This window comes from Adiantum capillus-veneris, chromosome 9, assembly GCF_014529385.1.
Source record: "Adiantum capillus-veneris isolate H3 chromosome 9, ASM1452938v2, whole genome shotgun sequence".
Classification (NCBI taxonomy): Eukaryota; Viridiplantae; Streptophyta; class Polypodiopsida; order Polypodiales; family Pteridaceae; genus Adiantum; species Adiantum capillus-veneris.
In genome coordinates, this window is record NC_140939.1 from 161,126,375 (window position 1) to 161,270,553 (window position 144,179).

Consider the following 144,179-nt stretch of genomic DNA (forward strand, 5'->3'; position numbering starts at 1 on the left):
GTTCCTAAGTGGAGTAATTATCTGGTTATTTACTTATCGAACCGAACATTTCCTGAGGATATGAGTAAACACCGTCAAAGAGCAATTGAAACTGAAGCAAGAGACTATGCTCTTATTGGGAAGCAATTGTATCGGAGAGGTAAAGATCAACATTTGAGTCTTTGTACAAATGAAAACGAGTATGTTCCGATTATAGAACAAGCACATGCTGGATTAGCTGGAGGTCACTTTTCTAGTGAGACCACCGCAAGAGCGATCTTGATGGTGGTAGGCATATAGTAACCAACACTTTTTGCAGATGCCAAAGAATATGTTCGAAGGTGTGATACTTGTCAATGAGCAAAAATCCCAACACGAGTAGATAGCATGCCCTTAAGACCAATGATGGGGGCTAGAGCTTTCACATAATGGGGTATAGATTTTGTTGGACCGATACAGCCACCTGCTTATAGAACCCAAGCTCAATATATCATTGTAGCTACGGATTATTTGACCAAGTGGGCTGAGGCTAAAGCGACTCAAAAGAATGGTGCCAAAACCACTTCTGCATTCTTATATGAGTATGTATTTACGAGATATGGACTTCCAATAGATATTGTCAGTGATCGGGGAACTCATTTCCTCAATGAGGTAATAGAGTATTTGCTTAATGAGTTTATGGTCATCCATAACAAATCAGGTCCCTATCACCCACAAGCAAACAGACAAGCTAAGCATACGAATAAAATTCTTAGCTCGGTGCTGACTAAAGTGGTTAGTTCAAGAAGGACAGACTGGGAAATGAGTCTCCATGCTGCTCTATGGGCTTATCGAGTTTCATTCAAAACAACTCTAAATGCTACACCCTTTAACGTGTGATTTTTTGCAAAATTACCTAATAATACCCTTATAATTCATCATCAAGGGAAATTTCACTGATAATATCTTCCCCATGAGTGTAAATAGTATATATACTATCAGAAAATCATCAAAAATAGTCCTATTTTGGGTATTTTTCATCATTTTTGCTGATAAGGAGGCTTAAAAATAAAGAAATCCAACAAAAAACAATAAAGCTGTGTTTTTCAAGGGATTTTCTTAATTATTGGATTTTTACTTTAATTTTTTAGAGCATTTTGCTATTTTCTTTGATTTTTTTAAATAAACATGTCAAAATTAATAATAAATAGCAGGGAAGCTCATATGGAAAAATGGAAGACATGATGGTGATTAGAAAGACAAGGCGGACAAGCACAATAATTTTCAATGAAATCAAAAGATGGAAGTGGGAAGCCTAAATTAGGCGGTCGGGCCTACTTTTGAAAAATTCTTGTAGAATGAGCTACAGGAATCCGATCAGGGAAATTTTTGAGTCTAACATAGATTTCACGGCTTAGTAGGACTAAGGAGGAATCTAGAGAAATTTGGTTCGGGAAGTTCAGGTATAGATATCCATGGTAGGCTAAAACCACCTCATTTCTAGAGAGAGATTTCGGCCTCTTTCGCGCAACATTTTCGGAGCCCACAGTTGAGCATTTTCAGCGCCGTCTCATATGAGACATGAGGGGTAAGTTCTTTACTCAATAATGACCCATTTTGTATGGCTGGTAGCTAGTCTAAAACCTTAGAAAAAACTCTAGAAATTGAGCAGTGCACGAAGACCTACGACCTAAAACTGATCATAGCGGCCTGCCAGGTTGACCAAATCAGATGGGATTTGAACCATAGCATGCCCTAATATAATAGAACTTTTCTATACCATCAAATGACCATTCAGCTAGGGTCAAGGGGGTCCCTAGTAGAAAAGTTAGGTTTTAGACAAATGCCAGAATTCCGACCTGACTCCACATATACAATGTATATGATTGGTTTGGTATGTTAGGAAATAAGACGTAGCTATATAGATAATTGAGTATTGCTAATGAGGTCCATATACAATGTATATGATTGGTTTGGTCTGTTAGGAAATAAGACGTAGCTATATAGATAATTGAGTAGATTACTTAATGGAGAGAGACAAATTTACATACACTAGATTATAGAGTAGAGAGAGAGAGAGAGAGAGTACACACGATATACGTGGTTCACCCAATGTGGGCTACGTCCACGGGAAAGCAACCATTCAATGGCTTTAGTACTTCAAAACAAGAATTAGTTTACAAAGGGATTATACCCTTAATGGAGCTCCCGCCTTGCTTCACTCTCACCACCTCACACTCACCTTGTTGCATCAACTTCACACTATATGAAATGTGTGTAGAAATGGCCTCCTTTTATAGGCCAAAAGGGCTGCCCTCTCTCATGAGAGGCAGCCATGTGTAGCCGCCCTTGTGTGAATAAGTCCAAATCGGACCCTCCAATCCGCCCATGTGTGGCCGCCTTTGAGAAGACAAGTCCGCTTTTGAATTCGGCCATTGACTACCGGCCACTGGCCAACCGACGGTTGTTTTCCGACCACTTTTCGACCGCCGTCCTGCCATAATATTCCGACGAGGGGGGAAAAAGTCTCGGGGGCAGAAGCCCCCGAGGCCCCTAAAGTTGCCCCTGATTCTTGGCCGTGAAAATTTTGGTTTCCGGCGAGTGATTTTCCTTCACGCACGATGGCTTCTCCTCATAATGGGGGCCTTACAAATGTGTGCTTTTACCACAGAAAATTACAAGGGTAAATCAGGCTACATACTTAACATGGTCGAATCCATCAAGCAAAGCCCTCGAAAAGCAAAAAATGGCTCGAAGGTTACAAAGCGTCAAATTTGACATACGAGGCCAAACTGACTCCAAATGAGCCAGAATTGGATAGATTGCTTCACGACTATGTTATGGACAAGTCCAAAGTCTCAAAGTTGACCGACCAACCCAACAGACAAAGTAGTCACAAAAAAACGATGATTTCAGAGTCGACAGAGCACAAAGTGATGCCGGCCTGACCAAACTTGACCAAATTCAATTTAGGACTTGTATTAGGTGTATGAAACATGTCTAGGTCAAAATCTGTGGGTTGTTACCATATACATGTGGTAGTGATGTGTGTGAACACACTAGGACCGCCGGGGCATTTTTTCCCTCTTTAGGAGGTTTTTTCCCCCGTGCATTGTATATACGCCCATCACACTAGGGCTATCTATCTTTCCATTGCACACTAAGTAACATACTCTCTATTGTGTGCCTTGAGCTTCCTTCGTCTTCTCCAAGCTGTGTGTGTTTCTCTGCAACCCTAATTCCAACAATTGGTATCAGAGCAGGTCACGTCCTCCCGGGCTTAGTCGCCAGCTGCTCCAGCACACGCCTGCTCACTTTCTCCGATTTCAGTGAGCTTTGGCAAGCGTTCGCAGGTCGACAAATATTTTGGGGAAGCTCGAAGAGCTCGGTCTGCTCAGAATTTTGATTTGGGCTCATTTCGGCCTCCGTTTCCACTACGGGCAGTACTGCACAGGCTATTTCGTCATTTTGTGCAGATTTTCTGTCAGTGCCGTTTTCTGCATAACAGGTGCCTTATAGTCTTCTACGGTTTGTGCTATATAGCACAAGTTGTTCCCGCTCCATTTCTCCTATTTTCGGGCAGTTTTCACATCAGGTGCAGCATTTACCATGGCTGACAACAACAACACAGATGTGTTCAAGATGTTTGCTACTGAGGACAGAGGTTGGATGGGGACAACTACCCTATGTGGGCTTATATGATGCAACATGTTCTTGTGTCAAAAGGTGTCTGGAACATTGTGCAGGGCATTGATGTACGTCCTGGTTCTGAAGATGTAGGCGATGTTGAGGATGTTGCAGGTCTTGCTGCAAGGATTGCAGCTGTTAGAGTTGTTTTGCCTACAGCAGAACAAGCTCGTTGGGATGTTAAGGATGCGCAGGCTCATGCATTGATTGCGTTGTCTGTGAAGCGCACCATTATTTCCTCAGCAAAATGGTGTTGCTGAGAGGAAAAACATGTCACTAACGGAAATGGCACGATGTATGGTCAAAAGTCAAGCTTTGCCGCATTCTTTTTGGCTTGAGGCCATCATGTGTGCCACTTATGTACTTAACAGGTGCCCTACGAAAGCTTTGCAGTCTATTACTCCATATGAAGCATGGCATGATAGAAAACCTTCTATTGAGCACATGCGTGTTTTTGGCTGTTTGGCATATGCTTTGGTGCCACAAGTGCAGCGCAGAAAATTGGATGATAAGGCTGTCAAATGTATTTTTGTTGGTTATAGTGCTGAAAGCAAAGGTTACAGGTTGTATCACCCGCAAACAAAACGTATTTTGGTTTCACGGGATGTAGTGTTTGTGGAAGATTCTGTTCAACCCTTGCTGTCATGTACTAGAGACAGTAATGTAAGCTCACAGGACATTTATGACACTTTGTTGCCTCTTTTCAGTGGTGGAAATACGAATGTAAGTTCCAATGAGGCAAATGTACAGCCTATGGGGGTTTCTGAAAATGTTTTAGAACAGCCTATTACTGATGCAGATGTACATGATGTACTTGATGAGGAAAGGGCTGAAAATGAGCAGGCTAGAGGTATGCCAAAATGGCTGGTGCACACTTTGCGTGACAGTAAATTGGATGCACCTTTATCTAGTCGTACTCGTTCAGGCTCTCGCCATGCATCTTATGCATCAGATTGTTATGCTTTGGCTGTGTCTAGTTTACATGATGTTGAGGAGCCTCTCTCTTTTGATGAAGCACAGAATTCAGAAAATTGGATTGCTGCCATGAAATCAGAATATGATGCACTTATAGAGAATGACACATGGACTTTATGTGATTTGCCTCCTGGCAAAAAGGCCATTGGTACGAAGTGGGTTTACAAGTTGAAACGCAAGCCGGATGGTGAGATCGATCGCCATAAGGCTCGACTTGTTGCAAAGGGTTATGCACAACAAAAAGGCATAGATTATGAAGAGACTTTTGCTCCCACTTGTCGTATGACTACTGTGCGTTTTCTATGTGCATTGGCAGCTCATTTTGGTTGGGATGTACATCAATCAGACATTGTTACTGCTTTCTTGAATGGTGACATATTTGAGGAAGTTTATGTAACGCAGCCTCGCGGTTTTGTCATAAAAGGACAAGAGGACAAAGTGTGCAAATGTAAGAAGGCTTTGTATGGGTTGAAGCAATCTCCTCGTGCTTGGTATGAGAAAGCTGACACTCATTTGGTTAAACGAGGCTTTCGTAACAGTCCAACAGAAAGCACATTGTATGTAAAGCGTGAGGATGATGTATTTCTCATTGTGGTTCTTTATGTTGATGATTTGCTGATCACTGGACCAAATGAGAGACATATTGCTGAATTTAAGGCTGATTTGAATGCTACTTTCAAGATGAAAGATTTGGGGCTGTTGCATCATTACTTGGGTATACAGTTTAAGCAGTGTGATGGTGGTATTGCCTTGTGTCAGAAAAGTTACATAGAGACATTGCTATGTAAGTTTGGACTTGAGGATTGCAAACCTATTGCCACTCCCATGGAAACAGGTTTGAAGTTGAGTCTACATGATGCTGGCGATCCTGCTGATGTCACTCTTTACCAAACTGCTGTTGGCTGCCTCATTTATGTATGCAACACGAGGCCAGATATTCAGTTTGCAGTCTCGCAGGTCAGCAGATTTATGCATAGCCCAGGGTCTAAGCATTGGCAGGCTGTCAAGAGGATTTTCCGCTACCTTAGTGGCACTTTACATCTTGGCTTGTTTTATCCCAAGGGGGGATCATTGCCGCCAGACTTACATGCTTTTTCGGACTCAGATTGGGCTGGTTGTTTTGACACGCGAGTGTCCACAAGTGGTTTTTGTTTCATGCTTGGCAGTTCATGTATATCATGGTTGAGCAAGAAGCAACCTACTGTGGCCACTTCGAGTTGTGAGGCTGAGTACAGGGCAGTCTTCACAGCTACGGTTGAGTGTGTATGGCTCAGACGCCTTATGGCTGACTTGGGTGTTGGGCAGGACACTGCCAACACTATCTACACTGACAGTCAGAGCGCATTGGCAGTTGCGAGGAACCCAGTTTTTCATGCTCGCACAAAGCACATTGAGGTGCATTACCACTATGTCAGGGAGAGGCTCTCAGCAGGAGAGATCAGCTTGGCTTATGTGCCAACACAGGACAACCTTGCAGATCTTTTCACAAAGGCATTGTCTCGTGAGAAGCTTGAAGCTTTCCGCAAAGCTTTGGGCTTACTCCCCTTTGTGGACTGATCCTGTCCTCAGGGCATGGCACTTCCCTTTACTCATGTGCCAGCTCTCGTTCACCGCATCACTCCAGGGGGGATTTGTTACCATATACATGTGGTAGTGATGTGTGTGAACACACTAGGACCGCCGGGGCATTTTTTCCCTCTTTAGGAGGTTTTTTCCCCCGTGCATTGTATATACGCCCATCACTCTAGGGCTATCTATCTTTCCATTGCACACTAAGTAACATACTCTCTATTGTGTGCCTTGAGCTTCCTTCGTCTTCTCCAAGCTGTGTGTGTTTCTCTGCAACCCTAATTCCAACATGGGTTTTGCAAAGTTTTTGTCACTGAAGTTAATAATCGCGATTATTTACTTTTGCATCAGTTTTGCTTGGAAATTGTCAAATCATCTCACCTATCATGTGTACACACCTATTACATGCCAAAAATCAACTATGAGCCAAAATGACCACCCATTACTTGTAAAATAGCCAAAAAATGCAAAGAAGTCTTTGCAAGCCAAAATTTGGGTTATGAACAACTTTTCTTGATCCAAATCACCTCATATCTCATACCCAAGGTCTATACCATGCCTAGAACCAATCTGTACCAAAAAATATCAATTTTGGAAGAAAAGTCAATAATTGTGATTATTTACTTTTTGGTCAAAATTGGGGAATTTTGATATTTTTCCCTCATACATCCAAAGCACATGTTGTGATAAGCCCACTAGCCAACTTTGAATCAATTTGGAGTTCAAAATCTCAATTTTCCTTTATATCTACTGTTTCAGGGACCTAAAGCCAAAATTTGGTGCCATTTTCACCCTGTGCATCCAAATGAGCCCATATTTCACGCAGAGCATGTATGTGGTATATACTTCAAGCCTATAAAGCCAAGTTTGTAAAAAGTTGAAAATTTTCTGCAGCTGTAAATAATCACGATTATTTACTTTGGTTAAAAAAATTTGTTTTGACCATACAGTTTTGTTTCTTGCATGATTTTATGCATTTTTGCTTGTTCAAAAATTGATTTGAAGCAATTTGGACCAAATTGTCAGCATTTCAGTCTAAAAGGACATTCCAGAGAAAAATCCGACAAATTTGCTAACCTTGCACTCTATTCACTGAACAGGAGCAATGCAAGCAGTGGAGAGGGCCAAGAAGAAGCTAAACTAGAAAGAGAAACTACAAGAACTGCCTGCGGATCAACTGGACCCCGAGTCAGTCAAAGCGGCAAAGGCATCCTACCTTTCTAGAGAACAGTTGGAAGAGCACCACACAACGGTCTTCACTGGCAGGTTCAAGAGTGAAGAGGGGCATCAGGTGGAGTTTCAACTCCTGCCTAAAGAGGTCTATGATGTAGTTTCCAAGCCAGATACAAAAGAGGCTAACCGGAGGTTAGGGCTCACGCATTTCTACGAACAAGAGCCTTGCAGAGTGGACTTTCAGAAAGCTTACGAGCTTCTATCCACCATCAAAGAGAACGGAACCACACAAATATCCGACACCCAAGGGAACAAGGTCGAGGTAGTAATCACAAAAGAGATAGTGACAGAGGCACTCAGATTGCCCACTGAAGGAATGACCATGCGGGCAAGAGACAGGAAAACCGCAGGCACATTTACCAAGGAGACAACCGTGGCTACATTCGCGGATCTTATCCACAAACAGGTGGAAGAGCCAACCCGTTTGTACCATCAACACTTCCATTTTCTGGCAAAAAGGCCACCAAGGTACACTACACCAAATCACGCCGTGGCCACCACCTTCACTCAGGTTCTTAAGTCGACAACAAGACAGCCTATGGACCACGCGCAGTATGTCTTGACAACCTTGAAGGGAACCAAGAAGGAAGGCAAAATCACATACTTGGGCGCGCCAGAGGTGTTGACTAGAATAGTGTATCATGCCATCGGCATGGCTGACAACCTACCGCCTGCCCCTGATCAGAATACATGGATTTTGGTAGCACAACCCTCTCCACGAGATACAAGGTCAGATAAAAGGTCATAGAAATCAGATGATGAGTCAGCTGACAGCTCACCAGAACGGCACAGAAGCGAGATCTCTCACAACGAAGAAAAGAGATCTCGAAGAGAAGAGATGAAGAGGAAAGCTGTGGCTGCACACCAAGAGGAGCCAGCTCAAAAACAAGCGTGTTTTGAAAGAGAAAAATGGGCTTACCAATGTAGTAGGCAAGCACAAGGGAAGGACCTAGAAAAGTGTGTACCCACAGGACTGAAAGGACCTCGAACAAAGCATCATACCAGAAAAGAGGTAGATGATCCAACAGAATAGTAAGAATGTATCAAGAGGCCGAAGCCCTAAAGCTGAAAGAGGTAGAAGAAGCTGCAAAGAAAGCTGAGGAAACGGCTACACAAGATCAAAGATATGGATCTCCTAGACCCACCTCACCGCCTCCGGAACAACAAGACCATCCCATGCCTAGCTCACCATCATCACCAGCAGGCAAAGATACCAATGAAGAAGCAGAGACTGAAAAAGAGAAAGATTTTGAGTCCACCCAACGAACAAAATCCACACAAGAAGTTGACCACCCCGATGGACAAAAGGAAAAAGAAGCCGAGCCAGAACCGGAGCAGGCAGTAGAAGAGACTCAAAAGCTGGTAGAAGAAAAGACAAGTCGATCGGAACAAGAAAATGATAAGGAAACATATACAAAAAAAGAGCCTACCACTACACATGAAACAGAGCCCGAGCCAGAGAAGGAAGAAAGGCCGACACCTGAAGAGATAGCAAGGGTTGAGACAACACCATCCACTTCTACTCAACCAGAAACTGACAAGGCATCAAAGCCTCAGGATGGCCAAGAAGAAGACCGACCATCTACCTCCACACTAGAACCACCAAAAATTACGATGCAACAAAAAGCAACACACGAGGCTACAGGCACATTGCACGACAGGAGGAGTGCCACACAAACGATGAAGTTATAATACAGGTCAATGAATATGCACGCCAGATGCAGGAAATGACAGAGAGACTCCATTCAGTAGCCTTGAACCGCATCACAAAGGCCAAGGAACTGGAAATGGTGATCGACGCTCTTCAAGGAGAGCTAGAAGACAGGATGATTATCATCACTAATCTCCAAAGGCAAGTGCGATAGCTGAAGGCAGAAGCGGATCAGCATCAGATGGCCAGAGATAAACAACAAAAAGAAATAGAGGAGTTAGGTGATCTCCTCGCCAAATTATATGATGCCTGCAAAGTAAAAGATGAGAAGCTGACAGAAGTTACAAATGAACTTCTTACAACCTCTCTGTCGGCTCAGAAAATTCAAGTGCAGTTAGATGTTGCCAATGCTTCTCTGCAATATTCTGAATAGAGAATCAATAATCAAGCCATTTTCTTACGGCAAATCAGAGAAAACCCAGTCGTGGCCTCAATCAAGGGAACCGATGAAGTGTACAAAGCACTTGAAAATAAAAACACGGACTTAGAATTGGAATTAAAGCTTGAACAATCACAGTGCAGAGACCTGGCACTGATGGAGGAGCTCCTAAAGGAGATAACAGAACTCAAGCGGATAAATCAACTCCTCAGAGATGGAAAGCCAAACACGTCGGAAGAGGCAGGCACTTTAGAGCCACCACAAATAGACATACCCTCGGTCTTGTTTGTTGAGTTTGAGACGCAGTCCACAGCAGAGCCGAGTGATGATGAATATTTTCACATTCACATCACAGATGCAGATACAGTGCCAATGGTCCAGCTGTCAAAAGCTGAAGAAGACACATTGAAGGAGAAGATCACCTTAGAGGTGGATGAGCAGTGGAAGGCGGCTATGGATTGGGAGTTGAGAGTTTTACACTCTGTCAACGTCACTCAACTCACTCCCAATCAGATCAATGCTCAATGGCACCAACAATCCGTGTCGTACCCTCTCATCAAAGTAGAACTTTTACAGGTAAAAGAAAGGCTATACAAGGATATGCAAGAAGATGGCGCAGATAAAGACCCAAAGTGAAGGTTAAGCTGGCTGAACAAGAATTTGAGAAACCTGATTCTGTTCACAAGAGCACCTGTAGCCCTACAAAGAGATCCAACATTTTATCCTGTACCCAGAGTAAGGACATGGCAAGCGTATGAAGCACTGCAGAAGAAGAGGCCAACTTGGCTCAACTTCCCCAGGCTGCCAACTCTAGAGAGAGGCCACACGACAGAGGAATACATGGTGAAAACCCTAACGGGCGCCATGTCATTCTTCAAGAGTCTGCCAGATCTCTCCTGTGCAATGTTATATAAGATCTGTAAGATGCTACTCACATGCTTATAAGTTTTCAATGAGCATGAGCAAACAGGAGCCCCATGGCTCTCATTCTTATAAGGAAACAAAGGCTTATGCTACGATCTGAGTGGACAACCTTCAGAAGAAATCCTTTACGGATTCTATGCCAAATGCATGTTCCTGCCCTCAAATAATATGCTGGCCTTTGAAGAAGCATTCTACATGGGATTCTTCAACTGTCGAACGAAGATATTTGCACCGGTGATAAGCAACCTAGCATCCAGGTTTCTAGACTACTCAGCAATGGAACTGAAGAATCAAGTCACCATGCAATTTTTGCAAGTGCCTGACAAAGAACGAAGAATCAGATATCAGAAGGCACTGGAAGCACTTAAAGACCGCCTCGCCCGTCGTCAACCCGAAGACTACTTCAACCCATAAAGCTTTGTCAAGGGACGACACAAGCGAGGAGGGGGGGAATGTTAGCAGCAAGCTAACACGGACACCATTTTTCGGAGTTCTCCTTGTAAAACATTTATTATTTTGATAAATCGAGAATATTGTAACTCCTATTTTCTCGGATAAACCTTGTAATTAATGAGCCGGGGCTACAAGCTTTCAGATTGTATCAGCCAGTCATTTCCTAGCTTTGGTAGAACTCCAAATTATTAGTTTTGACCACCCAAAAACCTTGGCTAAGATATAAAAGCCAATTTTTGTAAGTTTTTTACAAGTTTTTGGATAAGAAATACACAACACGAGCTAATGGCGCTCACTTCTCTCCTTCTCGTGCTTCCTACTCCCTTTTCGGTTGTCACATTGCGAATGCGTTTGTTGCATGGCAACCGCGGGTAAGAGCTCTACGCATTGACGTAAGCCATTCACAGTATTTCGTAGCTTTTGGCGTCACCGACCCGCGGCCTAATTTCATCATAACTAGGAATTTACACTTTTAAATCAAAACTAAGCATAGGTGGGGTATTGGGGCATCGTTGCTAAGCATTTAGATGCATTCTGAGTCGAAAACGACTAGGTCAAAAATCCACTGCTGTTAATAATCACGATTTTAGAACTTGACCTAAAGTGGGGTTTGAGGCCATAGGCATGTGTGCTTAGGTCTCATAAACTTTTCCTAGAAGTTTCATTACGTTTGGATGTCATTTGATGTTGTAACGGGTGTGATTTGTTTGCCGATGAGCGATTGGCTTTTGGTGATTTCAGTCACTTGAGTGTAGCTTGAGTTAGCTGCGAGTTGTTAGTTGTTTTTTGAGAGATTGACATCCTCTTGTATCCTCTATGCACTAGTCGAGTCAGTTTCGTCCCATGGTTTGACAAATTAATCGTGGTTCTCGTTAATACTGCAATAAGATAGGATGGTGAGGTTAGACATGCGTCCGACACTTGGCTTTCTTGAACATGTTGGATCAGATGGCATGGATTTTTCTTTAATTGGGCAAAAAGGTACATGGATCGTAATCCATGGTGGGAGGAATTTTGACACAGTTTCCCTGCAGATATGTTCCTATAGGTTTTCCTAGTACACTGGTAAAATATTTTCAAATTTGGACATGTTTTTCCTTAGTTTGCCCCATTTTCTAGTTTATGGCCAAGTTTTTTCCGTTTTGACCATATCTGTTTCTTGCAACCATTTTTGGGTACATGTTTTGCCTGATATCTATCATTGTCTTGATTCTCAATGATTTAGGTCTGTAGTTCACAGCTTTGCCTAGCTCCCTGTCAGATTTCATCAGAAATTGAATCCATTTGAGGGGACAAATTGATTCCTGCAATTTTCACCATTTTGCAAGTAATCCTTTGCTTGGTTTTGATCCTACAACCATCCTTAAGTACATTTCCTTGTTGATAGGCTCCGAGGAGAGTGTGAAGTCTCCCAATTGGCTTAAGCAGCAATTTGAAACGTGTCAAGATCTCAGCTTTTAGCCCTTCTTCATATGTTTTGCTGGCATCCCACCATTTGACCTCTCCCTGAGTTTTTTTATGGGATCCTACCTTTTTTCCCTTTGAAAATGACCAAACGACCATTTGCAGACTGAAGGTAGCAAACCAAGAGGATTTGATGATGTTAAGAGCAATTTTTGTGATTATTTTTGCAGCATCGGTACTATTTTTGCATTCCCCAGCTAGTGAGCCACTCCTGCCCTAATTTTGGCAGAAAGGAACATGGATCACGATCCATGTTGGGATGCATTTTGAAAATCCAGTTATAGGAGTTTCTTCCTGGCTACCTGTTGGCGCTCTTGTACCAATTTCTATGATTTTAGGGTTTGAGGAACATGGATCGCAATCCATGTTCCACCACCTTTTGCTGTTGTTTTTGTCCTGCCTGATTCTGTTAGCTATTTGGGGTCTACTGGTGAAAGATTTATGGTTTTTGATGAGCTTTGGGATTCCCCATTCGCCCTGTTAGTTTGCTGATTTTTTGACTTTGTACTGCTCTAATCTATTGTGTTGGCAATGTTGATGCAGTATGGGGCATACACACATGCTCTTGCAAGGTTAATGATCATACCTATCAAATCTGGTGTAGTAAGATCCACCAAGGTGGTCGCAGCGGGCAGAAACAAATCCAAAAACTCTATGCTTTAGTGGCTCTATCTCTCTCTCTCTCTCTCTCTCTCTCTCTCTCTCTCTCTCTCTCTCTCTCTCTCTCTCTCTCTCTCTCTCTCTCTCTCTCTCTCTCTCTCTCTCTCTCTCTCTCTCTGAATGCAAATGAGCTTATGTTGCCTCATTTGACTATATGTTCCTAGTTTACCCAAAATGCCCCATTTTTACTTACCTTCATTGATCATATCTTGTTGTTCATATCACATGCACTTCGAACCGTTCATCATTCTGCAGTTTTGATCCTTTAGAAGTTGGCTCAAAATCCATCTTGTGTGGAATCTTTCCATATTTTCCATGTTCGAAGTCCTTGCTTTGAAGTTTTGAGGTTTGCTTTCAAAAGTCAATTCCAACTTTCCTGGCTCGACTTATCAATTTTTGTTGATTATCTGTCATTTTTTGCTTTTTTGTAAAAGAAAATTATTTACAATTATTATTAGTTGGCCAAAAATTAGCCAAAATTAGTGTAACCTTCCTTACATACATATTCTTTTCTTGGTATTAGATGGTGGCGGTATGGCTTATGATTATGCTGGCTAAGAGTTTATAAGGCTCTGAAAAACTTGTTTTAAAGAAAAAGAAAGGAAAGAAAAAGAAAAGAAATAAATTGATAGTAATAATATATACAAATGATAATCCTACCACATTTCCCCCCCTTCCTAGAGTGAGTCGTCCCAGACAAACATGTGGTAGAGTGCATGGGAACAAAGCACATGTCTATGCATAGTCGTATAGTGTGGCTCTATGACGCGGATGGAGGATATGCATGGGGAAACAAAATGTTGTGCAAGAGAGGTGATGAACAATATGTTCAGTGGCAGTTGGTGAACGAGGTCACATTAAAGCTAGTGGTCCAAACAGTAGTAATTGTAGAAGACGCGCCCTATGTTTGACGGTGACCTGCAGAAGTAGTGAAATTGCTAGTTGTTTTGCTTGAGGGTTTTGTTTTAGTTGCCACTGAAATTGCTTGCTTGTGGATTTCCAAGAAGAGGCCTCGTGGGAGAAAGTTTGATTTGGTTTCCATACCCACTTGACGTTGTTGAGGTTTCGAGGGTGGTGTTCCGTTGGCCTAGTTTGTCTGACAAAAGCCGTAAGCAATTTGGCGAGGTCTGATTTTTGTGTAGGCAATGTAGGTGGACTTGTATTGTTTTGTCGTTTTGGTATCCACAATTGCTTAGGATTGGTTTGCATGATGGATTTTTTTAACCCATATTTTCTTGACCACGGTTGTGGAATATCGCTGAGCTGGTGCATGTGGTGATGGTGAGGTTCCCATACATGGTCTATTTGTACAAAGGGCGTGGCAAAAGATTGGTCCTCTTGTTTGAGTAGTAAGGTATTGTCCTGCCAATTTGGCATGGCTTGATAAGTGCGCATCCCCGACACTCCCATAATAACTACTTCGTTAAGATGTTGATCATCGACCACATGAAATTGATGCGGATAAGTTGTTCCATCAATGGTGATTGGTAAATTTATGTGGCCCAGACTGTCCATAGTGCCTTTGTTTGCTACTTTTAACCCCATAGTGTTTAGCATTAGAGGCTCCCATGTGATTTTTTTGAAGTGGAGTAGTTAACTACATTAGCTTTGGTCTCAGTGTCCACTAATGCTTGCTCTGTGGTGCCATCTGCAAGTTGTAAATTAATGCGTAGATCCATTCCTCCTAACCATGTAGCTATCGTTTGTATAGATGCTATCAGAGAAGTATCGATAGCATCGTTCTGTTGTGATTTTCTCTTAAAGTTTGCTTGCTCCTTGTGCTTTAATATTCTGATTTTGGCTTCCTATGGTGTTTGTTCCCGAATGTCATGTGCTTGACTTCTGCGCTGAGCTGCTGCATGTATTGTTGCGAGTTCTTCTGGTGTCAATAAAAGAAGATATTTCTTTAATCTGTAGCCACTCGTTCAATTAGGCATCTCTCGCTTGCTAATGTTGCAAGCTTGATGGCACCACTTTGTGATATGTCATGTATTACAAAAGGCCCCATCCCTCGCTTTCTGAGTTTTTTGGAGTGTTGTTTGAGGATATACAGTAAAATGTAATCCCCTTTTTGGAACTCCTTGTTGATCACATGTTGATCATGGAAAGCCTTCATTTGTTTTTTCTGAGTTTGTATCCCAGCTATCGCTCTAAGTCTGGTTTCATCTAATTGTTCTAGGGTGTCTAGTCTCTCCAATAGCTCATGGCCCGTCCATCCTAATTGTGTTGCCACTCTTAGGGTTTTTATTAGAATTCCAATGGTCGAATCGCATTAATCCCAAATACCAGGTTGAAGAGAGTCGTGCTCATGGAAGTTTTAAAAGCTACTCTATAAGCCCATAAGGCTGTGTGTAGCTTTTGATCCCAATCATTTCTTGAGTCACTAACTTTTTTGGTGAGTACGGTGCATAAGATTTTGTTGGTACTCTCTGCTTGCCCGTTAGCTTGCGGATGATAGGGTGCCGATTGGCGATGGACCACCATGAATTCGTCAAGACGGCTTTCAATGACGTCATTTAAAAAGTGTGTTCCCCTATCGCCCACTATTTCGATACATAGTCCATATCTCGTAAAGATGTGTTTGAAAAGGAATTGAGATGTAGTTCTTGCATCGTTTTTTTGGGTCGCCTTTGCTTTCGCCCATTTTGTCATGTAGTCTGTTGCTACCATGATGTATTGTGCATGCGTCCTATATCCTGGAGGTAATCATGGGACCAATAAAGTCAATGTCCCATTTGGAGAAAGCACGTACCCCCATCATTGGCCTCAGTGGCATTTCATCTCTCCGAAGGGGTGGTTTTGTGCGTTGACATTCATCACATCATTTGACATAGGTTTCTGTATCCATAAACAGGGTTGGCCACCATATGCCTGAGTGTAGCACGAGCTTTGCCGTTTTATCAGCAGAGACATGTCCCCTGGTTGTCCTAAGTGTGGTTGATCTAAGATAACATAATATTCACTTTTTGTAGCACACAGTCGTGGTTGTTTGTCCTTTCCTCGCCTATACAGTTGGTTGGCAATGAGCAGATAGTGTTTGCCTCTTCTTCTACAGTTTTCATTCTTGCTTTGCCACGAGTACTCCATTTGGGTGCTTGTACTACTCGAAACAGGGTGGCGTGTTCCACTGGAGGTTGTTTTGTACAGCTATCGCAGGATTTTACATTTGTATGGACACTGTGTTCCATGTTTGGCCAGTAGACTCCCAATCTCTTTAGCCTTTGGCTTGTCTACATTTCTCCATTGTGAAATCTCGTTTTTGTATATGAGCCTGTTTGAGATAGTAGGTGGATTCTTTGGGTTGTACACATAGTCTCAATATCGCATCCTTACTGTGTTTGTACAATCATCGTGCTAAAAGCTGGAAATTTTGTGTTTTATAATTGATGGTTGTCTTTCTATCTGTAATGACCCGATTGTGAGTCGAGGAATGACCTCTTCACTCCATCTCGGTACCATTTTGATGTTAAACAGATACGAATCAAGAAGATCATCATCGATACCTTGAGGTGCTTCTTCATGAAACAGTCGTGAAAGATGATCTGCTCGTGTGTGTGTGTGTGTGTGTGTGTGTGTGTGTGTGTGTGTGTGTGTGTGTGTGTGTGTGTGTGTGTGTGTGTGTGTGTGTGTGTGTGTGTGTGTGTGTGTGTGTGTGTGTGTGTGTGTGTGTGTGTGTGTGTGTGTGTTTGTGGTTTCCTTTTTTACGATTATCATGAAGTCAAACTCAAGTAATAGTATAAACCAGCAATTCTTCAAACAATTCTTCCAGTGTTGTAAGGTTTGTTTACTAGATATAGCAAATCCTGGTGATCCACGAAGAAGACAAACTTGTTTGCTAGAAGGTAGTATCTAAATTTTTTTAGAGCATATATCATCCCCATACCTTCTCTTTCCGTAGTGGTATAACTTTTCTCTGCGTTGTTTAGCTGCTGACTAGAGTAGAAAATGAAAAAATCCATTTTCTTCTCTCCTGGCTGGGCTAATATGCACTCGATGGCATATACTGATGCATCAACATGAACATGAAAGATTTTGCTCCAATAAGGGGCTTCCAAAATTGGAGCAAAAATTAATCGCTGCTTCATTTTTTGGAAAGCTTGCTTGCATTCTTCCGTCCATTCAAACTTAGCAATGAGGGCGTACAGCGGCTTAGCTATTACAGCATACATGTATATGAAATGCCTGTAGTACCTACAATTCCCCATAAATGCCTGCACTTCTTTCATCTTCATTGTTCACGGTAGTGTAGAAATTATTTGTACCTTCTCTTGATCAGTTGAATTTCCGTTTTTGGACACAATGTGGCCCAAAATTTTACCTTGTCTTACCATGAAGACACATTTTTCCGGGTTTAAGCAAATATGATACGTTCTGCACTTTTCAAAGACTTTTCCTAGATGAGTGATGTGGTCACTTCTTCGATGAGAATGAACACAAAGATCATCCATGTAAATCTCCAAAAATTGTCTGAGATATTCTTTGAATGCGTGGCTCATTAGTCTTTGAAATGTAGCAAGGGCATTGGTCATGCCAAAAGGCATTACCCTGTAGGAAAATACACCCCACTCTGTCGCAAAAGCTGTCTTATGTTGATCTTCCGCTTTAATCGTCAACTGGTTGTATCCGGAGAGCCCATCCAAAAAACTATAGGCCTCTTTCCTTGATACCCTCTCAATAACATGATCCGTTATTGAGAGGGTAGCTCTCTTTGAAGCAGCCCGTTGCGTTTTGTCGGTTAACAGAGGTACTGAGTCCTCGTTGTTCTTGTTTTGATTGTTTCTGCATTTATCTTGATATCTGCGTTGTCTTCGAGGATTTTGGTTTGGAAAATCATAGTAGATCACACGTCGATCTTTCCGTTTGATGTTCTGACTTGAACTACTAGACAGCTCGTCATCTGCGTTGTCCTCTAACAGCTTATCAATCAAGTCTTGGGAATCTTCTTTGTCCGTTTGGTCAAGGTCTCTTACTAAGATTTCATCCACTATGTGTCAGCACTCGGCAACCCCCTCCTTGTCAGGGACTTCCCACTCTAACTTCGGATTTCAGTTGACACGCAACATCTGGAATGAAATGATATCATATCCTTCCTCATCGTAGAATTTGGTGAGGGTCACCTCGTTTACACAAACATCAAGAGTGGTTAGTATCTGCTGCCATTCAAAACATTCAAACATCTCTTCTGGAAAAGGCTTCGGTATATATGTCTCATCTTGTGCAGTCCTATCAAGAATGCAATTTTTTCTTTTTAAACTTCCACCTTCGAAAGCTTCTCCTATCCACTAGTGAGATTTGTTCTGTAGCTAAGCCGGTATTCCCCCCTCTTGGTCAATTGTGGAGTTCAAGTCTTCTCCTGGGGTTCATTCTACATCTCTATAGCTATGATCTGTGACGCTTATTTTTGTAGTGACATCCTTGTTCCTTAGATAGATATAGTCGTAACCCCAATCTTGCACCACTTTGAGCTGACGCATGAATGGTCTGCCCAATATGATATCAAAATTGCTGCTCTCATCAAAATTCATAATAGCAAAAGTGTGTTCATATGCAATTCCACAAGAGGTTACCACAATCTGCTCCAAGATGCCAATGGGTCTTTCCAGATACCCATCTGCCAATTGAAGTTTCATTCTAGTCTTTCGAAGAGCAGGTTTTCCCCATTTTTCCCACATTGCTTTGGTAGCTATGTCTATTCCAGTCCCACTATCCAATATTGCTATTGACTTAATTTCCTTGTACTCCACCGACAGGGTAGTATTTCCTTCTTCACCTTCACAATAATCCCCTACCTTGTTCACTAGTATTGGCTCATGTTTAGTTTGTTTCGAGGGTTGTGTCTTTAGTGTGTTTGGAGAAGCATTTGGGTGGCGGAATTATTAACCCTATTTTTTCCAAATTTCTCTCGACCTCCTCCCAAAGTTACGGTCTGATTTACAGTAACTCTGACAGAGTTGTTGGGTTCAAGCCCTCGGTCAGTTATCTTGAGTGTCTAGCCTATGGGAAATTCCCTTTATGGAGCATGCAGGTGACTTCACTTGGACTCCAAGTTATGCATGGAAAGGCTACCCTTTATATGTAAGGCTATAGATCAATTAAGAATAGCGTTTTTTTTTTTGTGTTTTGAGATCTCTCTTCTCATCTCGTTCTTCTTCTTCCTTTGCACGCTGCACCTCTAGCCATGGATCCTCACCGCTTGCATCCTCCATAGCCGCTGCAACCCAACAACTGGTATCAGAGCGTGTGGTTCTCTCTTGAGGCGGGCAGATCTTGGCACAGGAAAATCGGGGCTCTTCTCTGGTCATGGCATCTTGAAACGCTGCCCTAATTGGTGGCGCTAGCAAGGCTTGCAGTGGCAACCAACTCGACACACACAGCATCTCAAAACGCCTCTGCAGGTTGCTTCTCAAAACGCTGTCATCTCTAGCAGGCAGTTTTTCGAGCATATCAAGATGCTATCTGTCCAGCTGTAGTAGATGCGGTCTCTCTTTTACTTGCATATCAAAATGCTGCTGCAAATCATTGAGCCACCGAGAATGCATTTCAAAATGCTACTATAATTTGGCAGTTTGTATTGCAATCCAACATAGTTTTGGTCAAACTTTTTGGCAGTTTTGTGAGCATATCAAAAGGCTGCTAGCCACAGGGTCCCTTGTTAGTGACACACACGAAGGTAAAAATAAATGGTAGAGTCAAGAGCTTGAGATCGGTAAAGAAACCAGATGAAGCGAGAAGATACATGGGTTGCCAATTGTTGGGAGATGCACAATCCTTGTGCAAACCATTTGCTTCGAGCACTCAGTACATCAACAAAAAGTACAAAAATTTCTCAGATACATAGATTTGTTATGTTTTGTCCTTTGTTAACACAATTATGTTTTTCCAGTCAAAGCCTCTTTTACATTATCTGTTGTCAGCCATGCCATGATACACATTTGTACGGGTTTTAGACACTGCCACAAAGATAAGTGGTAAGACCTCCCAATTTTTATCAGTTCTCAGCCCTTTTTTGTTGCACTCTCATGAGGTTACTGGGTACACCATAAACCCAAGGTTTGGCAGTGAACCAAAAACTCCATTTTTTGGTAGCTACATATTTGGCCTACACCCTATTTGTTCAAGGGGGGGTTACTGATCTAGCACCAGGTTATGGATACACCAGAAATCCTTGGTTGTGAGAGAACCTAAAACTCACGGTTGACGAGTACACCAAAAACTTGAGGTATCATGACTTGCTTGTCCAGTTCGGGCTTGAGGGGGGGATTGTTGGGTTCAAGCCCTCAGTCAGTTATCTTGAGTGTCTAGCCTATGGGAAATTCCCTTTATGGAGCATGCAGGTGACTTCACTTGGACTCCAAGTTATGCATGGCAAGGCTACCCTTTATATGTAAGGCTATAGATCAATTAAAAATAGCGTTTTTTTTTGTGTGTCGAGATCTCTCTTCTCATCTCGTTCTTCTTCTTCCTCTGCACGTTGCACCTCTAGCCATGGCTCCTCACCGCTTGCATCCTCCATAGCCGCTGCAACCCAACAAGAGTTAGTGCACAAGAGATAGGGGATGACATCAGCTCGTGAAGAGTATCATCTTAGGATTGGCTTTCCATTGAGATGGTACTTTCTTCACCTCCAATCACGTTTCATGGTTACCAATAAATGAAGGTAAAGTCTTCAACGACCGCGGTTTACTATCTTCCGATATCGTTGTACCTGCATCGCCATATAGTGATCTAATGTCATTTGGGTAGAGCTCATGCTCCAAGTGGATCTCTGGGATGGGAGCTAATAGAAGTGTAGCACTTCCATATTTTCTATTTCTGATATGTTTCCATAGCTCATGAGGCCATTGTTCTTCTACTTTTGGAATTGGCAGTGGTGCTTTGAGAATACATCCATCTGTCATATTGGCTACCACCCTCGTATCCAATGGTGTTTTGTCTACAGAATCTGGTCGGTTTTTATTTTCAATTCCCCACCCTCTAACCCTTGAATCTTTTCTCGGATTAATACCTCAATTTTTGGAGCAGTAGGAACTGATGGTTCCATAAGCGCTTGAGCGGCTTGGATGAGCTCCTTGCACATCTTTAGCCTCTCTTTCTCATAGCCCAGATGAGGGTACGTTAACCACCTATCCTCTTGGGTTTGGTTAGGCTTTAGCCTTGCCTCGTAAGCTTTTCAAAATGGCATCCAAAGGTTCGAACACCTTGCCTACCAAGACAGATCCTCTTGATGGTATAACCGATGGTTTTTTTATCTCGTTGTTTCCCTTAAGGTCTCTTTCCCTTTGCAGTTGTTCCTCTATTTTCAGTAATTTGGTTTCCAATCCCACTTTTTCTTTTTCCATTTTGGCTTTCATTTTGCCTTCCAGGATTTCCTAGGGGTTCGGATAGACAATTTTTCTATCTCTGTTTGGCTGGCTGGGACGTTTCTTCCTCATGTGCTTGAGCTCTAGTTACCGCATTTTATTGGAATGTTTGGTTCTATTTCTGATCCACTTGAGCTTGGCACAATACCCATCTTGTTCATGGTTGCTTTCCCTTTGTTATCAGGGTTTTTTGGACAGTGTGGAATGAGATGGTCAGTGGTACATCCATCACAGAATCCAAAAAGTTTTACCCGTTCTCCTTTGTTTGGACAAACTCTTGCCCAATGATCACCGCCACATTCATAGCATGGTCCTACACGTGGTGGAGAAGCTTGTGGAGCCCCCATCGGTAGACCTGCTCTAGGAGGATACCCCCTAGATTTATAGCCCTGATTTTCCATGAACATAAGCATATTTTCATCGACCAAGTAATGGTTTTTAGTTGGCTGTGCTATGTATGAGGGCTCGGGCATCTCTTCATGAATTATCCATGGATTGTGTCCCTCTGGAGCATCTGCATTCCCATCAAATCCCCTCTCGTAAGTATTGTTTGAATCTTCTTGATATGAGACTAGTTGGACCATACTCTGATCAGAAGGTGGTTCTATGGATTGAGAAATCCTTACCATAGCCCTATTTGCCTTGGGTAAGAGAGGTTGATGTCCCAACACAGGTTGAGGTTTTTCATGCCCTAGGATTGCGTTATTTGGCCCTACTTGCTACCTTGGAGGGGGTGGAAATTTTTGCTCTCCAGGTGGTCCATATTGTCTCTCTCTAACATAGTTCCAATTATAGAAACATTCGTGAGTTTCATGGTTTGTCCATTTTTGTTCGGTAGCACACAACTTCAGTACTCGATGTGCATTTACTCATGGCCTTTGTTGAAGGTTGCACCACTGGGTTGGATGATCTCCTCCACATGTGTTGCATTTTCGAGTGGGCGGTTGTCGTGTGTTTGGGTTCATCCTGTTTCCTTGGTTTGTCCTTCTGATCACTTCCATGATCATTTGATCAACGTCCGGCATAGTTGGGTTTTGTCCGCCCAATTTTATCGTCGACTCACTAGTGTAGTGGTTGAAGAGGTGCTACTCGTTCCCTGATCTGTGTCTTCAGTCACCTCCCCATATGCCTTTCAATTATCTTCCAGATACAACGCCTCTTTCGTGACTTGCTCAAAAGTTACACATGCCTTCAAGTGCAAGTCCTTTTTTAGTGTGTCATTTTGCAATCCTTCTATGAAAAGGATTGACAGTCTTTCATCCTGACGTAGTTCTCAAGCAGGGAATCTTTCTATATACTGCTTGAAACAAAGCAATGCTTCCTTCACTTTCTCTTTCTCCTTTTGCCTAAATGCATAGATCTGGGAGACACTGTTATTCTTGATCCCCCTCTTTGAGAATTCCTCAGCTAACTCTCGGAGAAGTTGCTCAATACTTGTGAATTCCAAGCTATTTAATGGTTGGAACCAAGTCAAAGTTGTCCCTTCTAATGTCAACTCAAAACCTTCATATTGAGTATGGAAATCAGTTACCTGTTCCGCTCTCAACACTTGTTTAAAGATCAAAACATAGGCATATGGATCTACTGAGCCATTATACTTTTTGGGCACGCATTTTGCCACCTGAGATGGTCGTATACTCTAGACTCTGCAACCATTCTAACAACACCTGATCCACCTGGTGTGGCTTCTCTAGGTTCATAATCACCTCTTGGTACTACCAGTGGTATCCTATCTGCTATACATTCATTAAGTCAATCTCGTGTAATAGTTGGAGGGATTCCAGTGGTGTAAGTGACATCAGGAATAGTACTGCCCCTATGTGTGTTCAAGCCCTAGACCCCGTTGGTCCTAAAGGCCCTGTGTTTGGGACTCATTCATGTCCAAAAGACTCCTCCACCCTTATTCTCACTGGGCTCACATATACAGTCTCAGGTCTTGTGTGAGTAGTCGTGGTTTTTACCTCTTCCAGATTTTACATAGTATTGGTGGAGTGGTCCCCCAAAATATGTATATCTCTCTAATTCCTTACGATCCATTGGAGAGTACTTTCGGCCATACTTGTCTATTATGACCACCTGAATACTTCTCCCCTCCGTGTACGTGTAAACATACAGGTTTTTTCGGTCAGTCAATTCCTTGGTGCGAGGCTCGTCACATCTATAATAGAGTGTTTGTTCCATTATTGAACTTATATAGCCCCACATACGTGTTTTCTGTATTAAGGCGCTCTGTCTCATTGGTGCGTCTGAGTACCACGTTTTGTTTCTCCATTTTGGGTGGTTCATCAGCCAGCTCATTATCTACCTTGTCCTTGGTGCCAGTCATTCCCCATTTATCCACAATAAAAGGGTTATGAACCACTAGGTACATTATTCCCTCTCGGTCGAAATATATATCGCCGTCATAATCAACATCTACAAGGTCTCTGAACTCGCTCGGCTTATTTTTCAACTTAACACAGTAGCGATCCATTCATCCTTATAGATTTTGGCCTTAAGCACATTTTCAAATTGAAACTTCAAATACAAAAATTTTATATCAGATGTAGGCTGAGAAGGCCCTGCACCCATCGAAGTTGTTCCCTTAGGGTTCGACTTGTTAGAATCTTCAGCCATGAGGTTGTATGATCTCTCTGACGAAGTGTCAGAGAAGCTCTCCTCTAAAATGGGTTCTAAAGGCGGCAATGGTCTCTGATTCATACTTTCTTTCATCGGGTGATTGCTCCCTTAGTCAAAGATGCTGGGATTCCTATTCTGGTACAATCTTATTGATCGCAAATTCATGAAGAATTGGTAATAAAAAATCCAAACCGGGTTACCTCATTAGATAGTTTGAATCCCTCGTTTGATCTTGCTTGCTGGGTAGTATCATTTAGTACCTGCAACCTGTCAAAAATTTTCTTGATAGCTGTGAGCTTACAACCGTTCTTATTAGTTTTTGCTTTTAATCAACAAAATTTAGCTAGGTTTCTCAGTAGCACACAATTCCCCACTCACATAACATCAACAATTTAGGTCCAATTTCAATTTTAAAAGATCCAGCAGGGTATTGTGGACTAGCTCTTTGTATGGTGAAATTATGCTTTTGTTTTGACTTAGAGGTACATGAATCGCGATCCATGTTGGTAAGCCAAATGAACTTTTGTTGATACCATCAGATTCAACATGATTAAGAGGTCTTATGGTATCAAAAATTTTAGAAATGAACCTCTGAATTGGAAGCTAAGTTAAATTTGTCACTTTGTCTGAGCTTCTGCCAGTTTTGAGCTTTTGGGATGGTTTTTTGCATCCAAATTCAATTTTGGAAGGACCACTAGACTCTGTGTGATGCCCTCTAGCTATGGTGCCAGTTTGGTATCAAAATGTGTCAGGGGAACATGGATCGCGATCCATGTTCCTTAGTGTCAGTATGCACTGAAACTTGGCCCACAGCTAGTCCTAGGCCTATTGATGCTGGCTATATGGTTTTTGAATGTTTTGGAGTTTTTTAGGTTAGCCAAAAGTCAGTTTTAGGGTTTGTTTCAGTGGTTTTTCCCTTGATCTGATTTTTGCCTCCTTTTGCCCTCCTTTGAACTTTTTTGATAAGGGTCCCTTGGGAGAAAGTGCTTCAATTGTTATCACTTTTTCTACTTGCCCATTATCAGCTCAAAATTCCAAAAAGATTTTGGATTGATACTTTGTGAGCTTGTGACACAAGGTCTGGTGATGCTATTCCCCAAATCTTTTTGGATTTGATCAGTTTTTTCCAAGTCAAAAGCAAGATTTTGTGTCCGTTTTGCGGTTTTTTGCAAACAACTTCATTTTTGGTATTTTGATCAGGTTTTTTCACTTTTTGTCTATGGCTCCTTTTGGAAAATTTGTCCAAGTAGTAATCAGGAGTACACTGGTCAAATCTTACTGTCAGATGTCTACCTGGAACATGGATCGTGATCCATGTTGGGAAGCATCTTGTCATGATTTTTGGTTCTATCGGTTCCGTGCTCCTAGTTGATCCCAATTCTCTTCCCTTTTTGAATTTGGACAAGTAGAAGTTCAATTTTTTCCTATTTTTCTCAATTCCTAAGGTTTTTGCTCTGCTCATCTCGATTTCTTGATTTTTAGTGATCTTTTAGCATTCTATTTCTGACCAAACTCAAGGTTCTGATGCTTGAGAGCCTGTTCTAAGCAAAGGAAACAGTTTTAGCACATTTTTCCAAAACGGTACATGGATCGCGATCCATGTTCGACAAGAAAATTGAAAGTTTTCTTCACAGTCTGTTTTCAGCAAGTGGTTTTATCCCCTTTTTGAAGGTTTTGCTAGGTTTGGTTCAGTTTTGAAGCTCTGACCATCAATTCTTCAACTTTTCAGAGTTATGGTCTATAACACCAAAATAAGATTTTTGATACTTTTTTCCTCAATCCTTTTGGCTCCAAATGATGGTGTAATGTGTTTCCTAACCTACTCCTATAAACTGAAATAAATCTGCAAACATAAATGAACTTAACAGTACAAAAATGACAACGAAGTGTGTGGTGAAACAGTTCCTTCCCAAGCATGGAAAAATCAAAAAACAAAATACTATCTTGTACTTCACTCACAGCTTTCTTTGCTCTTAAGGAGTAGCACTGGCTAGTCTCGAACTCCAGTCTCTACCAAGCACTAAACCTACGTCTAGCTGTTTCACTGTCTATGTGAAAGCGGAACGGGTGTCAAAAGCTTTGAAGGGAGATTTTTCGTACACTGAGTCACTCACCACCTAAGGATCGGTTTCCCCGGCAGCAGCGCCAATGTTAGCGGGTCGCCGCGACTGACGTTTGCAGCATAGCTCTTTTGTACTAACATAATGTCAATATGCAAGGAAGCGACTCAGAATGGGGCACACAGACTTAATGAGAGTGTCGATCTCACCAAAGTGAACTCATAGGGCTACTCATTCTATGACAAAGCAAATCAACCACTTCCTAGTCAGAAAATCAGTATGCGTCCAATCTCATCGCTCTAGGTCATCACATCTTTTCGGCATCCAAACGAATTTGGAATGCAATGAAACTTAAGGAGAGGTATCACAACACCTAGGGACACAATCCTGCCAAGTTTGCCACCATCTACGAAGTTCGTCACCATCTGGGAAGGTACATAAATCACAATCCATCACAAAAAATGTGCAGAAAATTGAAACAGAAGTACTCGGAAAGGTCCCCCTTAAGTAGAGAAACACTTATCCATGGTCAAAACATCAAAAAACAACCATTTTAACCTCCAAATCAATGCATTTAGCTCACAAGCAAAGCGTCGTGAACCACAGCAAAATTGAAAATGATTACACTTAGATTATAGAGCAAGAGACAAGGAACACAATGTGCTATTCGGAAATGAATTATGATTACCAGTCCAGGAGAAAAGAAGATTACAATTCATAGCAACAAGAAGCTCTAACAGTGAACGTTTTCAAAATCCTGTCTAAGCTAATGATATCTCTTTTGTCCAAACTAAGGGTTTTGACTTAAAGGTTAAGGGAGCTTTCCCACGACCATTCCGCCACTTACAAAGGTGTAGACTCAAAGAGGTTGAGAGGGTATTGTCAAATTACATTACAATTACAAATCATCATAGGCTGAATTACACGGCTTCTTTCAAAAAATTGAGTGAGTGTTTACAAGGTTTGGTGTGCATCCGTCTGTATCCACCAAACAACGCTTAACACATGAACTCAGCACCAAGAACACATCAAAAGAAATTTTAACAACCCACAATACAATACCAATAGTCCCCTAGGAATTTGTTGGCAAGCGCACACCCAAAAGACCACCATAGAAGCTAGGAAATTTTTGTCCTTGCTTACAATTATAGCACACATAGACCAATGCACTTGATAAAAAGATCTTCTTCTTCAAAAATTCAAATCAAAAAGAAACATTTCAAATTTATCTTGCTCAATTTTCATACATATATTCATAACACCTCTTGACCATGGCTATCTCAAAGTTGCCATGAAAATAGCACTATAGGAAATTGCTTATAACTCTTACATCAAGTCTCCATAAGAACCACTTTCGGTCTTAATATAAACTTCAAAATATGAGCAAAATTATCTCTACACATGCTTTTTATTGAATTCATATGACGCTATCTACAAAGTTGGTGACAAGATGGAGCTGTCCCCTTATTATTACACAAGTAGAGGCAAGGTGGATGCAAAAAAACTATAGATAAGAAAGAGGCTCCACAAAACAAAGATGATATTTTATGACATTAAGTACACCCCCTACTTTCTTGTGTCATAAGCTCACTAGTGTAGCACCAAAAGAATGAGTAAATAGTGCTAAAACTAGCTTCCTAGTTGGCACAACACTCTAGGACGCTACTCATAACTCCCACATCCAATATCCAAAAGAACCACTTTGATTCTCAATAAACTTAAAAAGATGAAAATAAAGCTCTACACGTTATTTTTATTCATTCCATACGAGGCTATGTAAAAATGAACGACAACAAGGAGTTGCCCCAACAAGCCTACTCGTATAGAGGCAAGGTAGATGCACAAAAGCTAAAGGCGAGAACTTGAGGCTCTACGAAAAATTCTAATATTCAGTTTTTTTATAATATTTATGCCCCATACTTTTTTGTGTCATAAACTGTAATTAGTGCAAAAACTAGCTCCCTAGCTCGCACAATCTAAGTGACTTGCCTTGCATGTATATGTGCTTGGAAATGCAAGCTAAAAATCTTACAAACCAAAATAATAAACACTCTCTTATCACTCCATAGAATCTCTATGTGTACAAAAAATGGAGTCTTGAAAATACGCCTAACATAGTTTGCCAACCCCCCAAGGCTGTTGAAGCATTCATGCTCAACAGATCATCCACCTAAATCAAAAGGCCATACTACAAAACTTCAAGTTCATAAAGATAAATCATCCATGCCAATGCTACCTACACAAAGGATGTATCGTATGCACCATCCAATCCTCTTGCAAAGTCGAGGAAACCTCAACAAACACTATAAATGGAGTCTCTTCCATTACTATATTTTGCACACAAGCCTTTTCTCTCTCTCCCAACATGTCGTCAACTTTTGCTTCAGCTATCATCATGTTATCCTACATGACCAAATCATGTCTCTACTCTCTAAAAAGCATACATCCAATTCAAACATGACATGCTTGAAAGGTAAGGCATCTTCTACATATAGTTTAGTTCCTTAACAAGAGGATCAAGCAAAGAACCGCAAACCATCTCATCATAAGGAATCAATGTTATATTTTTGTGGGTGTCCATATCCTCAAGAACATTCTTCATCATTGAATACATGGCTACATTTTATCGCACATGTAATCATGAAGTTCCTCATGAATAGTTTCCTCACTAACAAGATCCACAGCATCCTTGGTAGTATCATCTTTCATTTTCCCTCTCATTCGCATCAACCTTGCTAGACGCATCATCTTTGAAATGTATACCACCATTTAATCATATAAACAACAAAGGTGGCACAACGTGTGCATTGCTCTTCACCTCTTTCTCCTTATTACATGCTTTTCTCATTTGTTCTAGAGGACCATCATCATAGAACTCTCCACAATATATATTCACCATACCCACATTTAAAACATGAGTAACAATTAGCTTCACATCTCCTTGCACATTTTGTGTGCTTGATTTTCGACACAAAAGCAATTGCCACCAAATAAGTATGATATGAGGGCTTCAATCATATGAGGGCTTCTTGATTGAAGGCAATGAGCATCTCTGTGGCAAAGTGATGAAGCTCATAAATAGTGTATCAACAAAGAGAAAGGAGACCCTTCAAGATGGTGATGAAAGCCATGATAGTGAGATGAGCGTAAAGAGATCCCCTCGAAAGAGGTGGTCATGGCGACAACGCATAGTAAAGGTGGCAGAGCACAAGTGCACATTGAAAGTAGGCGGGATGCAATCGCTCGGGCTTTCACCTCTACGTGCCAAGAAAGAAAATGCAACTCCACCAATGTATGTGCATGAGTGGAAGACAACGACAAGACCAAAACTAAGTGTCCCTTCCCTACAAGCAAGCACCTACATCATGAGAAATTTGGTGTAAAAAAATTTGGCTTCATAAACAATAAATCTTCAAAAGAAAAATGAAACTAATTACATGGAGGCCCAAAAAAATTACCAATAAATCAAATTAGATTGCATGACATGTGCATATTGAAGTGAAAAACAGCCTGTCAAACAAGAAACCAAGATAAAGTTATATATTGATTCTTCATCAAGGTCATAATATTGTGACAAGGCATAATAGGCTTAACCACGATATTCCTTGCATACTAAAATTGCCATTTTGATAATACCAATTGACGATCGAAACTTTCCAATTTCTTTCCAACTATGTGTTTCGTGTGGCCACTGATCCTTGTCTCTTAAAAGCAAGTGCAACCAAATCAAAAGTAACAAAAAAAGACTCTTTTCAAGCAATTATTGAGGGAGTCATTGAAAGTCCATCATGCGACTAATTCTACACTATGGTCATCTTCTACGAGAATGTCCATAACTCTTCTTCAGTACACCAATACTCTTATGTACATGCTTTTTGAAATTATGGGTCATCCTCTCCTCTTATCACCTGCGCGTATGATTCTGAACGAGTATACTTGCACACACACTCGAGAAATGGGATACAAAATAGAGTGCAAATAGTGTATACTTGGAAAGTTAAGGTGATTGCTACAATATTGGTCTTAGAAATGCACATTTTGGTTGAAGAGTACCAAGTTCACCTTGTGCAAAATATTGCTCCTTGAATCAGCTACTCCAAAATTGCACACTAACAAAGCGACAGTGCTCCAAGGTGACGTTGCAATGTAAAGGAAGGTATGGTTGTTTGTGCAAAGCATGGTAAACATGGTTGAAAGACCACTAGGATACAATGCCCCCAACGGACAGAAATTTTACATGTTGTTCATCTGTAGAAAAAGAGCATGCTTCCAAAATAATACCAATTCTCTTCTTTAAATACCTGGCACTTTGCTTTTGATCTCAAACAGCCCCTCAATTACCCTCCTTCAACAAATCCCCATGCTTTTCTTTGACACAATGTCTATCACCACCATCCTTAATGCAATGATGATAACCATGCTCTTTAAGATACTGCAAGATTTCCTCACTTGTCGAGTTGCTTTCTTTGAGAAGCTTTTCATCTTCTTCATAGATGATGTAAGGAGCTAAGTTGGGTGGCCTTGAGAGCAAGTCGGATGCACCCTTCAAAACATGGTACTCCCAACCTTGCACATCGATCTTCAACAGTAGCACACGGCTCAAGGGTGGTAGAATGGAGTCCAATGTGACTGATTTTATAGTCACGGGTATAATTTCATTATCTTTGAATGCTAGGGTGGCACTGGTGGCTGACACAGCACTGTTATCGAGGCGGCCAACAACCTGCAACAGATAGACCCACAACAAATGCCAGTTGACTCATGTGAAAACTTTGAAAAACGAGCATGTTTTTTAAGATTCATAAAATCGTCAAATGCCCTGGCAACATTTCATTCTAAAACGCGGAATTTTGATAAGAAACGCTTCACCCCACCAGATTATACGAACTGTAATGAGCTCTGACTGTGATCGCATCTGATAGATTCCATTCTTATAGGCGTAGCTCAAGCCTGAACTTGGTTATGTCAACTTCATCTTTCAATTGCTTCTAGCACTTTACTAATGACTATTCACTAGATGTAAAGGTTTATGCAATTTCACCAAACACCAATAGAATCTTTCCAGCAAAGGGAAAACCGAGCAAAACCTACCAAAGGAAATACTAGCAACCAAAAAGATTACATGAAGACCTTTCTGAGTCCTAGTTAATCATGGAAGTGCCTAACAGCCTATTTTCATCATAAATATATGTTTAATCCCATTGTTATGGTTTATCCCTTATGATGCCTCCAAGGTAGAATGCCCGAAGTGGAATGTCGCTAGTCATATATTGATCTGTCCCATAGGCTCCACAGGACATTAACTCTCCTCGTCGGATAGCTCTTTAAGGTCTCTTGGGATAGTTTCCTACGACGTTGAAATTCTGTTCTCTTCTTCTTCTTCTTCTCTTCTCTCTCTCTCCTCTCTCTTCTCTCTCTCTCTCTCACTGATCGACCGAGCGAGTGAGCTGGGGAAATCCAGACGCCCACGACTGCGGAGGACTACACAGCATCGACGGAGGCTTCATCAGAAGATTCAAAGCACTCTGGCCAGGCATGCACGACGCCCGGTCAAACTACTGACCATGGAGGAGATTCATGAGATCCGCCAGCGCCCGATGCTAGATCTCCTGTGATTTAGCTATCCCGGCCAGCTGCCCCTTTTGCTTAGTTCACATCGATCAATCTAGGATCCCATAGTATTTTTTTGTTTTGTTTTGTTATGTTGTTAGTTTGTTACTCTGACTTTGTATCAGATCCACCACATTGTAACTTTCTGGTCTCATAGGTCACTTTTGCCTTTTGAAGACGTTAATATGCGTTGTGCCATTGGTCAGATACGCACATCCTCACATCAGCTCGAGATTGAGACTGGTAGATTCAGAGGGATACCAGCAGACAGCAGGATATGCCGATTATGCCAGAGAGAGCCAGAGACAGAGTTGCACTACATATGTCATTGCACAGTGTTCTATGAGATACGGGGGCGTTTCCACTGCTTATTCAGAGAGGGTTTTGGTCCTCTATCTAGGGTCATGAGTTATGAGGATCAGAGATGTCTTGGACTATATCTACTTGAGTTACACAGGTGTAGAGACACTTTACCGGGGAGAGCTAGAGAGAGGCAGTCCCAGAGACACATTACAGATTTCTTTTCACTAGATATGGGACAGCCAGAGGAGCAGCCACCACTGCAGAGCTCGTCCCACACTCATTCGACCACTACTGGCACTCTCATCGACCGAGCATTGGAGCTACAGAGATACAGACGACCGCGACTGAGGAGAGGAGCTACACAGCATCGACGGAGACTACAACAGAAGATTCGAGCCATACTCTCTCGACATCCAGAGTGCAGATGAGGATGGATCCTCACCATTTCTTCCATCTTTGTTTCACACACTGTTACATCCAGTTTACCGGGTATCTATTGTATTAGCTGCTACACCCACGTAGTTTTAGATTGTAGTAGTAGTAGTAGTATTTTGTTTCACTTCTAGTTCTTTTGTACCCAGACATGGTATTAGATTCACTATTTTGTAACTGATTGGTCTCATAGGTCATTTTGGCCTTTTGAAGACGTTAATATAACATTTCATTTCATTTCATTTCTCTCTCTCTCTCTCTCTCTCTCTCTCTCTCTCTCTCTCTCTCTCTCTCTCTCTCTCTCTCTCTCTCTCTCTCTCTCTCTCTCTCTCTCTCTCTCTCTCTCTGTGTGTGTGTGTGCGTGTGTGTGTGTGTGTGTGTGTGTGTGTGTGTGTGCGTGTGCGCGCGCGCGCGTACAAGAAAAGGGGCTGTATTCTGTGTACATAAGAGACCTCTGGAGATGCACAGTGGCCCATCACCAAAAGGAAGTACAGAGTGGGCTAACAAGGAGTGAACTATATATACATCAAGGTGACCTATATGATGAAAAAGGAACCGCTGTGGGGGTGCATAATGCCATGTGATGTGGCCATTATCTCGACGGAAAAGAACTAACGATCTCGCCCATCTGTGAAGAAAGACGCATCGACGCAGCTCCGCTGCCCTGGAGGAGCCTGCTAACGAATCCCACTGACTGCGAAGAGTATGCAGCAGCTCTATCCAAATGGCTGTCAAAACGGTGGACGTAGGGGAGGACTAAGAGCTAAGAATGTGGGCACAGTGAGCTTTCCACATGGTCCAAAGCGTGATGCTGCATATCGTGGTGAAAACTGTGTCTCGGTGGCAGAAATCCAACTCATGACTTGCATCTGGTATCGTCTGTAAAGTATCATACGTAAAGTCCTTGGTCTATATCCTAATGGAGTAAGCAAGAAGACTGGATCTGTCGGCAAGCCCTGAAAAAAGGTGTGTGACCCAGGAAATTGCAAAAGCCATGCAACTGCCCCCCACATCACAAACCCATCATGGATGCCTACTCTAATCAGCAAACAACAGACTGCCATCCACACTAGCTGCACATAAGGACAAACCCAGAAACAGTGCCGCAAGGACTCGGGCTCTAAAGTACATCTCTGACAAGTCGGATCATGAACAATGACTGCTGACCAAGTGCCTACAGGCAATCCAGCATTTGCTATCATCCACATGAAAAAACATATCCTACGGCTGATCCGGAGGGTCCAAATGTAGGACCAAAACTGTCGCTGGAAAGCTGGGAGGATGTGCTGGTCCTGCCACACCTCTGACTGGCGTGAACGATGAGGTGGATGCTGGGTTCGCAAAAGAAGCCTCCTCCCAAGGGACGCTCTGTACTCAAAGAAGGATAGAGGGCCTTCATCATCGCTCAACAAAGGTCAATGCCACTCTCCAAGATCCCAGTTCAACTGAACAAATGGCTTGCCCTGCCAAATCCTTAGTCTCCAAAGTAGAGCCTCCTCAACAGCGAAAACAGGGTCGACACATTATCTCCTCTGGTAAAAGCCAACCACTCTAACAGGCTGCCAATGAGTCTTTGATCAGGTGAAACCTCACCCTGAAAGTCCAATCTGATGTGATGTCCATGATGGCCAGTGTCGGCAATGCTAAAGACTAGAGACCCCTGTTGTGCAACAATCGGGTCTCCTGAGATGGGATCGAAACACACCCACCATCCTTGATGGGAAGGTAAAGTAGTTTGTCCCTCGATTAAGGCATGCCAATCGGGTGGAATGGCGTCATCAATCTCTCTTATACGGGCAGTAACCCCTCACCGAATCCCATAGGTTGCTCCAATAACTTGTGCCCCAACCAACGAAGCATCTGACCAGCGGCGTAAAGAGCTTGCCGGTCCATCATCCATCTCGCCCAATCAATGTGAGTCCTCTCACATAGCTGACAGCCTTCTACATCTCTCACATATGCATTCCATACAAGTGGCTGCCTCGCTCCCTCCTCGGCAGAAGAAGGCCGGTGTCGGATCAAAGCAAGACGAAAGTCCTTCCAAATCCGTAGCAAGCAACGCATATGCCATAAATGGTGATAAATGGGACGTATCCTGTGAAGATGAATCAGATGGTCGAGCGCCACACACCGACAGCATCTAGAGATCCAAAACGAGGTATGTGACAAAGCATGATGCAGAAACTCTTTCCAAAGTTCTGCCCCTCTAAAAAATCCACGTACTATGAGCTTCACAAGCAGTGCCTTGCTCTACACCTCTGGAACAATAATCCCCAATCCTCCATCCTCTCTGGGCAAAATGACTATGTCCCAATGGACTCGTGGTCGAGTGTCAGTAGAGCCATCCATGCCGCCCCACAAAAAGTTGCGTACAAGGGCCTTAAACGTGCCATGATGCCTTTTGAAGACATTTAATATAACCACTTGAGAGCTTGAAAGAGGCTAGAGCTTGAGAGTTGAGACTTGAGAGGGTAGTTCTTGAGTGTTGACCCTTGATAGCTGGTGTACATTGTGAAGGTAAGGGGTGGGGGGAGGGGCATTTTCTATGGGGGAGACTCCCAAAAAAAAGACAAATGTGAAAACTGCCCTTTCTGGGCCGTCCCAGATTGTTCCAAGCTGTTCCAGGATCACCTGCCAATCTAGAACAGCTAGCCGTTCCGAGACGTTCCTAGCAATGAGCAATGCCTGGAACGCTATTCCGGTGCTCCCCAATTACATTGGTCAAGGTCCACAGTCTCCCTGAAAGGACTCTCTTTTAATAGCATGAAAAATCAGTATGCAGATTCCGAGTTTGGTAAGCAATGGTTGCAGGCTCTTATTGCACAAGGGCCCAGCAACTATCTCATCCATGATGGTCTCTTGTATTTTCGTCATCGTCTGTGTGTTAACTTCTCTTAGGGAAGCCATATTGCACGATGCAAATAATGCACTCACGGGTGGAAACAAAGACATGAATACCACTCTAGAAAATTAGAAAGATTCTTTTATCGGCCTAAAATGCGAAAAGATGTTCTTTAATGTCACACATTGCTCTATTTGTCAAAAAGTTAAAGCCCCTAGGAGTAAGCAGCAAGGTCTTTTGATGCGGCTACCTATTTCCAAAGGCATTTCAATGGATTCTCTAACTAATCTTCCTTATGGTTTCATCACAGTGTCTAACCATTGTTCATCGTTGTTCATTAAGCATCGTTATCCCCTTTTAAGTCTATTGTTTCAGATAGAGATATCAAGTTTACGTCACATTTTTGGCAAGCACTCTTTGAAAATTTTGGCATTACGTTTTTCATCTACATTTCATCCACAATTAGATAGTCAAACTGAGCTTTACAATCAATTAGTCTTTGATGGTTTGAAGTCATATGTGCATGATCGATAGTCTCATTGGGAACAGTGTCTCCCACTAATACAAGCAATTTTAAATGACTCCTACTCCAATGCCATTGGTAGAACTCCGCATGAGACAGCATTTGGTCGTTTGTTCTAGTCTTTGTTGACTAGATTGGTCAACCAATTGCCTAATGCCAATGTTGAGAGACAGTCCTTGGAAGAGGTTACTGAGACTGAAGCTTCGGCTGAGCAAGGCTCACGAATGGTATTCAAGGCAGGCTAACAAGCATCGCCAAGATGCTACTATCAAGGAAGGGAATTGGATATATCTTAGAATCATGAAGAGAAGGCAAGGCTTAAACAAGTAGAAAGAAATGTCCAAAGTTGTCTTTTAGGATGTATGGTCCATTTCCACTCATTGAAAAGATAAACAATGTGTCTATGAAATCATGAAGAGAAGGCAAGGCTTAAACAAGTAGAAAGAAATGTCCAAAGTTGTCTTTTAGGATGTATGGTCCATTTCCACTCATTGAAAAGACAAACAATGTGTCTATGAAACTACAGTTACCTAACTCGTGATCAATGCGCAACATTTCCACGTTTCTTGGTTGAAGTTGTTTCAGAAAAATTCCCCAAAATAGATTCTTGAAGAGGATGAATCCGAGATCGTAGACGAAGTTGGAGTCATGGAGCTAGAGAAGATTTTACTGCATCGCTTTCGGCATGGCTCCAAGAAGCAAGCACAGTAGTACTTTTAGAAGTTCAAGGCTTGAAGAACCCACAAGACAGTGTGGTCGATGAAGATTTCTTTGAAGATTACCCAGAGTTGTTGGCAGAGTACAAGGAAGCCATGCAGCTCGATACCAATACCTCACCTTAAAAAAGAGGAAGTCACGTGCACATCTAACCCTATCTGCATGTGAGCAAGCTCTAATTCCTACATCTAGGGTTTAGGACATCCTAGGAAGTATTATGGCACCTTTGTGAGCCTGTTCACAGCACTCTCTCTCTCTCTCTCTCTCTCTCTCTCTCTCTCTCTCTCTCTCTCTCTCTCTCTCTCTCTCTCTCTCTCTCTCTCTCTCTCTCTCTCTCTCTCTCTCTCTGTGGATAGTTTCCTACGACGTTAAAATACTCTTCTTCTTGTTCTTCTTCTTCTCTCTCTCCACATCTCTCCACATCTCTACCTCTCTCTCTCTCTCTCTACCTCTCCTACGACGTTAAAATACTCTTCTTCTTGTTCTTCTTCTTCTCTCTCTCCACATCTCTCTCTCTCTCTCTCTCTCTCTCTCTCTCTCTCTCTCTCTCTCTCTCTCTCTCTCTCTCTCTCTCTCTCTCTCTCTCTCTTATTCCCTCACTTTATAGAAAGTAAAAGGAACCATTAATCAAGCTAAAGCAATCACTAACACAAGGAAATAAGTAAAAGATTTGTAAAAGAGTAAAACCTAGATCTTCACCATTTCCATTCCATTGCACCTGACATGCTGCTTTGTCTTATGCTGATAGTGATTCAAAGATGGATCCAATTTGTACCCCCAGATAGGTGTATCCGAAGTTGATGGGAAGGAGAGAGTAACTAGGAACCAAGGCATCTGATGCTGGCGATCAAACTCCTCAACATCAAGATTTGGTGTCCAATACTCTAAAACCAACAAGCAGGTCCCAGCCCAAATAGGAGAGCAGCTGAGCAGACGTGCACTCGTCTAAAAGTTGTACCAAAAGATGCCATAGCCCAACATGATAAGCTCCAAAATGTTGGCCTCAAAACCGCCGAGTGTAGACTAAAGCCACTCACGAACCGTAGCACATAAGGGGCCAAGTGCCATCGGGGCCTCGGGCGCCCAACCAACCAAAGTCTGTCCCTGATTTCAGTTCTTCAAGATGCCCCAAATGGTGCCGATTCTCGGCAAGTACAAAGACTGTTTTAGAAAGCTGGCCCAAAGGCAACAGCTGAAAAAACTAAATACGACTAGCCACGTGAACAAAATGTAAGAACTAAAAAGCAAGCGGGAAAAACCTCTCCTAAAGAGAGTAAAAAGTGTCCTGGCAAGGCTAAGTGGAGAGAAGATGACCATTGCCTTTGAAAGATAGGCACTCCCACCGAAAGCTCACTTTGCAATTGTATACCAAAAACCTGAACTACCAAAAAGTCACCAAATGCTGGATCTGCAAAGGCAAATAAGTAGCTTGGTGTCAGGCAAATGCCCGCCAATTGATACCATCTAAAAACAAAGGCTATGGAGAAACATAAGGGAGGGAGAAGTTGATGACAAAGATGATGGAGAAGAAATAGCTGACAGCACCAGCAAGAGGAGGCCACAAGATGACGAGCAAAGCATTACACTGGAGCAAACAAGGAGCTTTCAGCAAATATAGAGACCAACCCACTTGCTAAAGGTGGCTCCCGAAATCCGAAATGGGGAGGGAACTCCAAGAAGACAATGCAAGTGACTCTAGTGACGACCATGTGAAATCCCAGTATAGAATCCTGACAAAGGAGCCAAGCAGCAAGCCAACATCCCAACAACCCAAACAAACAAAAATAAGGACCCAAAGAGAAATTAAGCCAAGAGAAAGGAAAAGTAAAGAAAAGAAGAACGAAAGAGAACTAAAAAAACAAGACGAAACCCAAAAAGCAAAGCGAAAATCGTACTCTAATGACAAACTTTGTCCACTCCCCCCCACACACACAACCAAAAGCAAGTCTTATGGGTATGAAGAGGTGCAATTGTCAGGTGCAGCGGAAGGATTTAGCTCGGATCTAGTACTCCGCACAAACACAAGGTTACTTTACTTCACTTGAAAGAACTGAATTGAACTGAATGAAAGAGAGAGATGCAAAGAGAAAGAAAAGAGACGACACCGCATGTCGGGTCCCAACCACCCTCAAGGGCCCCCTTGCTTTGTTGCCAGAGCAAGTATTTGCTTTATTTCTTGCACAATATACCTAGATGAATCCAAGATAAGCCCAGATTCACCTATGAAGGAATGTACAAGGTATAGACCCGTGGTAATCACCCACAAGACAATATAACCATCAGCTCCATCACGGCATAGTATTTCTTGCACAATGTTGATGCAATGATGCTAAATGCTAAGATGCTGAGATGCTAATGGGTACTTGATGCAGATGCTTGGTACTACTGAGATACTAAAGGGTACTACGGGTACTCGGTGCTTGGTACTGCAGGTACTGCTAGGTACTCGAGGTGCTAAGGGGTGCTGCTAGAGATACTTGATACTACGATGATGATGACGACGACGACGACAAGGAGGAGGCTGTGGGCTGATCTGCTACCGCCGGGACGGCGATGGGCTGAAAACTGAAATCGTTGAAGAGGCTATGTGCTGAAAACTGAAAACATAGAGGGTACTACGATGAAGACGATGACGACGACGACGACGAGGAGGTGTGCGCTCACAAGGGTGCCATGCTAGGTCCTAAGCTAAGACAAACGCTAGACTATAGCAGAAGCTTGTCTACGTGGCGCAAGTGCAATGTGCACGTGACATCCCCCCTGTTAAAGGTGAGGCACAACTGCCGGACTTCTACTTGTACTTTTGATGCTAATGCTTCTGATGCTTGTAGATGCATAAACCAATGGAAACTTATAACAGGCTTGGACCTCCAAGCAAGAAATCAATAGCAACACACGAACAAAAACTTTAAAATCATTGAAATTTAAGAGAGAGAGAGAGAGAGAGAGAGAGAGAGAGAGAAAGAGAGAGAGAGAGAGAGAGAGAGAGTCGACACGGCCCTGCGTAGTTCCGTGCCCATAAGTATTGGTTGTAACAGACTTGGACACTCCAAGTCGAGAATCTACCGCGACACCACAAATAATCACTTCAAAACAGTTCACAGTTCACAATTGATTCGACACTCGCCCAGCGGAGTTCCGTGCCTAGAGATATTGGCCCCAAAGACTGACGCCCCTTTCAGTATTTCTTTTTGTATTAATCAGCAACTCAAAGTACAAGTAGGTCGCCGGGACTCACTCTCAGACTCTGCGTCCAAATGCTCTAAGAAGTGAGAACCCAGAGACTAATTTAAAGAGTTTACAAGGGGTGCTCAAAGCAGAGCCCCAAAAGCTGAAAATCAAAAGCTTTTAAAATAAAGCAAAAGCTATCTCTCACAAGCTCTCTTGAGCCCAAGCAAAAACAAAGGAGCTCTCTCTCTCTCTCTCTCTCTCTCTCTCTCTCTCTCTCTCTCTCTCTCTCTCTCTCCTTGCGTAAATAAAGCAACAAAAGCAATGTCCAAAAGCTACCGCAAATTGCGCCGGAAATCACAGGCGTCCGTACAACTACCACGTGTCAACATTCCATGAATTGCGCCGCAAATTCCGCGTGCTGTCCGTACGGTGCAGCGATGTCAGCAATCTGCATTTTTGGGAGTCCATAGCCACGGTGTGTGTGTGTGTGTGTGTGTGTGTGTGTGTTAGGGTTATGCCACGTCACACTTTGTGATACCCCCCTCTTGAACGCATTGTAATCGCTTTCGATTACACCTGCAAAACAAACAGAAGCCATAAACTATCTTAGCAGACACTGGCTGTTAGTACTGACGCACTAGGAACACACATCTAGCACACGTACCAATCGACAGTCACATCACACGACATCACAAAACATCACTAGACATCATAGGACATCACATGACAAATCACATTCTACATTCAATCGGATCTCAAACCATGATTTATCAGCAATGCAATTAGCAATCGCATCTAGATCCACTCAGGACCTCATAGATGCCCGATTGACTAATCCCCATTGATCTATCGAGATCATTCAGACCAAAATGCTGCAGTCATTTCTTCTATCTGTTCCTGCACTTAAACAAGTCAAGAACAAATCAGTTTCATATTTTCCGGAATTTCATTTCATGAAGTCATACAGCAGAATATTGTCAGCTCTCAGTATCCCTGAAAAGGAGCGGAGTAACTCTCCTCTTGTGCAAACCCACTCCACCATATCTCCGGCCACGCTGAATTCGAGGTCCCATTTGGAGTAGACTATGCTTAACCAAAAGCTTCAAGGTAAAGTTTCACAATCTGAGGAGTATCTGCTAGGTCCTCCTCCTCCATCCACTTCGCATCCAATGCAGGATAGTTCTTGAATTTAACCAAGAACTGCCTTCTTACTTTACCCTTATTCTTTCTGTCCTTATGTACCAAAATCTGTTCAGGAACAAGGATCTCCTCGTTTTCTTCCACTTCGGGTTGCTCATCAGGCTCCCCATCTTCGTGCACATCACCTTTAAAAGGTTTCAAGAGACTCACATGAAATGCATTGTGAATCCTCCCAGTGTCGGAAGGAGACATCATTGATCTTTTTGGAGATATGGAAAGGTTCGTAGTATCGCATACTAAGCTTTGGAAAAAGCCTCTCCTTTCCCTTCTTCTTTCTTAGGCGTGCCTGCTCAAAACGTAAGAGCACCCAATCATCCTCCTTGAATTTCAAATCACGACGATGGCGATCTGCTACCTTTTTCTGTCTTTCCTGAGATTTCTGCAAAGCCTCGCAGACCTTGGCAAAAGCCGTGTCTAAGCCGCGCGTGTACTCATCGGCTTCAAAAATCTTATCTTTCGTGCTTAGGAAGGGTGGAACCTTCGCAGCACCTTCAATAATCTCAAATGGCGCCTTCCCCGTCGAAGAGTGTATCGTGTTATTGTAGGCAAATTCCACCAAAGGTAGATACTTTTCCCATAGAGTCTTCTGATCCGAGATGTAAGACTTCAATAAATCTAAAACCACTAAATTGGCAACCTCAGCTTGCCCGTTAGTCTGCGGGTGGAAAGATGACGAGAACTGCAACCGCGTGCCAATGTTCTCCCAAATTGCCTTCCAAAACAAACTCATAAATTTAGGTCCCTGTCGGAGACAATCGTCTCGGGCATGCCATGTAATCTAAAAATCTGGGCCACAAACAATCTCGCTAAAGTGATCTAGCTTCATTGTTTTCTTCACTGGAATGCAATTGGCCTGCTTGCTAAATCTGTCAATAACGGTCCAAATACCAGCGTGACCACTCTGTGTTCTCGGGAGATCAAAAATGAAATCCATTGCAATACTTTCCCAGGGGCAAGTGGGTATGGGCAAAGACTGTAACAATCCTTGTGCTTTATGCCTGTCAAACTTGACCTTCTGGCATACCAAGCAATTGCGCACACACTCGTCCACATCCTTCTTGAGTCTCGGCCAAAAGAAGTATCTCTCTACCCCTTTCAAGGGGTGGTAGCAATGCCACTGTGACCCATAAAAGGCGGACAGTGGCATTCGGTCATAACCTTTTCCCTCAACGGCTGTGTGACGCACAACATGTTTTTCCTCATCAAGTAGCCATCCTGAATGGAATATCCCGCTATTGTCTCCCCATCCCGTATCTGTATGAAAATGTCTGCAAAATCTGTATCTGTGGCATACTGATTGACTATATCCTCGAAGCTCCTATGATGTATCGCAGAAATAGCCAGAACGAACGGCTTTCGAGACAAAGCATCTGCCACCAAATTCTTCTATCCGTGTACATGGACAATTTGGAAGTGAAACTGTGACAAGATGTTCGCCCACCGCATCTGCTTTTCCGACAGCTGCTTCTGTGACAAGAAGTAGCGTAAACTCTGATGGTCTGTAAAGACAGTAAAATCCGCTCCGAGTAGGTAATGTCGCCACTGAGTAAGAGCATGGATAACCGCCAAAAACTCTTTCTCATAGACGTGTGTTGCCATCTCCGGCCTTGAGAACAATCGGCTCTCATAAGCAATGACATGGCCTTCTTGCATTAAGACTGCACCCAGACTACGACCACAAGCATCACAATATACTTCAAATGACTTCTGCAAATCCGGCAAAGTCAAAACTGGTCCCGTAGTCAATTTCTCTTTCAAAGTCTGAAAGGCAGTCACCTCTGCAACTTTCGAATGAACCGCCTGTAGTACGAACACAATCCGAGGAAGCTTCTAACTTCATGGACATTCTTCAAATCGGGCCAATCACGGATAGTCTCTATCTTGGTCGGATCCATCTGCACTCCCTCTGCTGAGACAATGTGTCCCAAAAAGTGTATCTCTGGTAGGAAAAATTCACTTTTCTTTGCATTAATCACCAACTTGTGATCTCGTAATGCCTAAAAGACTTGAAGCACATGTACTCTATGTTATGCCTCATCCTTGGAGAAAACAATGATGTCGTCAAAGAAAGTGTCAACAAATAGTCTGTACTCTCGAAAAATCCTGACCATCATCCGGTTAAATGTCGCAGAAGCATTGGTTAAGCCAAAAGGCATCACCAAAAACTCAAATAACCCAAAAGTCGTCCGAAAGGTTGTCTTGTAGACGTCTCCCGACGCGATTCGAATCTAATGATATCCACTTTTTAAGTCCATCCTGCTAAAGCACGAGGATCCCTGAAGTCGGTCAAGTATATCATTGATTCTAGCAATCGGAAATCTGTTCTTGATGGTGATTTTGTTGAGAGCTCTATAATCGATGCATATTCTCCAAGATCCGTCTTTCTTCAAAACCAACAACACAGGAGAGCAGTACGGTGAAGTACTAGGCTGGACAAGACCCTTTTCCAAGAGGTCTTTCACTTGGTTCATAATCTCTTCGTTCTGGGCTCGGCTCACACGGTAAGGTGGCCGGTTCGGTGGTGTGCTTCCAGGTATCAGATCAATGGTATGATCTTCAAGACGAGCGGGTGGTAACTCGCCTGGCAAGCCCTCTGAGAAGCAATCGGCATGAGTGTGGAGAAAATCTTGGCGTTCTTTATCAAGTTCAAACATATTTGTACTATCCTCATCACTCAACTCTTTCAAAAAGATCGAGTAAACAAACAAACTGGATTTCATTAATTTAGAAATGGCCGAAGCCGATACAATAGGATCAGACTCGCCCTTAAGTTTTATATCGAGTACAATGGTTCTACCCTTCTCTGTGGTCAATGTCGCTTTCCTCGCCCAATAGTCGACCACGGCGTAGTTCTTGTGATTCCAGGGAATTCCCAAGAGGACATCACAACCTTCCAAAGGCATTATGTAGAAGTCCTCATGCCCCAAATACCCCTGACAATGCAACCGAAGTTTGCCAATGACAGGTGTAATGGCTACGTCCCTGTCGGGTGCTGCTAGAACTGCCTCTGCAAGTGGTCCCATCCGATCGGGAGTGATCTCAAGACGAGCCGCCAATTCCGGTGAAATGAAGTTGACCTTGGCTCCTTTATCAAAGAAGATCAGGGCTTCTTGGTCTTTTACTTCGCCCCAAGCTCGACAAAGTTCTGTACTCTTGTTCATCGTGTTGGGATCAATACCCACGCAATCTGATACCAGTTCTGTTTTCATCTTGCCTTTTCTTCCACGATCCTCAGCTACTCTCGAACTCTCAAGCCTCTCCTCGTCCTTGTCGTTCTGTTCTTTTTGTGCCTGTTTAGGGCACTTCGCGGAAATATACCCAGTTTCCACATCCAAAGCACTTCCCCTCCTTTATGTAGTGAGCCCGCTCTTGAGGAGTATTTTTGGGTCGTGCATCCTTTTCATTCTGTTCTGGGTTGCTCTTTCTCTTTCTACTTTCAATTTTCGAAGTCTGTTCGGCTCTTTGCGTCATGATCTCATCTGTGGGGTAGGTCAGACTGCCATAGTGAATGGCAAAACCCCGTTTCGCATGACCCATCAAATCCTGAATGGAAGCTGACTTTTGTTCTAAGCAGTGATCTCGGATCTAGGAAGACCCAAGGTAAACCGCTCAATCTATTCCTTGAACGAGATCTTCTTAAATGAAGAGGCGAGTAGAAAAGAGCTCCAGAATCTCTCGCAATAAGCGTCCACTGTATCCTTCTTGGTCATCCAAAGATGGTTCCAAGCAGTTCGTATGTCGCGTTCATACTCTCGAGTCAACCATGAAGAAATAAAAAGCCTTTTGAATTTCAGCCATTTAACTAGCACTGTCTTGTTTAATAGAAGCGTGGACCACCAAGTTCGAGCATTCCCCTTAAAGTAAGAGGCAACCCTTCGAATCTTAGAGTGCTCTGAGTAACGCCCCCCAGACAAAGCTATGTCAAACTGTTGTATGAAAGACAAAGCCTTCGAAGCATCTCTATAACCAGAAAAAATGTCAAATTTAATTGATTGTCCACCTTCCTTAAACTCTCAGACTTTCTTGCTTTTATCTTCCAGAAAGTCATACTGATTGGCTTTATAAAAATCTTCTTCTTTGCATAAAAACTGCTGTGTCAGAATCCAAACTATCTGAAGATGAGTCCTCTATAGAACTTTCAACCACGGGGCGAGATTTAGGCTTCTTTGCCTTTTTCTTGCCCTTTCCGAAGCGTTGCTTTTAGCTTCGCTTTTTGCCTTTTCTGTCTTCTTCGCTCGAGTCAGATGACTAGAAGAACTGTCAGAAGAAGAAGAAGAATTGGGTACTCCTTTAAACCGAACACGCTTCTTCTGCTTTCTTGCCTTTTCAAATGTAGACTGACCACCCAAATAACCCGGGAAGTCCGTGCCTTTCTTCTGCTTTTTGTCGTGCTTTTTAGCTTTGTTCTGCGCGTCAAAAAGCTGAGCAATTCGTACATCAACCACCTCTTCTAATTCTTGCTCTGTGTACATCCTGGGAGTAGGAGGTTTCTTGAGAGCCGATTTGAGGGGTGGCTCTGTGGTCTGCCGCCACTGTTAGTGCACCTCATCGAAAGAAGTCTCGCTCATAAATTTTGCAAATTTTGGTCCTTCAAAAAATTGAGCATCATCTTTGTTGCATCGCCGATCAAGCGTCGACGCTCCATCTCTTCGAGCTCCGCCTGAGTAGGCCGAGGCGGGCCATACTCCTCGCGTGAATCTTTGTTGTGATCTCTTCCCACATCGCCGGATGCAGAGGAAGTCGACTAAACTTTGCCTGAAGCCATAGGTGCCGCGTAAAAAAGATCGGATTTCCCGCAAGAGAGAAATCGATCGTGCTCTGATACCACTGTAACAGACTTGGGACACTCCAAGTCGACAATCTACCGCTACACCACAAATAATCACTTCAAAATAGTTCACAGTTCACAATTGATTCGACACTAGACCGGCGGAGTTCCGAGCCTAGAGATATTGGCCCCAAAGACTGGCGCCCCTTTCGGTATTTCTTTTTGTCTTAATCTGCAACTCAAAGTACAAGTAAGTCGTCGGGACTCACTCTCAGACTCTGCGTCCAGATGCTCTAAGAAGTGAGAGCCCAAAGACTAATTTAAAGAGTTTACAAGGGGTGCTAAAAGCAGAACCCCAAAAGCTGAAAATCAAAAGCTTTTAAAATAAAGCAAAAGCTGTCTCTCACAAGCTCTCTTGAGCCCGAGCAAAAACAAAGGAGCTCTCTCTCTATCTCTATCTCCTTGCGTAAATAAAGCAGCAAAAGCAATGTCCAAAAGCTACCGCAAATTGCGCCGGAAATCACAGGCGTCCGTACAACTGTTGTCATGGATGCTTGAGAGTCATCGCCTACATCATCACTAGAAGGCTCTAGAAGAATTTAGAAGGATCTAGAAGATTCTAGAAGTTTCTAGAAACATGGAGAAGATTCCGGAAAAATCTACAAGTTTCTGGAAAGCTCTAAAGTTGAAGAAGGTTCTAGAAGAACTAGAAAGATCAAGAAGTTTCTAGAAGCTAGGAGAAGATTCCGGAAGAATCTAGAAGTTTCTGGAAGCTCTAGAAAGTTGAAGAAGGATCCAGAAGGTTCTAGAAGAACTAGAAGGATCAAGAAGGTTCTAACCTCCTCAAGAAGAACCTAGAAAGTCCTAACCTCCTCAAGTAACCTCCTCAAGCACTAGTATAAATAGGGGTCTTGGGCCACAAGACCCTCAGTCTTGCCAACACCAATTGTGAGCCTCCTATGAGGAAATCCCTCTTCTAGTTCTTGTCTTATGTTCAAGTCTTGTCCTTGCAATCAAGCCTTGTCTTGTACTCAAGTCATGTAATCCAAGTCTTGTATCTAGCTCTCTTAATAAAGTATTAAGTCTTGTAATCAATATTAAGCTTATCATCAAATCCAAGTTCTTGTACATTGTGAGCGCCTCCTCTTGCTCTCTTCTAGCTCTATACACGCTCATAACAGTTTGGCAAGACTACCATCTCTTAATCTTCTCAAGCCATCATGGAGCCGACGATGGAAGGTGTCATCAACGCATTGCAAAGCATCCAAGCTCAGTTACAAGAACTTCGCTACAGTAACGCTCAACTTCAAGCAGGACAACCCCTAATCTTGGGACCGGCGTTGCAAAATCTTCAATGTCAAATTCAAGAGCTTCAAGAGACAAGCACACATCGAGCACAAGCTGCAAGATCTAGCTATTCTCAACAACATAAGGAGCCAAAGGTCAGCATGCCTGAAAAATTTGATGGGACTAGATCAAAGTTTAGAGGTTTTCTCCAACAAGTGCACCTCTTCATTCGAATGCAACGAGAGCGTTATCCAGATGATGCCTCTCAAGTAGGCCTTATTAAGACCCTCCTCTCGGGTACGGCTCTCTCTTGGTTTGCTCCCTTACTTGAAAAAGAATCTCCTGTTCTTCATGACTTTGAAGTTTTTGTGCGGGTGTTCTCTGCAACCTTTGGGGATACTGATAGAGCAAGGGTTGCTGAAACCAAACTTAGAAATCTCCGCCAAGGATCGAGACCTGCATCCGTCTATGCATCCGAATTTCCAAAGCTCACTTGTGATCTGACTTGGCATGAGGAATATTTCATTAGCCAATTTCGGTGGGGATTAAAGGATGACGTAAAAGATCTTTTATTGACTATACCAAAGGTTCACACACTAAGCGAGTTCATCTCTCAAGCAATAGAATGTGATAATCGACTATTTGAGAGGAGACAAGAGAGGCGTCTTGGGGCACCATTGCGACCCCAAACAGAAGTGACACATAATGGCTACACACCTCAACAGGGCCATGAATCAAGCATTGAGCCTATGCAAATTGATTCAGCACAATTTCAACCTCTCTCAACCCAGGAGAAGCAAAGGCAACGCATTAATGGCTTATGTATGTATTGTGGAGAGCAGGGGCACATGGCTCAACAGTGTCCAAGGAAGATAAGGATGAAGGTTCATAGTGCAATGGCCTCAACGTGTTCGAAAAACATGGACGTCCAACCCCAATAGAGACCGACCGGTTGGACAAAAGACAAGCAAAAAAAGATCTCTTTCTTTCCACTGATTCCACTTCAAGTTTTATGCTACAAGTCAAGATCCATATGCCGGGTAGGCACAAGGATTATGAAGCATTACTAGATTCAGGCGCAACGGCGTGCTTCATGGACAAAGAATTTGCAAAAGAACAAGGCATACCACTTGTGGAGAAATCTAATCCAGCAACTGTAGAAGTCATTGATGGTCGTCCCCTCGCTTCAAGGGATGTCAGGTATGAAACTCGCCCCATAGAAGTAACATTGCAGGAGCATGTTTCAAGAATAGCGTTCAATATTATACAAAGCCCAAGCAGTCCAATTGTTATTGGGCTACCGTGGCTTGAATTACATAATCCTGACATCGATTGGAGGGTTCGGAGAATTGAACCACGAAAAGTCCAAAAGAAGAAGGGAAGGCATAATAGGCCTATATATCTTGGAGCCAAGGTCTTCATGCGTGCAGCCGAAAAGTATCCAACTTTCTTGATATTTGCAACACCAAACGATATGTCGACAACAAAAATCATGGAGGCATTGCCACGTCAATATCAAGATTACAATGATGTTTTTGAGAAGAAGAATGCAGACCTCTTACCGGAGCATCGACCCTATGATTGTGCTATAGAGCTTCAGGAGGGAACCCAACCCCCTTTCGGCCCAATATACAAGCTATCTCAAGATGAATCGATAGAATTACGGAAAAATATTGATGAGAATCTTGCTAAGGGGTTCATACAGCATTCAAAGTACCCAGTCCAATACTCTTTGTAAAGAAGAAGGACGAAACTCTCCGGATGTGCGTGGATTATAGGGGCCTAAACAAGATCACCGTCAAGAATCGCTATCCCCTTCCCTTGATCCCAGAGCTTCTTGAGCGCCTTGGCAAAGCAAGAATATTTACAAAAATAGATCTTCGTGGTGCTTACAACCTAGTCAGAATCAAAGAAGGTGATGAATGGAAAACAGCCTTTCGGACAAGGCATGGCCACTTTGAATATACCGTCATGCCATTTGGTCTCACAAATGCCCCAGCTGTTTTTCAACATTTAATGAACGATATTTTTCGGGAGTATTTGGATTATTTTGTGGAAATATATTTTGATATTCTCCAAGGATCAAGAAGAGCATGAGCACCATGTACGATTAGTGCTTGAAAAGCTTCGTGCATCAGGATTATATGCAAAGTTGGAGAAGTGCTCTTTTCATCAATCTAAGGTGGAATTTCTTGGTTATGTAATTTCTGAAAAGGGAATCTCCATGGATCCAAAGAAGGTTCAAACCTCCTTGATTGGGAGACACCCACCTCGGTAAGAGATGTTCAATGTTTCCTCGGATTTGCAAATTTTTATCGTATCTTTATACAGGGATACTCCAAGGTGGTTACAGCACTCACAAGGTTGACAGGCCATAATAAGTTTGTCTGGGACTCAGAGGCCGCGAAAGCATTTCAGACTCTCAAGCAAGCTTTCATGACCGCACCCATTCTAATTCACGCAGATCCTACAAAGCCTTTCATCATAGAAACAGACGCTTCAGATTTTGCCCTTGGCGCTATTCTATCCCAAGTAGGAGAGGATGGTCGAGTACATCTAGTGGCTTTTCATTCCCGCAAGTTCTCAGCTGCAGAAATCAATTATGAAATCCATGACAAAGAGCTCTTAGCAATCATCGACTCCTTCGACACTTGGCGTCACCTACTTGAAGGAGCTCCTCATAAGATCACTGTTTATACAGATCAAAGAATTTGGAATACTTCATGACATCCCGCGTCTTGAATCGTCGCCAAGCCAGGTGGAGTGGTATCCTATCAAGGTTTGATTTTCTTATCTCTTATAGACCTGGCCGTCAACAAGCTAAGCCAGATGCCTTATCAAGAAGATCCTACCTTGCACCTAGAGAAGGCCACGCAGCATTTGATCAACAAGAGTCAGTGATTTTGAAACCTGAGCAGCTTAAGCTAAACGCCACCATGAGCCAAGCTCCTGAAGATTCTACTTTTCTTTCTAAGGTGAAGACGTAAATTGCCAAAGACCCACTTGCTCGGAATATTAGACAACAACTACAAGGACAAGAGGTTAATGAGGACTTTCAAGAAATTGATGGACTAATTTACTATAAGGGTCTTCTCTATATTCCGCCAGGACCAACACGCTTGGAGGTACTTTAGCAACGGCATGATCTTCCATCAGCAGGGCATTTTGGGGTTAATAAGACAATTGAGCTTCTCTCCTGTGACTTTTGGTGGCCTCAAATGTGGAAGCTTGTCAAGGAGTATGTAGGCACTTGTGACACTTGCAATAGATCAAAGGCCCCTCCTCATCGTCCTCATGGGTTACTCCATCCCTTGCCCATTCCAACCAAACCATGGTCATCCATCTCCATGGATTTCATTGTAGAGCTACCCTTGTCACAAGGATTTGACTCCATTTTAGTAGTCGTGGATCGGTTTACAAAAATGACACACTTCATTCCAACCACTAAAACCATCACCAGTGAAGGTACGACCAAACTCTTTCTACAGCATATCTATCGTTATCACGGATTACCGGATGACATAGTTTCTGATCGAGGCCCACAATTCATCTCTAGCATTCAAGCTACTCGGAGTACAAATCAACCTCTCCTCAGCCAATCACCCACAAAGTGATGAACAAACAGAGAGAGTAAATCAAGTTTTGGAACAGTATCTCCGTTGTACTATCAATTATCACTAGGATAATTGGGTCGAGCTCCTATCGCTAGCAGAATTCTCCTATAATAACAGTTTTCATGCCTCCATCCGTCACACTCCATTCTTTGCTAATTATGGTCAACATCCCAAACAAGATATCCACAAACACTATCAAGTCAAGAATCCAGCTGCTATTCATCTTACACAACAATTATCTGCAATTCACAAAGAACTTACAATTCATATCAAAGAAGCTCAATCCAAGTGTCACGAGGACGTGGCAGTTATTAACCATGTCACAGAGATGTGGCAACTGCTAACCTTGGTTGTTGGTTTCTTTCCAATGGGGTTTATTTTATTTGTTTTGAGACCCTCTTTTTGAAGTAGCAAACGGTCGGACATTGTATGGCCAATGTGAACAGTAGATTCACCCGCAGACGGGAAGTGGTCGGCACTGGAATTCGTATGGTAAGAGGATGTCTAGGCTCAGAGCAAGATCATATAGGTCCCCCCGTCGCACTTAGCAAGTTGGTGGATACTAGGAAGTGAACTCAATTAAGGCGTAAAGTCAAGGTGGGACTACCAACAAAAAGTATCCGACAGTTGGGCCACATTGCACTTTTGGATGCGGTCCCAATGAGGATAGATGGTCAGAAGACCAGTGGGAGCCCAACGGAAGCATCTCCTAAAATTTAGGGAACTGCTATTTTGGGCCGTGAAATGTGTTCGCGTCATTACCTCCGGTTTGACTAGGGGAACATTTTATAACTGTGCCGCGAAGTCAACTGACGCGTCGGTTGGGATATTTTTAAGCGGCGAACCCGAAACGGGAAAATGCTTGAAAATGCGCCAAGTGTCAACTTTTCATGCACTTGCCTCTTGCAGAAAAATGGGCGCTGATTTTTATGCTGGGAGAGGCCTCATTTCAGCCTTTGTCACAGGTTAAGAGCTATGGAGTGCTTCCTTTCCCTCTCATGTACAGTGTGGTGCTAGGAGTGATGCCCTGCACACTACACACTGCTCTCTCTCTCCCCTACGTGCAGTTATGTGATGCCCCACAAGAGGGCTACTCATTTGACTGATGTACAGTTGTGTGGGTTCATGCTTTTGTGCTGAGGCAAGAGCCTCCTTGAGCAGGAACAGGGGTAGCTAACTGCTGCTCCAAAGCAGGCACTGGTGAGGGTCATAACCTCACCGTACAGGTGCAAAATCAGCGCTGTGTATGCGCTGTAAATACACTGTTTTTCAGCCATACGGACGCCAGGATCATTGGGAATCGTGCCCCACTGGCAAAGGACAGTTAGGGGACTGTTTGAGGCTGAAAACAGGGCAAAAACCAGTAAATACAGCGTGCTGAATTTACTGTTTTTGGACAAGAATCAGAGGGTATACGACAATGCAAGCGAGTTCCAGCAGGGGAATTGGTTTCGCGCAAGTTTTGGGGCTTTTATGCTGCCGAAATTTGGCCAAATCAAATGGTATCTCGGTGGATCCACGTGAAGGATTCCCAAGACCTTACCTTGTAATTTACCCTCCTAAAGAATAAAGAAATACCGAAAGGGGCGCCAATTTTGGGGCCTACAGGTTGTCGGCGTCTGCTCGGAGCATTCTAGCTTCCGAGCCGTGTGTGTATTCAAGTGTTCATTCCCGTCGCCGGTTCTCTTTGCAAAGTGCTCTGTGTGTGTGTATAAAGTAAAGAATTTCGGGTGAAAGCCAACGCCTACCGCCCTACGGGCCGGTTTCATGGTTCCGTTGCCGGGACATCAATCACTTTTTCCTCAAAGAGTGAGCCTGGATTGTTCAGGGTAAAGACACACAGTGCAAGAACGCGGGGATTACACTATGGCCGACAAGGGGAAGGGAATTAAGGAAGAGGGTTCCTCTCCATAGGACAGGCAGGAGATTCCTCTGGTTTTTGAGATTGGCGAGAGCTCACGGCCACGTCAGTCTGTACCTCCTGTCAACGTGAATGTCCCTCTAGTAGTACAGGGCTTTATGACAGGGCAACTTGAGGATGATGCGTTTAAGACTCAGTTAGTTGCCGCGGTGAATGTCTTTTCGCAGCTGGTGCAGAATCCGAGGTTAATGGAATTCTTGCAAGCGCCACCAGTGCAACATCAAAATAGGCAACCTACGCCGCGTACGGAGCTTGTTGAAGCTCAAGCCCAGGTACTTCATGAGGCGCAGGAGGAAAGGGAACACTCGCATGTTGCGGAGTCGGGGGCTCCAAAGCAGGTTCCTCCCGTGCTTGAACAGGTGGCTAGAACGCCTATTCCACAGGTTATGCCAGTTCAGCCCGCCACCTTTCAGAGCCAGCATGCTGTCTTGAATGGACAGGGAGCTGGATACCAGGCTATGCACTCAATTTTTCCACCACCCACGGTACATCCTGGGTATTTCGGGGGTGGATCAGTGTTCCAAAGTATGGCTGGTTATGCGTCTGGAAGTCAACCGTACATGCCAGGAACAGTGTTCGGGGGTATGCAAGGCATTATGCCAAACCCCATGTATGGTACTATCGGCATGCAGCAAGGTTTCCACGGCAACCAGGGCCAGTTTGGGGTGCCACAGCGTCATTTTGGCATGGCTGGTTTTTCTGAACAGCAGCCAGATATCGCACCTCTGACGCAAAATGTGAATGGCCAACACGTGCCGATCATGCCTAGTACAGTGCCCATGTTGCAGACCATTCCGTATGACAACTTGGGGGCACTAGAGAAGCCGAAGGCTTACAAAGAAGGTGGTGCAACAGTAAAGTTCAGTACCTTCAGTGGTTTCGAGGATAAGACAAAGGCCCTCATTTCCTCCAGCAGTTTGATACAGCTTATGCGGGAGGGAATTTTACAGAGGCCTCGAAGGTCAGGAAAGCTGCCACTTTCTTAAAGGACAATGCGCTTACATGGTGGACGACATTGTTAATGCAAGGACAGGCACCCGCCACTTGGGTTTACTTCAAGCAAATGTTTGCATCTGCTTGGCTATCAAATGAATTTGAAGCCGATGTCTTGACAGATTGGCACCAGCTTACGGCAGCTTCGTGCAAGAGCTTGTTGGAGTACAATAGGAGGTTTTGTAAAGCGTTACTCTCAGTGACCTCCTACAGATTTGTGCCACTGACAGACCAGATAGAGAAGTATTGTTGTGGGCTGCCTAAAGGGCTTCGTGATTACTGTACAAAGAACAGAGTGGCTACCCTTACTCAGCTCATGGAAGTTGCGAACACAGGTTTTGCCCTGTTGAAAGGAGAGGACAGTGGATTTCCGAGCAGTGACAAAGGAGGGCAGCAAAAGAAAAATTCAGCGAAGAAGCCCTTTGTGAAAACGGCTCCTGATGCGTCACAGGGGTCAGAACAGGCCACCAAAGACAAGGATTCAGCTCGGACTTCTGGAGCGCAGGCAAAGAAACAGAAAAGGAAGCCTTTTGTGCGCAAGTCGCTCGAGGAAAAGAAGGTCCTAATGGCTGAGAACAAATGCTTTATATGCGAGCAGCCTGGTCATATTTCTATCAATTGTCCACAAAGGAAAAGGCCAGCTGACTCAGAGGATAAAGAAGACCAGAAAGGTAAGAAGCCAAAACCCACGGCAGGTTTAGTGCCAGACATGGTGGGTGACAGGCCCACCACAGGTGCCAGTGAGTTATGCAGGGCATGGGGTAAAGTTAGAGATCAGACGGCACTCATCTTCTTTGATCCAGGTGCCAAAGCCAACTTTATCTCACAAGAGTTAGCTATGAAGCTGGGCATCAAAGCTGAAGAGACGGGATACACAGCAGAGGCAGGGTTGGCATGTCCTGGCCACTCAGAGTGTGTTACTCCCATCATTGGAAAACTGCGTCTGCATATTCAGTCGTATGTGGACACTCAAGAGTTTTACATCATGCCGCTGGAAGGTTGTGACGCCTTGTTGGGGATCCCGTGGATGTTCCGAGTGCATGGAGTCTTGGATGTCTACAACAAAAAGATCACTGTACAGCATAGGGGCAAAACTCACATCTTGGATGTAAAGCTTAAAGGAGAGTCAGTCCCTATTGTATCTGCTTCTGCTATCACTTCTGTAATAAAGAATCATCTTTCTGTGTACTTGATTTTTGCACGTGATGTCTCAGATAGGGATCAATCAAATTTATCTGTGTTAGATAAAGAAAGGTCAGCATTTTTGCAAAAGTTTAGTGACTGTTTTTCTGATTCATTACCGTCGCAATTGCCGCTAGAGAGACCTGAGGACCATCGGATAGATTTGGTGCCAGGGTGTAGCCCACCAAATAGACCTCCCTACAGGGTTAGTGCGGCGCAGCAGAAAGAGATTATGGGCCACGTTGAGGAGTTATTAGAGAAGGGGCTGATTCAGCCTAGTTCTTCACCCTTTTGCTCCCCAGTGCTCCTAGTCCAGAAGAAGGATGGCTCATGGCGCATGTGTATTGATTACCGTGCGTTGAATAAGAATACCATCAAGAATAGGTTTCCTATTCCTCGCATTGATGATATTCTCGATCGTTTAGAGGGTGCTGCAATTTTTAGCAGGATAGACCTGAAGAGTGGGTACCATCAGATTCGTATAAGCCCAGAGGATGTGCACAAGACTGCGTTTAGAACGACATTTGGTCTTTATGAGTTTCTAGTGATGCCGTTTGGGCTAACAAATGCTCCTGCCACGTTCAACAGAATGATGGACCGGATTTTCCGCTCGCATCAACAGTTTGTTGGAACATTCTTCGATGACATGATTGTGTATTCGAAGAATGAAGAGGAGCATAGGCGTCACTTGACCATTGTGTTCGAAGAGCTGCGCAGTCACAGGTTACTTGTCAATCCTAAGAAAAGTGAATTCTTCCTCGAAGAGATCCACTTTCTGGGCCACATAGTCTCAAAGGATGGTGTTAGAATGGATCCCGCAAAGGTCGAAGCTATCAAGACATGGCCACACTTGAAGACTGTGCACGATGTCAGAAGCTTCTTGGGATTGTGTTCCTACTATAGAAGGTTTATCAAAAATTTTGCAGAGATAGCATCGCCTCTTCACGCATTGCAAAAGAAAGAGGTCACTTTCAGATGGACCCAAAAAGAGATTTCAGCTTTTAGTCTCTTAAAGGAAAAGTTGACTTCAGATCCAGTTATTGTTCTGCCAGATCTCAGGAAGTCATTTGTGGTCCAGTGTGACGCGTGTGGCAGTAGCATCGGAGCAGTACTAATGCAAGATGGACGGGTAGTAGCCTATGAAAGCCAAATTTTGCAAGGGCCAGAGAGGACTATGCAAGTCTATGAGAAAGAGCTCTTCGCCGTGATTCATGCGCCTTCTAGCTGGAAGCACTACCTCTTAGGTGCGATACTTCTTGACACAGTCAAAGTTATCCAAAAAGCATATGCGATGGGCAAACATTCTTTCCATGTTCCACTTCCAAATTATGCATGTGGAAGGCAAGAAGAATGTTGTGGCTGATGCGTTATCAAGAAAGCCACAAATTTCAACTGTGTCAATTCCTTATCATCATGAGTTAGATGACATGAAGGAACAGTATACTGCTGATGAAGATTTTGCAAGGATCTTTGAACAATTACAAGAGGGGCAACATCACGAGCACTACCTCCTCAGAGATGGTTTTATGATGATGCATGGCAGACTTTGTGTCACTAGGCCGCTGCGACATAAGGTCATGAAAGAGAGTCATGTCCCACCGTATGCAGGGCATCGTGGCATTGATGCAACAGTTAAAGCGGTAGAGACGTTCTTCTATTGGCCTACCTTGAGGAGAGATGTGGATGCCTTTGTGCGAGCATGCATAGTTTGCCAAAAGGTCAAGTTTGACACGCAAAAGGCACCAGGGTTGTTACAACCATTGCCGATTCCGGATAAGCCATGGGAAAGCATTGCTATGGACTTTATCTTTGATCTTCCAAGGACACCAACAGGGAATGATGGTATATGGACCATTATCTGCAGGTTCAGCAAGCAAGCCCATTTTATCCCTGTCAGGAAGAAGATAAAATCTGATCAGATGGCACGCTTGTTCATGTACAACGTGTTTAAGTACCATGGTATGCCACAATCGATTATCAGTGATCGTGATCCTCGCATGACCAGTTTGTTCTGGAGAGGATTGTTTGAGAACATGGGTACTACGCTCAAGTTCTCGTCTTCGTTTCATCCACAAACTGATGGACAGTCAGAAGAGGCCAATTCTACTGTCTTAGTTCTGCTGAAATGCTATGTGTCAGATAATAAGGGCAAGTGGGAACAGTATTTGCCTATGCTTGAGTATGCGTACAATAATACGGTGCATTCGTGTACTGGCAAAGCACCTTTTGAAATTGTTGAAGGCGGCAAAAAGGTTCCTCCCGTTTTGCATACAAAGGACAAGATCTTTGAGGCAGATCGATATGTTGAGAACATGGATGAGATGTATAAGAAGATTAAAGTTGCCTTGGAGAAGATTCAGGCAAAACAGAAAAAGGCTGCTAATCGTCACCGTCGTGAATTGTTACTATCACCTGGTGATTGGGTTCTCTTAAGGTTCGAAAACGCAAGGTTAAAGAAGATGAAGGGCAAGGAACGGTTGTTTCCTAAGCTCAGCATGCGTTACTATGGGCCTTTTCAAGTGCTTGACAAGATCAGCGATGTGGCTTACAGCCTGAAATTGCCTGATGCGTGGAAGATTCATAATGCGTTTCACGTGAGTCTTCTAAGACCCTTCGTGGGTGATGTGCCAGAAGATATGCCAGTTGAGGATCAGCTAGAAGTTGAGGAACTTGATGAGATCCTGGTACCTGAGCAAGTTTTGGCACATAAGGACAGAAAAGTTAAAGGACAAGTTGCAAGACGCTATTTGGTGAAGTTCAAGAACTATCCCCCTATGGATGCAAAGTGGATGGAAGAGCATGAACTGTCAGAGTCACCAAATGTATTGCAGCTTTACCTTGAAGCCTTTGGGTTACAGCCTACTTATGCCCCAACCCAACGTGTGCAAAGGAGGGGTAATGATAGAGCTAGTACATCAAATGTACATATGAATTCAGTGCCATAGATGGAAATGGCAAAAGTATGAAGGCCTCATTAAGTCATTTGTATCTATGTATGTTACGACCTTTCTTGCGGATACATGCGATGATAAAAGAGTGTTGATAGCACAAGATCATCAATGGCGTGTATTTATGGTATGCAATCGAGGACGTTTGCGATTTCAAGAGGGGGGTATGTCACGAGGACGTGGCAGTTATTAACCATGTCACAGAGATGTGGCAACTGCTAACCTTGGTTGTTGGTTTCTTTCCAATGGGGTTTATTTTATTTGTTTTGAGACCCTCTTCTTGAAGTAGCAAACGGTAGGACATTGTATGGCCAATGTGAACGGTAGTTTCACCCGCAGATGGGTAGTGGTCGGCACTGGAATTCGTATGGTAAGAGGATGTCTAGGCTCAGAGCAAGATCATATAGGTCCCCCCGTCGCACTTAGCAAGTTGGTGGATACTAGGAAGTGAACTCAATTAAGGCGTAAAGTCAAGGTGGGACTACCAACAAAAAGTATCCGACAGTTGGGCCACATTGCACTTTTGGATGCGGTCCCAATGAGGATAGATGGTCAGAAGACCAGTGGGAGCCCAACGGAAGCATCTCCTAAAATTTAGGGAACTGCTATTTTGGGCCGTGAAATGTGTTCGCGTCATTACCTCCGGTTTGACTAGGGGAACATTTTATAACTGTGCCGCGAAGTCAACTGACGCGTCGGTTGGGATATTTTTAAGCGACGAACCCGAAACGGGAAAATGCTTGAAAATGCGCCAAGTGTCAACTTTTCATGCACTTGCCTCTTGCAGAAAAATGGGCGCTGATTTTTATGCTGGGAGAGGCCTCATTTCAGCCTTTGTCACAGGTTAAGAGCTATGGAGTGCTTCCTTTCCCTCTCATGTACAGTGTGGTGCTAGGAGTGATGCCCTGCACACTACACACTGCTCTCTCTCTCCCCTACGTGCAGTTATGTGATGCCCCACAAGAGGGCTACTCATTTGACTGATGTACAGTTGTGTGGGTTCATGCTTTTGTGCTGAGGCAAGAGCCTCCTTGAGCAGGAACAGGGGTAGCTAACTGCTGCTCCAAAGCAGGCACTGGTGAGGGTCATAACCTCACCGTACAGGTGCAAAATCAGCGCTGTGTATGCGCTGTAAATTCACTGTTTTTCAGCCATACGGACGCCAGGATCATTGGGAATCGTGCCCCACTGGCAAAGGACAGTTAGGGGACTGTTTGGGGCTGAAAACAGGGCAAAAACCAGTAAATACAGCGTGCTGAATTTACTGTTTTTGGACAGGAATCAGAGGGTATACGACAGTGCAAGCGAGTTCCAGCAGGGGAATTGGTTTCGCGCAAGTTTTGGGGCTTTTATGCTGCCGAAATTTGGCCAAATCAAATGGTATCTAGGTGGATCCACGTGAAGGATTCCCAGGACCTTACCTTGTACTTTACCCTCCTAAAGAATAAAGAAATACCGAAAGGGGCGCCAATTTTGGGGCCTACAGGTTGTCGGCGTCTACTCGGAGCATTCTAGCTTCCGAGCCGTGTGTGTATTCAAGTGTTAATTCCCGTCGCCGGTTCTCTTTGCAAAGTGCTCTGTGTGTGTGTGTGTAAAGTAAAGAATTTCGGGTGAAAGCCAACGCCTACCGCCCTACGGGCCGGTTTCACCAAGTATAAGGAAAGTGCAGATCTCCATCACATGCAGCATCCAAAATACAAAGAAGGGAATAAAGTGTGGCTTCTCCGACATGAGTCAAAAGCTTGATTATCGAAGGCTTGGCCCGTTTAAAATTATCCATCAAGTCAATCCAGTCACCTATCGACTCCGATTGCCCTCATCCATGAAAATCCATCCGGTCTTTCATGTCTCAGTCCTAGAACCTTGTCACACATCTAAGATCCCAGGAAGAGCCCTACAACCACCTCCTCCGGTTGAGATTCAAGGACATGACGAATACGAGGTCGAGAAAGTCCTAGATTCTCGAGTTTCGCGTGGCAAGTTATAGTACTTGGTGCATTTGAAAGGCTATGATGTTAGTGCACGAACCTGGGAACCAGCGCACAATCTACAGTATGCATCTCTCAAAGTCCAAGAGTTCCATCAACAACATCCATGGAAGCCCAACTCAAGGAACACCACAGCTCCTCGTGGAACTCGTCGCTAAAGGAGGGGGTAATGTCATAGATGCTTGAGAGTCGATCGCTGCCTGCTTCATCGGCTGTGTCATCGCCTACATCATCACTAGAAGGCTCTAGAACAATCATCACCTACATCATCACTAGAAGACTATGTCATCGACTATGTCATCACTAGAAGGCTCTAGAACAATCTAGAAGGATCTAGAAGATTCTAGAAGTTTCTAGAAACATGAAGAAGATTCCAGAAGAATCTAGAAGTTTCTGGAAAGCTCTAAAGTTGAAGAAGGATCTAGAAGGTTTTAGAAGAACTAGAAAGATCAAGAAGTTTCTAGAAGCTTGGAGAAGATTCCGGAAGAATCTAGAAGTTTCTGGAAAGCTCTAGAAAGTTGAAGAAGGATCCAGAAGGTTCTAGAAGAACTAGAAGGATCAAGAAGGTTCTAACCTCCTCAAGAAGAACCTAGAAAGTCCTAACCTCCTCAAGTAACCTCCTCAAGCACTAGTATAAATAGGGGTCTTGGGCCACAAGACCTCTCAGTCTTGCCAACACCAGTTGTGAGCCTCCTATGAGGAAATCCCTTTTCTAGTTCTTGTCTTATGTTCAAGTCTTGTCCTTGCAATCAAGCCTTGTCTTGTACTCAAGTCATGTAATCCAAGTCTTGTATCTAGCTCTCTTAATAAAGTATTAAGTCTTGTAATCAATATTAAGCTTATCATCAAATCCAAGTTCTTGTACATTGTGAGCGCCTCCTCTTGCTCTCTTCTAGCTCTGTACGCGCTCATAACAACTTCCACGTGTCAACATTCCGTGAATTGCGTCGCAAATTCCGCATGCTGTCCGTACGGTGCAACCATGTCAGCAGTATGCATTTCCGCGAGTCCATAGCCACGGAGTGTGTGTGTGTGTGTGTGTGTTAGGGTTATGCCACGTCACAGTTTGTGACATTGGCCCCAAAGTCTGGCGCCCCTTTCGGTATTTCTTTATCATTAATCATTGCCAAGTACAACTCCCGAGGGACCTCTGCTCTCGAACTCTACGTTCAGATGTTCTACAGAGTGAGGCCCCAAGGGTTCTTATGAACTTACAAGGGATGCTCCAAAGCAGAGCCCCAAAAGCAATCAATCCAAAAGCTTCAGTTCCAAAAGCATCTAGTCCAAAAAGTAGCGGCAAAAGCAGGCAACGCAAATCGCGGTATTCCGTATATCTGTCACGTCATTAGTCAACGGAAATCGCGGAGCATCCAGTCTTGTCAAGTGCCTTCTTATGCCATGCTTGAGACTTCTCAAGAGCCTTGTGCACCTTGGCAAAACCAATCCAAAACCATTGAATTGGCTATCTAAAATTTCCCATCTGACTGCGGGTGAAACGAGGACGAGAACTGGAACCGCGTGCCAATGTTCTTCTAGATTGCCCTTCCAAACAAATTAGTAAACCGGGGATCTATGTACGAAACAATGGACTCAAGCATGCCATGTAATCGAAAAATTTGAGAAAACCAATAGTCTCGCCAAATGATCAAGCTTGACGGTCTTCTTTAACGGAATGAAGTGGGCGTGCTTGCTAAATCTGTCAATGACTGTCCAAATGTCATCATGCCCACTTTGAGTCTTAGGACAATCAAAAATAAAATCCATGCCAATGCTTTCCTAGGGACGAGAAGGTATGGATCAAGGCTGTAGAAATCCTGTGCCTTATGCCTATCAAACTTGACCTTTTGGCATACTAAGCAACAGTTACCAACAAACCCGTCCACATCCTTTTTGAGCCTCTACCAGTATAAGTAACGGTCAACACCCTTCAAAGGGGTATCTATGCCGCGGTGACTAGAAAAAGGTGGACAATGGCTCTGTCAAAACCTTTTCCCTCAAAGGCTGTGTAACACACATCGTTTTCTGCATCAAATAGCCTTCACGTATGGAATAGCCTGCAACTATCTCTCCACTATGAATCCGGTGAAAGATATCTCCCAAATCAGGATCTGTGGCATACTAATCTACCATATCCTCGAAGCTTTGATAATGTATCACGGAAATAGCCAGAACCAAGGGCTTTCTAGACAACGCATCTGCCATTAATATACCTTCATAAGTTCAGAACAGTCTGAACTCACAAATTATAAGAGGGGATAAAGCACTCATAAAACTATAAAAGCAAGGGACACGAGGAAAAAAAAAACCCTAAATCACTTTATTTGTTATGAAACAAAACTAGATAAAACAAAACATTATTAACGTAAAAATGTTTTTCGAAAAGAGACGTGCAAAATAAGTTGACGCAACTTACTTGGATAAAACTTAAAACAAGTACTCAACTTAAACAACGCATCTGCCATTAAATTATCTTGTCCCTGAACATGGACTATCTCGAAGTGGAACTGTGACAAGATGTTAGCCCACCTCATCTGCTTTCGCGAAAGTTGCTTCTGCGACAAGTAGAGTAAACTCTGATGGTTTGTGAAGACGATAAAGTCAGCTCCGAGTAGATAGTGTTGCCACTTCATAAGAGCATGGATAACTGCCAAAAGCTCTTTCGCATAAATCTATGCAACCCGTTCAAGACATGAAAACATCCTGCTCTCGTAAGCTATGACATGGCCTTCTTGCATCAAGATTGCGACCACGAGCATCACAATAAACTTCGAATGGCTTTAGCAAGACTGGCAAGGCCAACATTGGTCCCGTAGTCAACTTTTCGTTGAGAGTCTGAAAGGTTGCAATTTTTGTCGATCCCCAAGTAAAAGGAACTCCTTTCTGAGTCAGCATATGCAAAGGAGAAGCTATCTCTACAAATGAACCGCCGATAATAAAAGCACAAACCAAGCAAGCTTTGAACCTCATGAACATTCTTCAAATCAGGCCAATCACGAATAGTCTCAATTCTTGCCGAGTCCATTTCTGCCCCTTCTGCTAAGACGATGTGTCCCAAGAAGTGTATCTCAAGCAAGAAAAAAATCGGTCTTTTTCGTATTTACAACCAGTTAAAGTTGCCGCAGTGTCTGGAAAACCTACATGTGGTGTCTGTGTTCTGCTTCATTCTTGGAGAAGACGATGATGTTGTCGAAGAAAGTGCCCACAACTATCGGTACTCTCTAAAAATCCTCAAAAGTCCTCCTCAAAGTTGTCTTGTAGACGTCTCTAGGAGCAATTCGGATCTGATGATAATCACTCTTCAAATCAATTCGGCTAAAGCAAGTAGGACCCTGAAGACTGTCGAGTTTATAATCGATCCTCAGAATGGGTAATCTGTTTTGGTTAACTGTTTCTTTGTTTTAAACTCGACTAAGTCAATAAGATGGCCGGTTCAGTGGTGTACTATCGGGAATCAAATCAATCGTGTGATCTTTTGGATGAGCAGGAGGTAATTCTCCTAGTAAGCCTTAAGGGAAAACACTCAGTCTGAGCTTGCATAAGTTCTTCTCATTCCTTTTAGAGGTCAGACATATTTGACCTTTGATCATCATTCAGTACTTCTAAGAAAATCGACTGGATTTTATTAATCTGGAAACGGTCGAAGCCGGAAGACAGACTTGCCCTTTAGTACAATCTCTTTGCCCTTCTCATTCTTCAAAATGACTTTCCTTGCCCTGTAATCGACCGTGGCATTGTTCTTGTGAAACCAAGGGATTCCTCGAAGGACGTCATACCCCATACCCTTCCAAAGGCATGATGTAAAAGTCCTGTGCCCGGTGCCCTAAATACCCCTGACAATGCAAACGTAGTTTGCCAATGACGGGTGTAATGGAAACATCCTATCTGGGTGCCTCTAGAACAGCCTCTAGTAGTGGCCCCATTTCCTCGGGCATAATTCCAAGTCAAGCCGCCAATTCGGTTGTCACGTGCACATCTAACCCTATGTGTACGTGAACAAGCTACTTCATGACATGGGTTCAGTTCAGTTAGATTAGAAAGAGATCTGGCACTTTTGTGAGTCTGTTCGCAGACCATGCATGTCCAGACACTTAGAATAGATGCATGTCCTCTGGTTGCACACAGCATGACCATCAGATTTCCATCCGAACCTATCAGGAGCATTTTTACAGTGCATAAACCTATTTTTCCTATTTTAGCCAATTTTCACTTATTATTTTTAAGTGACTTTTGTTGGGAACTAGGTAGGGCAAATTCAATAGCCAAGTATATAAGCAAACCTAGCGGTAGCACTTTCCGGTAGAAGAGGCAGCAGGAACTTTGCATTCAACAAGCACCTTCTCAGCAAGACCACCCTCGCACAATAGACCTAGCGTTTACAGCCATCTGCAAAGCCTAGCGTTTTTGCCACCAAGACCAGCCCTGGCGTTTTGCATTGCAGAGTAGCCCCGGCAACAGCAAGATAGCAGATCAGCCCTAGCGTTAGCAGATTTCCTCATCAAGATCATAATTCAGCCCTAGTGTTTTTGCATCAGCTTGGCATATCAACGTTTTGCAGATTCACCGCGACGGAACCCCAAGAAGCACCAGCGTTTTCAGTTTTCAGCAGTCAGTTTCCGCCGAACAAGTCCCGAACCTCGCAGATCTCACATTCCCGCAGCAGATCTTGGCCACACAATCAGATCCAATGCAATTTGCAGATTCAGCCCAGAAAACGCAGAATTCAGCATCTGCGTTTTCAGCGCGTCGTCGTCACATCGTCGCCATCGACATCGTCACCAACATAGAGTCAAAATAGATTTCAGCCATGAGCGTTTTCAGATTTCAGCCCGTCTCATCGTCATCGACATCGTCGGCAAGTCCAAGCATTGTAGAGATTTGTGCAATCAATAGTAGACCGCTCTCGCCATAGAGAGTGGGGGCCTTCGGAGGAGGTTTTGACAACATTCGGGTGTCATATTCTTCTCTCTCTATCTCTCAGACTCATGCACCTTCAGTCACACTGTTTATCCACTTTGTTTGTGTCCATTGCACTCTCTCACTAAAGGAACGGAAGGCTCTCCCTTCCGTAAGTAAAAGGAACCCTTGAGCACAGTTCGGAGCACTCATCTTGAGCAAAGTTCAAGATTCACTTCCGCTGCACCTTACATTGGTATCACAGCTTTGGCAGTGTTCTGTATCACTCAAGGAAAGAACCACAAGAACCACAAAATTTATTTGCTTGTTGCGATCGCACATAACCCAAGTCTACTTGGGCGTGTCGATTCCTAATCATGTTTTTGAAGAGTGACAGGAAACTCAAGAAAGAAGGGCTCGTCCAACCTCCCCTTGCTCTCTTCTCACTCATTGCGAGCGAACCGTGCACTTAGCAGTCGGCCAATCAACTTGAGGTGGGAAAAAGCAACCTTGGTGTGAGCGCAAGGCCGCCAAGGGGTGCGCCCGTGGGAGAGAGTATAGCTCGGGTAAAGAGAAGATCCTTCTCTAACACAGATTGCAAGCTAAAGAAGAACCTCAAGACCCCTCAAGAACTCAAGAACTCAAGAACCTCAAGAACCCAAGACCCCACAAGAACCCAAGTTCCTCGTGAACTTAAGAACCCAAGACTTCAGTGGATGGTCCTCACCCGAAGCGGAATGGATACTTCGCATGGAGGTGATGAGCATGAGGGCGGTGAAGAAGAATTTTCCCCACCAGGAGGTTTTTCCGACCCTCCCCCTTCCCCATCTACGCCAAGGATTGCACTAACTACTATGGAGGCTTTCGACAAGATGATGATGGACAGGAAGTTAGAACGCGAAGCAAGAAAAGCAGAAAGAAAGGCAGAACACAAAGAAAGAATGGCAGCCATAGCGCGTGAGCGCGAGCAAGCACGCTTGGCGGCCGAAGAAATATGAGCAGAAATGGATCACGAGCACCAAGAAAGAAAAGCAGAATTGGCTCACCAGCGCGAAGAAAGACGGTTAGCCTTGGAGCGTGAGCGCGAGCAAGCGCGCTTGGCGGCCGAAGACAAAAGGTAGCCTTGAAGCGTGAGCATGAGCAAGCACGCTTGGCGGCCAAACAGAAAGCCCAACACATGCAAGAGTTGTTGCGACTCTTTTTTAGTATGCAGGCACAGATTGCAAAGGACCAAGAAAAGGAGACTCTCTCGGTTTCTTCTTTTCCAAAGCATGACACACATGATTTGCATGGTAATGATAAGCATGATGATTTGCATGATCAAGATGTGATTATTCACGAGTATGATGATTTGCATGATAATGATAAGCATGATGATTTGCATGATCAAGATGTGATTATTCACGAGCATGATGATTTGCAGGAAGAAACTGTGATTGTTCACAAGGATGATGGCTTAGTTGATACTTTGTCTAGTGAAGCTAACCTCATTGCAGATTCGATCAATCACAAAGAACCGATCTTGGCTCTCGAGTCCAGGTCCACAGCACCCCCACAGGAAGATTCGGTCAATCACAAAGAACCGATCTTGGCTCTCGAGTCGAGATCCAAAGAACCCCCTCAGGAAGTATTATGTGTTCGAATGATTAGTCAACACCCATTGTTCGAGTGTTTCATTCATGATGCTTTCCTGTATTTTAGTCACCGTCCTTATGTGATCCTTTTTCATAGGCATGACATATTGTACGTTGAACACGATCACTCATGAATGAGCACGGATGTATGCGGATTACTCATGAAAAGATGAAATGTTTGCACCCAAGGAATTCACATTCCATGTCTCTTCCTTGGCATGACACAGTATCAGAAAGAGCACAAGAAGGATTGAGCATCAAGCATCGGCATCTCCATTGTGTTTTGCCACAGTTTATTGATTTAGATCAAAAAGTCAATATTCGACTTCATTGTTCGCGTGTGTTTGATGAACGGTTTGGCACTCCGTCTCTATGTTCATCTACATGGCATGCACAGTCTTTAAAGAAGAATAGTATTTTTCCAGTCACCTTACATGGAATGGGTATGTTCGTGTTTTTCTGTTGGAAGTGGTTTCAAGAATTTTCAACCTCGGAGATTCTTGAAGAAGATAGACGCATGACTATAGACGAAGCTGAAGCATTAAAGGAGCCATAGATGACTTTGTGTCGCTTTCGGCACAGCCCAAAGAAGCAAGCTTTGCAGACCTTTATGAAGTTCAAGTATCGCATGACCCACGCATCGGAGTGGGCCGGCGAAGAGTCCTTTCCAAGATTCCAGACGTTGTTGGCGATCTCCCTCGACGCCAAACAGTTCGGTACCAGTACCTCACTTTGATAAGGAGGGGATGTCACGTGCACATCTAGCCCTATGTGTACGTAGACAAGCTACTTCATGACATGGGTTCAATTCAGTCAGATTAGGAAGTGATATGGCACTTTTGTGAGTCTGTTCACAGACCGTGCATGTCCAGACACTTAGAATAGATGCATATCCTCTGGTTGCACACAACATGACCATCAGATTTCCATCAAAACCTATCAGGAGCATTTTTATAGTGCATACTATTTTCCTATTTCTTTTCACTTATTATTTTTAAGTGACTTTTGTTGGAAACTAGGTATGGCAAATTCAGTAGCCAAGTATATAAGCAAACCTAGCGCTAGCATTTTCTGGCAGAAGAGGCAGCAGGAACTTCGTGTTCAACAGGCACCTTCTCAGCAAGACCACCTTCCCGCAACAAACCTAGCGTTTTCAGTCATCTGCAAAGCCTAGCGTTTCTGCCAACAAGTCTAGCCCTGGCGTTTTGCATTGCAGATCAGCCCCGGCAACAACAGGATAGCAGATCAGCCCTAGCTTTAGCAGATTTCCTCATCAAGATCAGAATTCAGCCCTAGCGTTTTTGCATCAGCCTGGCATATCAACGTTTTGCAAATTCACAGTGACGAAACCCCAAGAAGCACCAGCGTTTTCAGTTTTCAGCACACTTTCCGCAGAACAAGTCCCGAACCTCGCAGACCTCACCTTCCTGCAACAGATCCTCGCCGCACGGTCAGATCCAGCACAGTTTGCAGATTCAGCCCGGAAAATGCAGATTTCAGCATCTGCGTTTTCAGCGCGTCGTCGTCACATCATCGCCGACATAGAGTCAAAATTTAGCAGATAAAGATTTGTAGATTTCAGCCATTAGCGTCGCATCGTCGCCATCGACATCGTCACCGACATAGAGTCAGAATTCAGCAGATAAAGATTTGCAGATTTCAACCATTAGCATTTTCAGATTTCAGCCCGTCTCGTCGTCATCCTCATCGTCGTCGACATCGTCGGCAAGAAAAGCATTGTAGAGATTTGTGAAATCAATAGTAGACCGCTCTCGCCATAGAGAGTGGGGGCCTTCGGAGGAGGGTTTGACAACATTCTGGTGTCGTATTGTAACAGACTTGGACACTCCAAGTCAAGAATCTACCGCAACAGCACCAAATAACCACTTCAATTAACAATTCACAGTTCACAATTTGTTTGACACAGGCCCGGTGGAGTTCTGTGCCTAGAGATATTGGCCCCAGAGACTGGCGCCCCTTTCGGTATTTCTTTTTGTATTAATCTCGGTTCAAAGTACAAGAGTGCGGGCAAGCGCTCACACTCAAACTCTGCGTCCAGATGCTCTGAGTTGTGAGAGGCTTGCTCACATATTTACGAGTACAAGGGATGCCAAAAGCAGAGCCCCAAAAACTGAAAATCAAAAGCCCTTTAAAAATAAAGCAGGAGCTTTCCTTCTCTCTCTCTCTCTCTCTCTCTCTCTCTCTCTCTCTCACTTAACAAAATAAAGCAAAGAGGCTTTCTCTTTCTCTCTCTCTTGCTTAATACAGCAAAGAGGCTTTCTATCTCTCTCAAATTGCGTGGAAAAAGCAATGCCTAAAAACTGCCGCCCAAAACTGCTTTCCGGGAATTCCGCCGCAAATCACTGAGGCGTCCGTACAACTGCCACATGTCAACCCTGCCACGTCAACAATTAGGGTTAGGATTTTCCTACAGTTAGGGTTAGGGTTTCCAACAATTAGGGTTAGGGTTTTTGCAATTAGGGTTAGGGTTTCCAGCAATAAGGGTTTCCAGCAGAGGGCGTGTGTGTATAGCGCGTAGCCACGTCATCACTTTGTGACATACCCCCCTCTTGAAAGCATTGTAATCACCCTCGATTACGCCTGCAAAACAGACAGAGGCCATAAACTGTCTTAGTAGACATTGACTGTTAGTACCTACGCACTAGGAACACACATCTAGCACATGTACCAATCGACAGTCACATCACAGGACATCACATGACATTCAACATTCATTCGGATCTTAGACCATGATTTATCGGCAAAGTAGCTAGCAATCGCATCTAGATCCAGTCGAGACCTCATAGATGTCCGATTGACTTACCCCTATTGAAACCATGTCTATTCGAGATCAATTAGAACAAAATGCTGCAGTCATTTCGTCTATCAGTTCCTGCACTTAAAAACAAGTCAAGAACAAATCAGTTTCATGTTTCCGAATTCCATTTCATAAAGTCATACACAAGAATACTGTTAGCTCTATGTATCCCTGAAGCTCAAAGAGACATCAGTGACTCTAGTATACAAAAATCAAGGCATCTGTTGACAAAGGAGCGGAGTAACTCCCCTCTTGTGCATCCCACTGCACCAGATCTACGGCCAAGCTGAATTCTGAGTTCCATTTGGTCTAGACTATGCTAAACCAAAAGCTTCAAGATAAAAGTTCACAATTTGAGGAGTATCTGCTAGGTCCTCCTCTGAGGCTCCTCCTCCATCCACTTCGCATCCAATGCAGGATAGTTCTTGAACTTAACCAAGAACCGCCTTCATACTTTACCCTTATTCTTTGTGTCCTTATGTGCCAAAATCTGTTCAGGAACAAAGATCTCCTCGTTTTCCTCCACTTCGGGTTGCTCATCAAGCTCCCCATCTTCGGGCACATCACCTTTAAAAGGTTTCAAGAGACTCACATGAAATGCATTATGAATCCTCCAAGTGTCGGGCAGTTTCAATCGGAAGGAGACATCATTGATCTTTTCGGAGATCTGGAAAGGTCCGTAGTATCTCATACTAAACTTTGGAAAAAGCCTCTCCTTTCCCTTCTTCTTTCTCAGGCGTGCCTTCTCAAAACGTAAGAGCATATACCTAGATGAATCCGGGATAAGCCCAGATTCACCCTTGAAGGAAAGTACAAGGTATAGACCCATGGTAGTCACCCACAAGAAGATATAACCATCAGCTCCATCATGCATAGTATTGAGTAAATACCACGACATCGCCACTAACATCGTCTGTGCCCAATAGTGGGTGTAGAACTAAGTACTAACATATGCTCCCAACACAACACACACCACACGCACACACACATGAGCATAAATCAACACAAAGTTCAGCGTACTGAGTTTCTGTCATGACTCTGGAGATCAAGGGCAGACTCAGCCATAATGAAGCCAGAAGCATGAAATTGAAAAAATTAGCACAAATGAGGTAGTTGAGAGGGCATACGCACCACAAAAGATAGAAAGAATTAGCACAATATCAACTAGTCGTAACTCGGACAAAAACTTCACAATGTGAAATTTGCATGTCCGCTATACGACTAAAAAATATACCTAGATGAATCCAGGATAAGCCCAGATTCACCCTTGAAGGAAAGTGCAAGGTATAGACGCATGATAGTCACCCACAAAACGATATAACCATCAGCTCCATCATGCATAGTATTGACTAAATACCACGACATCCCCACTAACGTTGTCACGGGGACGTGGCAACTGTTAACTATGTCACGAGGACGTGGCAACTGCTAACTTTAGTTGTTCGTTTCTTTCCAAGGGGTTTTGTTGTATTTTTGAGACCCTCTTCTTGAAGTAGCAAACGGTCGGACATTGCATGGCCAATGTGAACGGTAGTTTCACCCGCAGATGGGTAGTGGTCGGCACTGGAATTTGTATGGTAAGAGGATGTCTAGGCTCATAGCAAGATCATATAGGTCCCCCCGTCGCACTTAGCAAGTTGGTGGATACTAGGAAGTGAACTCAATTAAGGCGTAAAGTCAAGGTGGGACTACCAACAAAAAGTATCCGACATTTGGGCCACATTGCACTTTTGGATGCGATCCCAATGAGGATAGATGGTCAGAAGACCAATGGGAACCCAACGGAAGCATCTCCTAAAATTTAGGGAGCTGCTATTTTGGGTCGTGAAATGTGTTCGCGTCATTACCTCCGATATGACTAGGGGAACATTTTACAACTTTGCCGCGAAGTCAATTGGACAACCAGTCAAGATATTTTTAAGCGACGAACCCAAAACGGAAAAATGCTTGTAAATGCGCCAAGTGTCATTTTCTCATGAACTTTCCCCTTGCAAAAAAATGGACGCTGATTTTTAAGCTGGGAGAGGACTCATTTCAGCTTTTGTCACAGGTTAAGAGCTATGGAGTGCTTCCTTTCCCTCTCATGTACAGTGTGGTGCTAAGAGTGATGCCCTGCACACTACACACTGCTCTCTCTCCCCCCTACGTGCAGTTATGTGATGCCCCACAAGAGGGCTCCTTATTTGACTGATGTACAGCTGTGTGGGTTCATGCTTTTGTGCTGAGGCAAGAGCCTCCTTGAGCAGGAACAGGGGTAGCTAGCTACTACTCCAAAGCAGGCACTGGTGAGGGTCATAACCTCACCATACAAGTGCAAAATCAGCGCTGTGTATGCGCTGTAATTTTACTGTTTTTCAGCCATACGGACGCCAGAACCTTTGGGAATCGTGCCCCACTGCCAAAGGACAGTTAGGGGACTGTTTGGGGCTGAAAACAGGGCAAAAACCAGTAAATACAACGTGCTGAATTTACTGCTTTTGGGCAGGAATCAGAGGGTATACGCCAGTAGAAGCGAGTTCCAGCAAGGGAATTGGTTTCGTGCAAGTTTAGGGGCTGTTATGCTGCCGAAATTTGGCCAAAACAAGCGGTATCTAGTGGGATACAGTCAAAGGATTCCAAGGACTCTTCTTTGTACTTTACCCTCCTAAAGAATAAAGAAATACCAAAAGGGGAGCCAATTTTGGGGCCTACAGGTTGTCGGCGTCTGCTCGGAGCATTCTAGCTTCCAAGCCGTGTATGATTAAGTGTTAATTCCCATTACAGGTTTCCTTTGCAAAGTGCTCTACCAGAACCTTTGGGAATCGTGCCCCACTAGCAGAGGACAGTTAGGGGATTGTTTGGGGCTGAAAACAGGGCAAAAACCAGTAAATACAGCGTGCTGAATTTACTGTTTTTGGGCAGGAATCAGAGGGTATACGCCAGTAGAAGCGAGTTCCAGCAGGGGAATTGGTTTCGTGCAAGTTTAGGGGCTGTTATGCTGCCGAAATTTGGCCAAAACAAGCGGTATCTAGTGGGATACAGTCAAAGGATTCCAAGGACTCTTCTTTGTACTTTACCCTCCTAAAGAATAAAGAAATACCGAAAGGGGCGCCAATTTTGGGGCCTACAGGTTGTCGGCGTCTGCTCACAGCATTCTAGCTTCCGAGCCGTGTACGATTAAGTGTTAATTCCCGTTATAGGTTTCCTTTGCAAAGTGCTCTGTGTGTGTGTCTAAAGTAAAGAATTTTGGGTGAAAGCCAACGCCTACCGCCCTACGGGCTGGTTTCATGGTTCCATTGCCGAGACATCAATCACTTTTTCCTTAAAGAGTGAGCCTGGATTGTTTTTGGTAAAGACACAGAGTGCAAGAACGCGGGGATTACACTATGGCTGACAAGGGGAAGGGAATTATGAAAGAGGGTTCCTCCTCAAAGGACAGGCAAGAGATTCCTATGGTTTTTGAGATTGGCGAGAGCTCACGGCCACGTCACTCTGTACCTCCTGTCAACGTGAATGTCCCTCCAGTAGTACAGGGCTTTATGACTGGGCAACTTGAGGATGATGCGTTCAAGACTCAGTTAGTTGCCGCCGTGAATGTCTTTTCGCAGCAGGTGCAGAATCCGAGGTTTATGGAGTTCTTGCAAGCGCCACCAGTGCAACAGCAAAATAGGCAACCTACGCCGCGTTCGGAGCTTGTTGATGCTCAAGCCCAGGTACTTCATGTGGCGCAAGAGGAAAGGGAACACTCGCATGTTGCGGAGTCGGGGGCTCCAAGCAGGTTCCTCCCGTGCTTGAACAGGTGGCTAGAACGCCTATTCCACAGGTTATGCAAGTTCAGTCCGCCACCTTTCAGAGCCAGCATGCTGTCTTGAATGGACAAGGAGCTGGATACCAAGCTATGCACTCAGTTTTTCCACCACCCACGGTACATCCTAGGTATTTCAGGGGTGGATCAATGTTCCAAAGTATGGCTGGTTATGCGCCTGGAAGTCAGCCGTACATGCCAGGAACAGTGTTCGGGGGTATGCAAGGCATCATGCCAAACCCCATGTATGGTACTATCGGCATGCAGCAAGGTTTCCACTACAACCAGGGCCAATTTGGGGTGCCACAGGGTCGTTTTCGCATGGCTGGTTTTTCTGGACAGCAGCCAGATATCGCACCTCTGATGCAAAATGTGAATGGCCAAGATGTGCAGATCATGCCTACTACAGTGCCCATGTTGCAGACCATTCCGTATGACAACTTGGGGGCACTAGAGAAGCCGAAGGCTTACAAAGAAGGTGGTGCAACAGTAAAGTTCAGTACCTTCAGTGGTTTCGAGGATAAGACAAAGGCCCTCATTTCCTCCAACAGTTTGATACAGCTTATGCGGGAGGGAATTTTACAGAGGCCTTGAAGGTCAGGAAAGCTGCCACTTTCTTAAAGGACAATGCGCTTACATGGTGGACGACATTGTTAATGCAAGGACAGGCACCCGCCACTTGGGTTTACTTCAAGCAAATGTTTGCATCTGCTTGGCTATCAAATGAATTTGAAGCCGAAGTCCTAACAGATTGGCACCAGGTTACTTCAGCTTCGTGCAAGAGCTTGTTGGAGTACAATAGGAGGTTTTGTAAAGCGTTACTCTCAGTGACCTCGTACAAATTTGTGCCACTGACAGAGCAGATAGAAAAGTACTGTTGTGGGCTGCCTAAAGGGCTTCGCGATTACTGTACAAAGAACAGAGTGGCTACCCTTACTCAGCTTATGGAAGTTGCGAACACTGGTCTTGCCTTGTTGAAAGGAGAGGACGGTGGATTTCCGAGCAGTGACAAAGGAGGGCAGCAAAAGAAAAATTCAGCGAAGAAGCCCTTTGTGAAAACGGCTCCTGATGCGTCACAGGGGTCAGAAAAGGCCACCAAAGACAAGGACTCAGCCGGGACTTCTGGAGCGCAGGCAAAGAAACAGAAAAGGAAGCCTTTTGTGCACAAGTCGCTCGAGGAAAAGAAGGTCCTAATGGCTGAGAACAAATGCTTTATATGCGAGCAGCCTGGTCACTTTTCTATTAATTGTCCAGAAAGGAAAAGGCCAACTGACTCAGAGGATAAAGAAGATCAGAAAGGCAAGAAGCCAAAACCCACGGCAGGTTTAGTGCCAGACATGGTGGGTGACAGGCCCAGCACAGATGCCAGTGAGTTATGCAAGGCATGGGGTAAAGTTAGGGATCAGACGGCACTCATCTTCTTTGATCCAGGTGCCAAAGCCAACTTTATCTCACCAGAGTTAGCTATGAAGCTGGGCCTCAAAGCTGAAGAGATGGGGTACACAGCAGAGGCAGGGTTGGCATGTCCTGCCCACTCAAGAGTGTGTTACTCCCATCATTGGAAAACTGCGTTTGCATATTTAGTCGTATGTCGACACTGAAGAGTTTTACATCATGCCGCTGGTAGGTTGTGACGCCTTGTTGGGGATCCCGTGGATGTTCCGAGTGCATGGAGTCTTGGATGCCTACAACAAAAAGATCATTGTACAGCATAAGGTCAAAACTCACATCTTGGATGTAAAGCTTAAAGGAGAGTCAATCCCTATTGTATCTGCTTCTACTATCACTTCTGTAATAAAGAATCATCTTTCTGTGTACTCACGTGATGTCTCAGATAGTGATCAATCAAATTTATCTGTGTTAGATAAAGAAAGGTCAGCATTTTTCCAAAAGTTTAGTGACTGTTTTTCTGATTCATTACCGTCGCAATTGCCGCCAGAGAGACCTGAGGACCATCGGATAGATTTGGTGCCAAGGTGTAGCCCACCAAATAGACCTCCCTACAGGGTTAGTGCGGCGCAGCAGAAAGAGATTATGGGCCACGTTGAGGAGTTATTAGAGAAGGGGCTGATTCAGCCTAGTTCTTCACCCTTTTGCTCCCTAGTGCTCCTAGTGCAGAAGAAGGATGGCTCATGGCGCATGTGTATTGATTACCGTGTGTTGAATAAGAATACCATCAAGAATAGGTTTCCTATTCCTAGAATTGATGATATTCTCGATCGTTTAGAGGGTGCTGCAATTTTCAGCAGGATAGACCTTAAGAGTGGGTACCATCAGATTCGTATAAGGCCAGAGGATGTGCACAAGACTGCGTTTAGAACGACATTTGGTCTTTATGAGTTTCTAGTGATGCCGTTTGGGCTAACAAATGCTCCTGCCACGTTCAACAGAATGATGGACCGGATTTTCCGCTCGCTTCAACAGTTTGTTGGAACGTTCTTCGATGACATGATAGTGTATTCGAAGAATGAAGAGGAGCATAGGCGTCACTTGACCATTGTGTTCGAAGAGCTGCGCAGTCACACAGGTTACTTGTCAATCCTAAGAAAAGTGAATTCTTCCTCGAAGAGATCCACTTTTTGGGCCACATAGTCTCAAAGGATGGTGTTAGAATGGATCCCGCAAAGGTCGAAGCTATCAAGACATGGCCAGACTTGAAGACTGTGCACGATGTCGGAAGCTTCTTGGGATTGTGTTCCTACTATAGAAGGTTTATCAGAAATTTTGCACAGATAGCATCGCCTCTTCACGCTTTGCAAAAGAAAGAGGTCACTTTCAGATGGACCCAAAAAGAGATTTCAGCTTTTAGTCTCTTAAAGGAAAAGTTGACTTCAGATCCAATTATTGTTTTGCAGATGTCAGGAAGTCATTTGTGGTCCAGTGTGAGGCGTGTGGCAGTAGCATCGGAGTAGTGCTAATGCAAGATGGACGGGTGATAGCTTATGAAAGCCGAATCTTGCAAGGGCCAGAGAGGACTATGCAAGTCTATGAGAAAGAGCTCTTGGCCGTGATTCATACACTTTCTAGCTGGAAGCACTACCTCTTAGGTGCTGATTTTGATGTCCAAACAGATCATCAGACCTTGCGATACTTCTTGACACGATCAAAGTTATCCGAAAAGCATATGCGATGGGCAAACATTCTTTCCATGTTCCACTTTCAAATTATGCATGTGGAAGGCAAGAAGAATGTTGTGGCTGATGCGTTATCAAGAAAGCCACAAATTTCAACTGTGTCAATTCCTTATCATCATGAGTTAAAAGACATGAAGGAACAGTATACTGCTGATGAAGATTTTGCAAGGATCTTTGAACAGTTACAAGAGGGGCAACATCACGAGCACTACCTCCTCAAAGATGGTTTTATGATGATGCATGGCAGACTTTGTGTCACTAGGCCACTGCGACATAAGGTCATGGAAGAGAGTCATGTCCCACCGTATGCAGGGCATCGTGGCATTGATGCAACAGTTAAAGGGGTACAGACATTCTTCTATTGGCCTACCTTGAGGAGAGATGTGGATGCCTTTGTGCGAGCATGCATAGTTTGCCAAAAGGTCAAGTTTGACACGCAAAAGGCACCAGGGTTGTTACAACCACTGCCGATTCCGGATAAGCCATGGGAAAGCATTGCTATGGACTTTATCTTTGATCTTCCAAGGACGCCAACAGGGAATGATGGTATATGGACCATTATCTGCAGGTTCAGAAAGCAAGCCCATTTTATCCCTATCAGGAAGAAGATAAAATCTGCTCAGATGGCACGCTTGTTCATGTACAATGTGTTTAAGTACCATGGTATGCCACAATCAATTATCAGTGATCGTGATCCTCGCATGACCAGTTTGTTCTGGAGAGGATTGTTTGAGAACATGGACACTACGCTCAAATTCTCGTCTTCGTTTCATCCACAAACTGATGGACAGTAAGAAGAGGCTAAGTCTACTGTCTTAGATCTGTTGAAATGCTATGTGTTAGATAATAAGGGCAAGTGGGAACAATATTTGCCTATGCTTGAGTATGCGTACAATAATACGATGCATTCGTCTACTGGCAAAGCACCTTTTGAAATTGTTGAAGGCGGCAAAAAGGTTCCTCCCATTTTGCATACAAAGGACAAGATCTTTGAGGCAGATCGATATGTTGAGAACATGGATGAGATGTATAAGAAGATAAAAGTTGCCATGGAGAAGACTAAGGCGAAGCAGAAAAAGGCTGTTGATCGTCACCGTCGTGAATTGCTACTATCACCTGGTGATTGGGTTCTGTTAAGGTTCGAAAAGGCAAGGTTAAAGAAGATGAAGGGCAAGGAACGGTTGTTTCCTAAGCTCAGCATGCGTTACTATGGGCCTTTTCAAGTACTTGACAAGATCAGCGATGTGGCTTACAGCCTGAAATTGCCTGATGCATGGAAGATTCATAATGCGTTTCACGTGAGTCTTCTAAGACCCTTCGTGGGTGATGTGCCAGAAGATATGCCAGATGAGGATCAGCCAGAAGTTGAGGAACTTGATCCTGGTACCTGAGCAAGTTTTGGCACATAAGGACAGAAAAGTTAAAGGACAAGTTGCAAGACACTATTTGGTGAAGTTCAAGAACTATCCGCCTATGGATGCAAAGTGGATGGAAGAGCATGAACTGTCAGAGTCACCAAATGTATTGCAGCTTTACCTTGAAGCCTTTGGGTTACAGCCTACTTATCCCCCAACCCAACGTCTGCAAAGGAGGGGTAATGATAGAGCTAGTACATCAAATGTACATATGAATTCAGTGTAATAGATGGAAATGACAAAAGTATGAAGGCCTCATTAAGTCATTTGTATCTATATGTTATAACTTATGACCTTTCTTGCGGATACATGCGATGATAAAAGAGTGTTAATAGCACAAGATCATCAGTGGCGTGTATTTATGGTATGCAATCGAGGACATTTGCGATTTCAAGAGGGGATATGTCACGGGGACGTGGCAACTGTTAACTATGTCACGAGGACGTGGCAACTGCTAACTTTAATTGTTGGTTTCTTTCCAAGGGGTTTTGTTGTATTTTTGAGACCCTCTTCTTGAAGTAGCAAACGGTAGGACATTGCATGGCCAATGTGAACGGTAGTTTCACCCGCAGATGGGTAGTGGTCGGCACTGGAATTCGTATGGTAAGAGGATGTCTAGGCTCATAGCAAGATCATATAGGTCCCCCCGTCGCACTTAGCAAGTTGGTGGATACTAGGAAGTGAACTCAATTAAGGCGTAAAGTCAAGGAGGGACTACCAACAAAAAGTATCCGACATTTGGGCCACATTGCACTTTTGGATGCGGTCCCAATGAGGATAGATGGTCAGAAGACCAGTGGGAGCCCAACGGAAGCATCTGCTAAAATTTAGGGAACTGCTATTTTGGGCCGTGAAATGTGTTTGCGTCATTACCTTCGGTATGACTAGGGGAACATTTTACAACTCTACCGCGAAGTCAACTGGGCAACTGGTCAGGATATTTTTAAGCGACGAACCCGAAACGGGAAAATACTTGTAAATGCGCCAAGTGTCATTTTCTCATGAACTTTCCCCTTGCAGAAAAATGGGCGCTGATTTTTAAGCTGGGAGAGGACTCATTTCAGCTTTTGTCTCACAGGTTAAGAGCTATGGAGTGCTTCCTTTCCCTCTCATGTACAGTGTGGTGCTAGGAGTGATGCCCTGCAGACTACACACTGCTCTCTCTCTCCCCTACGTGCAATTATGTGATGCCCCACAAGAGGGCTCCTCATTTGACTGATGTACACCTGTGTGGGTTCATGCTTTTGTGCTGAGGCAAGAGCCTCCTTGAGCAGGAACAGGGGTAGCTAGCTGCTACTCCAAAGCAGGCACTGGTGAGGGTCATAACCTCACCATACAGGTGCAAAATCAGTGTTGTGTATGCGCTGTAATTTTACTTTTTTCAGCCATACGGACGCCAGAACCTTTGGGAATCGTGCCCCACTGGCAGAGGATAGTTAGGGGACTGTTTGGGGCTGAAAACAGGGCAAAAACCAGTAAATACAGCGTGCTGAATTTACTGTTTTTGGGCAGGAATCAGAGGGTATACGCCAGTAGAAGCAAGTTCTAGCAGGGGAATTGGTTTCGTGCAAATTTAGGGGCTGTTATGCTGCCGAAACGGGCGGTATCTAGTGGGATACAGTCAAAGGATTCCCAAGACTCTTCTTTGTACTTTACCCTCCTAAAGAATAAAGAAATACCGAAAGGGGCGCCAATTTTGGGGCCTACAGGTTGTCGGCATCTGCTCGGAGCATTCTAGCTTCTGAGCCGTGTGTATGATTAAGTGTTAATTCCCGTTACAGGTTTCCTTTGCAAAGTGCTCTGTGTGTGTCTAAAGTAAAGAATTTCAGGTGAAAGCCAACGCCTACCGCCCTACGGGCCGGTTTCAACGTCGTCAGTGCCAATAGTGGGTGTAGAACTAGGTACTAACATATGCTCCCCAACACAACACACACCACACGCACACACACATGAGCATACATCAACACAAAGTTCAGTGTACTGAGTTTCTGTCATGACTCCGGAGATCAAGGGCACACTCAGCCATAATGAAGCCTAGCACTAAAAGAAGCATGAAATCGAAAAAATTAGCACAAATGAGGTAGTTGATAGGACATACGCACCACAAAAGATAGAAAGAATTAGCATAATATCAATTGGTCGTAACTCGGACGAAAACTTCACAATGTGAAGTCTACATGTCCGCTATACAACTAAAAAATATACCTAGATGAATCCAGGATAAGCCCAGATTCACCCTTGAAGGAAAGTGCAAGGTATAGACCCATGGTAGTCACCCACAAGACAATATAATTATTAGCTCCATCATGCATAGTATTGACTAAATTCCACGACATCCCCACTAACGTCGTCAGTGCCCAATAGTGGGTGTAGAACTAGGTACTAACATATGCTCCCCAACACAACACACACCACACACACACACATGAGCATACATCTACACAAAGTTCAACGTATTGAGTTTCTGTCATGACGTAAGAGCACCCAATCATGCTCCTTCAATTTCAAATCGCGACGATGGCGATCTGCTGCCTTTTTCTGTCATTCTTGAGATTTCTACAAAGCCTCGCAGACTTTGGCAAAAGCCGTATCTAAGTCGCGCGTGTATTCATCCGCTTCAAAAATCTTATCTTTCGTGCTTAGGAAGGGTGGAACCTTCGCAGCACCTTCAACAATCTCAAATGGCGCCTTCCCTGTCGAAGAGTGTATCGTGTTATTGTAGGAAAATTCCACCAAAGGTAAATACTTTTCCCATTGAGTCTTGTGATCTGAGATGTAAGACTTCAATAAATCTAAAACCACTGAATTGGCAATCTTAGATTGGCCGTCAAATCTGCGGGTGGAAAGATGACGAGAACTGCAACCGCGTGCCAATGTTCTCCCAAATTGTAAGGTGCAGCGGAATGAATGTTGTTCTTTCTCAAGATGAGTGCTCCGAACTGTGCTCAAGGTTCCTTTTGTTCTTATGGAAGGGAGAGCCTTCCGTTCTTAATGAGAGAGTGCTATGATCACAAACAAAGTGAATGGACACTATGCGTGCAAATGTATGAGACTGAGAGATAGGGAGAGAAGAGAGATACGACACCAGAGACGTAAAACCCTCCTCCGAAGGCCCCACTCTCGTTGGCAAGAGTGGTCTACGATTGATTGCACAAACTGGTACAAAGTGTATGCATGAAACTGATGCAAGTCTAGTCTAGGTCGATGTCGACGACGGAGATGGCGAGACCAACTCTATGGCTGAACTCTGCTACTCTTTATCTGCTGTCCAAAAACGTTGCTGGCTGAATTCTGCTATGGCTGAAAACGCTATGAAAAACGCTATAATCATGTTGTGTGCAACCAGAGGATATGCATCTACACTAAGTGTCTGGACATGCACGGTATGCGAACAGGCTCACAAAAGTGCCAGATCACTTCCTATTCTAGACTAACTTGACTGAACTGAACCCTGGTCATGCTGTAGCTTGTCCACGGACACATAGGGTTGGATGTGTCACGTGACATCCCCTCCTTTTCAAAGTGAGGTACTGGTACCGAACTGTATGGCGTTGAGGGAGATCGCCAATAGCATCCAAAATCCTGGAAGGGACTCTTCGCCGGCCCACTCTGATGTGTGGGTCGTGCGGTACTTGAACTTCATAAAGGTCTGCAACGCTTGCTTCTTTGGTCCGCGCCGAAAGCGACACAAAGTCTTCTGAGGCTCCTTCGATGCTTCAACTTCGTCTAGAGTCATGCTTCTTTCTCCTTCAAGAATCTCCATGGCTGAAGATTCGTGAAACCATTTCCAACACAAAACCATGAACATACCCATTCCATGTAAAGTGACTGGAAAAAACATTGTCTTCCTCAAAGACTGTGCATGCAATGTAGATGAACAAAAAGATGGAGTGCCAAACCATTCACCACACATACGCTAACGATGAGATCGAATCTTTCTCTTCTGATCTAAAGCAATCAACTGTGGCAATTCACAACGGAAATGCCCATGCTTGGTGCTCATACTTTCTTGTGCTCTTCCTACAAATATGTCATGCCAAGGAAGAGACATAAAATGTGACTTCCTTGAATGCATACTTTTCATGAACAACCCGCATACATTCGTGCTCATTCATGAGTGAAAAGTGCTCAACGTACAATATGTCATGCCTAGTAAAAGGGATCACATAAAGACACTGACTAAAATACAAGAAACGATCCCGAATGAAACACTCGAACAATGCGTGCAGATGAATCATGCGAACACATAATACTTCCTGTGAGGGTCCTTTGGACCTAGGTTCGAGAGCCAAGATCGATTCTTCCTGACTGATCGAATCTACAATGAGATTAGCTTCACTAGATAAAGTATCAACTAACACATCATCCTTGTGAACAATCACATCATCTTCATGCAACTCATCATGCTTGTGAGAAATCACATCTTGGTCATGCAAATCATCATGCTTGTGAGAAAGCACATCTTGATCATGCAAATCATCAAACTCATTATTATCATCCAAATCATCATGCAAATCATTGGCATTCAAACATCATGCAAATCATGTGTGTCATGCTTGGAAGAAGAAGAGAGAGTCTCCTTCTCCTGAATCCGTTCAATCTTGTCCTGCACATTAGCAATGAGAGAGGAAGAATGAACAACTTACTCTCCACGAATGACAATGGGAGAGTCACTTTTGGCATGGAGAGTGAAAGTGTTAGCCTCCCAATCAATGAGGGTTAAGCTCATGAAACCATCGAATGCCCAAAATCATATCACATCTTGAGAGAGGAGAGACAAAAAAAATTCTACGGAAAGCAGTTTATTGAATTGTAAACAACACACCAAGGCACTCTTGCGTGATGAGAGAGTCCATACCGGGAACAAAGCCAGAGACCTCGAGAGAGGATTTCAGACTAACCTTTAGGCGGGCTCTCTCAACGAGAGAGGGACTGATCACATCATGCATACTACTTCGGTCAAACAATATGACAAAACGGTGCCCCGTCGTATGACCATAACATTTAATGAGAGAATCATCAATGGGAGGGTCAGGAGAAACTTGGGGCACACTCGTGTTGTCATTAATTGCATTGACAGAGAAAGTGGGTTCTGTGGATTCTTTAGATTCATTTGAATCAAGCTTAGGACATGTTCTTTTTATGTGACCCTTAATGTGACAATGAAAACAATGACCTTCCTTAGAATAAGTGCTTTGCTCTTCCGATGTGATGTATCCTCCTACAATTCCTTGTGCTACCTTTTCATCTGGAGTAAGCTTAGGTTAAGCAATTGTGTTAGCCTTACCCTTAGGTTCATTGGAAGAATTCTTTTCTGAGAGACTGTTGAAAGATTGGTTAGAAGAGTTACTGTTCTTATCGTTCTGGGAAGTCTGAGAAGTCTGCGAGGTACTTGTGGAAGTCTTGTTCTCCTTAGGCTTTCCCTTGTTGTGCTTCATGTCCTGTGCGACAGCAATCGCTACCGCCTTGTTGAGATCGATTGGATCAAGCACCTCGACATCGTACTTGATATACTTGTCCAATCCATAAAGGAATGCCTCTTTGCGTTCATCATCCGACTTGCGTAATTGGGTACCTAGCTACAAAACATGATTAGAAAAAGACATAACCGGCATACCATTTTGCTTAAGAGCGCCCCAGTCGTCCTTCAATCATGCGAGGTACTGAGATGGCATAAACCACGCCTTGAGCTTGTCTTGGAAATCAACCCAATTGAAGGAAAGGGGCGTGAATTCGTCGCCTTCCTCTAGGTGCGCGGCTAACTGTGCCTCTTGCCATGCGTGGTACCAATTGATGGCATCACCGGCAAGGTACATGGCTGCCATCAAAACTTTGTTATTTCCTGTCTTCTTAGTTGTCGCAAAATAAGCATTAAATTGATGCAACCAAGAATGAATAACTGTAGCATCCATCTTACCATCATACTTACTGAAAGTCAACTTTTCTGTGACTAGGTTGTTAGAATCCGAATCGTGGCTTGCGCCACTTGAGCAACTTCCACGATCTTTGGCTGCTTCGGACTTCGAGGCAAGTACTTGTCGAACCAATTCTTGAGTGCGGAGGTCTCTTTCAGCCTCACGCTCGGCCTCCAAGGCCGCTCTTTGAGCCTCTCGTTCCTCCTTTCTTTGTGCTTTTCTTTCGTTTCGTTCATCACGCTCGCGTTCTAAAGCAATGAGAGTCGCTTCTTGTTTTATTGCATTTCTTTCATTTCGTTCTTCGCACTCGCGTTTCAAAGCAATGGGAGTCGCTTCTTGTTGTGCTAGCGCAATTCGATTCGCTTCTCGTTGTGCCAGCGCAAGGCGAGTCGCTTCGCGATTCGCTTCTTGTTGTTGGGCCAACATGTCCATTGACCATCGCCTCCATGAAAGTTGGTACACCTCGTGGCGTAGATGGAGAAGGGGGAGGGTTGGAAAAATCTCTTGGTGGGGAGAACTCTTCGTCGCCTCTCTCATGCTCATCACCTGTATGCGAAGTATCCATTCCGCTTCGGGTGATGACCATGCACTATGATCTTTGGTTCTTAAGGTCACGAGGAACTTGGGTTCTTGAGTGTCTTGAGGTTCTTGAGGTTCTTGAGGGTTTTCTATCGCTTGCAATCTGTGTTTGAGAAGGATCTTCTCTTCACCCAAGTTCTACTCTTTTCTACGGGCGCACCCCTTGGCGGCCTTCTGCTCACACCAAGGTTGCTTCTTCCCACCTCACGTTGATTGGCCAACCGCTAAGTGCACGTCCGCTCTCAATGAGTGAAAAGAGGCACAAGGGGACGCTCAATAAGCCCTTCTTTCCTGGGATTCATGTCACTCTTCAAAAACACGATTAGGAATCGACACGCCCAAGTGAACTTGGGTCCGTGCGACCGCAACAAGCAAAAAAATTCTTGTGATTCTTGTGGTCCTTTCCTTGAGTAATACAGAACACTACCAAAGCTCTGATACCAATGTAAGCCTTAAGGTGCAGCGGAATGAATGTTGTTCTTTCTCAAGATGAGTGCTCCGAACTGTGCTCAAGGTTCTTTTTGTTCTTATGGAACGGAGAGCCTTCCGTTCTTAATGAGAGAGTGCTATGATCACAAACAAAGTGAATGGACACTGTGCGTGCAAGTGTATGAGACTGAGAGATAGGGAGAGAAGAGAGATACGACACCAGAGACGTTGTAAAATCCTCCTCCGAAGGCTACACTCTCGTTGGCGAGAGTGGTCTACGATTGATTGCACAAACCGGTACAAAGTGTATGCATGAAACTGATGCAAGTCTAGTCTAGGTCGATGTCGACGACGGAGATGGCGAGACCGACTCTATGGTTGAATCTACTACTCTTTATCTGCTGTCCAAAAACGCTGCTGGCTGAATTCTGCTATGGCTGAAAACGCTATGAAAAACGCTGATTTTGCTGGTCTTTAGGGCTGAAAATCTGCAGCTACTGTGGGCTGAATTGGCTGTGGGAAAAGGTAGAAATTGACCAACTGAAATAAGCCAAGGGCTGAAAACTGTAGCGCTTCTTGCTGGGATGAAAAACCCTAGGCTTTGTTGAAGCTTCTGGCGGAAACGCTATGTCAAATGATTGCCATGCGGTGACGATTGCTGAAAACGCCAAGTGGGAGAAGGCTAGGCGATGATGGACCAAAAACGCTAGGCTTGGTTGAGGGAATCGCCTCCAAGGGGTTCTTGCTTGAGAAGTTGCCTATTGAGCGGTGGAGCTCCTGCTGCCTCTTCTGCCAATTAGTGCTAGTCTAGGTTTGCTTATATACAAACTTACTCAATTTGCCCTACCTACTTTCCAACAAAAGTCACTTAAAAATAATAAGTGAAAAATGTCAAAAATACGTAAAATAGGCTAAATGCACTAGAAAATTCCCCCGATGGATTCTGATGGGAATGCTTATGATCATGTTGTGTGCAACCAGAGGATATGCATCTACACTAAGTGTCTAGACATGCACGGTCTGCGAACAAACTCACAAAAGTGCCAGATCACTTTCTATTCTAGACTGACTTGATTGAACTGAACCCTGGTCATGCTATAGCTTGTCCACGGACACATAGGGTTGGATGTGTCACATTACACAAATTGCCTTCCAAAACAAACTCGTAAATCTGGGGTCCCTGTCGGAGACAATCATCTCAGGCATGCCATGTAATCTGAAAATCTGGGCCACAAACAATCTCGCTAAGTGATCCGGCTTGATTGATTTCTTTACTGGAATGAAATGAGCCTACTTGCTAAATCTGTCAATAACAGTCGAGATACCATCGTGCCACTGTGTTCTCGGGAGATCAAAAATGAAATCCATTGCAATACTTTCCCAGGGGCGGGTGGGTATGGGGAAAAGCTATAACAATCCCTGTGCTTTATGCCTGTCAAACTTGACCTTCTAGCATACCAAGCAATTGTGCACAAACTCGTCCGCATCCTTCTTGAGTCTCGGCCAAAAGAAGTATTTCTCTCATAGTTACATGGGACGGCGGGTCGGGGTCGGGAACGGGGACAGGATGGCAAAAGTCAGGAAACGGGGACGGGGGTCGGAACGGCAAAAAAAAGAGAGTTTTTTTGGCATTTTTTGACCTACACACATGCCACACACATAGAGCATCACTTTGACCACAAATTTACACTAAATAGACCAAAGAACACGAGTCATATAAGTGGAAATGTGCTAATAAAACATCGATGATCGATGGATACAAAATGAGAAGTGCATGCCACAAGGGCTTAAGAGTCAAAAAGCCTAAAGGACTTCGGACAAGCCTAAGGCCTCAAGGATAACAAAAAGTACAAAGGGCTATGTAGTAGGTAGAGTCGTAGACTCAAGCGTCTAGACTCGAGAGTCGAGTGATCAATGATCATCAAACTCAAGAAGTGCTCGCCTACTGAATCTCCATATCGTCGTCCTAGTCGAGGTCGTCAGTGACGTATGAGGGCTCGGGAGGCTCGCATTGAGACTCGAAGTCCTCTTCTAGCTCCTCCAAAAGTGTATCGGCCATAGATGGATTCTCTTGTGCCATCTCCCACTCAGTGAAGGGATCTGCCTTGTGTGTGACGCTCTTGGCAAGCATGCGCAAGTTAGCACTCACAAACACCAAATCATTGGCCCTCTGGACCCCAAGGCGATTCCTCTTCTTAGAGGCAATGTGGTTGTACACACTCCATAGTTTCTCCAAGCAGCTAGTGGTACATGCTTGGCTAAGGACACGAACAGCCAAGCGCTGCAAATCTGGGCCATCTCCTCCATAGTCCTCCCACCACAAAACCGAGCCAATCTTGTTGCGATCATGTTGCGCATCTACACATCCATAGGAGCCCTTCTTTTGCCTGTAGTTGAGTAGCTCGTCTCTAATCTTGCGCCTAATGTCACTGCTAGGCTCAAGGCGCTCCAATGCAAGCCGCCATCCTTTGCTCACCTCCTTGTCGGTCTCTTGACGCCTTCCCTGAAACTCAGGGTCAAGCACATAAGCTGCCGCATGAAGTGGAGAGTAGTATCCATTCCACCTCGACTCACACAAGCCATGAATCTCCGCATACTAAACAGGGTCAGGCACAAGCTTCTCAAGTGCCTCTATCATCTGATCCATGGCTTCGTAGACTTTGCCAATGCATGGCTGCAAGCCATCCACCACTCGAAGTAGGTGTAGAATAGGCTTGACCATGGCGTCAAGAGTCTTCACCTCCTCCCACCAAGCGGCGTCGTCGGCCCATTCTCGGCATTTCAATCCTGTTGTGCTGATGTAGACTTCGGCATGGCTTGGAACTCATCACTGAGAAACAGGCCCCTTAAGGCTCCGCCACATGTAGACAAGCGGCCTAGCATAAGCCAATTGAATGCAAATCTTGTCTCTGAATATTTGAGCAAGGACAAGTGGCTCCTCTTTGAGAATTCATGGCGCACTTTTTGATGGTTGAGCACAAAGGAGACAATTCGAGAGGCGTCACCAATGGTGGGTGAAATCCATGACAAGTTCCCTATGTCCTTCAGGAGGTTATTGAGGGTTTGCGCAATGCAAAATGTGACATGGATGCTGGGATACATGCCCTCAATGATAGCCCCGGCTGCCCTATTTGACGCCTCTCCATCTGCAACCATACAAAGGACATTCTCCGGGCCGGTGATCTTTATGGTGCTTGTCCACTCCGCAGCAAGCATCTCGGCGGCCTTGCCACCATCATGTGACTCCACAAAGCACATCTCCCCCCGAGAGTAGGCCACCACCCCGTGGATGGACCGCTTGCGAGTGTCGCTCCATCCATCTATAAGGAGAGAGACGCCATTGGTCTCCCACAAATCCTTTGTTGCTTGGGCCGCTTGCTCCACGGCAAGCTTCTCTTTGTCAAGGAGGGTGGTGCGAAGCCTCTCCGATGAAGGTGGCACATAAGAGGAGCCATATTCCCCTATTTTCGTAACCATGGTTCGAAAGTATAGAGACCTATCCACACAAAATAGAGCATGTTGTGTTAGTATGGAGAGTCGAGAGTCGAGAAGTTAGAACCCATTATGAATACAAAATGGAAGATTGCAATGTGCATATGCCAAGGGAAACTCACCGCGAAGCATGGAAGGCAATGTGGTCGTGGAAGAAGAATCGGGCAACCAACCTATCCACCTCTTCCTTCAATTTAGGATTCCAATTTTCGTTGAGTCCTTTGGCGATGCGGAACGGAAGAGGACGGTGTAGATGCATGGCTCTTGAAGCCTCGAGAGATGTCGTCAAGGTTAGCTTCCCTTTGCTCTTGCGGTGTCGTCGCGGCGGAGGGATCAACGGCAACAAAATGGCCCCTCTTGGCCACTTCCGCGACCTCATACACCGTGAGCTTCTCAAGAAGATCCAACCTCTTCTCGGGAGTTACTCGAGAGCAAAACTTCACCTCGTCACCGGGTTCATGAAGAAGATGGGCTCGCACTTTGTTTGAACCACCCGTTCTCTTGTATGGGCATAGCTTGCATGTCCATGGTCTTGCACCGCCACCTTTGCCACGCGTGCTAAAGTCGACTTCATCCCACCACCACCACGTTTGCACGGCAGGCCTCCTTCGAGAAGAACCGGCTTGAGAAGTGGAGTTGGCTTGAGATGACATGATAGTGGAGAGACTCGAGAGAGTAGAGCTTAGAAGTTAGAGGAGTTAGAGGAGAGCTTGTGTGGAGAGAGTAAAGGAGAGCTTCAAAGTGAGTAGAAGAGGGAGAGGAGAGCTTCAAAGTGGGTAGAAGAGAAAGAGAGTGGAGACTCAAGGGTAGAGTGTAGAGCGTACAGGCCACGGCGCGTAGTCATGCTTGAGCCTTGAGCAATGAGACTATGAGTAGAGAGGAGAGCTTGAGGGAATAGGAGGCCCAAGGGGGCTTTTATAGCCTCCCAAGGGCCAAACCCCCCCCCCCCCCCAAAATATAAACGTTGGTTGCAACTGGCCGTTTTTTAAAAACTACAAATTTTAACCCGTCTGAAATTTCCCAGTCGTCCCTAATCCGTTCGGTCCGACTGTCCCAGGTCCGGCAGCTTGCGACCCACCCGTCCGGCCATATTTCCGACCGTCCCATGGCGTCCCCATCCTTCCCCGGCCCGGTTACGGGCGTCCCCCGGCCCTAGGGCCCGCCCCCCCCGTCCCATGTAATTATGATTTCTCTAGCCCTTTCATGGTGGTAGCAATGCCGCGGTGACCTGGAAAAGGCGAACACTGGCATTCAATCATAACCTTTTCCCTCAACGGCTGTGTAACGCACAAAATAGTTTTCATCATCAAGTAGCCATCCCGAACGGAGTATCCCGCTATTGTCTCCCCATCTCGTATCCGTGTGAAAACGTCTGCAAAATCCGGATCTGTGGCATACTGGTCAACCATATCCTCGAAGCTCCTATGATGTATTGCGGAAATAGCCGGAACCAACGGCTTCCGAGACAAAGCATCTGATACCACATTCTTCTGTCCCTGAACATGGACAATCTGGAAGTGAAACTGTGACAAGATGTTCGCCCACCGCATCTGCTTTTCCGAAAGCTGCTTTTGTGACAAGAAGTAGCGTAAACTTTGATGGTCTGTGAAGACAGTAAAATCCGCTCCAAGTAGGTAGTGCCGCCACTGAGTAAGAGCATGGATAACCGCAAAAGCTCTCTCTCATAAATGTGTGCTATCATTTCCGGCCTTGAGAACAATCGGCTCTCGTAAGCAATGATATGGCCTTCTTGCATTAAGACCACACCCAGACTACGACCACAAGCATCACAATATACTTCAAATGACTTCTGCAAGTCCAGCAAAGTCAAAATTGGTCTTGTAGTCAATTTCTCTTTTAAAGTCTGAAAGGCAGTCACCTCTGTGGGTCCTCGCGAGAAAGGGACTCCTTTCTGTGTCAAGATATGCAAAGGGGAAGCAACCTCTGCAAACTTTTGAATGAACCACCTGTAGTACGAACACAGTCCCAAGAAGCTTCTAACTTCATGGACATTCTTCAGATCGGGCCAATCACGGATAGGGAAGCCATACGTGCTGCGGAAAAAAATTCGTAGAAGAGAAATTGGTCGTGCTATGATACTACTGTAACAGACTTGGACACTCCAAGTCAAGAATCTACCGCAACAGCACCAAATAACCACTTCAAAACAGTTCACAGTTCACAATTTATTCGACACTGGCCCGGCAGAGTTCCGTGTCTAGAGATATTGGCCCCAAAGACTGGCGCTCCTTTCGGTATTTCTTCTTGTATTAATCTGAGTTCAAAGTACAAGAGTGTAGGCAGGCGCTCACACTCAGACTCTGCGTCCAGATGCTCTGAGTTGTGAGAGGCCTGCTCACATATTTAAAGGTACAAGGGATGCGAAAAGCAGAGCCCCAAAAATTGAAAATCAAAAGCCCTTTAAAAATAAAGCAGGAGCTTTCCTTTTCTCTCTCTCTCTCTCTCTCTCTCTCTCTCTCTCTCTCTCTCTCTCTCTCTCTCTCTCTCTCTCTCGCTTAATAAAATAAAGCAAAGAGGCTCTCTCTTTCTCTCTCTTGCTCAATAAAGCAAAGAGGCTTTCTATCTCTCTCAAATTGCGTGGAAAAAGCAATGCCAAAAAACTGCCGCCATAACTGCTTTCCGAAAATTCCGCCGCAAATCACGGAGACGTCCGTACAGCTGCCAGTGTTAGCCCTCCCACATCAGCAATTAGGGTTAGGGTTTTTCTTGCAGTTAGGGTTAGGTTTTCCAGCAATTAGGGTTAGGGTTTTCTACAATTAGGGTTAGGGTTTCCAACAATTAGGGTTTCTAGCAAAGGGTGTGTGTGTATAGCGGGCAGCCACGTCATCACTTTGTGACACGTATTCTTCTCTCTCTATCTCTCAGTCTCATGCACCTTCAATCACAGTGTTTATCCAGTTTGTTTGTGTCCATTGCACTCTCTCACTAAAGGAACGGAAGGCTCTCGCTTCCGTAAGTAAAAGGAACCCTTGAGCACAGTTCGGAGCACTCATCTTGAGCAAAGTTCAACATTCACTTCCGCTGCACCTTACATCGGTTGGAATGAAGTTGGCCTTGGCTTCTCCATCGAAGAAGAAAAGGGCTTCTTGGAATGGCACTTTGCCCCATGCTTTGCAAAGTTTGGTACTTTCGTTCATTTGATCAGGGTCGGTCCTCACAAAGTCTGGTACCGATCTTGCTTTCGTCTTTCCTTTCTTCCGCGCTCTTTGGCTGCTCTAGAATTTCCTGGTTGATCTTCTGGTAGTCCTTTGGTTCTCTTTTCAAGAATTCTGTCCAACTCTTTTTGCAAGTACATGTTCCGCTTTTCGGCACTCGTCTGTCCTTTCATCTTTCCTCCTGACCTAAGAGGAGAATCAATGGCCTCACGCCATCTCAAGTAATTGTCATCAATCGAGTAATTCTTTAGGTGTTTCGCAAATCTTGGTTCTTTGGGGTACTTGATCAATCTTTTCACACATATGTCAACAAACAGTTGATGTTTGTACTCTGTTCTAGCAAACTTTTCTGCCAAAAATTTGTCCAAATCTTCATTCTTTTCTTCAGTTCCCAAATTGCATTTCAACTTTTCTCTACCTACCACCGTGAAGTGTTATCTGAGTCAGATTCTCCACGAGAACCCATGTGTAATCTCGGGTTCTTATGCAAACAAATGGAAACTTCAAAATCAGAACAGAAGAGAAGAGAGAGAGAGAGAGTCGACAAAAGGCCCGGCGTAGTTCCGTGCCCCAAGGTATTGGCCCCAAGTCTGGCGCCCCTTTCGGTATTTCTTTATCATTAATCATTGCCAAGTACAACTCCCGAGGGACCTTTGCTCTCAGACTTTGCATCCAAATGCTTTGCAGAGTGAGGCCCTAGGGGTCTTACAAACTTACAAGGGATGCTCAAAAGCGGAGCCCCAAAGCAATCAATTCAAAAGCTTCAAGTTCCAAAAGCATCTGGTCCAAAAATTGGCACCAAAAGCTGGCAATGCAAATCACATGATTCCCACAACTACCACGTCATGAGTCAATGCAAATCGCGGAGCATCCGTACAGCTACCACGTCAACCAGTTCCGCACAATTTTCTCTCTTTTTTTTCTTCTAGTGTCCTTAGGGCCCCATCGGTATAAGTTGGGACAACTTATAACTTTGGGTCATCAATTTGGGAGCCACGTTATCGTTTGTGACAAAACTCCTCCAAATTGGTGGATATTGCGGATGTAGGTACTATTGCCATGTAAACATCGACCATACGAGGTACTAGGTAGCCTTACTACTGTCGCAAAATACCAGCCTTGGTGCTCACTTTGCCTTGAGAGAAAGTACAACCACTTGAATAGTCCTATCGTGAAAAGATTGCGGGTAAAGATGAAAGGTAAAGGTACTCGAAGGTATTTCCAATGGTTCCATGTTGACAGAAGTGGATTCACGCTACATGCGAATGCAAATGCAGAAGAGGGTTAGGGTTCCTTTCTCCAACTCCTTCCATCTCCGTAGTACTCAAAATCTAGATTGTCGTGTATCTGATGCCGATCTTCATTCAAAGACAACGATGAAGACTGGAGCGCGCCCGATGCACGATGGACTAAGGGTGGGAGTGGCTAATAAGTCCGAGAATCTGGGCACAAAGATTCTTTGAAGAAAAAAAAACTAAGAGAGGTTCTTTTGGTTCTTGGTTCTGCTTGGGTTCTTAGTGGTGCTTCCCTTGAGTTCACGAAGCCGAAGCACGCACAGAGCTCTGATACCACTGTGACATAAAAACGCGTTTCGGCCCTTAGAAACTCCGAAACGGCGAAACGGGCGAAACGAGACTATTTTTTTTTTTCTCCCCTTTTGACCTGCTGACCCAAAACGGGTGTTTTAGGATTTTTAATCCCATTACAAAGCCTTACGAGGAGGACGCTAGCTAGTTTCTTATTGATATTTAGGCATTTTATGTAGTATGGCCAAAACTTAACTCATGTATTATTGGTCTTTTGGTCAGGACTCAAAATTCAGATCATGTATTAGGAACTGCTGGTGTGATTTGAGTCCTGATTCTTGATATGAGAACATGAGTTTAGACATTGTTATTTGTTTTGCCATTGTAATTTATCATGGTTTTGGCTTGGCTAGGTATTTCAATTTCAGCTCTTACCTTGTCACTCGTGACTCAAGTCTCACATCTAGATTTTCGTATTTCACATGTCTTGACAGGTGAATTGTATGTATATTCAATGTATAATTATAAGTACATACATGTAAAACGAAACCTGTGTTTCGCTTTCTCTGAGCTCCAAAACGAAACGTTTCAGAAACCTCGAAACCCCGAAACGTTTCATGTCACACTGTCTGATACCAATGTCAAGTGCAATGAAAGTGTTTAAGGATTTAGCTCGGATCTAGTCCTCTCCATAGACAAAAGGTTACTTTCATTCACTTGAAAGAATTGAACTGAATCGAATGAAAGAGAGAGAGAGAGAGAGAGAGAGAGAGAGAGAGAGAGAGAAGAGACAACACCGCATGTCGAGTCCCAACCACCCTCAAGGGCCCCCTTACTCTGTTGCCAGAGCAAGTACTTGCTTTATTTCTTGCACAATGTCAATATAATGATGCTAAATGATGAGATGCTAATGGCTACTTGATGTAGATGCTTGGTACTACTGAGATACTCAAGGGTACTCCAAGTACTTGGTGCTTGGTACTGTGGGTACTTCGGGGTACTGAAGGTGCTACTGAGGTGCTAAGTGGTGCTGCTAGAGATACTTGGTACTGCGATGACAACGACGACGAGGCTGTGGGCTGATCTGCTATCGCTGGGGACGACGATGGGCTGAAAACTGAAATCGCTGAAGAGGCTATGGGCTGAAAGCTGAAAACGCTGAGGGTACTACGAGAATCTCGGAATGAAAACATTGATTTGGTCTGCTAATGGTGATGAGGCTAAGGTTGAAAACGCTGGTGCTGAATTCTGAAAACGGTGGGCTGAATCTGGAAACGCTGGCTGTGGTGCAAAACGCTAGGGATGCTGAGGTGCAATGGGCGCTAGATGCCCCTGCAGGTACTAGTTTTGATCTGCTGCAAGGAAGAGCCCTAAGCTCTCATGTATAGCAAAATGGGAGTGGGTCAAGCAATAGGGAAAAACCCTCGAATAGGTTTAAATGTAGTATTTATAACTTACTATTTATAATTGACTGTTCATATGCCTCTACATGCCTATATGACTTTATGACTGTACTATGTGAGCGAGGGTATGCAACTATTGACCTGCCTGATCATGCATGTCCAGAGGCTCACAAAGTGTCAGGCTAGATTGTAAGCTATACTAACCAAGACTAATGCTGACCTATAGCAGTAGCTTGTCCACATGGCTCAGGAGCAATGCGCACATCACACACAGAAAACCTTGCTCCACACACACATCGAAGCAAGGAAATACTTGCAAAAACAAACAAGGAAATACTTGCTAAATGACCCATACTAAAGGGTGACCAATACCAACATAGGGACCAAATGTCAGAACATCTATAGATCCGTCTTCATCACCAAGAGGACCACCAAGCGCGTCTTGATCTAAGGCTCCAATGCTAGCTGCAATCTCAGCTGAAGTAGGACTAGGGAGGCCTTCCAAGAGGTGGCAGCTAGAGTAGAATAAGCGAGTAGGGCCATCTGTGGCAATAGAACTAGGGGTTGTGGCAGAAGGCCCGGAACACCAACGGAGAAGACAGATCTCTGTCGCAAGAAAGCTAAAACTTGTGGCAGGGGAGGAGAGGCTGAGCAAGCTACCTTGGCAAGGAGAAAACGGAAATCAACCTCCAGGCTCCATGGCAGCGAAATTGACCAACAGCAACAATCCTCCATGGCAGCAGCAGGCTACACAAGCAACAAAAGAGGCCGTGAATGCACGCTAATGTACACAAAAGCATACGAAAGAGGTCGCGGGCAATGACAGGTGCTAGGGAGGGAGTGGGCAATGATGGCAAGGGCATGCGGTAAGGTGTTGCAGAGCAAAACCTTCCATCAAGCCTTAAGGGATCTCTCTCTCTCTCTCTCTCTCTCTCTCTCTCTCAAGTGGCAATTGGTCAGCTCAGAGTCTCATCACACAGACTAGAGATCGAGGTGGGGCGAGCCCATGACATCTCCAAGGAGGAGAGAGTCTGTTGAGTATGCAGAGAGGAAGTGGAGGTGAGAAGCATTTTGTTTGCAAATGCACGGCTTATGCTGATATTAGAGGCCAATACGAGCCACTATTCAGGGGACAACCTACCCTCCGAGAGATCATGCACTCTCGAAATCAAAGACAGTTAGGGCGCTACTTGCTAGAGATACAGAGGCACGGGGACACGCTTCTACAACCACCCACAAAGAGTCGCGTGGGGGGAGACAGTTACAGCTTACAAACTTCTTTCAAAGGGAGTGACCTCCAGCAAGTTGAGACGAGCCCAGGCCAGACAATGCCCGCCTGCTACTGGATGCCAGGCCCCACGACTCCATCGCAGACACATCGAGGAGATCTGGACCCAAGCACATCGAGCTGATGAGGAGAGACAAGCCCAGATGATGGCTCACCCAGCTGCGTTCATTAGGGCAACCCTTGCTTCCGACCCTCCCATGTACTACATTTTACATCCCCCCACTAGTACAAGATGGAGCTAGCTAGATTGATGCATTTGCATGGTTGTACTACCCTGTGCATATAGACATGCACATACCCCTAGTACTAGAGCTCCACACGCCCCCCATAGATCCCATCATCCACCAAAAGTCCTTTTCTTTTACTCTATATACCAGTTTGAACTATTTTGTCTTTTCCAATAGACGGAGGGTACACACACATGTATACTTGATTTGTCTCATAGGCCGACTTCGGCCTCATATAGACGTTAGCCCAAGAAACAATCCACGTACTATGAGCTTGGCAAGCAACATCTTTGGATCAATAATCCCCCAAGTCTCCCTCCTCCCTAGGCAAGACAACTATCCGATGAACTTGCAGCCATGTTCGTAGACCCATCTAAACCGCTCCACTGAAAGTTACGCACTAGGTGGCACAAACGTGCCATCTCTCTCCATCTCTCTCTCTCTCTCTCTCTCTCTCTCTCTCTCTCTCACACACACACACAATTGGGTACCTTATGCATAGTGATATACCCTGGAATGTTTGAAACAGCTAAGTGATATAATTGTACCAATGAGCTTGCACGATTAAGATAAACACCATCACAAAGCTTTTGAATGTTGTCTGCAATAGGCTCAAAAGCAAGAACTCTAAACCCCATTGCAGCAGCGGCAAAAGTAGCCATTCCCACATTTGCCCCAACATCAACAATCACCGAATCTCTTGTGTCAAGGCCTCTTGCTTTCAACCTCTGAAGTACTGTCTGCACAGTTTCAGATATGGCAGGTTTTTGGAAAAGCTTGCCTTTGAGAATGCGTTGGAAATTCCGGTTTGGTTTTTCAAAAGTGCCCAGTTCTGCAATGGAAATAAAGAATGGATGATTAACCTTCTCCACTTTGTGTGCCACAACTGGACCAGTTTGTAAAGCTGTATTGCAATCAAACTCGAGGGATGTAAGAGGCCTTTCTCTGAGCTGTTGCACAGCTTCTCTTGGTAATGTCATGTTGGAAAACATGCCTGGTTGCAAGTAGCATAGAGCATATGACATGGGAAATGGACCAAATCTGTATAATACAATTATTACAAGACCGATGACAATGAAGCATGCAATGCTTCTCCTAAGTCCACTACGGGCTGACAAACTTCTTTCCCGCCTCCATGATGGAAACTTTGCAGAACCCATCTAGCATTTACTGGAGAAAATCCTGCAAAAGTATGCACACACACCATGAGTCATGCCTTGGTGACAACAAGCTAAGAATAATGCGCTTGACAATTATAATTGTGCTCAGAAGAAGAAAAGGTTGTTCCAAGGCAAGATGACTGTACTATGCATCAAGCAGGGAACAACTATGCAAGGAGAGTTTTCTTGAATGTACATCATTAGATCCTCCTCTTTCAAACATGGACTACAGGCACAGACACAGGAAAGCCCCGGAAAGCTGAGAACTCTGATTATCATTTTGCAATCAGGTCATGGCTGCGAATCTGACAATGTGTACACATGAAAGACCCTCTTCTACATTGCAAGCAGATGGTATGCACAACAAGGATTGGGTACATGCTTTTTAGGAGCCTTTGAAGGAACTCAAAGAATGTCTTTAACGTTTTTGCACTAATGTGAACTAAGAAGCAGCTACAGAAATCCACGCGTTCCCACTTCACCAACCACAACAAAGGAGAGACTGACATTCAGAATGGCAGATCGGCTTCATCGTCACCAGCTGCGCCCCTTCCCTACTGGAGCATAGTAGAGACTCGATAGTGAAGGCTAGTCATTAGCGTTCGATGTGTAAGTGTTCGACGCGTACACATTGCTATATTCACCAGACACACGATGGTCACACATTGCTATTGTCGAATGGAAAAACAAAATCAAAATGGGGACTTCTAAGAAGGCATTCATTGGTGAAGAAGGGATGGAGCCATATTTGGGCACCCACAGGATCCAAATGTTGGTGCCGAGTTGGTTGCGAGGTAATGAAGACAGTGTGGATGCCCCTATATCTTGTAGCTAGAAGCCACTTCTTGAAGAAGAAAAGAGAAATATTAGACATGGTAACCGCCCTTAGGTATGTGCAGCGTTGTAACTTCCATTAACAAGGGAATAACTCACCATGGCATGTTGTTTTAAAGGCATGTGTGTGTGTGTGTGTGTGTGTGTGTGTGTGTGTGTGTGTGTGTGTGTGTGTGTGTGTGTGTGTGTGTATATATATATATATAGAGAGAGAGAGAGAATAGACTTGAGATAAAGCCTCGCTTTAAGGATGCATGTGAAAGTAGGAGAGGTAATCTATGGAGGTGTGCATATTATTTTGACTTATGAGGAACCCTCCTAAAAGTTATTATCTGCTAACCCTTTTAGGTGATCCAATAGATGCACGAGGTTCAATGTATAGTCACTAAGACTTGTTTTTGCTCACCAAAAAAGATCCATGGAACCAAAAGCTCTTGTACAATAAATTGACTTTGCACTCTTCCCTATTTCTAATGTGAGAAAAGTGAGTGCACTCATAGCTATGAAAAGATAAACTATCGGTTTCTTTTTTCTTGCGGGGACGGGAAGGGGGGGGGGGGGGGGGGGAGATTGAATTATTGTCCACGGAGGTCAAATATGACCTATGGGACCAAAAACAAAACATTACAACCATTGCTTTCGGGTGAAGCATAGATACATATCAATTAAGGGCTGAGGGTCTATCAAGAGGGTAATGGAAACAAAAATGATAAAACCTAAAGGGGGTCAGGTGAGGGGGGTTAGGTGAGGGGGATCCGGTTTGGGAGTTTGAAACTCTTGGACGATGGCTTTACCACCTCGATCGACTACCCATTTGCCTTGTTGGCGAGCTTTGTGCATCTTTTTGAGCTCACTTGCGTTGGCCTTGATTTGATTCGGGGTCACGATCCAAAGCTTTTTTCCTTTTAGGAGACGAGACTGACGTAGTAGCTTCCACCTCTCTTCTTTATCCTTGACAGTAAGGATACAATGCTCATGTAACATTCCTATGTGTTTCACGGATCCAGAAGACAGCTTCTAGCTTGATATTTACTAGTTGGAGTTTGTCGTTGAGCTTGGCGATTGCTTCAAGAGTATCCTCGTATGTGCACCATGGTGAGTGGAGTCCCCCAATCTGGACCTTCAGGCCAACAAATTCTTGTAGCTAGTTTTCTTGTAAGACTGCTTGAATTTTGTTGTCGATCTTTTTATGTATTGCCTCGTTGACTTCTTTTTTAATTGCTTTGATAGTTTCAGAGAGAGAGGTTTCAACCTCATGTGCTTTCGCAAGTAGAGCTTGGCTCTCTACTTCCTTTGTTACCTCAAGCTTGCACAAACTTTGCTTGAATTTAGCGTTCTCGTCGATAAGATCTTGAATCTGGGCCTCTAGGGCTGTGATCCTTGCATCTTGATGAGTGATAGGTTCTTTCTTTGGTGACGTTGCCACTTGCAAGAAATGTTTTGCGGGTGCAAGAGATTGGCGTAGAAGACATTTCTGTGAGGATGAGAATCCCTCTTAATATCGGGCTTAGGGTTCCGAAGCTTGGAGAGAGAGAGAGAGAGAGAGAGAGAGAGAGAGAGAGAGAGAGAGAGAGAGAGAGAGACGGGGGGGGGCGGGGGGGGGTATGCAATAGTGTTATGAAGTGCAGCCAAGGCTTACCATGTGAATATCCCTTTGCTCGAGCCATCATGCGCCGGCATGAGAAAATGCTAGTGCATAGCAAGGAGGAGCCATTAGGTCGGCCTATCATGCTAGTGTAGGTTTGGATTGGGAGTTGCAAGTCGGGTCTATCATGCCAGTGTAGGTTTTGTGTGCAAGCTATGGCTGTGAGGACAAGAATCTACTAAGGCTAATGCCTCCCAACAGGGCAGCCTCTTGCCGAGGGGAAGGCTTAGGCGCATGGCGATCAAAGAGACTAGAGTTCAGATGGTTGTGTGTGTGTGTGTGTGTGTGTGTGTGTGTGTGTGTGTGTGTGTGTGTGTGTGTGTGTGTGTGTGTGTGTGTGTGTGTTAAATCTTAGATAATAAGACATAATTGAATTTTTACATTCAAAAGACAGATGGCAATGGAATCAAGGAATAGATATGTACAAAAACAACTCAGTATTAGAATCATTTAAGTACAATGTTTGTAGGAAAGAGATCCCCTTTCAGTATGCAGAAAGTAAAAGAACTTCCCAAGTCATCAGTGAGTATTCCATCCAGAGTAAGGTAGCTTGCCAAAGTAAAAAAACCTTCCAAGATAAGATAGAGTCCTTACCTGCATCTATCCAGACAAAGACAACAATTCAGTTAGCCTTGGATGTGCTTTACAGGTATCAATGGACCATACCAATTGTCATCCATGTCCATCTTACAAAACTTGTTTACCTTAAACAAGCTCGGTCCACAATAAAACCTTTGTGTTTATAAGTTTAATTACCACTTCTAATCTAACTGACAGATTTCCCCTTCTAATCTGAGTGGTACATTCCGCCAAGAAAACTTTATGAGTTATTTATCTGTTATAGTAGTGAGGTACTCTCGGTAAATAAGCAAAGATATTTCCTTTCAAGTATAGAACTGATGCTGTAATATTGTTATAAATGGAGTCCAATGCAATCTTTTCTTATAAGTCATAAACTAATAGCTAGCCAAGTGGTAGAGGCCTAGCCCGTCCAAAAAATAAGGACAACCTGGTGAATGCAAATGCTGTAAAGCAATGTGCAATTAGTCATAATGACTAGGTCGTTCAAAGAATGTAACGGGTCATATTCCTTCTCATGAAAGCAACATAAACTAGTACATGGGTCCGAAAATAGTGGTACAACAGTTTAACGCTCCCCACATACGAAAGGTTTTTCCAGTGACACAAAGCGGTAGACAACATGCCATAAATTAATAGCAGCAACTGAATCAGTAGTAGGAATCCATCCTTATCCACGGTACAACCTTTTCAGAGGCCTTGCTCTTTCTTTACCAAGCCAAAACCGCCATATACTTACCTTCAAAAAAAATAGAACAGCGAACCATTTCATCAACCATAAGCTGCCCGAAAACGGTGGGTTATACCCAGCCATATTGCCAAGTGTGAATGATGTCCACTTTACTCAAAATGAGAGTACCCACAGTATTACAAGGTACCCAGCGCCTCAGATGCTACAAAGGCCAAGAATAACCCCTATTTATTGAAAACCAGTTATGCCAAAAATAGGTAATGACTTGCTCGGTTTCTTTACTAAGCCAAAAATGGCATATACATACCATAAAAAAAAGTAGAACAGAGAGCCATTTCATCAACCATAAGCAGCCCAAAAAACGTGGGTTATGCCCAGCCATATTACCAAGTGTCAATGATGTCCACTTTACTCAGAATGTGAGTACCCACAGTATTACAAGGTACCCAGCACTTCAGATGCTACAAAGGCCAAGACTAACCCCTATTTATTGAAAAAACCAGTTACTGTCGAAAACAGGTAATGACTGCAGTCAGTAAAATCCTGTCGTCGCAGCTTTGAAAAAAATCCAAAGTTACATGGTCACATAGTAGTACAAAGCCATGTTGCGCACAGTTTCCTTTCAGAAAAAACAGTAGGAAGAAACCCTTTTAATTTCCCCTCGAATGTAATCAAGCAGGAGATGCCAACCATTTTTAGCAACCATATTCCATGCCAAGTACCATAATAACCTAATGATCATGAGTAGTATGCATAGTGTACAAGAACCACAATAAACGACTGTTGAAAAAAACTAGTCACGACTATAAGTAGCAAAACGACCACAATGTTTATTGAAAACCTCTTTCCCTACTGTGTTAACAAAATGGCAGAGTACTGCTTATTGCAAAGAATTTCAATCATAACCAGCAGTGAGGCAAGTTTAGGCCAGAAAAAAAACCTCAGATGTTTGAGTGGTGAGCTCCATAGCTCTATTCATGAAGCAGACAGTAAATCCTCTCAGACAAAAACACAACAAAATAAGCACTGGCTAAGTGAGGGGCAAGGTGCGCCCTCACCTTGTTTAAATAGAGGGTGGATTGCCAGTCCTCTGAGCGTGAGTAATGAGTGAGCCGAGCCGCCCTCCTTTGTGAATGTGTGGTAGCATCAAACGGCACGCAGATATTCTTGAGAGGGGAGATCCATAGCTAGGGAGAACAGGCCGCCTTCTCGGCATAATGAGAATAGAGTTTTTAATCACGCTCGACACTCCAGGGAAAACATCATAAGCTTTATTATTCAAGGGCCGGGTCCCATAGTCTTTATATGGCATATTTTGAACAGTAAAAAGTATCCCATCAATTTCAGGGCAAGATCAATGTGGGGGGGGGGGGGAGAGAGAGAAATTAGTAACCAAAATACCTATAGTACCATAGTGTGTGTGTGTGTGTGTGTGTGTGTGTGTGAGAGAGAGAGAGAGAGAGAGAGAGAGAGAGAGAGAGAGAGAGAGAGAATGGTTGATGAGGTGCCAAAATTTTGACTAGGCAATGATTACACAAAAGTTTCAAATATTAGTCAAAGCACCTTCCTATGTTGTTTAATTAGTATTAGCACTAAAGACCTCAATATTTAGTTCATATGCCCCAGAGCTTAAACTACCATTGACCTCGCATTACTTCTTAATGCTTGGTGTAGATGTGATGGTGAGCAGAGGCACACATTACCTAAAAAGGGCTCAAGAGGCCGTGAAGGGCTAAGTGGGCTATAGAAAATTCTGGTCTTGGTCAATATAGGCCCCCTAAAAGGAGATTGATTTAGTGTATCCTGACGGCATCAATCATCCTCAATTAATCATCGGCATTTGCATCACCTCACCATTTGTAATATTTAGTACTAAAATCCTAGGGATATGATGATTATGGATGAGCAACATCATTCATCCTCACCTCAATCCTAAATCCTTGTAAGAGTCTTTTTTATGAAGTGTCTACCTTGGTGTGAATCCTCCTCTAGGATTCCATGCAGGTCTACAAATTTCTAAAGAAATTAGGGCTCCTTTGTCATCTCGTGGTACATACTTTGAGGCTGGAGGTGAAGCTCCCATTTCTCTTCCCAAGAGTTTATACTCTTTTCTTCTCAAGATTTCTATGCTTGGTGAAGATGGTAATACGCGAAGTATTTTCCTCCATTTTCTCTACTCTCACTATCCTCTATACTTCTTGAATGCATGCAAGAATTGTAAGTTATTCTTGTATGTGTGTGTGCATGCACACATGCACTTGAATGGCTAGTCCTTGAGTTTTCCATCCATTGTTTAAAAAAGGAGATAGAGAAAGAGAGAGCCTGAGCTCTTGCAAGCACACATGCAAACAACCAAGAGAGCACAAAATGGAGATAGAGGCTAAAATCGGCTTCTTCTTCTTTGCTACACAAAATGGTTATAAAATCTACAAAACATAAGTGGAAAATACAACATAGTAGGAGACTATGTACAACGGTCAATATGAAACCACTAGTGAGTGTATTGGCAGGATAAGTGGCCATCACTCTTGAGAGGTAGACCATGTCAATGAAGTCCAACTATAGTACCACGAGTGATGATTCTTGTGCCAACAACCTCATGCCAATGATAAATGTAGGCGAGAAGTCATTCACGGATACCATGTGTGGAGCTTGATATCTTAACACTCTCCCTCAAGCTCAATGACATCTCTTGTACTCCAAGCATAGCTTGAAATCACCTCAGTTTATCTACTTTTAGGGCCTTTGTGAAGATATATGCAACCTACTCATCCACCCACTGCACACCTAAGGTCGATGTCGCTAGCCCAGACCTTGCCGCTAATGAAGTGGTAGTGCAACTCAATGTGATTTTTCCTCGCATGGAACAATGGTTTCACACCAATTGTATGTTGCTAAGGTTGTTGTACTAGATGACAACTAGCCTCTGCAACCTATATGCCCAGCTCTCCACGTAGCATCTCCAGCCATGTTGTCATGGAAACACCCCTTTACTCAAACTATGTACTTCACAAAGCAAATATGCAATGTGATAGCAGCGCTACTAAGTGAAAGCATTAGCTCATTGGCCTAGATCGCCGATCGCATAGACTTCCAATTAATTCGCATATGTGAGACCAAAGGAAGCCTAAAAGCCATCTCTCTGCCCAACCTCTGTCCTTTATATAGGCACCCCCAAGCTCGGTACGGACTTGCCCCTGGCATGTGGCCCTTGGTTTGACATTACTCCCCCCTTGGAGAAGCGTTTTTGTCCTCAAATACAAGAGTGGGAAGTTTCTTCTTGAGAACACTAATGTTTTCCCAAGTGGCACCTTCTTCATGTCTATCTTTCCATTTGACTAATGCTTGTTGATGCACATGATGATGCATACGTAGATCGTGATAGTCGAGAATATCATGCGATTGGGTTGGAGGTTCAATGAAATCAACCAAATTTGGTCCCCCTATGCAAGCATTTATGTAAACTACTTACATGAAATACCGGATGAATACGAGAGTGTGCAAGAAATGAGATTTTTAGGACATATCACCAGCTTACTTGAGTATATTAAAAGGCCCAACAATATATTGGAGATAACTTAGGTGTTGACTAGTCCTCAGACTTTCTCAATGCTCTGGCAAATGTAAAAATACATCTTGCCCTTTCATGAAGGTACCTCGCCGATGCTTCTTATCAACAAAAAATTTATATTGATCATGTGCTTGTCAATCATTTTAATGAGCTAGTCAACATTTCAATGTGGTCTTGAAGAAAATCCTGGTCTGCTAAATTTTCTCAGTTGCCAACCCCACCGTAACTAGTGACCTAGGTGAAAACCATACATAAGCATGAAAGGGCTAAAACCAATCGTCACATGCTGAGTACTACTATAAGCAAACTCAAGAATAGGGAAATAATCTTCCCAATCTGATTGCTTTTCGCTGATGTATGCTCTTAGCATATCCTCTAGCACCACTTGATTAATTGGTTCAGTCTAACCATCCGTTTTGGGATGATTAACAATATTGATGTTGAATTGTGTACCCAATCGTTTAAACACGGGCCTCCAAAATTGATTGTTAAACTTGGGATCACGATCACTCACAATATTGTTGGGCAATCCATATAGCCTGTACAGATTATCAATAAATAACTTAGCTAACTTTGGAGTTTTAATTGTGGACTTGGTTGGAATAAACTTAGAAGTAATAACTTAGATAACTTTGGAGTTTAAATTGTCCACTTGGTTGGAATAAACTTACAAAATCTAGTCAACCGATCTATGACCACCCATACCGAGTCATGACCTCGTACAGTGGTTGGTAACCCACAATGAAATCCATGTAGATACTTTTCCATCTACCACTAGGAATCTCCAATGGATGCAAGAAACCACCTTCTTTCAGGTGCTTCGCTTTATTCACTTGACATTTTTGGCAATGCAAGACATAGTCTTGAACATACCGTGTAAACTGGGGAAATAGAACTATCATCATACGAGTGCATAAGTTTTCTTTATGCTTGGGTACCCTGCACTAGACATTGCCATGAAATTCATAAATAATTTGGCACTAAATGTCAGCGTCTATCAATACACAAACTCTCCCCTTGTGGAGTATGTTAAGTATGGAGCATAATTTACCCCTTGTAATTGTTTGTATTAAAAACGCACATTTACAAGGCCCCCGTTATGAGGAGAAGCCATTGTGTATGAAGAAAAATCACTTGCCGAAAAACAAAAAATTCACGCCCAATCTTGAGCTTTGCTCAAGACTGAGTTCGCAAAAATATTCCTTTTTCGTCACAATATTATGGCCAGACGACGATCGAAAAGTGGTCAAAAAATGGACGGTCCGTTGGCTGGTGGTCGATAGTCAATGGCCGATGGTGGGTGGCCAATTTCAAGGGGGACTTGTCTTCTCAAGGGCAGCCACACATGGGCACATTGGAGAGTTCAATTTGGAATTGTCTACACAAGGGTGGCTACACACGGCTGCCTCTCATGAGAGAGGGCAACCCTTTTGGCCTATAAAACGAGGCCTCTTCTACACCCAAAACGTATTGTGGTGCATTGTGAAGTTGATGCAACAAGGTGGGTGTGAGGTGATGAGAGTGAAGCAAGGCCAGAGCTCTATTAAGGATATAATCCCTTTGTAACCTACTTCTTGTTTGAGTACTAAAGACATTGAGTGGTTGCCGTCCCGTGGATGTAGCCCACATTGGGTGAACCACGTATATCATGCTCTCTCTCTCTCTCTCTCTCTCTCTCTCTCTCTCTCTCTACTCTATAATCTCTCGTGTGTGAAAATCTGTCTCTCTCCATTAAGTAAGTTACTCTACTATCTACTTAGCTACGTCCTATTTCCTAACAGAGTAGGTACCCATTATCTATAAAAAAAATCTTCCATTTGCAGCTCATCACTCAAAAGAGGAGAACTAGGTGTGGAGGTTAGAGACACACTACCAACATTGGAGTGAGGCTGGATCCCTCATTTTCACATGGCTCTTCAACATAGTCATATTTGTCCTTCAAAGATTCCAAAAACTCACTTCAAAGCTCAGTGAAAAGAAGAAAGTTGATCTCAGGCATAAGACTAAGAGCATCAGCTACCACATTGTATCTTTGTTTAAGATACCGGAGCTTTGCATTATACTCTTGAAGAATCCCATTCCACTTGGCCTTTAGACCCTTTAAATATGTTTGCCGTGTAAATCATTTTATACTTTCATGGTCAAACACAATCTCAAATTGAGCTCCATACAAATAACATTGCCACATTTTCAAAGGAGACACTATGGCATAGAGTTCCCTTTCATAAGCAAAACAATTTTGTTGTGTAAAATCATGTTTCTTGCTTTCAAATTCATTGGCTTTCCCTCCTACAGAAGGATTGCTCCAGAAGCATGGTTTAGTAGCATCCATTTCTAACACAAACGGTTTCAAAGGATCCACAATAGCTAAAATAGGAGTCGTAGCTAATGCATCCTTGAGAGAATCAAAACTTTATTGTTGAGCTTCTCCCAGTTGGAAGGTCTTTCCCTTGGCTTTCAATTGGTCCGTCATCGGAACAATATGTGCATAGTTTTTAACGAACCTTCGATAAAAACTTGTAAATCTGGGTATATCAGCCACCCAAGCTGATGATTCATAAAGATACGAGGGGGTTTTCTAATCACCGAGCGAAGATAAATTCGAGAAAATTGATACAAGATCAACAATGATGAAAGCAAAAAATTATGCCATGCACGTTACTTTCACTACCACAAATCTGGCAATTGACAAAAAATGAGATAATAGAACCATTATGAAGATTGAATACTCGAGACACAAGCAATCTCTTCATACTACTCAAAACATATATAATGCAATTCCATGTGGCATACCTCCTCTCAAAAATAGCCAACCAAAAATTTGGCACATAGATTTAGCAAAAAAGTCAACACACAAATTCGTAAGCCTACAATACTATCTGAGAACCTCCTAAAGCATGAAACAACTCCGCCTTTGTAAGAAAGCAAAAACAAGTGCCTAAAGCATTAAGTAGGGACAAGATCTCTCTCTCTCTCTCTCTCTCTCTCTCTCTCTCAGCTTCGCACCATAGTACCCTTGAACTGCTCTCCCTTTCCCCTTACGGAATTAGCACTAAAATGGTGGAGGAAATGAGAGCAGAAAGCTGTGGATGCACCCGCTGTAAGTACATTGATGGTGTATGCAGTGGCAATGATGAAGTGGTGTTCCCAATGCATGCAATGAACTCAAGCATACCCAACTGCCTCATGACCATCTCAACGAGATTCTTGAGGTTTGATTTGTTTACTACTTTTTACCAGACTTGACTAACAATTAATCCATGTTAAGATCTGCTAAGAACATAAGAGAAGGGCCCATTCTATGAGGCTCATGTGAAATAGATAGATGTTTAGTTGTTTCTTTACTCACTCGTGACAAAAGCTGATTCCTAAAGTCTCCTTTACTCAAACAAATTTACAAGTAGTGATATTTTTAATGGAAGCTTGCAAGTGCAAATTGGGGTTTTTTTGGATGGACAAGACCATGAAAGGGAAAAAATCAACCAAGGAAGCATCGAAGGTTTTCATCTTTTTTCAAAATGGTTGCATCACATTGAGAGTGGTCCTTCAGAAGTTATTACTTGTGAAGAAAACTGGATATCTCTGCTTGAGAGAGAAATTGATAGTCATAGTTATAATGGAAAATCTGAGTGAAACGGAGTTCATTTAAGAGAATTTAGCAGGTGCTTGTACAAGCAAGTTAAATTGATTGAGAGGTTAACATGTCTAGCTTTCATGGTTTTGATTGTTGTCATTTGAACTTGTGAACATACCTGCTGCTGACATGCATGAGGTCTTAGACAATATTTTAGGGGAGGAGTCCAAGACAAAAGCGAAGCCGCAAGGTATTTTGATAAGAGGTAGTAAAAGGGTTGTGGCAAGCTCCAATTACTAATTACCAAAAGTTCTAATCTTGCTTAAGTTCCCTGGCAGCTTGTGCAACATTTGCTTCTAAGGTACCTCTTAATTCGTTGAGACCTCATAATTGTAGCTTTTAAGGATAAAATAAATCTTGAAGAGGTGCCTTGCAGGGACCTCCAAAAGGGTGCTTGATCTAATCATTCTACTTCCAAAACCACTTTTCATGAGGACAATGTTGGAATTAGGATTGCAGAAAAACACACAGCTTAGACAAGACAAAGGATGCTCAAGGCACACAATAGAGAGTGTTTTACTTAGTGTGCAATGGAAAGATAGATAGCCCTAGAATGATGGGCATATATACCAGGGAAAAAACCTCCTAAAGAAGGAAAAAATGCCCCGGCGATCCTAAGTGTGTTCCACACATCACTACCACATGTATATGGTAACAAATCCCCCCTGGAGTGATGCAGAACGAGAGTTGACACATAGAGTAAAGGGAAGTACCATGCCTTGAGGACATGATCAGTCCACAAAGGGAGCAAGCCCAAAGCTTTGCGGAAAGCTTTGAACTTCTCACGAGACAATGCCTTTGTGAAAATATCTGCAAGGTTGTCCTGTGTTGGCACATAAGCCAAGTTGATCTCTCCTGTTGAGAGACTCTTCCTAACATAGTGGTAATGCATCTCAATGTTCTTTGTGCGAGCATGAAAAATTGGGTTCCTCGCAATTGCTAATGCACTCTGATTGTCATTGTAGATAGTGTTGGCAATGTCCTGTCCAACACCCAAATTAGCCATAAGGCATCTGAGCCATACACACTCAACTGTAGCTGTGATGATTGCCCTGTACTCAGCCTCACAATTGGAAGTGGCCACAGTAGGTTGCTTCTTGCTCAACCATGATATGCATGAGCTGCCAAGCATGAAACAAAAACCACTTATGGACACTCGTGTGTCAAAACAACCAACCCAATCTCAGCCCGAAAATGTATGTAAGTCTGGCGGCAATGATCCCCCCTTGGGATAAAACAAGCCAAGATGTAAAGTGCCACTCAAGTAGCAAAAAATCCTCTTGACAGCCTGCCAATGCTTAGACCCTAGACTCTGCATGAATCTGCTGACCCATGAGACTACGGATTGAATATTCGGCCTCGTGTTGCATACATAAATGAGGCATCCAACAACAATTTGGTAAAGAGTGACATCTGTAGGATCATCAGCATCATGAAGACTCAATTTCAAACATGTTTACATGGGAGTGGCAATAGGTTTGCAATCCTCAAGTCCAAACTTACATAGCAATGTCTCTATGTAACTTTTCTGACACAAGGCAATGCCACCATCACACTGCTTAAACTATATATCCAAGTAATGATGCAACATCCCCAAATATTTTATCTTGAAAGTTGCATTCAAATTAGCCTTAAATTCAGCAATATGTCTCTCATTTGGTCCAGTGATAGCAAATCATCCACGTAGAGAACCACAATTAGAAGTACATCACCCTCACGCTTTACATACAATGAGCTTTCTGTTAGACTATTACGAAAGCCTTGTTTGACTAAATGAGTGTCAGCCTTCTCATACCAAGGATGAGGAGATTGCTTCAACCCATACAAAACTTTGTTACATTTGCACAACTTATCCTCTTGTCCTTTCTTGACAAAACCGCGAGGCTGCGTTACATAAACTTCCTCAAATATGTCACCATTCAAGAAAGAATTAACAATGTCTGATTGATGTCATCCCAACCAAAATGAGTTTCCAATGCACATAGAAAATGCATAGTAGTCATATGACAAGTGGGAGCAAAACTCTCTTCATAATCTATGCCTTTTTGCTGTGCATAACCCTTTGCAACAAGTCGAGCCTTATAGCAATTAATCTCACCATCCGGCTTGCGTTTCAACTTGTAAACCCGATTCGTACCTATGGCCTTTTTGCAAGGAGGCAAATCACATAAAGTCCATGTGTCATTTTCTATAAGTGCATCATATTCTGATTGCATGGCAGCCATCCAAAGCATAACAAAATGATGCATAAGATGCATGGCAAGAGCATGAACGAGTGCAACTAGACAAAGGTGCATCCAATTTACTGTCACGCAATGTATGTACCAGCCATTTTCGCATACCTCTAGCATTCTCATTTTCAGTCCTTTCCTCATCAAGTACATCATGTACATCTGCATCAATAATAGACTGATCAATAACATTTTTAGAAACCCCCATAGGTGGTACATTTGCCTCATTGGAATTTACATTCGAACTTCCACCACTGAAAAGAGGCAACAAAGTGTCATAAATGGGGGATTTAACATTTGCGAGTTTTTCATTTCAAGTTTTTTTGACAATTTTAGCAATCTTTAGAGTTTTTTAAACCAAATATGTGTCATAGCATAAAGTATCTATTTAATGTAATTTTCAATCGTCATAAGACTCCATATATGTGTGGTTGACGGAGAGAGAAAGTATAAATTCTAGAGAGATAGTATTTATGCGAGTTACCATTGGAAGAAGAGATCATAAATCCTTGAGAGAGAGAGAGAGAGAGAGAGTGACTTCTCTTCTAGAGAGAGAAAGTAAAATCATAGAGTTGTATATCACTACGCAGAGAGAGAGAGAGAGAGAGAGAGAGACTGAGAGGGCATAACGACGGAAAAAATGTAAACAAATAAAATCACCATTTCACAACTCATGCCATTAGAGTCAAATATGCTCGCAACGCATGTGATCAGAGTCAAATAATCCACAGCATATAAACATGCGATAAAGTAAAAAATCATGCAGAATAGAGACAACACTAATTTCAGAGTTAAATATAATCCACAGCATATATAAATGTGATGAAGTCAAAAATAATGCCAGATAGAGACAATACTATTTTTCCCAAGCAATTGCTTTTTGAAACAACATAAGTTTGAGGATGTAAATACATTCGCAAAACTACCACAGGATAAAATCAAAATTAGAGTACAAAAAAGGATAGTCGCCATAAATGTAATGGTCACTCTAAAAGGCAAGTAATTTGGTCCCAAATAGCTTGCAAGATGCTTCATATCTTTTGCTTGAAATTTGAAATCCTTTGCTGCATAAACAATGTTTTTTCAAGATAAATAATCACAAGTATAATAAACCAAAATAAATACAGAAAAACACTTTCATATCATAGATCAATATTCTAGTTGAGTGAAAGAAGCATACCAAACCAGTTGTAATTAAATGGAGGGAGAAATCATCCTTGGTTGTCCAAGAATAAAAGCGATGTCCATTGGTGAGAGGGTTGGCTGATGAATAATCATGTGCTCCTTAGGTTCAAGTCCGAGCACTTTTGTGTACACATAGTACATATGTTTGCATGCCAAAAACGATTTTTTGGTATTCTCTCGCTTCTGAAAATCCGGACACGTGCATGCTGGACTCTGTTTTATATGAATCTCATAACTATTTTCAGTGAGAACTCGGAAAATTACATGCTCTTGAGACCTTTTCACTTCATCCAAAAATATAATTGTCATACTATTACATGCTTCCAATTTCTTCATGGCCTCTTTAGAGATTCCATGCCTCCACTTTTTCTTCCTCGAGCTGCCACCACCTTCTTTGCAGTCGCCAGCAAGAGGTTGTGGATTTACCATTGAATTCTCTGTCCGAAATCCACTCTGATGCAGCGCGGCAAGTTCCTGTGTGGAGATATCTGTCCCTCTTGCTACTGGCCAAACATTTGGAGCAGGAGGTAAATCTTTGACTTGTCTTTTGATTGATTGGGTATGCAAAATATCATGATTACAAAACCATAACCATTGCTCGATTGTTTTACCCTTGAACATTCTTTCGGACCATATACATGGAGCAACAAGACCAATTGAGCGACTATGCAAGATATTGTCACAATTTTTTCTCCCTACTGTTCCAAAACATTTTCTTTGACTTTGAATGGGCATTCTCCTGAGGGCCCACTGAGTGCGTGGCACATCACTCTCAAACACATTGTTTGTTTTAGATGACAAAGGTGTGGTTGTTTCTTTTTGAGATCCAATATCATCATCACTGTCACTAATTTGCAGCGGAATGTTAGAAATACCTGGTCCTTGGGTATCAAACTTGATTTTTTTTGGTCGACCGCGATGGTTTCGTTGCTTAGATTCCATGACATATTCCGGCCGATGGGAGCTACTTGTTCCTATTCTGCCCCTCTTTTTGCGTTGTACTGTTTCTTTGTCTCCATGCAAAATTGGCTGCGCATACATGGGAGTCCCTGCAACAGCCTCGTGTAATAGATGGGCCACGTTGGTTGGAGTTGGAGTTTGCTGAGATTCAACTCGAGAAAGCAAGGTCTCCATTGTGGGACCCATTCCTATATAACGCCCAGTAGTATATCCCAAACGCTTTGCACATTGAATATATGAGTTTATAACATCTGTTACACATGCATCATACAAGGATATTTTTCCCTTTCCACCTTCACCTGCTAACCAACTGGCATGTACACTTTCTGATAAATTAACATTGGGAATTTGTGCCCTCCACGGACTTAGACCACCCTATGAAATGCAAAAAAAACATGAATTAAAATTTATAAATTTCATGTATGAAAAGATTTTTTTTAAAAAATATAGATTGTCATAAAGGTACTTACATCTGTTCCAATTCCTCCCCAGTGTGAAATTCGTTGCTCCCACCATTTAAACCATTTGCTCACTCTTGTGATGCTCTCTGTAGATAGATGTTGTCTCCACCACTTTTGAATTGAAAGCGCCTTTTGAGATACAAGCACAATGGTCTTACAAGCTCTCCAGTCCTCACACATATCAATGTGTTGATTTGTTAGATGTTGAGGTATCCACTTTTTAGCATATTTGTGGAGACTCTGCTCCCAATGAAATAGGCATGATCGTTCACGTCCCTCCATGATATTATCTGGCCCGCCATTGAAGACTGTTCGAATAGCATTCCAATTTGCACCAGCTTCATCAGACATAAAACCTGCAAAGTCGGCTGCACCATGTCCGTACTTTTCCATTGTTGAATTAAGGCTCTCCCAAAAAATAACTTGAGTCTTTGCATCCTCCTCTTTAGTTTCACATATAGCAATTATTTGTAGTGATTGTATGCTGCAAGATATTCAACATAAACATTTTCACACATCTTCTTTTATTTAATGATAAAAAATACGAGATATTTAAATACTTAAAGATTACCTTGGATCATAAACTGAGCATGACATTGTTGCCCATCCATCTATTCTATGGGTAAAAGCAAAATGTACCCACGCATTTCTTAAGTCACCAGTTTCAGTTCTTTTCATCCGATTTACTAGATCAATCCCAGAACCTGGTCCTTTAGTGGACATTTTAAATAGGAAGCACTTGTCATCCTCTTCACCCTGTCCAGGAAATCTACTCCCATGAAAAAAAAGAAACATGCACTTTTTTTGAAGCAATAAAATATTATCATATCCATCCCCAATAACAGCACCTTGACTCTTTCTCTCTTTTGAAACAATTGAAGAAAACCTACACGATGCATCACAAGAAGGCTAAATTTATAATAGTTAAAAAATTAACAAATTCAAGGAACCAAATTGAGTTTTCTTACCCTTTGGTTTGAACCAGTGGCATCATTTCTTCCAAAAAATCATTGAATTGTACATCGGATGTAGCTTCAGCTTCCTCACCAATCAAGGAGTGAAGAACAAGTTGTTGAGCCACCAACATTTGAATTTTTCTTGGGCCACCCTTTTCTATTTTTAGTACTGCACCTACTAGTTTCCGCACTCTTGAAATAGCAGCCCTAGAGGTTCCTGCCTTAACATTATGACAATGTTTACCAACATGTATTGCCAGTCGCGACATTGTACCATCTCTAGGCAAAACATAATAGATTTTGCACGGACAAGCAGCAACACAAGTAACAACCTTCTGACAATAATGACAAGTTATTGTTGTATTCTCTTCCATTGCAAGGTAGTCCTTTTTCACTTGTCTGTCCAAATATCCATGAAAATCTCTACTATTGAATTCTTGTTCCTTAATATAATGAGGACACGTTGAATAATTACACTGCATGAATCCCAAACAGTGGCTTAGACGAATTGTGCATGCTATTGCCATGGTTGTCACAGATGGGCGAGTCCACAAGTGATCATCAAAGCGTTGTTCCATCCCTGTCATTCGTTTTGTTTTATCCTGAGTCGCAGGTAACTCAAAACACAAATTTCCATCATAATGTTGTGGAAGTTCAGCAACTTGCAAAGGAGCTCCACATAATGTTAACAGATCATTTAACTTTTTTGCCCCTGGATTTTGTTGAATCCAAATGACGATTGACTGAGTTTTGAGCTGTCCTATATCGTCACCACTACTTTCAAGATGCACAATGCTTAAAACATCTTCAAATATCTCTTTGTCATTTCCTTTCTCATTGTCAGATACCTGTATAAATGTGTCTGAATGAAGCATCTCAAACAAGCTCAAAAAAGAACCATCTATTAAGAAATGCTGATGACCTTCTATATCCCAGTGTGGTTGCAGCAAGACTTTTGTTAGGCCACGATCACTTTCAATAAGAGCAGATAGTGACTGAAAATGGCAAGATGGAGGCAGCAAACTCTGCAAATAGTAAGCACTAAGCAACAATGAGTTTCCCTTCAAATGAATGTCGCGGCTGACTATTTGACCACCAACCTTCCAAGTTATTGTTACTTTCATGTTGGACATATTCTCTCAAGCAACAGATTACAGGGTGGAGATGCGAGAAAACTGTGGTGGATTAAGTGAAGGTGGTGATGGTTAATGAAAGTTAAAGATAAAGTGAAGGTTAATGAAAGATGTGAAGGTTAATGAAAGTGAAAGATTGGTAGGTAGACGAAAAGACAGTTGCATAAGATCTTGTGACGGCTCAAAGAATAATGAAAATCATAATTGAAGAAGTGCATTTAATATATGACGGTTCTGAATGTATGTGTAGTGGAATATGTCATCAAATTTGAGGGGCCATTTAATTTCTAAATGGTGGTTCAAGGACTACATTTAATGCAGTCTAATAGTGTCTTCATCTTTTGTGTATGTGTGTGTGTGTGTGTGTATAAAAAACGTAACATTCTATATGACTGACTTTGTATAAAAAACGTAGCAATTTTTTTAGTTAAGTTATATATATGATTCCATCTTGCCATTTTATATATATGTGTGTGTGTTTTTGGTAGTGTGTATATATAATTATTTTAGTTAAGTTATATACATTACTGTGCGTGTGTATAAATGATTTTGTGGGTGTGTGTAAACAACGTAGCATTTTATTAAGTTAAGATATTTAAGTTAAGTGTATGTGCACATAGTTTAAGTTAAGATATTTTTAAGTTGAGTGTATTTAAGTTGAGTGTATGTGCACATAAGATATTTAACTGTGCACATAGTTTTTACATTTTGTGTGTGTGTGTGTGTGTGTGTGTGCATGACTTAACTTTAAGAATGCTACGTTTTTTATACACACAAACACATACAATCATTTTTTTAAATATATGGTTGTGTGTGTGTAAAAAACATAGTATTTTTTTAGTAAAACTATATATATGAATCCATTTTGTGTATATCTTTGTGTGTGTATATACATATATATATATATAAATGAATGTGTATGTGTGAGTGTTTATACCACAATATCATTTTTGTAATATATGGTGTGTGTGAAAAAAGTAGTAGTTGAGATGAAAGTGGAGTGAAGTTTAAATGGAGTTTTAATTGAGATTGAAGTGGAGTGAAGTGAAAGTGAAGTTTTTCTGTGAAGAAGGAGATGAAAGTGGAGTGAAGAGAAAGTGGAGTTTTGCTGTGAAGAAGAAGGAGTAAGAGAAGACAAGGTACTATGTGTGTATGTAGATTTTCTACTCACGTGTGTGTGAGTGTGTGTGTGTGTGTGTGTGCTTACCTGCGCACGCTCGCCCGATCCACCGGAGGAGGTCCAATGGAGCTCCAATAGGAGCTCCATTGGACCTCCTCCATGCCTTGAAAGGCATGGGGGAGCTCCAATAGGAGCTCCAATGGAGCTCCATTGGACCTCCTCCATGCCTTGAAAGGCATGGTGAGAGGGCAGCGCGTGCGCTGCTTTCTCACCATGCCTTTCAAGGCATGGAGGAGCTCCAATGGAGCTTCCATTGGACCTCCTCCGGTGGATTGGGCGAGCGTGTCCAGGTAAGCACACACACAGTGATACACACACATCAAAACACTTGCACACATAGCACAAACACACACACAGTCATGTATACGCACACACATTACACTTGCATACACACACATACATACATACATACACCCACATATATAAACACTTGCATTCACAACATCAACACACTTGCATACATACACACATACACATATAAACACTTGCATTCACAACATCAACACACTTGCATACATAGCACAAACACACACACAATCATGCATACAGACACACACATATTACACTTACATTCACACACACACACAATCATGCATACATCCACACACACACACACATATAAACACTTGCATTCACACACATCAACACACTTGCATACACACATATTAAACACACTGCGAGTAACAATTACAATGATGTAAGAACAGGTCGTTGTAGAGAAGAGGTATACAAATGTCAAAGTGGATTTGTATTTTTCCTTGCCATGAGCAAGTTGAGAATGGTTTTTTTTTTTAGTTTGCATTTTACGCCGTTATACTGCCGAAATTTAGAATTTTATATTTGTATTGTCATTGCTAAGAAGATTTTTGTTGTTTGTGGTTAATAGATTATGGCTCGTACACCATCTAAACGTGGCAGGACAGGTATCTCTCAAAGTAAGTTCAAATACATTAAGCTATTTGTTTTCTTTTCTTTTGTCTCATCATACTCACTAAACTATTTGTGTTCTTATTGTTTTTTGCTTGTAGGAGTAGGATACACATTAAGGTCTGGCACTACAGGGCATAGGGCCAATGCACGATCTTCCATTGCTTCTTCCAATGTCCATCGAAAGGAGGATATTTTGGGTGATGTGCATGAAGAAGAGGATATATTGAGTGATGTGCATGAAGAAGAGGTGTTCATAAATATTCATGCTACACAAGGTGAATTGGTGGCTCACAGCGTGTCTGAAGCAACAACAATTGTTGCTAAACCTCCTGATCATCCAACAGTATTTGGAAAGGATGTTCATGGTCGAATATTAGAGGAGATTGTAGAGGGTTTTATTGTAAAGAGAGGTGGGGAACCTCCTCGAATTCCTCTTTGTAGATTGATGGAAAATGAAGCCATTAGAGCGGTGGGTCCAGGCACTGAGGGCTTGGTGAAAAGGTTTGAGATGTCTGGATACAGTGTGCTTGGAGCTCCATTTCTTGTGTCATTTAAGAAGCCAGGCCATGATCAACATTATGTTTCCGACTTAGACAAAGATGAATGGGGGCCTATTTGGCGAGAAATAAGCGATGATTTTGATAATTCCCTTCCCCTTGAGTGGGAAGACTTAAGGGGAAAAAAATTTATCGTTTGGGATGGTAATCACCGTTTGAAAACTTGGATGCGCTTAATATAAACACGTAAGTGATTTCTTTTTTTGTTTAATGTAAAGTTGACTTGTATTACTCTATGCTTTCTAATTTTCTTTTTTGTTGTTGTAGAATTTTCAATGATAAAGTGGAGACATTGTTTTGTGAAATGTCAATTTGTCTTTGTTGATAGAAGTGCAGAGGGGGAGCTTATGCTAGCTTTGCGCTCTCAAAATGAGTAAGCACATTTGTTATTTTGAATGTTATTGCTATTACTTTATCGATGTCATTCTACTGCCATTTAATTTAAGATATTGTGGTTTAGGATTGGTAGAACCACTGTGAGCACAAATTTTGGGCAGGAGATCTTTTTGTTCCAAAAACTGGCTGTGGCAAGCAAAGATTTTTTAATGAAAGACTTTCCCCAAGATTGGATTCGATGGATAGAGGTAGAGCTTGCTTGTGAGAAGAAGGCATCTAAAGGGAGTTGGTACAACGCTCCTGCTCTTTTATTAGCAATGCTCATATGGAAGGTATATTTTTTTGCCTTAAAGTACACTTTTTATGTAATTTCGAAAGCTTGACATTATTTTGTAAAATCTTACTTTTTTTTTCATTTGCTCTACAAAAGGAAGACTTTGACTTGTCTCTTATCAAAGAGATGCAAGAGATCAATGATCCCTCGATTTCACTGCCAGAAAAGGAAATGGTTGCTCGAGGAAGAGTAGAAAAAATATTCAAAGAATGAGCTTATAAGGTAAACACTTTCTCTTCTCCCCGTTTATGTTTGAATTTCTACAAAATTGTAAGTTGACATGTCACTTGAATTTGATATATTTGATTGAAAAATTGATTTGATTTGATCTCGTGCTAATGTAACATAGATGTTGGCCATTGCCAACCCCGCCAATGGCCAAGGGTTCTTCTCTTTATTATTTAACTTCAATTGGATAAGAGAAAAGGATTAAGTGGGCCTTACAAGAGACAAAGTCCACTCTTTGGCAACTTCTAAAATATCACCAGAGAGGTAATAATTTTTGGATAAAAAATACACATGAAATCATCAAATGAATCAATGCATTTATGGTTTGTTTATTGTTTGCTCTATAGGAAAAAGGAAATATTGCACTCTTTGATGCATTGCCGTGTAGATGATGTTACTTCTGAGCGTTATATTAGTGCAATGAAATTTAGAATGTACTTGCGTAAAGAGTGGTATTGGGGAAGTATCTTGAAGCAATGCTTGAGGATCAAAGGGAAAATGATTGAAGAAATGCCGGAGGGCTTTGAAGCATGGTTTCATCACCAATTGAGGGACCACATTGATAAAGCTTTTGTGGAGCTTTGGAGTAAGCTCAACACAAAAGAGTCGGATGAAAAAATTCTAGAGCTTATGGAATCTTCAAGGAGAGTATTATTCAGGTAATACAATTGATATCTTTATGGTTGTTATTCTATTTTTTACTTTTTGTATAATAAATAAGTCACTTAGGAAAGGAGCTCAAATAAAGTTAACTGCATTTTATGTAGATGGCTAATTCAGCTTTACGATCAAACTTTGTTGGAGAAGTTGCCAATTGCTGTTGAAAGTTGGAGGGACCTCTCTTGTGAGGAGTATATGTATCCACTATGGATGAGAGATTATGGTTTGATTGCTTGGGAAATTGAGTATTGCCCTTGGTGGTTAGATTACACTTGAGGCACCTACCCACGTGATGAAGGGAACTTATATAAAGGTTATTTTTGGCATTTATAAAAACTACAAAATTGTTAAAGTGCTCATACTATTTAGATTATGTTTGTGAGAAATATATTTTTGTTTGCTTTAGAGCACGTTCTTGAAAGAAATGAAAATGGTATTGAGGAGATTGGCTCAGCTTCCAAGAAAGCCACCTCTTCGAAAAGAGTAAACAATAGTACAATCTCCTCTATAAAGAAACGATTGGATTTTGTTAGATCCAAGAAGCCCAAGAAGTCTCCCAAAAAGAACCAAAAAGGTGCTCAAGGCTCCACAGGTAAACTTGCTTGTATAGATATCTAGCTGTCACTTTCTTTCTACTCAACAATTCTTGATGAAATATTTTATTTTCTGATCACGCAGTGCCTTCCATAGATTGTGATGTGAACGTTATTGGGAACATGCTAGATGTTTACAAAATTTCTCTCGATGATGAGAAATGGTAAACACATGTGAAAAGAAAGACTAACTATGTGTGGTGTGTGTTGTGAATGTTTGAAATACATTTATTTGATCGTATGCAGGATCTTGGATTTTCTTCATTCAGCCCATGTTGATGGGGAAAAGAGCAATGAAGTGGCCTCTCTTTTGTTTGCGGATTTTCCAACAAACTTTAAAGTTGAAAATTTTTCAGAGAACGAGGTATGCATCCTTCAAAACCACAATGGACAGTCTATGATAGTTTTGGAACTTTAATTAAATTAACAATGCGTATTATGCAGGTCCCTCCATGGAATCAATTCTCTCGAAAATTAAGTAAGAAAGTGGCCGTAATAGCTTCAAAGTATGTGGCAGACAATGGGTGGTACATCACCCTAAGCTCCATTGATCACTTTGGCATTGTGTCTAGCCATGCCATCGAGATGGGATTCAAAATGATGCACACCATCCTTATTTTGATCCCCGATGGTTATGTACAAAAGACCATTGAGATTGAGAGAGTAAGTAAATTTATTTGTTGATTGAAAAGCATGCTTGTAGTTTTCTTCAATTAGATCACATTCTAGTTGTAATTTGTAGGTGGAAACACTATTGCTAGGATTGTTTTATCGTAAGGGTCAACGTCCTATCTACGATCGACGAGATGGAGAGAGCGTGGACAACAACTCTTTCGATGCCAAGTCCGGAATACTGGTGGAGCGTGTCGACGGAGAGTAGATTGGAGTACACGCTCTTAGAGGTGCCGCCGAGCGTAGCCTTGACTACTTTCGGTAAGAATATATGCTTCCTACTATGCGTTATTGGACTATGTTACATAAAGTAAAAATACACATATTTTTTGCTTTTTTTAGCTGGCTTGTGCGGACATTTACTGCGGAGCACACCTACATTGTTGATATGTTTTCTGGATGTGGTGGCTTGGGCAATGTTTGCGTTGAGTTGTCTAGACACTGTCTCTGCATAGATAGTGATCCAGAGGTCTTCCATCAACATCTTTCACGCTTCAAGGCTCCATGTGTACGTGCTATTTCAGCAGTTGATGCAGATAGCGATGAGGAGACTGATTGGCAACAATATGAGCCCGGATCACATTGCCCTTGATTGACATCAACATTGGTATTATCTATCATTTTTTCTAGTTTGTGATTTTTATGGAACGACGTGTGACCATGGTGTTTGGGTGCCACTTTTTTGGTATTACTGAAAACATGTTGTTGGTGTTGATCGTGCTTATCAATTCAGCCATGATTTCATATTTATTATACTAGATAGAAGTTTGTTGAGAGATTTGGATTTACCAAAGTAATATACCAACATATGCTTTTTTGCTTATGTAATTTCTTCTTCCCGTGAGCATTCGCTGCTGCACGGAAGCAAGTATGGAATGGGAATTTTTTTAGTTTGAATTTTCATACCGTTATGCTACCGAAATTTTGATTGCTTATCAATATCATCATGCTTTTTGTTCATGTTTGAAAACATAATCATGATTTCACGTATACAGAAAAGTTAGTCAAGCTTCACGGAAGCAAGTATGGAATGGAAAAAAAATTTGTTTGTATTTTCGCGCCGTTATGCTGTCGAAATTTTGATTGCTTTTGAATATAATCATGCTTTTTGTTCATGTTTAGAAACATAATCATGGTTTCATGTATACACAAAAGTTAGGCAAGCTTCACGGAAGCAAGTATAGAATAGGAAAGCTTAACAAAAGTTAGGCAAGCTTTCACAGAAACAAGTATGGAATGGTTTTATTTTTATTTTTCACGTTGTTATGCTGTCAAAATTTCATTTGCTTGTCAGTATTTCTTTACACTGTCGGTCTAAGAATATATATAGTTTTATATATAATATTTATATATATATATATAATATCTTTTTATTTATTTATTTATATGTGTGTGTTTATGTACGTAAGGAGATCTTCAACTCGGTAAAGTGTTTTTAAGTACTTGTTTATACAATATATATAGTTATTTATACGTGTGTGTTTATGTACGTATGCAGTTGTTCAACTCAGTAAAGTGTTCTTAATTACTATTTTATATGCAAGAGTCTATGCGTGTTTCATTACTTTGAGGTCTTCGCCCAAACAAGTACAACCATCAATATTTTTTAGATTCCTAGTTTTAAATTGGCTTATTAGGCATTCATCCTTGTTTGCAACAACACCTACATGGACAGGAAAGTATATTCTACTAAAAGTAGGGTAAATACTAAAGACATGCTCATCTTTTTCTTGCATTATATAAAAAACTCACATAGATTTTCTTTACATTTTTGGCTTTCAAACAGCTTGTAGTTACATTTGACGGTTCAGTTTAGCTACAAGATATCAACAATACCCTAAATTATGACAGATCTTGAAGATGTGTTAGTAGACCAGGCCGATTAAAAGTATCACAGCTACTTCAATAATAATAAGTCAGACAGAGACATATGAATTATTCTCGCCAAGGCACTGAAGAGTGGAACACCATCATATAGTTAAAATAAGCATCATATAATTAAAATAAGTTGTTTACATGATTACATAGGGAATCAAACCTGCACACACACACACAGTACAACTTGCATCACACTAGTACAATTTATCATGTGCTAGTGCATATTTATTTAACTATATTATTTAGTGCATAATTATTTAAATCTTGCCTCAATCTTCTACCACATTAGAGCCAGAGATGTCGACCAGGTTGATTGTGCGTTTGCAGACAAGCAAATGGTCAATCTCCGCCTGTAAAGCGGCCCTTCGAGAGCTATCTATGTACCCCCATGTCTCCCACTTGCCCAGAGCTTCTCGCATTGTCTCAAAGCCATCATTGAGTTCCTGGTCTCCGGTGTTGCGAGCGCGATTAAGGTGGTTGAACATCCGGATCGCCTTGTTTGTGTCACACTCTCTTTGTGTAAACGTCTTCTTTTCTTCAAGGGGTGCGTTGGGAGGGAGTTTGTGAAGCTCTTCATGGATTTTTGCAACTACCTCATTACCAGTACTAGCATATCCTATAGGCATTCTATAAGTACAGGGAAAATGAAAAAATCTCTCTTGATTAGCACCTCAGATTCACTTGTGCAGCATATGGTGCTTGCCTTGTAACATTTATATAGGCTAAAGCACCATGCTCTCAAAAAGCATTGATAGTGATGGAAGAGTGGCATGTGTTAGTGACATGAGGGGTCCCACACAGCATATGCTAACTGCTAAATTGGAGCGTGCAATAATATATGCATGATTTGTCAATATGAATATTATAATCGTCTACTACTCCACCACTAACTTTTAAAGTGGGGTGTGCAATAAAATATGCATGATTTGTCACTACGATTATTATTCCCCTATAAGATTTATAAGCATCTAAAAGTGCAATGAGTAGACAACACTAACTGCCTCTCTAAGGGCTCGGGAAACACTATGATTATTATTCTTCTATGAATACTATAGGCATATAATAGTGCAATGAGTAACCACCACAAACTGCCTCTCTAAGGGCTCGAAAAACATTATTTGTGGACGCGGCTTTGGAACCTTTTCACACGCATATGAACAGGAAAACTCTCTCTCTCTCTCTCTCTCTCTCTCTCTCTCTCTCTCTCTCACACACACACACACACACACACACACACACACACACACACACACACACACACACACACACGTGAGTAGAAAACGTGCACACAACCTCCTTCTTCACAACAAAACTCCACTTTCATCTCAATTAAAATGTCGGATATTTATAAAATATATAAATTAAACCAACACATAAACAATTCTATACCAAGATACTAAATGAAATAATTTGAACCGGCTTGAGAACCTTCTTGCCCAAACTTGAGCCGGACTTTTTTCATTTTGAACCTATCTTTCCTCTCTCCCCCTCATCTCCCACTCTCTCTCTCTCTCTCTCTCACACACACACACACACACACACACACACACACACACACACACATGTGAGTAGAAAACGTGCACACAACCTCCTTCTTCACAACAAAACTCCACTTTTACTTAACTCCACTTTCATCTCAATTAAAATGTAGGATATTTATAAAATATATACATTAAACCAACACATAAACAATTCTATACCAAGTTACTAAATGAAATAATTTGAACCGGCTTGAGAACCTTCTTGCCCAAACTTTAGCCGGACTTTTTTCATTTTGAACCTATCTTTCCTCTCTCCCCCTCATCTCCCACTCTCAGTCTCTCTCTCTCTCTCTCTCTCTCTCTCTCTCTCTCTCTCTCTCTCTCTCTCGTTGTCGGTACTCTCACACCCCGATCCTATCTCTATTTCACAAGTATGTTTTTCTCTCTCCGTCTAATCCTTCTTCTCTCTCCTTCCCTCGGTACTTATTTAACATACCACAACGCCACCTTAGAGAGCATACATATGAGTGGAATCCATGCTTCTATAAACTCGAAAAAGCATCACCTGTAGCAAAAAAACACGAATTGATTAACTCGCAAATAAAATTAACCCTCATAAATGTAATGTAAGCTGACATTATTTTCTCTAGTACATGACAACAAGGGCTGAACAAAATCTTCCACAAACACAACATCACGTGAGACCAAGATACGCTTTGTTTGCAGATGACACAACCTGTAACCTTTGCTTTTAGTACTATAACCAACAAAAATACATTTGACAGCGTTATCATCCAATTTTTTGCGTTGTGTTTGTGGCACCAAAGCATATGCCAAACAGCCAAAAATGCGCATGCACTCAATAGTAGGCTTTCTATCATGCCATGCTTCATATGGAGTAATAGACTGCAAAGCTTTCGTAGGACACCTGTTTAGTACATAAGTGGCACATATGATGGCCTCAAGCCAAAACGAATGCGGCAAAGCTTGAATTTTGACCATACATCGTGCCATTTCTATAAGTGACTTGTTTTTCCTCTCAGCAACACCGTTTTGCTGAGGCATATAAGGCACTGTGCATTGGTGTTCTAACCCACAACTAGCCAGGAATGCATGAAATTCATGAGACATATACTCCCCCCCTCGATCGGAACGGAGGGTGCCCATAGTACATTTCGAGACATTTTCAACCATAGCCAGAAATTTTTTGAAGCACATAAAAACTTCGGACTTCGCTTTAAGCAAAAATCCCATAAATGCCTTGAGTAATCATCAATGAAAGTCACGAAGTAAAGGTAATTGCCCAAGGACGCAGTTTGCATGGGCCCACAAACATCACTATGCACAGGCTACAACCTGCATGTGGCCCTAATTGAACCATCCTTTGGAAACTTTAAACGCTGCATCTTACCCAAAATACAACATTCACAAATATGTTTGATAGGTGCTTCAAGAGGCGGCAAAGAAGCAACCATATCAGATTTATGCAAACGCAGCAAACTGGAAAAATTCAGATGACCAGAACGTGCATGCCAAAGTTTTGCATCTGAAATAGCCTTTGAATCCACAATTGCATTTGCAAAATTCTACCCACACTTGTCATATAAAGTGAGCTTATACAACCCACGACATAAAATGCTAGATGCAACAATCCCATCACTAAAACTGAGATCATGTACAATACATCTATCATCCACAAACTTGACTACAAGACCAAGTCGAGCAAGTGCATATATAGACAAAAGATTCTTCTTGATCCCAGGTACATAAAGTACATCAACAAGTGTGAAAGAACTGCCATTTGCAGTAGTAAGAACAATCTTTTCAACTCCTTGAACCGGATAAGAGGCATTGTTGGCACAAGTAACTAACTTCCCATGAGGGACAGACTCAAGAGAGGTAAACAAATCACGATGTGAGGTAATGTGCTTTGTAGCACGACTGCCAGAATACCACACGTGAATCTGCAGCAACTGACATGCATGCATCATGGATAGCAGGATTATAGGTACACTTTGCACTAAAAGTTTATTCTGCATCAACATCAATATCACAGTCTCCTTTCACAGAAGACAACAATAGCTGCATTTGTAGTGAAACCAGCATTTGGAGCGGAACCACCCTCTTTCTTCTTTGCCTCTTTAATCTTTAACTTAGGACACTGCTTGATCAAGTGATCATTAGCTTTACAATAATGGCAATGCATCTTTTTTTTGCCCTTATCACCAAAATTTCTAGACGAATTGTTGCCATCAGAAGCATTCGAAACATGTTATTTTCCACTCGTAGAAGAACCATGAGAAGTGGCTGCATTATTGTTACCACCTTTTCTATGAGCAGCAATAAAAGCCTGTTCAACTGCACACTGTCATGTCTTGTTTTTTCTAGAAAGCAACTCTTTCAACATGTTATTTTCCACTCGTAGAAGAACCATGAGAAGTGGCTGCATTATTGTTACCACCTTTTCTTTGAGCAGCAATAAAAGCCTGTTCAACTGCACACTGTCATGTCTTGTTTTTTCTAGAAAGCAACTCTTGCAACACAATGTGCATAATGCATCAAACTTAACAACTTTAGGATTTTCTTGGGTCATAAGTCTCCAAGTACTAGCAAAAGTCTGGTAAGAATCTAGCAAGGCATCAAAAACAGTCTGCACATGGAAACTGTCTGAAATGACTTCATCCGCAAAAATAAGTTGCTCATTCATATCCTTGACACCATCACTATCCATGTCATCTTCCTCATGCATAATCTTTGATTCCAGCTCTTTACGCAGCAATGCAATTTTAGCCTCACTGCGACTTGCATAAGGACCATCCAAAATATGCCAAGCCTGTTTTGCAGATTTTGCTGAACGAATGTGAGGGTTAATAGTGCGCTTCATATACAACACAATCTATGCATGAGCCTGCGCATCTTTTAAATCCCAACAAGCTTGTTCTACCGTAGGCAAAACAACTCTAACAACAGCAATCCTTGCAGCAAGACCTGCAACATCCTCAACATCGCACACATCCTTAAAACCAGGATGTATATCAATGCCCTTCACAATATTCTAGACGCCCTTCGACAGAAGAACATGTTGCATCATATAAGCCCACATAGGGTAATTGTCCCCATCCAATCTTTCCTGACAACAACAAACATCTTGAACACATCTGTGTTGTTGTCAGCCATGGTAAATGTTGCACCTGATGTTAAAACTGTCCGAAAAGAGGAGAAACGAAGCAGGAACAATAAGTCCAATATAGCACATACCGTAGAAGAATGTAAGGGACATGTTATGTAGGAAACAACATTGACAAAAAAATTGTGCAAAATGACAAAATAGCATGCGCAGTACTGGCTGTAGTGGAAAGGAGTCCGTAATGAGTCCAAATCAGAAATCTGAGCAGACTAGGCTCTTCAAGCTTTCTCAAAATTTTTGTCGACTTGCGAACGCTCGCCAAAGCTCATTGAAACAGAGAAAGTGAGCAGGTGTGTGTTGGAGCTACTGGTGACTAAGGGAGGATGCAACATGCTCAGATACCAATTGTTGGAATTAGGGTTGCAGGAAAACACACAGCTTGGAGAAGTTGATGAAAGCTCAAGGCACACAATAGAGAGTGTTTCACTTAGTGTGCAATGGAAAGATAGATAGCCCTAGAATGATGGGCGTATATACAATGCACGGGGGGGAAAACCTTCTAAAGAGGGAAAAAATGCCACAGCGGTCCTAAGTGTGTTCACACACATCACTACCACATGTATATGGTAACAAAAAATGTCTTGCCTAACGAGTCTATTGTGATGATCATTAAACATAAGCGATCCGACCCAAAGCCTAATGCAACTTCTTCTGCACAAGAAATGCCCAAGTCTTAGGTGCATTTTCCTTCTAGATGTGGAGGTAAAGTCATGAAGCAACAATTCCTTAAAAGATCCTATATCGTGAGTGCTCTAACTTCTAAAAACACCTAAGGTCCTAGGATATCTAGGTCTGCCTGCCTCACATAATGGCTATTTAAAGCTTTTAAAGCCTACCAGGATCTTTGCAGCAGCACGTAAACAAGAGCAATTGTGGCAGAAACAGAGTTGTTTCTTCTAGACACTAACGTTTGTGGCTGCAATCCAATGCCCCAATCACTTCAATCATGGAAAAGAAAGCCCTTGCATTGCTCGCAATCACATTGCAGGTGTCTCTATATTGTCATCCGTCGTCAACACCTCAACATCATAATGCCTCGCCACCATCGTTTGCCCAATCAGAGTCAGGCAGTTGAATTATTTGCATGTGGTGTCGCTTTCTCTACATGATGTTATATATTTATATTATGTGTCAGTCCTCCTTTTAACAATGTTAATTCTAATTTGTAGCGCACCTATAAGCTAGCACTCTTCAGTAGGAGGACGTCGTCATCTGAAAGAAGGCATGGCTTTGAGTCTCCTTTGAGTTCACCTACCAGGTAGTACTGATTAGTTGCTAATAATCAATATCTATGCATGTTTAACACATTAATTAAAAAATTTGATCCTTACAGGGTGGCCTTTTTTCAAGAAGCTCCCGGGATATTACGTCGCTCGTGAAGGGCGAAAAAATACTACAGGCCAGCTTGTGCTCGAGGTTTGATGGAAAATGGGTGCAATCAAAGCTTGACCTCAATTTCTACCCTGAGAACTGGGACGGCATTGTGTAGTTCTCACGGAACACCATAATGCCTGGCAACTTATTTCTGTCGTGAGAGAATGTGCGGTTGATGGGCACCACCATAATGCAGGGATCGGACAAGAGAAGAGATCAAAGTATGTGCAATTTGGGAACGCAACGTCGCCAACTGCATTGAAGGACACCTACTGTGGCTAGCTATAGTCAATCCATGGAGCTATACGACTCACCTAAGAACTGTTTGTGTGTTTAATTTGTGTGCAATATATTTAAGCGCATTGCACCCACTATGGTTCAACCTGCTGAAGGTTAGGGTGATGGTGCCATGAAGGCCATACACAGAGTATTGGCGGAGAGAGAGAGAGAGAGAGAGAGAGAGAGAGAGAGAGAGAGAGAGAGAGAGAGAGAGAGAGAGAGAGAGAGAGAGAGAGAGAGAGAGAGAGAGAGAGAGAGAGAGAGAGAGAGAGAGAGAGAGAGAGAGAGAGAGAGAGAGAGAGAGAGAGAGAGCATTGTTCATCTACTTGACGTTTTTTAAATAAAGAAATCACCCTACTTGCATGACCCTACCCCTCCCATGCGGGTAGGGTGACTTTTTTTTTAATGAAACGTATTACTTTGGTCTTCAAGGCGGAAAAAAATTCTGCCTCAATTGTGTCCTTGTTGTGAGACCTTTAATGCATACAACAAAAACCCCTACCTATCCTCCCCTAGTCCCTCCTCATCAAGATCCGTACCCTCCTCATCGAGATCCTTACCCTTGCAAGATGCGTGGACATGGAAGCTGGCACACCCTACGCTTAACAATAGATGTCACCATTGTGCATGAGCTCATAGGGACAACCTCCCTTGAGAGTCGAGCGCCTTCCCCTCCCTTGGGCACGTGTCCTTGTGGAGCTTAGGCCTCAGCCCTTCACCTCAATAGTCGAACTTAGCTTGTCTACCCAATAAACCCCAAATAGTCATCACTCCCTAAAACTCCAACCAACTCACCAATGAAATGGAGCCCGCAACCGGCTTGGCTGCAGCTACTTCAACTCCCTACTAGTGACAATTTTATGAAAAAATAAAAAGCTTGCATTGTTTATCGTGCACCTGCTGGAACCATTCCGCGTCGGCGCGAACTAGTTTCAACAGGTTTCACAAGGGTAGAAGAGACAATGTGAGAGGCTAGCAAGCAAAAAAGGCTTTGGCAGCATAACCTTATAGTATGCACACTCTACACAGAAGGTGCCTTCCACCTTATGATACAACATGATCCAAAAACAATCATATGTCATTTTTTTCTAAATATACACTTACTATCACGGTGCCAAAGAGGAGGCCCAATGTGGCGAGGTCTTTAATGGCCCCATATGCTTATGTCATTGTCTTCACTTTAAACACAACTGTGCAAACAACCCCAACAAGGGCACATGCAATCTTTCCAATGGGGAAAAGTGTGAAAGCAAGAAAAACTACAAGAATCCATAACGCCAAGAAGGAAATGGAGTCGAGAACAATTACTCAGATAGAAGCAAGACCCATGTCAATGTGCCAAAAATTTGTAGGAACGATATTTGAATGGACGTCTTCAATTATAAAAATTGCAGAAGTAGGGCAGGGGGCTGATTGCAAAAACAAAGATTGTCATATGCACATGAGTCAAAGCTACTTTAAAGAGTCAAAGCTACTTTAAAGAGACAATGTGAGAGGCTAGCAAGCAAAAAAGGCTTTAAAGAGTCAATTATAATCAGGGACATGCATAACATGATCATTGCTAGTTAGTGTATTGAAAAGAATGTGGAAGACTCAGTGTGTCTACATGTACGATATTAAAGTTACAGTTTGCAAGCCCAAAAAAAGTTGAAGGAAGCTGACTGCTCTTCTAGGCTCCCTCGATGTCAACTGTATTGCAAACCCGCAAGAAAAAGCACTTGGCCTATGTGTCCCAGTTAAAAATAACATGTCCATCAGCCTATAGATGGAAATGTATTCTCAATAATACAGGTGGAAAGTGCTAGAATAGCAGACGATAGCTAGTGCTGTCAGCTTGTCGTAAGCATTGACAGCTCTGCCATAATAGTCCAACGCCAACACGTAATGGTTCCAACAATTATCTGCTCACACTTGTGGCAAGCCAAGGGCTATTTCTTTTGTTCCATGACTGAAGGGATTGGGTCTTTTTTTTTGTTCCTATGAATAAATTGCTCTCTAATGCTATGAATGTTTTGATGTCATGAATGCAACAACTTGTCTTCTTTCTTCATGAATTTGTTGATAAGTAGAGTGACAAAAGTGTTTTTGGTTTAAAAAATTTCAGCGCTCCCAAATAGCTCTAGCAATTGATAATCACATTGAACATGGGCATTGTCGTTAGGTAAAGTGAGTTTGAAGAAAGGAAAAGATTCAATTTCCTTTTATAATATTTTAATAGATAGATATTCTTAGATTTTTAGAGGCATTTTGAAATTAATTAGTTCTTCATCCACTGGCTGAAACAAACAACGTCATGTAGTTGCATTGTGTGATTAATCTTATTTTATTTGTGATAAAGGCGTTCTAATCTCAAATGTTTTTGATGCTACAATAATGCAACTTCATCTTTGGTATCTCCTCATAAGAATCAAGATATGCTATTATTTTGTTATCACAGCTTAATAGCTAGACTTTACCTCACACTTGGCTTTTAAAATAGAATGAGTGTGTTGATTACAATAAGTATATCAATTACATGATAAATGACATTGTGTAAAAAATGATTGTTAGTAGTGATTGTGCAGCAGTGATTTAAGGGATTGTTTATTTTTGTAAAAACTTGGGTGTAGTCCTACAATTAGGAGAGCCTCTCAAAGAAAAGAAAGAGGGTCTAGGGCTCACAATCCTCTATGCAATGATCAAGTGTGTTCCATGTCAATTATCATAGAAGACTTTGATGACAATGATCTTCTTGGTGATGAGACTGAGAGCACAGACATTAAAAACCCACTTGCACTTTTGCAATTTTCTCTAAGTAATAAAGAATGTATGTAGGGACTTACTCGATTATTTGGTTGCTTGAAAATATTTGCTCGCCAATTTGTATAACCCGGATATGAGTATAGGCGAGCTTCTTAATAACTCATCCACTCTCGGTTACCAGATACTTGTTCTTAAGAGTAGCCATGGTCAGCCCACGGTAATCTATGCACAAGTGCATGCTACCATAATTTTTTCTTCACCAACAAGATGGGAGAGGCCCATGGTTTAAGAATTGGGTTATATAAACCCTCTATTGAGATAGTCAGCAAGCTCACATTTCACCTCACTAGCCTCAAGATGACTCATTTTTTAGGGTGGTTTACTTATGGACTTACTGCCTACAACCATGTCTATACCATGTTGCATATCACGTGTCGACGATAACCTTGCTAGGAATTCATCTGGGAATACATCTTTGTATTCCATTAATAAATAATTAGCAAGGAAGGAACAACCTTCTTCTCCAATAGCAGCGCTTGGACACCATCGGATTTGAACATCAAACTATTGTGCTCATAGCTACGTTTTAATGATGATCCTAAACTATATAACCACTCTCGACTAAGGATGACATTTGTCCTATCTATATTCATGACTTGAAAATTGAAGGATGCACTACAAGAGGTACTTAATATTAGCAACGCTCGCAATGTGACGCTCAAATGTGAAAACCCACGGCGACGCTATAGGCGCGCTATGAGCGTCGTTAAGTTACTTATAACTTAGTGACGCTCATAGCGACGCCGTCAGGGGTAAAAAAATAACCGAGAGCGTCCAAAAACTCAAATCTCATATCTGAGTTTTCGGCACGCGCTCAAACAAGCAAAGGTAACGCGTGCTCTCCCTCTCTCTCTCTCTCTCTCTCTCTCTCTCTCTCTCTTTCTTCTCCACACACATACACACACACACGAGGAGAGGAAGGAGAGCCAAGTATGCTCCTTCCCTCTCCTCACTCTCATGTTCCCTTCCCCTCTTTCTCTCTCCCCTCTCTCTCTCTCTCTCTCTCTCTCTCTCACACACACACACACACACACACACACACACACACACACACACATTGAGAGAGGAAAAGAGAGAGAGAGAGAGAGAGAGAGAGAGAGAGAGAGAGAGAGAGAGAGAGAGAGAGCACATGTATAAACAAAAAACGCACACACACATGGTAACAAAGAATGCACACACACATTGTGAGAAAGAGAGAGAGAGAGAGAGAGAGAGAAGAAGAAGAAGAAGAAGAAGAGACTCTTAACGTCGTAGGAAACTATCCCAAGAGACCTTAAAGATCTAGTCGACGAGAAGTAGAACTCAAGACCTGTTATTCATGAGGGAAATGGCATAACCAATCTATCACACTTGGGTGATAGAAAAGTTATACCATTTTTCTCCTTTTATTGGCGTGCACACACACCCACACACACACACCCGAAAAGAAGAGAGTTTAATTTAACGTCGTAGGAAACTAATTCAAGAGACCTTAAAGATCTAGCCGACGAGGAGTTGAACTCAAGACCTGTTATTCAAAAGGGAAATGGCATAACTAATCTACCACACTTGGGTGATAGAAAGGTTATACCATTTTTATCTTTTTATTGGCACCCACACACCCACACACACACACACACGAGAAGAAGAGAGTTTTAACGTCGTAGGAAACTATCCCAAAAGACGTTAAAGATTACGTTACATATGGACTTACGTTAGATTAGATTTAGGTTTATTTAAATTAAATTAGATTAGATTTATGTTTATTTTTAGCTAGATTTACGTTTGATTAGATTTAGGTTTATTTACGTTAGATTTAGATTTATGTTATATTAGATTAGATTTATGTTTATTTACGTTATTTACCTGTTATTGAAGAGGGAAATGGCATAACCAATCTACCACACTTGGGTGATAGAAAGGTTATACCATTTGTCTCTTTTTATCGTTTAAGATAAGGTTAGATTTAGATTTACGTTCGATTAGATTTAGGTTTATTTTGAGTACACCGAAGGATTATACTGCCTACGCGTTTGAGAGTGGTGTCCCGGACACTACGTTGGAGATGCTGAGGAGTGACCCGAACACTGCGTCGAGGTCACCTAGAGGCCTGGATGATGAGCATTCATCGGACAGGGTTGCTATAGTTCATGAGAGGGACATGCCAAAGTGATACACCTACCTCATTAATCGTATGTCCGATGAGACGACCAATCGAGATAGGTGGTGGCAGCAAAGTGACGCAGCAAGAGTTTGCATCAAGATGGGATTATCCCATCACCTGGGGAGTGGCGACTTGGCCAGCTTCGAGGAGGATTTTGTCCCATCACCTGGGTCATGGATCGACAGGGTGGCAAGGTGAGAGTACTAAAATCTTGCATTGAAGTATTTGTATATGTGAGGCCCATTCACATCTACACAGCTAGTAGCCCCATTGGTATGTCTTTTACCCTTCAATGGAGCGAATCACCACATGTTCAATTATGTTAGATTTAAGATAAGATTTTGGATTGAGTTTTTATATTATAGTCTACCTTCGAGATTACGGTAAAAAAAATTAGAGTTAGACGAACGGTGAAAAGATCTACTGTGAAAAGATGTTAAGATGCTGTGAAATGCTACAGCTAGAGAAGAGGCAAAGGGGTTTTGTCCACTACATGCACTATCATGTAGACATTGGTGTGTAGATTTCTTGTACCCACAAATATAGGCATTGACCAATAAAGATGAGATTATAACCCGGTGGTTCTGATCTCCGTGCACCTCTAGACCGAGGTGTGCATGGATTAGACATGACTAGAGAATGTGCGGTAGTTTACAGTGTGAACAAAGAAAGAGAGAGAGAGAGAGAGAGAGAGAGAGAGAGAGAGAGAGAGAGAGAGAGAGAGAGATAAGACGAAGAATGCCAATAGAAGATTAAACTTTTTCTCCAGGTTATAAGATTTTTACCCTCATTATGAGTAGTGACGAGGATGTGGGGCCATCCAACCGAAACACCTATCTCTCAACGAGGATCTTATGTTCTTGTAATCAATGCAAGCATGTTGTGCGACGGACAAGACGCGTTTCTTTGCAGTACGTTCGCGAATTTGGTGAGTTCGATCCATCTATTATAGATCCAGTTGTTGCCAATTATAACTCGTCGGACTCTGACACTAGCCAAGAGGCAGCAATCTTGCAACCCAATAGACGTGTGTTGCAGGCGCTTTGGTCAAGCAGCATATGTGAGGCCACAAGATGTAGCCTCTGACATCTCGGGGGATGATCATGCAGACCACATTCCCAACGAGGCAATGTTTGAGCCCGAGATTGATGAAATGATCGAGACGATCATGGATTCAGAAAGGCTTATCTATGATGATATGAAAAGTGAAGCCGATACGCCATTGTATAATGGAGCACGTGTGTCTAGATTGAAAGCGCTCCCGGTTCTTCTCAACATGTAGGCAAAGTTTGGATGGAGTGACACTAGCGTCACAACGCTTTTCAGGTGATCTATTACAATTAGTTTACTTTAATAAAACTCTAAATGTATAACGATCTGATAGATTTTAACACAATTGTACTGTATTTTTATGTTGTGTAGATTGCTCAAAGAGCACATACTACCAATTGATAATGTGATGCTAGATTCCCGAGAGGAAGCAAAAAAGATTTTGCAAAACTTGGGGATGGATTACAATTCGATCCACGCTTGTCCTATTGACTGCATTCTTTTCAGAGGGGAATACATAGACATGAAGAAGTGTCCGAAATGTGATTCCGAGAGATATCGAGTAGATCTCCACGGAACAAAAATTCCATAAAAGGTTTTGCGACATTTTCCTCTGCTTCCTCGCATCAAGCATTTCTTCGAATGTAAGTCTATGGTCGCCCTAGCATCATGGCATGAGGAGAATAAGTCTTCGGATGGTGTGCTATGGATTCCTGCAGATTGCGCAGCCTGGAAACATATAGATGGAACATGGTCGGATTTTGCCAGGGAAGCTCGAAATTTGCGCTTAGGCCTGGCTATGGATGGCGTAAATCCATTTGGTCAAAGATCAACATCTTACAGTGTATGGCCCGTTGTCATCGTCAACTACAACATTCCCCCATGGTTGACTACGAAGAAGGGGCACCTATGGCTAAGCTTGATTGTGCCGGGGAGATATAAAGTGAAGAATATGGATGTGTATCTTCGTCCACTATTGGAAGAGCTACAACAATTGTGGATTGGCATAGAAGTGGTGGATATGAGCCGACACACAGGTCGACGGAATGCTTTGATCAGAGGCATTCTATGTGGACCATGCCCTTCTTTGCAAAAAAAATTTGTATTCTGATGTGGACCCTCCCCTTCTTTGCGCGCCCCGACACTAGCCACGACATCGCCATCGGCACCAGGTTTTGCGCGGTTGACTGCCGTTCCTAGCGGCTACACACCACTAGCTACTCCTCCAGGAGTCACTCCAGTGGGGACACTCCTCGCTTCGGGGCTCAGACTCCAGTGGAGACACCTGACGTCCGTACCCCTGTTGACACTCCGCTAGAGACCCCTGCAGGACACCCAGGTTCATGCATCAGCGGCAAGAGGGCTTGCCTTACTCTGTCGACTTCAGCGACATCATCATCTTGGATGATGAAGGCAAGAAGGTGATTTTGCGCATGCACGGTCTTTGCTCTCAGGTGTTTAGACACTACATACTAAACACCTGGAATGAAGTTTCAAATGATTTAAAAGACAGAGTCATCAGCATGCTTCATGACGAGTTTCCCGTTTCAACACGGGATGAGCGCTTCAATGAAGGCGTGATGAAGGTTCAAATGCGCGAATACTGCAAGCACAAGCGTTTCGAAGTGCAAAAAGAAATCAAGCATGGGTGGAACATACCAGATTGGCTGGCCAAAGAAGATTGGAAGAATGCGAAGAAAGCAGCGTGCGAGAATCTCGACAAGTGGAAGCAACAAAAGGAGGCAACCAGAGCGCGAGTAGAGGCAGGGAGCTCGCACCACTTGGGGAGCGGTAGGTGGGCATCATTTGAGGCCGATTTTGTAAGTGTTTTTTCATTGCTCTTTATGTTTGATAGTTTAGGGTTTATGGGTTTTTAAATTCTAACATAATGGATTCTTTGTATGTTTTGACAATGGTCGATGAGACAGGACGTGATCCCACACCGTACGAGCGTGAGTACATAGGCAAGAAGGGCTTAAACGCCCTGATGGAAATTCTGAGTTCTGCGGCGGCATGGTTAGTATAAGGGTTTACTCTTTTCTATTTGTTGTATTGTTTTATAAACGTCGCTATATGTTTATACTTACAAAAAGCTGTTTTATTGTTTTTTTTTGCAGAATCCGACAGATACGCCGCTTGGACACGATGAGACGTCTGATTAGATGACATCAGTCTAGCCGTAGCTAGATAGCATTAGTTTCTTTTTGTCATAGCTTATGTATCATGAGACAACTTTTATACGTCTTTTTGAAAACCATGTATATTTTTCAATAATGATAATGGTGTTGTAACTATTACATTTGCAAAGTTTAACAATCAAGTGATTTTGCCTATGATGTGTACAATTGTCATTGATTTACTTCAATTTTGTATCTTTATTTTGCAAACAGTACGTACTATGGATGATGGAGTTAATGGTTATATTGTCTTGTGGGTGACTATTTTGGGTCTATATCTACCTTTGCACTTTTTTTCAAAGGTGAAACAATTAATGAAACATTCAATATGGTTGATGGGTGGATGCCCTACCACCAAATTTTTTTCCTCTCGGGCGTCGCTATGAACGTCACTATATAAGGCTCTGCTACGTCGCTATAAACGTCGCTATAGATGGCTTGCAAACGTCGCTATAATTGTCGCTATAGGCGTCGCTATATAGCGACGGTTATAGTGACGCTTATATCAACCGCTATAGCAACGCCTATAGCGACGTTCCCGTATCAACGCTGTTAGTGACGGTCTTAGCGACGCCGGGGGTTATAAAAACCCAATGTATTTCTATCGCTAACAGCATCACAAGAGCACACAACATCTTGTAGTGATGTGTGATACCCTTGAATTTCAAGCGGTATATCCTTCATTTGAGTATGCTACACCAACGTGTCATGGCCATTATTATCATCGCTACCTTATAAGAGTGGGAACTCAGAGTTTGGGAAAAATTGATCTGTTTCACTAACTTATAGTTAATGAAATTGTGCAAAGCACCATCACATACCAAGATTTGTACCTTGTGACCTTGGATAAACCCATGCATACGCACCAAACCATGTGGACCAAAGGTCGGTTGCCACATTGAGACCATGATACAACACGCGTGCATTGCTTTGATGTGTTACACTTCCACATTGGAGAAACAAGAGGAGGACTTGAGAGGTAGTAGTTGCACCATGTGCACACCTTTTTCCTTACCTTTGGCAACATATTTCCCCTTGGGACAATCCTTTTTATGTGTCCACTCCCTAAACATGTAAAACATGACTTTTCCTTCTTAGCCTTCTCAAACTCTTCACTAGATAGATGGCCCCTAGGCCCCTTGGGCTTCTTGGGTGCACCAGATGTAGCTACTATAAACTTTCTCTTATTATGCCCATGCTATGTGTGTGTATTTGCAGGTGCAGTGTCAGACACGTGAGTGTTATGCAATGCTTTCTCATCGGGGTCGTTGTGTACATGCGCTTGTACTATAGCCTCTTCAAGCATCTTGGGGTCGGGTTTTGACATGCTTCTTAAGCTCTAGTGTCAACCCACATATGAGCCCACACACTTGCTGAAAGGTATCTAGACGCTTGAGAATCACATAACGATAGTGCAAGATATACTCCAACAGTGTCTTATTTGTGGACAGAAATTCCTTTCTAAACACATTCTCAAAGGATGTCCAAGTCTGTGGTATGATCTAGGGGGGTCATTATGTATAAATTTTTAATATCACATGCGTTCAAGGACTATTTTTAAAACTCCGTATCTGTGAATTTTTCAGAAATCAAATACACCCTTTTCCTATTCGATCTGTAACTTTTTTTCCCAAATCCATTTTATGGTACCCTTCTATATGTGAAAATGTGAGAAAAAATGAAATTTGATAACTCCTTCTACTGCACTCACGTGATAGTCACATAATTATTAAGTGAACCCCCCCCCCCCCCCCGGCCCCAGGTATGATGCCCTTCTCCTTGAGCAACATCCACCATTTGTAGGCCTACCTTCTAGTGTCAGACTCATTTGCAATGCCTTAAATGCATCTGGAGTGCATCTAAGATCATGAATCCCATCCCATTTGCTCAAGAATATATTCACAATTGTTGCGCTCCCTTTCCTCCTCTTAAAATTGGTGGCGTGGTATTCTTTAACAAGTCATCCACCTCTTTTGAAGAGATAAGGTGAAACCCCTCCAGATTGGAGCCTTGCTCTAGCAGACCAAGGGTGCTCTCGTCAGGCGTATCAATGTCACAATAAACCTAGTCTACTCATTAACTTGGCCCTTGGCCAATTGTTGCACACACATATCAAACACCTTGGTGACATTCACATTCAAATGTGAAAAATTAGACTCTAAATCAGTCATGTGTGTTTGCAGTGCTCTAAACTCTTGGATATCAAGCAATTTGATGCTATCATCTAGCCCCATTTCCGTGCAAGCACCCTTCGTGAGAGTAGCCAATCGCAGGGCAGTAGTAGGAAAACCTGGTTCACGATTTTCAAAATCAAACGTATGCTATATGTCAATATCTAAATCCATGGCATAACATGCAGTGCTAGCCAGAGAAAAGATATACCTTAATAGAGAGAAAGTTGACTATCGAGAACAGATTGGAACTGGCTATGAACACCCGCAATTGAAATTGATTAGCCTTGCTAATTTGATACCTTCAAGTGTAGACATTTGTCAATAACGACCACAAACTTCAATAATCACCGCTCAATTGCAAACTTCGTCGTTATTGGAAAACCCTCGAAAAAGATCGTGTCTAATCTAACGACTAGGAACCGTCAATTGGTAAATAGAAAAAAGGTTTTGCTAGAAATAACCTTCATTGTATGGTGCAACCCTTGGTTGATGCCATCAGTAATAAAAAATGTCGCTGCAAGAAAAATATTGAAGAGATGTAAAATTCTTGGAATTTTTGATAACTTGTTGAAATTTTTGGAATTCCTTTAACCTCAAAGAAAATTTGATGTGGAAGCTTGGACTCGAGCTTCACTTACATTTTCAATTGAGTTGTTGTGGTTCATTTTTGAGCTTGGACAAGAACGGGGAGTGTGGCATGGGCACACTCCCTTAGAGGAATTATTTCTAAGTAATCTTGCCTTGGGCGCTCAAGTGAGAAAACACACAGAATTTATAAGCTTTAGCGATGGCAGCAATGTGGGAGGAAGAAAAACACTTGTTGTGCGCTCCATAGAGCTTGAGAAGAGTTGTCAAAGGAAAAAAAAAACATATGGCCGCTCGTGGTATTATGGTGGTTGACCCACTGATCGTCCTTCTCCAAGTGACCACGCACGTGGATCTCCCTCCTCCTCAAGAGCCCGAGAGAGAGCGGTCATGCACCCTCTTTGCCCAAAATAGCTCCGGGTTTGCTTTTCCCAAATCAGCTATAATACCACCGTGAGACTAGAGGAAGCCTAGAACCCATCTCTTGGTGGTCAAAGTTCTTAGAGCCAAAGGAATCTCGTTTATGGGATCTACAACCACATCTCGACCACTACTTAGAAAATGCAAAGAAAAAATAGATTCCATTGCTATACAACCCCAAAAACCCATTCCCAACGAAAAATCGATTACTTCAAAGGTATTGGTAGAAATTCCATTCTTCCAACTACAACAACTTCTACATGGAAAGGACACTTGTTGAGAATGGCTATGATCAAGAAATGGGGTTGGCATTTGCAAATCAATTATAATGGTTCAGAATATTGAAATGTCAATAGTCTAAGCTGCATTGTAAAAGTGGACTCCATGGAGCGTAAGGGGTTGCAAATGTTGGAGCGATGTAGAGTAGCATACAACAGAGGAGAACTAGCACGAGAGAGAGAGAGAGAGAGAGAGAGAGAGAGAGAGAGAGAGAGAGAGAGAGAGAGAGAGAGAGAGAGAGAGAGAGAGAGAGAGAGAGAGAGAGAGAGAGAGAGAGGACAAATGCAGAGATAGCGTCTACTATTTTGATAGTACACAAAGAATCAAAAAATGTATTTTATATGCTTTATGGTACTATAAGGTTGTGTTCACACCCTTGTGAGTTTATACATGAGATGAAGAGCTTTTATACCCAACAACCTCCCACTTAAAGTCTCAAAATGGTATCTTTAAGCTAACGAACTCCCAATAACTGTATGCAATGCTCATGTGATGTGTCTTTGCAAGACCCTTAGCGAGACCATTTGTAGGGTTATCTTGGGTTTTGATCTTAGTCAGTGTGACAAGACCATCATTCAAGACCCATATGAATTGGTACCGAGCATCACATGTTTGATACAAGCATGGAACATGGAATTTTTAGCCATGCATTTGCACTTTGGCTATCACAACCAAGCACTAGAGCACGTGTAGCAAGACCAAAATCTTTGACCAGACGGCCAAGCCAAACAACTTCTTTGGAGGCCTCTGTGGTTGAAATATATTCAACTACTGTAGGACTTAATGCCACAATTCTTTACTGTCTTGAACACCAAGAGATAGCTCACTAGCCAGAGTAAAGACATACCCAGTGGTGGATTTTCTAGTGTCAAGATCTCTTGCCCTGTCTGAATCACAAAATCCCTATAATTCTAGCATGTCGTGTCCATAGCATATACATTTCTCTTGTGTACCTTTTAAGTACCGAAAGACGCATTTTACTACTTCCCAATGTGGTTTGCCAGGGTAAGACATAAATCTAATGACAACTCCCACTGCATGAGAAATGTCAAGCCGTGTGGCAACCATGGCATATATCAAAGATCTGCAAGCTGATGCATCAGGTATACCCTTCATAGCATTTGCACCTAATCATCTTTTGGACAACCAACTTTGCTAATCTTTGTATGTGGTGGTAAAGGAACACCAAAGGTTTAGCATCAACCATATTAAGCCTTTCAAGTACTTTGCCAAAGTACTTGTCTTGAGAGAGAAATAACAAGTGCTTCTCTCTATCTCTTCTAATTCACATGCCCAAAATGTGTTTAGTTGCCCCCAAGTCTTTCATTGAGAATGTTGAACTCAGCTGCCTTTTAAGAGCATTGACAATACTCTTATGCTTTCCTACAATCAGCATATCATCCACTTATAAGACTAGCACAATAAGGCTTCCATCATCAGCCCTTTTTTTTGTACAAGCAGTGATCAGAATGACTACGTTTAAATCCATGGTTGGGCATAAAGGTGTCAAAAATGTTTTACCACTGTCTTGGAGATTGTTTGAGCCCATATATGCTTCATTTTAGTTTGCATACCAAATGCTCTTTTCTTGGAATGACAAAACCCTATGGTTGTTCCATGTACAAATCTTCTTCCAAATTACCATGGAAAAGCGATATTTACATCCATTTGATCCAACTCTAAATCAAAGGGAGCAGCGAGAGCAAACAATACACGGATGGTAGTCATCTTTATCATTAATGAGAAGATTCCTTAGAAGTCTATGCCTTCTTTTGTTTATAACCCTTGGCAACCAACCATGCTTTATACTTGCGCTTCCCATCAACACATTTCCCTACCCTTAGGCAAAGGTACCAGCTCTCATGTATCATTTGCATACAAAGAGTTCATCTCGTTTTGCATAGCAGGCTGGGTCTTGACATTGCCTATGCTATGTGGGAAAAGCTCAAGGCCACTTATGAAAAACAAGATAACGGTGAACCAGGTGCACTTGATGTGTAAATTGATGTGTATGCAATTGGATACTGCAAAGTCTATAGCTTAGCACATTGGTGCTTTTATAGGTGTTATTTCTCAATTGTTGCAGGACTCTGGTTTTCCTACTTTTGATGTGTCAGGACAAGGGCAAGGCTAGAGAGTCTTGGACTGGCCGGACTAGGCAATGAGGAAAGGGAATCTAGTGAGGGCAAAGGGGCTAGGAGCTTAGCTTGTATAGTGGGAGGTGGATTCCAGGCTCTAGTCTCCCCTAGTCTTTACACTAGTATCAAGACGAAGGCACTCCGAAAGGGAATCCGTTTGCTGCTCACAAGCTTAAACTGCAGAATTTTTTTATTACACCCTTGGTGTGCGGAATCAATACATACCTTGACACCTTAAGCAGATTCCTCCAAAACCGTTTGGTACCCTTGAACGGGCAAATTAACAAGCTCGGACTACCAACCAAATTACCGGTCGCTTCAACCTTGGAGCAAGGACGTAATTAGCATGGCTAATTACCTATTGTGATGCATCATACGATGATAAGATTATTTTTTGACTCCATGTATTTTTCCTTTTGTTCCTTCCACTGCACAATGTTGCCATGGATTCAGATCTTAATATGACTTTTGATTTCGAGCATCAAACGCCTGATCCTGCCCGTGATGGCTTGCGGCCGGATGCTCTCATGGAGAGTGCCCGCGACGCTACGACGGGTGACGACGCATATGAACTGCTTGATATTCAAGAATTTCATGCACTTCAGATACGCATATTAGTCATGGAAGGAAATTTTGCATCTTTAAATGAAAACGCCTCTAAATTATCTACATTAGTGATACAACTACGCAACAGTAGGCCAAGGGCCCTATAGCCACACACATGGATGAGCACGTTGCTACACAGGGGCAAGGCCCTTCTGATCATGGACAGGGTCCATCTCTATATTCTTGGCACACTCTCACTGCAAAGGAGGTGGATGAGTTGTTGAAAAACACCAAACCACCGACTTTTAAGGGAGAAGATCGAGATCGCAATAAGGATGCAATGAATATCTTTCTCAGCAAGTGGGATGGAATTCACGCCTTACGGCGTACTCCAAACGCAGTTAGAGCACTGCAAACAAGCTTAACTCTAGAAGGCAAGGCCTACAAGTGGTGGATGTCTCTCAAGGAGAAGAATATCATACCACAGAGTTGGGCAACTACTCAGGCTATGTTTAGCAAAGAATTCTTGCCTACAAATGAGGCAGATCGGAATTGGACGGCTTGGGTCACGTGTTCCATGCGCTAATACCCATCACTACTTGAATATATATCTCACTATCGGGATGTTATCCTCAAGTTGGAAGGACTAGACACCTTTCAACAAGTACGTGGGTTTATCCGTAGTCTGACGCCAGAGCTTAAGAAGCACGTCAAGCCTCAAGACCCTAAAACACTTGAGGAAGCCATAGTGAAAGAACATATTCACGATGATCCATATGAAAAAAAATCACATCATAATCACGTGCCTGCTAATACACATGGTAATACATGCACACTATATGGGCACAATAAAAGGAAATTTATAGTAGCCAATTCTGAAGCATCTAAAAAACCCAAGGGGTCCAGAGGTCCTCTCTCTCTTGAGGACTTTGATAAGGCTAAGAAAGAGAAATTATGTTTTCAATGCTTGGGAAGCGGTCATGGCAAAAAGGATTGTCCCAAGAGGAAATCTGCTGCTCATGGCAAGGAGAAAGCAGTACACATGGTGCACCTGCTGCCTCTTGAGTCTTCCTCACGATTCTGTACAGTGGAAGTAACACACACTGAGGTGGTGCATAAATGTTGTCTCACAGCTTCCATGTGGCAACAGACCTTCGGACCACATGAGTTAGTATGTATGCACGGATCTCTGCAAGGGCACAAGGTGCGCATCTTGGTGGATGACGGTGCTACTCACAATTTCATCAATCATGGATTGGTGAAAAAACTCAAATTGCCTCAAACACCGAGTACGCACCGCTACAAGATAGCAATGATGAATGGATATGATGCCGAAATCTGGGATACTCAAGTTCGAGCTGTACCGTTGGAAGTACAAGGTTACTCCACATCCTTGGATTTTCAGGTTATGAACATGGAGAGGGCAGACGTGGTCCTTGGTAGGGAATGGTTGCATACCTAGGACCATCACTGAAGCATAGCTATGAGCACAACAGTTTAATGTTTGAATCCCATGGCGCACATGTGTTGTTGTTAGGAGAGAAGGATGTACCTTCTTTACCACTGATATGTACAGCTAAGCTTATGCAACTCGTTTTTGATAATGAAATAGATCAAGTTTTATTGTGTTACTCATTGTCTCATTTTCTCTCTAACATTGAATCTGTTGAACATTTCTCAACGCTGCATGCTTCTCTCACATCTCTTCCACCAATGGCTACTTACCAACAAGCAAAGGTTGCTAGTGATTTAAAAAAATTATTAAAGGAATTTCACGATGTTTTTCCTAATGATTTTCCACCAGGATTACCGCCGACACGATCGGTGCAACATAGCATCGATGTGGTTGCAGGCAGTAAACATGTCAGTAAA

General features: G+C 42.8%; 1 protein-coding gene across 6 annotated transcripts; it reads right to left on the minus strand.

Moving 5' to 3' along the window:
• Nucleotides 1-30,020: 30,020 nt before the first annotated feature.
• LOC147451485 (FkbM family methyltransferase) lies at nt 30,021-97,088 on the minus strand. Of its 6 annotated transcripts, none has more exons than XM_086520379.1 (3): nt 96,932-97,088; nt 95,813-96,446; nt 30,021-30,775 (listed from the first exon to the last, which is right to left on the minus strand). In XM_086520379.1, the coding sequence occupies exons 2-3, from the start codon at nt 96,422-96,424 to the stop codon at nt 30,386-30,388; spliced, it is 1,002 nt and encodes a 333-aa protein (XP_086376505.1). In that variant the 5' UTR covers nt 96,425-96,446; nt 96,932-97,088; the 3' UTR covers nt 30,021-30,385. The 6 variants fall into 6 exon arrangements, with proteins under 6 accessions (XP_086376505.1, XP_086376500.1, XP_086376503.1 ...); XM_086520374.1 differs by having other exon boundaries at nt 95,756-96,446; XM_086520377.1 differs by having other exon boundaries at nt 95,756-96,446; nt 96,911-97,016.
• Nucleotides 97,089-144,179: the final 47,091 nt, after the last annotated feature.

Coding starts and splice junctions, on each gene's coding strand:
- LOC147451485 (XM_086520374.1), bottom strand. CDS start 96,424: ATGGGTTCTGCAAAGTTTCCATCATGGAGGCGGGAAAGAAGTTTGTCA. Junction 30,776..95,755: donor GGTATATCACTATGCATAAG/GTACCCAATTGT, acceptor TATCTGTTGCAG/GTTGTTGGCCGCCTCGATAA.